The sequence below is a fragment of the Euprymna scolopes genome, chromosome 3 (assembly GCF_053919585.1).
Source record: "Euprymna scolopes isolate OS-2025 chromosome 3, ASM5391958v1, whole genome shotgun sequence".
NCBI classification, from domain to species: Eukaryota; Metazoa; Mollusca; class Cephalopoda; order Sepiida; family Sepiolidae; genus Euprymna; species Euprymna scolopes.
Genome location: NC_136484.1, coordinates 67,646,268 through 67,753,555, shown reverse-complemented (window position 1 = coordinate 67,753,555; position 107,288 = coordinate 67,646,268). Strand labels below are relative to the sequence as shown.

Genomic DNA, 107,288 nt, shown 5'->3' with positions numbered 1-107,288 from the left:
ATCTCATGCATGTGAGGTTGCTGTCAGTTGGGAAGAGGATAAAAAGAAAGATATGATGGCTAGTTGGTAAGAAATAAAATGCTGATTGTTAAAAAGAATTCTGAATTCGACTCTTTTTTTTCTCGTCTTTTCTCTGTTTCAAAAACAAGCAAATGTTTCATTGAGCATGAACACGCCGAACAAATTTATGTGACTAAAATAGGGATTAATTCCCAGAGAAAAACTATAGACAATCTTTCAAGTTATTTCGGTTATTAATATGGCAAAGATATGAATCAGCAGTGATATGGTGAAACCGTTTATGGTGAAGCAGATGCGGTTGTCTGGCTGAAGAAACTGAGATTGGTAGTGAGACTTCATTAGGGTGATGATGTAGCAAGCCTGCTACCATTGTATCTGGAGAAGGCAGTGGCCCTCTAATTGAAGATGGATGAACGTTGATGCAAGTGAGTTGAACCTTTTTTGTTTTTTTGAACTGGCAATACTGATAGAAAGCGGTTGGATTTTTTAAAAAAATGTCATCATCGTAAAAAAATAAATATATTAAAATATGATTTGGTTGAATGTTAAATGTGCATTCAAAAATCAAACTGCAAATACTTCATGTTGTGGAGAATTTTAAATATGTATTCAAAAGTCCGACTTTATGAAAATTTGCTATGCTATGGAGAAATTTAAATACACATTCAAAAGTCAGATTTTGTGAAAATTTGTCAGAAAATTTATGGAGAAATTTAAATCTGCAAATATAAGTTGAACTTTGTGAATCTTTGTCATTCTATAGAGAATTTTTAATAACAATTTGAGTGCCAGACTTCGTGAAATTTGTTATCGTTGTGAAAAGATCAAATTATGTATCGAATCCGACTTTTGAATGAGAAGATAAATGCAAATTTAGGTGCTATTGTGGTTCAAGGCGGCAATACAAAAAGATTTTTTTTGTTTGACGGCAGTGACAAATTATCTTGTGCACATTAAGTTGCTGTTAGTTGGGAAGAGGACAAAAAGAGAATTACGACGGTGGTGACGAGAATGAAGAGAACACTGATTGTTAAGAATTCCGAATCTTTTTTTTTATTTCGCTGTTTTGAGAACAAGAAAACGTTTCCTCAAGCACGAACATGACTTGTACATCAAACAAATTTGCATAACTAAAATAGGGATTAATTCCCAAAGAAAAACTATAGACAATCTTTTACAATTATTATAAAAAAATATATGAAAACACTAGTTTGATTATAAATAATGAAGAGATTTTCAGCAGACATTAAGAGATAAATATTTAGTAGTGTTAAAATATACATCATCTCTTAAAGAGACAAAGCTTTTACATATATCAACATGTATGTAGTATTGTTATGATCATTATACTAGTGAATTTTTGTCCCATTTGAGGGTCCTTGATAAGGTGCAGGAACGTATCTGCAATTTAATTGGCTCCACTTTATCTTATTCTCTGCAATCTTTTTCTTACATAAATAATGTTGCTAGTCTCAGTCTTTTCTATAAATACCATTATGATACGTGTTCTTCAGAATTGTCTCACTTATTCCTTGCTTCTTTTATTCTGACTCATTTGATTTGTTGGTTTAGTGATCTTTATCACTTTGCTGTTTTGATCCCTTTTTTTTATTCCATTTTCACTCCAAACAAGACACAGTGCCACTTTGATATAGGGGGCTACTATCGGGGACATAAGTTGCAGGGATCAGGGACAGTAGTTGCAGGGATACTATGTAGGGAGTTGAGCAGCAAGATGTATGTTCACATTACACTTGAACTTCTGCATGTCAGTACAGTTGGGAAAGCAGGAATCCAGAAGGGAGTTCCAGAATCTAGGAGTTCTGGGGAAGAAACTATTAAAATAGAAGAATTTCTTGCATCTAGGTATCTCTACTGTGTAGGGGTGAGATTTTGCTGCTTATCAGGTTTGTCGGGTGTATTTACGTCGAAGGAGTACAAGTGTTTATAATTCGTCAAAGTATTCACCATTAAAATACTTCCAGAACAGGCAGAAGATTGTAACATTTCGTCGATGGGACAGAGGTTGAAAGCTTTGATGACAATTTAGGACCTATGAGGTTGGCGACTCTCTTTTGAACCCTGTCCAGGAGCAAGAGACTAGTAGCAGATGCACCAGCCCAAATGTAACAACAGTACTCCAGTCTTGGGCAAATGGTGGCCTTGTAGAGATACAGGATACTTTCAGGTGTAAGTAGCTTTCTAACATGGTAGAGGGAGCCTAACTTCTTTGCAGTGATCTTGGCAATGCTCTCAATGTATCTGTTCCAGCTCATGTTCACTGTGAACATTAAGCCGAGCAGTTTGAAAGAAGTACTTTCAGGTAATGTATCTTTAGTCATAGCTAGTGATGGTTGAGAAGGTTTCTTGTAATTATTGAAGAAAACGAGCTTAGTCTTAGCAGCATTGAATGTGACCGTCCATTTTTGTTCCCATTCCACAACAAATTGGAGGTCATCCTTTAGTGTTTTTGCCATTTCCTTAGATATGTGTTAATTTGTTTTCCCCTCGTGCCTGTTATAGAGCATGGTGTCATCAGCAAGTATACCCATCTGAGATACCTCATTGTAATACAGCTTCCTATTCCAGTAGCTTCTTTCCAAGAATTGTAGACTTGTGGAACTCTCTTCTTGTTAACTGTTTTCCCCTACTTTTAACTTAGTCTTTTCAAGGCTAAGGTTAATAGGCATCTCCTGTTTTTGCGAAAATCATCTTTCATTCTTGTTAGCTCTTTACATTAACTGACTTCATGCTTTGTCTGGAGCGATTTTAAATAAAAGAAAAACTGTCAAACAGAAGTGAAATCAGCAGATATGCTACTAAAAATAGATGCAAATGTCCAAAGAAACACACTACCAATCTCTACATTCTCTGAAATGTATTGAGAAAAATTAAATTCTGATGGTTTTCTGAAATTGAAGATGAAGACAAATGAAATGAAGTAGTATACAATAAAATGTTATGGCAGCATCAGCAAATACAGCAACAGCATCTGTAGTGCTACTCTTCACTTTGGATAGTGTACTTTAAAGACAAGCTTTTGAAAAGTGTTAAGAACAGTATTAATAATTATTATAAATGTAGTTAAATTGACACATGGAAAACATGGGTAAAAACATGAATGTTATGAATGGGTCACCAGTTAGCAAGTGCTAATTCAGCATGGGAATTTTGGAACAAAACCAATAAAACATGAATTAGCAAACAAAATATAATTATTTATTTATTTGCAAACTGGTATCGCCATCTTCATAGTTGTTGCTACTTCACCACGTTCCGACCAATTAATCCTCTGGCCTTCTTCAGGTGGTTAACCATGATGGGGCCCATGGCACAGTGGATAGAAGCATTAAGTCTCTACGGTTCCAGGTGAACATTGTCTGAAGATAGCGGTTTCAATCCTACCCAAAAGCAGGCCAGAGGATTAGTTGGTTAAAACAACAACTATGGAAGGCAGTAATTACTGGGTATACAATTAAGAGACTCAGCATTCCTATCCCGTCAGAGTTAACCACCTGAAGAAGGCCAGAGGATAAGTTGGCCGAAACGTGGTGGAACAACAACAACTATGTAGATGAGGATAACAGTCTGCAAATAAATAAATACACAAATTACTCATCTCAAAGGATTCCAATAAAAAATAATATATAAAATATATTTATGTACAAACAATTTTACAGAGATGTAAAATATACTTTGAATGACCAAAGTTTCTGGAGAAGTTTTAATGTTTTGTAATAAGAAGTAGACAAAAGTATCAGAAAGTTCATTTCGTTCTATGTATGTGTGTGAGTTTACCTTCTGGATGTGTTCACTGGAGATATAGTCCAGCTTTCTAGGATGAGCGTTGTTGATGCAGAGAGTGAAGGTGCATCGCTGGTGTTATTTGGAAGAACTCTGATTTCAGTTCACCAAGCCACTGTTTTATAGGGGTGTCTAAGTTTGCATTGGCCTGTTAAAATAGTTTAGTTCTCTCCCACTGTAAAAACGTAGCCACCAGGGTCGGAAAGTGGGATTGAGAAGTTAGCACCCCCAAGGAGGAGCAGTCTGACCTGCAAAAAGTGCCTGAGTAGTCCCGTCGGCAAAGCACTTCAGGCGATTAGCAATAAACTAATCCTTTCTCAAAGAGACAAAGCAAGGCCCGGAAGGGTTGACCTCCTATAACTGCACAGAACTAAGCTTCCCCTGCAAAATCATTACAGGAATGGTCTAATCTCTGCTGATTTTGGGGGCCCAAGATAAAAATCCCTAGCCGAGCTGAACTGACACAAAACTTACTTTTGAAATGATTTTTATGATTTTTATGGTTGGAAAATATTTGGATATAGCACGTTCTGTAACATTTAATCAAATGAAAAGGTCGCACATCGTAGTTTACATCGAACGTTCTTACTAGTGAACAATCAAAAAACATATCAACAAAACAAAGTCTTTTGTACATACATGCCGGTTGGTTTACACATACTGATTCGGTTTTTATTGTCTTCTTTTTTCGTCTGATGTCTCCTACCTTTCTTTATTCGAATCTCAAACTTAAGTACCCTTATGCACGGTTTTTCATTTTTCGTTAGTAACACATGCATGATTAAGTTTTTAGTATAATTACTACCTAAACAGGTACAAGCGCTTTTGCACTAAGTTCATAAACTTACACATATATAATAATACCGACTATTATATTGCGAATTAAGTTTATCAACAATTTAATTTGGAATTTTTAGAATTTGATGTCATTAACATGTTTGGCTGACAAATTGAACCTGGTTTCTTTTCTTTTTTTATATTATTATTTACCATTTTCGAGTCCAATTTACATGATTTCATTAAAATATTTAATATACTGTAGTGCATATCGATTTCTTATAAAACAAGTCATCCATTAAGTTCTGTTGCCACATCTGGGGATGGGCTGCTCAGAGCACCTTTTCCTGCCTTGACAGAGTACTAAACTGGCTTCAAAATTTAGTAGGGATATTTTCTTCTCCTTCCTGTGGCTTCTTTCTCACAGAAATGACAGAGTCTATCTCTGCTCTGTCATTAGTGTCATGGCAGGTGCTCGACTGAGCTTCAATCTATCGTCTGTAAAATATTTACAGCAAACACTCGTCTAGCTACAACCACTGCCAAACAATTTTCCTTCCTCTCTATTTGTATCTAAAACTAAACAAAATTCCAACAGCAAAGCTTCTTTTCTAGAGCTGCCCATCTGTGGAGCACAATGCTACAGGGCTTCTTCCCAGCTGACTATAACATGCTCATTTTCAAGTCCAATGTGAACAAATTCTTGTTGTACCATCCTCTTAAATTATCAATTTCTACCCAATTTTCACCATTACCGTTTATCACAGTATTTGCTTATTAACCCTTGTCATTAAGTGGCCTCATGGCTTTGATAAGTGGCGATTCCCTTGTAAAAAAATGAATGGATTATTTCTTGAAATAAAAATTTTATTTGTAAAAAAAAATATAATTTCTTTACAAAAATTATTTTATTACTTGAATTAAATCCACTAATATGCATTTCGATTTATTTATCAAAATAAATAAATAAATAATAAATAAAAATATTTTGCTAATTAAATTAAATTAACAAGAATGCACTGTGTCTAATTTATTTATTGATTTTTTTTTTTTTTTAGAAAATAAGCCAGCTATTTTAGTGTATTAATTTGTGATTTTCTTTTTCTTTTCTTTTTTGTTCTGTTTTTTTCTTTATATTTATTTGCTTTTCCCAATGTATTATTACGACAACATGAAATTAACTTCAGGGCTACACCAGGCAGGAATATGAAGGAGGAAAATTACACTAATTAATGCACTAAGTCTTCTTCCTAATATTGAAAACACAAATACAATTAACTTAGATGTTAGAATTGATTATGTGAGATGCATGAACGAGTTTAAAGCAAGAAAAAGAAAAAAGTAACTTGTTTTGCTATTATTATAGGAAGAAAATGATAGTCTTGTAGAGTTTCAAATGATGGGTGTCTTTATTATTTCGGCAGCCTCATAACTCTTGTTTGCCTTGTTTTATTCTTAGTCCTCACATTCCATGAGTGACGTTTTTGACAGAGGAGAAGAATTACTGTTCTCTGGGTAAGAATCTATCCGTATAACACCTAGTTTTTCAACTTGAAGTAGTATTTTTTTAGCTCCTTATATCAAGTGGCTTCATGCCTTGTCTGAAGAGATTTCTATAGAGAAAAATAAAATAATTGTTCATTTCAATCTGATCTTTTGCTGAAAATAGAAAAAATATCTGAGTAGCTTTGGCTGATCGAGGTCCATCTAAGTCAATGTGGATATGATTAAATCGTGTATCAAGTATAAAGTTCTGATTTGGGCTTGTATGTGGCTGTATATTTTAAATGTTTGGCAGCATAAATAAGGAAGAGTTCAGGCAGTGATTTTAGTCTCATATTGAATTAGAAGATTTTAACTGAAATAAGTTTCATTGTAGTAGAAATTCCAATGTGAGGCAGTTCATTCAAGGAAGAAAATACATTTTTGCTTGAACTTCAGAAACAAAGAAGCGAAGAGAATTTAAAGAGGTCTCATACAAGATCTATTCATTCACTGTAGGGATGTGAATGTGCTGTTATTTGCCCATAGCAAATTCTGGAGCTGACACAGTTAAAATATCTAAAAAATAGTTGGTCAAAAGCCGGCTGACAAAAGTTAACGTCCTCTGAAGAAGAAATAGCACTGAAATACATTTAGCAACATATCTCTACAAATGTTAAGAGAGAAAATGTAGATGTATCAAGATATTGCTAGCTTAGTGTGTGAATGTATCAGTTTGAGTCTACACCTAAAAAAAAGGGTAGTGATATCTACAACAAAGAAGATTGGATATGGGAGAGTGGTTCAAAGTATGAGATTAAATAAGTAGTGCATGAATATTTAATAATTTCTGATTACTACAGCAAATTCCCGATCATATACAAAGTTGCAGACCGAAGTCCAAGCAATGATTACTCCAGCAATGAAACAGATATTTTTTAAATGAGGTATTCTAACCAAGGGTATTCATTAAAAATAGTCCATAATATGCCTGAAAAGTATTTAAAGAATGTGCTCAATAATGTCATCGCTAAGATTTTCAAAATCAAATGATTTTGTGGAAAAATAAGTCCAAGCTATCAAAAAGATGCTGCTCAAGATAAATAAATTAGGAGATCCTAATTTAGCAATTCTATCGTGCATCTATGAGCAACACCCATCAGCTATGAGTATAACTTTCTGAGCACGGCTAAACTATCAGGTTGACAAGAAAGTTCTTGCAGTTTTTAACTTTTAAATTCAGATGAACATATCTCAGCTCAAACAAAAATTTATTGATCGAAATAAGCACCTTCAGAATCAACACATTTTTGCCAACGCAAAACAAATGTATTTATGCTAGTAATGTAAAAATCTTGTGTTTAGGTAACGGTGAAGTCGCTGAAGGCGCTTTTGATATTGCTTAGATTTTTGAAGCATTTCTCAAGCATAAAGTTGTCGAGATATTTGAAAAAGTAGTAGTTGGTAGGTGAGAGATCTAGAGAGTAGGGTGGATGAGGCAAAGTTTCATTGCCCAATTCGTTCAACTTCTGCAGAGTCAGTTTAGCAATGTGTGGTTTGGCATTGTCGTGAAGGAGAATTGGGCCTTTTCTGTTGACTAATGCTGGGTGTTGTTGAAATTTTTGATGTACTTCATCCATTTGTTGACAATACTTCTTCGCTGTAATGGTTTCTGCCTACATAAAAAAAACTGTAATGGATGAAACTGGATGCAAACCACCAAACAGTCAGCATTACCTTCTTTTGGTACAACTCTGGCTTCGGGAAGTATTGTGGAGCTTTGTCGGCGTCTAACAACTGAGCTGAGTGTCGCCAGTTGTTGTAAAAAAACACAAGTCAAAACTTGGTTGAGAAACGGGTCATTCTTGACACATAAAGAAAGGGAAGATGACACTTCATAAGAGCGTTTCTTTTGGTTGTCGTTCAATTCGTGAGGCACCTATTTATTAAGTTTTTTTTATCTTTCCAATCTCTCTCAAGTGATTGGAAATCATTGTATACATTACATCTAATTCAGAAGCAAGTTCTCGAATAGTTGTGTGTGGATTGGCTTTGATTAAGGATCTTAATTGATGATTGTCAACATACGTTGGCCGACCACTATGCTCATCATCTTCAAGACTCTTGTCACTACCACAAAATTTCTTAAACCACCATTGTGATTTGCATTCAGTAGTGGTTCCTGGGCCAAATGCTTTGTTGATATTGCAAATTGTTTCAGCAGCTTTTCAGTCTAGTTTGAATTGAAATAAGAAAATTGTGTGAATTTGCCTTTTTTCCATCTTGTATTCAATGTTCTGGAGACATAATTGTATCAAAATGATTATAATTTAAACGATTAGAAAGAGTGAAAAATGCTCTTTAAACTGATATACAAAGTAAAGGTATCATAACAAAAACTAATTTGAAAATACATCATTTGAAAGCAAAATTAAAAATTCCGCAAGAGCTCAACATAATATTAAACAACTATATTATGAAAACAAAAATAATTGTGACTATCCAAACTCCAAAGTTTATCAGCTCTGATTATATTTAGAACAGGCAGGATAAACAAATAAAAAAAAAGGATATTAAGACAAAACAGCACACAATTTACCATGACTAGTCACACGATAAACTAGACACATATTAAGTCACTAAACAGGGCAATGGAAATCAGTAATAATACTGGCAAAATATGTATAACCTAGATCCACTATAATATGTATAACCTAGATTCTTCAATTCCTAGTTAAATTTTCCAAAAGACAAAAGAGAGGCAAAAACAGCCATTTATAAACTGGTTTGTTTCTATGATCACATTACCTATTTACAAAATAAAACACACTCCAACACAAGTAATATTCTAGAAAAAAAAAAAAAAAAAAAGAACGTTATAACAATCAACACTCAATGCAACCTGGTCTATCCTTTTCCTCTGTAAAATACTGACAGCAAGATCTTGCTTTGTTACCATAAATGAAACTTAATTTCTTTTCTTCATTGATCGGCCAGCATAACAAATAATTTGGACATAGCTCACTTCATTGTCCTGCTTGTTTGTGTTTGTGATTGTCTCCTTTCTACCAGTTACAGGTACAAATCAGTAGCACTTCGACTGGTGTTGCTGGCCAGATCTCCATTATTACACAATTCATTGTCCATATCAGCTTAAATAGATCAAAACATATAAACGAGAATTGACTGAGAAAACACAGAAACAAACAGCCTTGTCTGCTTGTTGTTTTCATGTATATTGTATATATTTTATATGTGATGGGAGAGATAAGGATTGCCATATAGAGATGTTTCTGCAGGAAAAAGTAATGGAATCAAATTTCAAAACTAGCAGTTATAACCAGAAATAGCACAAAATAGCATCACATAAATTTACTTCATTTAACTGAAATTTGAAGAAAAAAATTAGTTATTTATTTTTAATATTTTTGTAGCAGCCGTAACGACACTTCCTGGTTTACTAGTTTGAATCTTTTTGGATTATAATCTCAGTGCTAATTGGCACACACATTCAACTTCCCTTCTGGCTTGCCCAATCAGAAGTCATCTCTCAGGCAAGCTGAGCACATGACAGAGTTTATAAAAAGGATTAAATAGATGGCAACTTCCTTTTTCTTTCTAACTCTCGGTACCCACAACACACTTCATGTGGCTCAAATCAATCCTCAAACTTCTCTCTTAGAGTGCAAAAGAACCCACTCAGGTCTTTGGCTATGAGTTTGACTTCAATGAGGAGATAAATAATCTACTATAGCTACCACTGGATACAGACTTCAATACGATATACTTACCTTTTCTCCACAAGCAGGACTCCCTAACCCTGTCTCCATCCATAGACATGGACTAATTCTACTAATAACCTCATTCTTTCCACTCCAGTCTTAATAATGAAGTTAATCAATAAAGTTATTTTTAAATGTTAGAATGAGACTTTTTCTATTCTAATTTACTTTTTTCTTAGAAGATTCCTCAATGGGATTATATCTCTTATTTATAAAAATAACACTCAAATAATTTTAAAGCAATTATTTTTTTTTTTACAAAGGCATCACCACATTATCAAGGCCCAGAGGCCACTATTTATTAAAAGTTGCTTTTAAAAAATCACCATGAAAAATAACCACCATACTGTAACTACCATTTGGTTGCATATCAATGCAATTGCATATTTAAAGTATTTAGAAATGCAACTAGTGTGACATAGTCTGACTAACAGTATCAATAATATGAAATAGTTTTTATCTTTGAGATTTTAGATAAAAAGGATCAAATAACTTAGATTAATATTAGACTGTGACATAATTCCAGTTAGAAATAGAACCCACATTTTCATTATAAACTAATCCCCACCCTCCAAAAATGATCTGCATACTCAGTAACATGATTTGCCACATCCATTTAGAACAGAACCTCTGTTCAGATGATTGTTTTTTGTTTTTTTTAAATCTTTTTGTTTATGCTGAGGATAGGGCATCCTAGCTGATGCTAGACATTCACCTGCTATTTCAGAGACACTGACTGAGAGATATTTTTTTTGCAGGGAGATGCCACCGTTCAACCACATACAGAAACTTTCATTATAATATATCACATAGTTTCACAAAATAAATAAAGCCATTAAAACAAATATTTTACAGAATAATCATGTTGACACACCAATTCCAGTTGGATCACGAAAGTTAGCCACGTTGAGCTTTACCAGTACCAAACGAGTGGCCATTTGGGAGTACCAGGTGCTGTGCGTGCGTGGGAAGACGGCAAAGACTCCCTGCAAAATAAATAAATAAATAAAAGCCCTGAAAATGCTTTTAGAAAATACTTCAGTATAACCTATTAATCCACACATGTGTACAACCTAATCCTGGTAGATGTTCTGTTCTCAAGCATGTGACGAAGCTCTTTGGAGAGAGTATGCAATTCGTTTTGTTTTTTGGTATTTCTGGGCCATGTTGAAATAACAATATTATTTAGAAACCAATTTCATAACATGGGGAAGGGGACTCTGTTAACTATTCTGTACTTTGAGTAAAAGTACAGAATAGTTAACAGAGCCCTTCCCTTCTCCTTTTTACCTAACAATTTAATAAAAGATACCGTAAAAATTGAATTTAACTTGAAAATCCTATAGTACGGTCCGTAAATTGCAAAAGTACCTCCCTTCTGTATTAAATTGAAAACATTACATTACATTTGAAACCATCTCAATTATTTTTGAAATATAAAACAAATATTTCACTTTTTAAAGAATTCAAAAGTTACTTCCCCTTAGCATGCACCCTAACCAACCGTCAACTTTTGTTTTTTAGTTATAACGCAGTTACGGTAAAAATACAAAACATCTGTAGTCGTTTAAAAACTTTGTAAGAAACTTTGTTAAGAAACTTTGTAATGATTAAAAATAAATAAGTTATAATTTTAAAATAGATTAATGTTAAGTTTAAAGTTGATGAAAACTTTTTTTTTTTTTTTGTCCGTATCATGGCAACGTGAAAATGCTTAACAATATGGCCGCATTTCATTCTGCCGGATAAATTTATATTTTATTTTTTTATAACGTATATTGTCTACGCAACAATTTTGAAAAAAGAAAGCACCTTTAAAGAGAAAATGGAATCACGAAATGCCCAGTTTCTTATGGACCAAGGTAAATATTTAAATGATGCGAGCGTTTAGATTGCTTCTTCGATGATAATTTTGCGTTTGGCAAGTATTTGTTTACACCTGAAGTCGACCTTACTTGTTGCTCCCGCTTTGGCTTAACAGTAACGAACATTCGTTTCATATTTAGTTCGATTTTGTTTTTTATCGGCCTAAAGGTTTTGAATAAAGTGTAGTAAATGTTCTGATATAACACTTATCGATTCTGTCCTCGGTCAGTGAAAAGGAGAAGTCCGGCAATCCGGCATAGACAACAAACCGAAAAGAGGGTAACGAAACAAATACATAACAAATAAGGGCACTCACTTATGGTGGCGAGTAAAAGTAAAGGAAGTACAGAAAAGTCTGCATGATGTACGTACTCGTTACAGAACGAAGATGTCATATTCCAAAAATAACGTAATTTGATCAAGTAGATTTTTTTGTTTTTTTTTTAATTAAAGAAAATCAAATTTTATTTTATGACTTAAGCCAGTCGTAGTGTTTTGGTCGGAATGATCAAATCCGATGAAATAAATAAAGGGTACACTAGGTGTATCAGAATTTTGGGGAATTTTCGGTATTATTATACAAACACTGTGACAGCGTTAGGGTTAGGGTTAGGGTTTAGGGTTAGGGTTAATTCGCTGTCACGGTGTTTGTATAAATTTACCGAATTTTCGACACCCCTAACACAAAACTGCGAATAAATATATAAAAAAAACTCGTAATTTCTCTGTTTAAAGTGGGTTATTTATTTTCTTTATGGAATCAACTTCCAAAATAAACTTTAAAAGTTGTTTAAAAAAATAATAGAAGTATTATTTTTTTATTTTTTAAAAAACTGTTTATAAAATGCCGGCGCGCCTTCATGCAGCCATTTTTTTAATTATTTTTTTTACCTAATAAAAGCAATTGAATTTTACGAGTTAATTTTTTTTCAATTTTTAAATCGTAAAAATTTAACCAATAGAAAAATTTTGATAGATTTTTAAATCTATCAAAATTTTTCTATTGGTTAAATTTTTACGATTTTTTCAGGGTCAATGTGAAACTTTATGCACTTTCCAATAAACCGAATAAAAAAGTGTTTTTTGGAAATTTACCTGTAAAGTCCAAAGTGTAAAACCCTTTCTTTTTTTTTAAACCACGTTGATTTTTTTTTTTTTTTTTTTTAAGTGGAAGCTTATTTTCTTCTTACATTGTCAAGTAAATATTGGACGCTGACGACATTTTTTTCTATTTGATTCAATGTTTTCTTTTTTTTTTTTTTTTTAGATATTAAAAAAAAATTCACTCGATAAAGTAGAATTAAAATATATTAAATCAAAAATTCATGTATTTCTTTGAGAAAAGAAAAGAAAAAATTCATCGACTGATTTTTTTAAGGGCAAAAACTTATAAGTAAAATGTGACTAGTTTTCAGTTATGGGGACACATATTTCTTCACGCACAAGACTAGACAGCTAACGCGAACGTGTGGTTTTCTATGTCATTTTATCCATCTGCATTTCAAAACAAGAACAAACACTACTTCCGGCGTTTCGCTAACACATAACAATGCTTATGTAATGGCGGCTTTTTCAAATAGTTGCTTAAAAAAATTCTTTTATTTAAAAAAATACATGGAATTTAAAATATAAATATGGATAAATTCTTAACAATGAAGAATGGAAGTACCCATTGAATAGTATTTTTTTATAGGTAAGTGATTTTTTGGAATTTATATATTTATCGAAGCAAGTTCAAATTTGTTGATTTTCTTTAAATCTTTTTTAAAGAAAACCGATTTAAAAAAAAGAAATATTGCATAATTTGCTATTAAACCTGTTATTTTTTTTTAATTTGGTCTTTGCTCCTTTAATTGAAAAAAAAATGAGGGTTTGAATTACATTTTTCAAGTAGTTATAAGCTTGGAAAGATAGGAGGTTGAATTATTCAATTTTTTATCACGCATTTTTAATATCGTTTTCTGACACACCTAAGGGTACACACACCCCCAAGAACGACTTTCGGAATAAACACCCCAACCTCAACATGTAAAGAACAGCTTTCAGAATAAACACCCCCAGCCTCCCCATTTTAAGAATGGCTTTCGTTTTTCTGCAATTTTTTCAGTGGATTATTATTGGTAAGTTACTAATATATAGGGAGGAGGGTGATTCTCGTTCATGCCCGCCAAAATGGTAAATTTTGATTTTCCTACTTAAAAAAAAAAACTACTTGATCGATCTACGTAATTTTTGAAATATGACATCTTCGTTCTGTAATGAGTATGTACATCATACAAACTTTTCTGTATTTTCTTTACTTTTAATTGCCGTCATAAATGACAATTTGAATAAGCACCGAAAGTGTTACCAAAGACAAAATAAGTTACTCTTCTACCTACCTGAATAAGTTTTTAGTGATTTAACTTATTTTAAAGCATTTTTTTTTTAATTCGAAACATAGGTAGTACCGAGTTGCTAAGTTAGAATGACAAGATGGCATTCCTAAACGTATAATATTCATTGTGAGTGCTCATCTATCAGGCTGACAAGAAAGTTCTTGCGTTTTTTAACTTCAAAATTCAGATGAATATATCTCAGCTCAGACAAAATTTTATTAATTGGAATAAGCACCATCAGAATCAACATACTTCTGCCAATGCAAAATAAGTATATTTGTGCCAGTAATGTAACAATCTGGCATTCTGGTGGTGATGAAGTTGCTGAAGATGTTTTTGATATCGCTTAGGTTTTTGAAGCATTTCTTAGAAAGTTGTTGAGATGCTTGAAAAAGTAGTAGTCAGTAGGTGAGAGGTCTGGAGAGTATGGCGGATGAGGCAGAGTTTCGTAGCCCAATTCCTTCAACTTCTGCAGTGTCAGTTTAACCTTATGCTGGATGTTGCTGTTGAAGTTTCTGATGCATTTCATCCATTTGTTGACAGTACTTTACCACCATAATGATTTCGCCTGAATTAAAAAAAAACTGTAAGGCGTTTCTTTTGGTTATCGATCCATTCGTGAGGCATCCATTTATCAACTGCTTTTGTCTTTCCAATCTCTCTCAAGTGGTTGGAAATCGTCATTTATGTCATCCATTTGTTGACAGTACTTCTTCGCTGTAATAGTTTCTGCCTACATTAAAAAAGACTGTAATGGATGAGACTGAATGCAAACCACCAAACAGTCAGCATTACCTTCTTTTGGTGCAACTTTGGCTTCGGGAAGTGTCGTGGAGCTTTGTCGGCGTCTAACAACTGAGTTGATTGTCACCACTTGTTGTAAAAAAACACTTTTCATCACAAGTCAAAACCTGGTTGAGAAACGGGTCATTCTTGTCGCATAAAAAAAGGGAAGATGACACTTCATAAGAGCATTTCTTTTGGTTGTCGTTCAATTCGTGAGGCACCTATTTATTAAGTTTTTTTTTTTTTTATCTTTCCAATCTCTCTCAACTGGTTGGAAATCATTGTATATATTACATCTAATTCAGAAGCAAGTTATCGAACAGTTGTTTGTGGATTGGCTTTGATTAAGGATCTTAATTGATGATTGTCAACATACGATGGCCTACCACTATGCTCATCATCTTCAAGACTCTTGTCGCCACCACAAAATTTCTTAAACCACCATTGTGCTTTGCATTCAGTAGTGGTTCCTGGGCCAAATGCTTTGTTGATATTGGGAGTTGTTTCAGCAGCTTTTAAGCCTAGCTTGGATTGAAATAAGAAAATTGTGTGAATTTGCTTTGTTTTTCCATCTTCAATGTTCTGAAAAGAAGACATAATAGTCTTAAAACGGTTATAATATAATGCTCTTTAAACTGATATATAAAGTAAAGATATCATAACAAAAACTAATTTGAAAATACATCATTTGAAATCAAAATTAAATATTCTGCAAGAACTTTCTTCTCAACCTAATACAATGGACCACTTTCGTGGGCCAGGACACTGGATGGTTGTACATGCTGGCTCTCGATTCACTAGATCTTCTGAAAGCCATTACCTACTGGTCGAAAAGGAAACTTTGGCCCATAAAGTTTGGTTTGGTTGGTTGGTTGGTTGGTTGGTTGGTTGGTTGGTTGGTTGGTTGTTTTTGTTTTACAGCATATCAACCCTTTTCGGGACATTTAATGCCGAATCCAAAGATTTTGAAGAAAAATTTTTTAATAAAATATATTTGGTGTTTTCAAGTTGGTTTCTATTTAACCCATAGTTGGAACCCTAACAGGTACTACCACTCCGGGTCAGAGTGGACCTGGGAGCAATGGTAATTAAAGGGTGGCTCCACACTCCCCAAAGCCCGCAAGCTGGGGCCTCACCACTGGATATAGTTTAAGGTATTTTCCAGGACCCCCATTGAGGGACTTTTACCCTCTGCAGGGGGGCAGTCGGTGTATTCTAATGCCCCACTAACAGGGCCGAAAGTTTGGTTTGGAAAGTTGCAAAATATTTGTGTTGGGCTGCTATTGACCACAAACCTTTCATGCTGATATTCGATAATTGTAACTTCAATGAAATTAAAAATCTCACAATATATGACATCAGAGAGCAGACCCTGATGTACAAATTCAATGCCATATCAATACCAGCCAATGCCAATGATGGGGGAAATGCTACGTCTTGTATTCCTGCACCTCTCACCAGAGTCACATCATCTGAATCGAACAACATAGAAGAATCATTGCAAGCCAGGATAGAATCCTGATACAACCAGGAAGCATTTCTCATCAAAATGGCTAAGGTAGATCATCAATAGCTGAGCCTCATGGATATGATAGAAAAACATAAGGATAATCTAAACCCAACCATTAAAAAGTTCTGGAATATGCAGAATAACCTAGAAATGGTTCAGTCCCTAGTATTCAAGGAAGGGTGTATATTAATCTCAAAAACTATGCCATGAACTCATTGACAAGCTTCATATTGGCCACTAAGAATTCAATAGCATGACAAGCAATGCTAAACAACATTTATTTTTTGCCTGGTATGGATGCACAATTGAAAGAAAGGTGTAATCAATGCAAATGTTGTAACGAAATTGTCTCTTCAAACCATAAGGAACCCGCACTCACACCTGTCGACCCAGGCTACCCTTTCCAGTCAACAGTCAGAGATATTTTCAATATGGCTGGACGGAAATATATAATATATGCTGAAAGGTACTCAGGTTGGACAGAGATATCTTCAATGCACCAAGGTGTCAGGGTATCCACAGTACGCAATATTTTATGCAGGTATTTTGTGAATTATGGTATGTTGGAGGAAATTGCTTATGATGGTGGATTCCTATACAACTTCAATAAAAAGCAAACATTTCTAAAACGAGTATCATTAGCCTATTATCCACAAAGCAATGGCAGAGTTGAATCAGCTGTCAAGCACATGAAGCAAATACTCGCAACAAACATTAGCTCCAGTGGTTCACTGGACACAAAGTAACAAAAGCACTTCTACTACATTGCAACACTACACCACTCGACATAAGTGCGTCACCGACAGAATTCCTGTTCACTCATCCCTTGAGCAACCACTTACCAAACCCTATAAAATTCTGACACGAATGATTGAAACTTACGGAAATGTGCGAGAGGGCAATCAACCAGCGATTCATCAACAACACCAAACATTTATTATGCAGTAACCAATCTTTTTATTTATTCATTTTTTTTTTTTAAATCATGGTCATTTTTTTGATTTCTCAAAAATCATTTTGTGTGTTGGGCAGGGGAACTATTTTTTCTGTTGGAAAAAAATAAATTTAAGCATGAGTAGAAAGTGAACTCTGGGTTTACTTTCGGCAACCCTGTAACTCGCGCATGTCACTTTCCTCATTTTGTCCTTTAGTTCTCACATTCGAAGAGCGATCTGACAAAGAGGAAAAATTGCTGTTCTTTGTGTCGGAAATGTATCTATCTAACACTTATTTTTTACCTTGAAGTCATATTTTCCTTTTTTTAGCTCCTTACATCAAGTAGCTTCATGCTTCGCCTGGAGTAATGTCCATAAAAAGATACTTTATTTTTGTTTTTCCTATATTTATTATGATTGACTAGTGGTTATGCTTCTACCTCTATCTTGATCCTCACGATCCATCAAAATTATTGCCCATTAAGCACAAATCACAGGGGTTGACCACCTATCCATTTATTCACTTAGTGGAATTGTTCCACCTTTCTGTGTCAACCTTTTTTGGTTTTTCATTCTCTATTAGACCAATCCTGGATTAATGGGTAGACATGTATTTATCTCCCCTAAAAATGATTAATTAATAAATGACTTTGATTATATATCCTTAAAAATGCTATCTGGTCCGAAAATGGGTGATCAATACAGCCTAGGATCATAGAAATAGGTAATCATTTTATTTTAAATTTGTCTAACGTCTGAAGTATTAAGTTTTTGTTTTTTTTATTTTTTGTAACCACCAACTTTTCAGGTTTTTTGAGTATTTGCTAATGGATTCAGAGATCATGGTTCAATTCTCAGGTGAGTTGTACAAAATACAAGATGGACTGATAAAATTGCCGCCATAAAAAGGACAACATGATTCCATTTCCATTTGATGAAAACCAGTTTTCTTTCTTTGTTGCAGACCATCTACTATTTGGCCAGTTGTGTACAAATCTCAAGAGGGATAGGAGCCTTCTATCATGTTTGAAAGTGCCACTCTGTTCAACAAGCGAGATCGAAGTTGCACCGCTGTACAACTCATGCTCTCTACCGATCCAAGTTATGACAACAGGACCATTGCCAGCACCCTCAAAATGCGTTGCTGGATTGCCACGAATAACAGGGACATACCCATGGTGACGAAAATAAAGTTTCCAGCCATGGTTATGATCTTTGTTGTGGTTTCAAGTGAGGGTCACATCATGCCACCTTACATCTTTGAAGTCGGCTTGAAAGTCAACACCAACGTGTATCTGAATATACTGGAGTGTGGTGATTCCTTGGCGCAATCATGGGTGTGGTAGCAGGACTTGGTGCGGGTCTGTAAGTTCAATGAGACTCAGGCTTGACTTCAGAACGAGTGCTATGACCTTGTACCCTTCTCTCACTGGCTCCCCCCTCCTCCTCTGATCTGAACCTGCTGGACTACTTCGTTTGGTAATACGTCAAGAACATCACCAACATGACTTCTCACAACACCAAAGCTATCCTGATTGCCGCCATCTGCAGAGTATTTGCCGAGCTCCCGCCAGCGCCTGTGGAAAAGGCATGCTCTCAGTTCTGGACCCATATTGAGGCGAGGATTGAGACGGAAGGCGGCTACATTGAGTAGATGTCAGCTCTATTACATAATCAAGTTCCCTGAATTGATTTTTTCAATAAAAGTTTTAAAATAAATCTGTAGTGTTGTTTTCTTTAGGGCGACACTTTTATCATTCCACCCTGTACTTTGGTAGAGTAGTTGATGAAAAAGAAACCTTCAGATCACCTTCAACTATAGTCCACAACTTTACTTACATGTGAATGACTACAGAAAGTAGTGAAAATAATATTAAACATGAGAACAGTAGTTCAAATAATTGAAATTAAACAATTCTTTACTAATCTCTGATATTATGTTACTGAATTATTGAGATGAGGATTGATTATTCGTATTATTTGGATTATTCGGACTACTGTTCTCATCTTAAGTATTATTCTCACAATGTTTTTGCCGATGTAACCTCCAACCTTCTTCAGGTGTATTTTGTCAGACTCAGCAATCTGTACAGAATTTCAAATGGAACTCTTTATTTAATTCACTGGAGTAGCATGCTCTCATTCTGCCAGCCATGACCAAATAGAAATATTAAATAATTTGCAATTATATTGTTAGTATCACTTGCACTAACTCGTGATAAAGTACTAAGTACAATTCAGTTAGAATTACGTTCTTCTGAAGGTTGAAGGTTCAATCCTCAGTGCGGATAATACTAAGAATACAATTGTGATTACTTAAGACTTCTACCCAATCATGGCTGATGGAACAAGAACATGCTATCCTCATGGCTTAAATAAAGGCTTCTGTTCAAAATTCTGTACAGATTCTCGAGTTTGACAAGATACACTTGAAGAAGGTCAGAGGTTATATTAATCAAAATGTGAAAATAACACTCAAGATAAGAACATTAGTCCAAATAATCCAAACTCCATTCACACACTTCGGCACGCTTCCAAACAATTTCATTCATGCGACCTGACATGATCCTGAATGACTCCATCAAAATGACCCAACATGATCCCGAACAACTCCGTCAAAACGACCCGACACAATCTTGAACAACTCCGTCAATTCGAATTTGAACACTTCTGTGGGAACCATCCAAATTAATTCCGAACCACTCCATGAAAATGACTCAACACAACACGTTACAAGAGCAACCTCAGCAGTTACTCTCTGAATGACTCCAGTATTGGCTTTTTTAGCCCTTGGATGAACTTTTCACCATAGGTAGGTTTGACTAAGACAATTCTTGAGCACTTCCACGCATGCTCATCAAACAGAAGTTTTAATCTTTTAAAGTTTCAACTAATTGAGCTTTGATTTAATTCATAACCTAAAAGTTGTTTTTGAAGGTTTTACTTTTTTCATTTCAATGTATTATATCAGAAGACAAGGTCTCCATAGATCTTTCAATGGTTACTCTAATGTGTATTATATTTTCAATTTCTTTCTTTTGTTTTAGTCCAAAGATTGAACAATGAATTATTCTGGTACCAAACCCAGCAACATTTCAATAAGGTAATGTAATACTTCTTTTTGTCTTTATGTCTGAAAATTTACAATGCTACATAATTAAGGAACCATATCATTATTGTCTTAGAAACTGCTCACATTACATTTCCACCAGGAAGATAAGTTGGTGTTTACTTGTGTCATAAGTTTATTACTAGATCAGCAGCTACATTTAAAAAAAAAAGTCCTGGTTAAGGAATGAATTGTCAAAGGCATTTGTCTAGGGTCATAAGAGAAAAGGAACAGATTAAAAAACATATATTTAAAAGATCTTTATGAGTGTCACTCATTATCATTTGGGGGTTACGGTTAATAAATGACATCTATTATATAAAGAGCAAATGTATGTGTTTGTATGGTCAGCTAAAAGTGTTAAACTACTAAACAAAGACCCACAAAGTTTATATTTTCTTGATCAATATTGCCTTGGGGGTATTAGATCTAAAATTTAGAAATAAAAATTGATTTTTTTTAGGTAAACTGATTCTGATTTTGTGGTGACGGCAGTGGTTATGTAGTGGTGAAGGATAAGTTTTTTTATCAGTTTCTAATGTAATTATTTACTACTTTGGATATTTTCTAATCTTATTACCAACTAATTTGAAAAGAAATTGCTGACTCATTATTCAAGAGAGGAAATGAGTCAGCATTTTTAAAAATTTAACCCTGAATTTTATTTGTGGAATTGCTTGATGAGTTTGTAGTGAAGCAATGGTTGCTTAATCCTTGATCACACTTTCTGTTCTGAACTGACATTGCTTGATGAGTCTATAGTGAAGCAAGTGTTAGCTAATCCATAACTACACATCATTTTCTGAATCATTATTGCTTGATGAGTTCATAATGGGTGAGGCAAAAAATTGGAATTGATCAAAACCATTTGTTCTCTGCATTTTCTGGGATCAATAATTGTAAGATTACAGAATTACTTTCAGTAAAGGATATGTAGTAAATCTCTTCAGACTATTGACTTCATCAACATTACGAAATGAAATGGAGGGGAAAAAATTAGGAATTGACCAGGATCTACTTGATATTGTTGTGAAAGCCTTTTTATTAAGATTATAGTAGTGTATTTGGTAAGTGAGGATAGATGAACATAAACTTTTTTTTTCTATTTGGCCTTCTCCCGAAGCAATAAAATTAATAACTGTAAGAGTATTGTATTACTTTTGCTAAGTGGTATATATTAAATCTATTTTGACTATTTTCTTTATCAACATTATTTATCTTCATATTTTTGTGAAATGGAATGGGCCAAGAAATTAATAATTGACAGGAACCATGTATTTTACTTTGCATCAATAATCATTATCAACATTATTTCTCTTGATATTTTGATTTTCATCATACATTCACAGTAGTATATTTAGTATGTGAGAAAGGTGAGGGTGGATAACAGAATCTTTTGTTCTACTCAGTGTTGCCTGGGAGCCATAAATGTGAATAACAATATTACACTTAAATCTTTTTAGACTATTTTCATTATCACATTATTTCTCTTGATATTACTTCGAAAGTGGGTGGGATGAATGGAATTATATGGTATCAAGAATATTGTGTTTTGTTCTACTTGGCATTGTCCAAGAGCAATTAATATTAGATTACAGTGTTACATTTAAAACAAATAGCCCCGGTAAATGAATTATATTATTTTTTTTTTCAACACAAGACAAAAAAGAAGAATGAGCTTGATGGAGGAGAAAGAAAGGGTTGGGTTAAGGGAGAGAATAATGAGGAAGAGGGAAATAGAGAAAGATAGAGAGAGAGAGATGGCTAGAAAGAAATTAGAATCAAAAGGAGGATTGACAATAGATAAATATTTAAAAAAATCCTTGAGTTCAGAAACTGACTTGTATAACCATTTAATGCCAACTGGTTACAAACTGAAATAGAATACCATTGTGTAAGCAAAACTAGAAACACAGAAGGAATATTAGATGAAACCAAGGGAACTGAAACTATCAGAATAAATAAGAAAAATCACATAATCTGGTCCCACCTTCACTGCCCACCTCCTCCCCACACGTGATTACACAAGCATTTGTGAATGCAAGCAAAAATAGTTATAGAAGGGCAGAGAGCACAATCCAGACTTCCACTAGAAGGAAACAGAGTATACTGGAATCACTGGTAGGCTTATTGCCACTGAAGTTCCAGAGAAGACCAATGACCAATACCACAAGAAACTGATGGCAAAGTTAACTTGCAATGGTTACCGAAAAAAGTGGAAAGTACTGGAAATCTGGAGAGACTTGTTATCACTCGTATTCCAAGGAACACCACCTGTTGTTGCCAATGAGCGATCACTCATGTGAGAACTCTTAGTTGGAAAAACTAAAAAGAACATTTTTTAATAATGTTACTACTGTTACTTCTCATGTTTATCTCTCAGTCATATCTAACATTTCTCATACTATTCGTTGCAGGAACCTCATTTACCAGTTATAACTTGGTTAACAGAAGAAAGGTAAGCTTGCTTTTATTTTACATTCATTAAATGATATGCAAATGATATGATAGATATGTAAAGTGAGTCATAAAGTCAAGCTTAGTTGTGATGACCTCAAAGAAAGACTAAATCTTGAGAGTATAGGTGTAATATTGCACGCCATTCCTTTTTCAGGGATTACATATTACTGTCTTTCCAGCTGAATGCTTTCATAGCTGAACGATTCCCAACCAGCTGACAACTTGCTTATCCTGTCTACTCATTCCAACTCATTCACTCAAGACTTCTGACTCGGTCCTGGATATGACCTTAAACTATATCTAATTGTGAGGCCCCAGCTTGCGGGTTTTGGGGAGTGTGGAGCCACCCTTTAATTGCCATTGCTCTCAGGTCCACTCTGACCCGGAGTGGTAGTACCTGTTAGGGTCCCAACTATGGGTTAAATAGAAATCGACTTGAAAACAACAAATATATTCTATTAAAAATTTTTTCTTCAAACATCTTTGGATTCGGCATTAAATAGCCTGAAAAGGGTTGATATACCATAAAACAAAAACAACCTCAACCATCTGACTAACTCCTAACTAATTGATTACCATGTTGTAATTTTCTTCTAAACCAAAAAGTATATTTTCAAACCATTTCGTTACGTCACCGACTCCACATGACCAAAAACATAAATCATCTCCCTTCGTCATGTATTATGTTTATGCTCTAACATTCCTTTTTAATAAAACATATTTGTTTAATCTAGTCAAGTTAAATTCCTAAAATGTCATTTAACAATATTTGTCTTCGAATTGCATTTTTCTCTTTAAAACAAATCTAATTCAATCTACGCAATAATAATAATGATCTTCTAGCTCAGATAATTTTGCAGTATCCCAGGCATGCTAATCTGCAACATAGGGATCTGTGTGCAAAACAGGAGACTTTGATGGTATGGCCACATTGAAAGAATGGATGACAGTTCTTGACTTAGTAGATGTAGGACAGTTGAGGTAGTAGGTTCAGTTCACAAGAGAAGGTTAAGGAAGAAATTAGAGATTGTGATAAGAATGGACTTGAGAGATAAATAAAAACCTTGCCAGAGATAGGTGACTTTGGAAATCAGTTTCTTAAAACTGTTCAAAACAGGCCAGTATGTAAAACGGATGACAGAATACAATGATAATAATTCAACCTTTTGTTTCTGATGTATGTTAACCCATCTATCTATCAATAACAATATCATAACCTTCTATATAGATGTAATAAGCATGACAGAATATGGTTTCCTTTATCTATACTCTGCCTCTCTCTTTCTACTCCCTCTCTCTTTCTGCACCCTCTCTCTCTTTCTGCACATTTTCCTTCTCCTTAGACTCGGTTGTCGATTTAGCATAAAAACATGGCTGTTTTTTTCTTTTTCTGTTTTTTTCCTTTTTGTTTTTAAAACTAAAATGTCAATCTTTCATTATATTTTATTAAATCAAGCAATTTCTGTATGTTCTTTAAATATCTAAAGCCAAGATTAACAAGCTAACAGAAACATTTTTATTTATTTTAAGGATTATTCAGTAAAATTAATGTTATAATATTAATGTTAAAATAATATTTTAATACAGATTAATGTTATAATATTAATATTAAAATAATATTTTAATACAGATTAATGCTATAATATTAATATTAAAATAATATTTTAATAGATTAATGTTATAATATTAATATTAAAATAATATTTTAATACAGATTAATGTTATAATATTAATATTAAAATAATATTTTAATACAGATTAATGTTATAATATTAGTATTAAAATAATATTTTAATACAGATTAATCCACCAAAATGTCACCCATTAATAAAATTTACAATTCTTTCTGCAATCGAATTATGTTTGATAAATTTCAGTCTATACGTAAGTTCATCAAGTTTAATTCATAAATGCTCAACAATCTTTATTTCATTGCTATTCAATGATATATGTGGATACTTTAGTGATCATCTCATTAGTAGAAGGTGTGATTCTTAATGAAATTCTCACTCACTAGATCTTGATCTTCCAGATTTTTATTTGTGGGACTCAGCAATAATGTCTATTGAAACTCTCAGCAGACTATTTTTGAACTGAAAAGGGTCATCACAGCCACAGTCAGGATAGTGCCAAAAGAGAAATATGTAAAAATTATTGACAGTTTTACGCATTGTATTCAGCTATGTTTATTATTGAATGCTGATAAAACAAAGATTATTGGAAATTTATAGTTGAAACTTGGTGGACAAGTCAGTCACTGGCTGAAATTTATTAAAAAAAAATAGCTGAGATATCAGAAGTTAAATTTTATGAATATTTGACTTTTATCCATTTTCAACAGTTCAATATACCTATTAATATTTAACAAAAGAACATAAGGTACAGCTAGTATATATTTAAACAGTCTGTTTATGAAAATTATTTGCATAATTTGGCTATTATTATAGGTATGTAGGTTATTGAAACAAATACTGATATTAATTAATATTTTATCCTTCATATATTCTTAGATTATTATTTTATCTTTATTTTATTTTCCTATTACTATATACCATTTACCAAATGTAATATTATAATCATACATATATTGGGCCTGGGCAACACCGAGTAGAATAAAATACAATGACATTCTTGTTTCTGGCTAATTCTGTGCCCACTAACAAAGATAAAACAAAGACATTCATGGCTGAAACTTAGTGGACAAGTCAGGCATTGGCTGAAGTTTATTTGTACCAAATATTGTTGGAATGGATTGCAGAAGTGAATGTGAATTTTATTAATGATTCCATGGATTACATTTTTTTTTATTAGGTGGAGATGGGGGTATCATGTCTTTAGAAGAAGCCATGTTTTTATTTTTATTTTTATGTAGTAATATTTTCTTCTAGCTGTACCTACCCGACATTGTTTGAGTGTCAACATAAGAAGAGTCTAGAAAAAAATAATCCAAAATAAAGTCATGTTTACAAATTATTTTAAGCAGGAGTTTTTCCTTTATTTAATTGTAAAATAAGAAAATTAATGCTATGTATATTTTTCCAAGTTAGGTGTAGGTGAAAAACACACATACAATGACAGCTGATGTCATAGTTTTAGTAATACAGATTTGAACCAATATAGTCACTCAAAAAGAAGTAATGTAATATTTTAAGATATGAATGTACTCAGATACAATATTTTTGAAAAATGACCATACATTGTATTGTTTATGCCCTAAGATGCAACCATAGTGCCGATATAGTACAATTTCAAAAATCGTGCAACGCCAAAAAATTAAAAAAGGAAAAACAAAAAAAAAAATAAATACAAAATGTGTGTGTGTATTGTAGGCTAGGCTATATTGTTTCAGTCCTCTTTCTCTGCTTCTTCTTCCTCCTCCTGCCTCACTTTTGTTAGTCCTTCATCCCCGTCTCCATGGCAAGTTGGTTACAATTGTATTCTTTATTTTTTCATTCATCCTTTGTTACATTAAGACTTAAATATTAAGCATTTAGTAAATTCATTCAGTGTTTTTAATTGTGTATAATCTTGCCCCTTTTAAGATACCATATTGTGTGTGTGTGTGTGTGTGTGTGTGTGTGTGTGTGTGTGCATGGTCGCCTTCTTTTCTCTCTTCCTCTCTCCTTGCATGCATCTCGTACGCTAGCACTACCCTAGGCAGTGAGCACAACTCTACTTTTTTATTGTTTTTATTAAAATTTATTATTATATATTAACTTCTGTGTCATTACTGTTGTATTTATCTTTCTTTAGTAATTGTTTGAGCTTGTTTTAGGTAAATTTCTTATCCTAGGAAAGGATTAATTCTGTTTCTTTTAATTCAAATGGGAATAATTATTTTGAGATATGATTTTTTTTCAAGATACGTCAGCGAACATGGAATGAATTAAATTTGTATCTGAAGGTATTATTTTAACTAAAAACACCATGATCAAGGGAAATAATTCCGAGGGCTTATTGCAAAATATGTTTTATAAGGAAGCTTTTTATTTTACGTATGTTTTTTAGTTAAATAAATATGTGATTAACAGTATAACAAAAATGAATGTGTATGATTTAAGGACATGGAAATTTGTTTTTACAAATAAAACAATTTTTAAAGATTTTTAAAACATTTTTATTAAAAATTTTCATATCAAAGATTTCTTTCAGGCATTTATATCAAACATTTAATTAAAGACTAGTGGGGCTACCCAACGTTGCTCAGGACCATATAAACAATGAGAAAATTGAAGTTGATTTTGAATATAATTGTTTTTCTTTGGAGAGAGGAATTTTTAATCTGCATGTATCATTTGCTATTTTGAGCAAAAGAATATTTTACCTACCCTAGGACGGCTATTACACATGTATGAAATAATTGTACCTTCCCTAGGACAGGTAATTTACAGAATGTATATGAAATAATTTTATCTTTTGAGACGGGTAATTTACAACACATATTTAGAATATGTTTACCTACCTTCGGACGAGTAATTTATATACATATATGAAACAATCTAACATACTCTCAACAGGTATTGTACAACATATATGAAATAATTTCTCTTCCCACCAAGGCCACCATAATTTTAAGAAAATGGATCATTAGGATTTCCAAATTAATACATAAATACATTGTGTTGGTTAATGAGTTCGCAACCCTTGCTTCACCATAAATTTCAACTTTACTGTATTTCTTTCCTTCCTCACTATCGGCACTATTATTGTAAGAAAAATTGTCATTTTTTTGGAAGATGTCTTAGCAGGATTTTAAAATTAATGCATAAATACATTGGCACAGTTAAATGATTAGAAAACCCTTGCTTCATTATCAAATTCTATATTACTCTGTTTCATTTTTTCACCACTACCAACAACAAAATTTTTTGGAAAAAAGACATCATTTTCGGAAGATTATTCATCAGGCTTTACAAACAAATAAACAAATATGTTGAAAAGCTTAGTGGTTAGGCAATCCTTACTTCACTACAAAATTCCACATTACTGTGTTCTTTCCCTCCCTACTACTGACACTATCATTTTAAGTGAAATGATATCAGTTCTTGACCATAACTCAGCAAGTTTTCCAAATAATTACATAAATGCATTGATGCGAATGATCATTAGGCAACTTTTACTTTACCACAATTTTCAATATTCATATAGTTGTCTCCCCTTACAACAACATGTTAGTAAGAGAAAGATGTCATTTTCGGAATATGATTCCATAGTTATTCCATATTTTTGGAATATGACATTGTGGGAGATTGCATAGTGACCCCCAAAATGGACATTACTCTCTTCAGCCCCATGCCAAAAGTGAAGATTTTTTAGTTCATAGAGAACCCCAGAGCACGTTAAAAAGCAACATAAGCATGTGTCTTTCTACTCACCACTACAACTGTGACGTCATTCCCCGAAGTTAACATTGAAAATTCAGAAAAATATTGTTGATCACCTACAGAAACTGATAAATATTCTGGGCTTATTATTTCATTACAAACACACCAATCAATTAACTCACATTTCATTATTTTTCAAAATTCTTGGATATGTTACTAATTTAGACAATCATTTTTTGTAATTTTAATCCACATTATCGCCCCCCCCCCTCCTTACGAAAATAATAACTATGTGATAATGTTTGTTAAAAATATACATGAAATAAAGTAATGTTAAAATTGTAAACTGTTTCGGCCATTTCCAGCACTGACTTCTCATTCCACCCCCTACCCCACTGTTAAAAATATACATTGAATAAATTAATGTCTAAAACATAAAATGTTGCAGCCATTTCCAGGAATGACTTTATATTCCCCACCCACTGTTAAAAATATGAATGAAATATAGTAATGTTTAACTCGTAAATGGTTTCGGCCATTTTCTGGACTGATTTCATATACCCCATCCCACTGTTTTAAAAACATACATGAAATAATGTAATGTCTAAATTGTAGACTGTTTCAGCTTTTATATATTAGATAAAGTAATTTTGAGACCGTAAACTGCTTCAGCTGTTTCCGGGCCTGACTCCGTATCCCTACTTCTTTTAAAAATATATATGAAATAAAGTATTTTTGAGATCATAAACTGCTTCAGCCATTACCGGGACTTACTCCATATTCCCCTCCCCACCTCTTAAAATATATGTTGTGTCAGTTATTAAGTGTTTTTTTTTTTAGAAGGAGGTAATGCCTGGTAGAAAACTATATTACGCTTACTTAGCCTTTTGACTAAGATCAAAGTGTAGTATCTGTTCTGACACAGCATTTCAGCGAAATACACCTACTGGCCCCCTCTCCATAAACAGAAAAGGTGGTGGTAATGCTTGGGAGAATGAACAGGCACTAATTCACCACACCCCAACCTCATCTAAAAAAAGAAGGTTTGGTAATCCCTGGCGGCCTTCAGAGTACTTTTTAAAGCAACATAAACGTGCTTTCTCTCCCCCCCCATCATCAACACATGACGTCACTTCCGGAAAATGACTCAGCAGTTTTTTGGAAATACATGATTTCATTATAAATTGTTTGTATTTTTTAAATATGCATACTACACTGTAGAAGCACCTTATTTAAAATTCATGCTACTCAAAAAATAAATATTTCAAAGTGCAGTTAATGATTAGACAACACTTGCTTTACAATAAACTAATCAAGAAATTGGATTAAGAAACAGATACTTGATGTTTACTAATACTAAACAAAAATAGAGATAATACATGTCAGTTTCTTATTTGATAAATTGTTAGGTGAAAGTACAGAATAGTTTAATAATACCTTCCCCTACCCATATTAAGAATCGTTTTCTAAATAATAATGTTATTATTTCAGCACTGTCCGTATCTCGTGTGTCATCCCCCCCTACTCCGTCTTAAAATAATGTATGAAATTAAGTAAATATGAGATCATAAAAAAGATGTATAGGTTTGTTTTCATATTTACAAATTTCAAACCGTGAGTAAAATGTATGCATGATTTTTTTTTTTTTTTTTTAATACAAAAATATACAAAAATGAATTGGTGTCATCAGTTAGAATTGAAATTAAAAAGAACCGAGAGTTCCAGCCTGAGAAAAAAAAACAAATGTATGTGCATGCGCACAAAAAAAAAACAAAATGTCAGCTAATGCTTAATGAACATTTTACATGTAAATTTGCCAATGTCTATATGCGATAGACATGCATGTAAGCAAATATATTATTCGCTATAAATCACCCTTGGTGCATGAATATTATTTCCTGAGAATTTCAGTGGTATGTTTAAGAGTTTACCTGTTAGATATTTACACACACACATACATCTACTGTTTTATTTATATAGATTATTTAAAAAAAAATGCATTATTTGCCATTAGTTATAGATGAAAGCTGTCATTATTTACTTATTTTCCTATTATATCTTTTAAATGATCACTATTTTGAGATAGATCTCTTCTTCAGACAAAAATTAAGAATTGTGATCGGCATTTGTGTTTGTTTGAGTATCTGCTGTTATTGGATACATCCTTTCAAATGAACATTTTTTTCAAATAGAGACGCTATATCTAACTGTTAGTTGATAATATCGTTGCCAGAATGCAGTCATAAATATGAAACTGATTATTTTTGAGATCATAAACTGCTTCAGCCATTACCGGGACTTACTCCATATTCCCCTCCCCACCTCTTAAAATATATGTTGTGTCAGTTATTGTTTTTTTTTTTAGAAGGAGGTAATGCCTGGTAGAAAACTATATTACGCTTACTTAGCCTTTTGACTAAGATCAAAGTGTAGTATCTGTTCTGACACAGCATTTCAGCGAAATACATTAGAATATGAGCATAATTTTTTTAAAAACTCTAATTCACCCCAAACAAGGCATATTGGCACTTGGGCATAAGGAGCTACAGGGACACCATGTAGAGAGTTGAACAAATTTAAATTTCTGCACATTCATAGATTTAAGGAGGCAAGAAAGAGGGAGGGAATTCCAAAAATAGACTTCATGGCCTGGTGGGAGATGTCCTTTTCTCTTCGCTGCAACCTCTGTCTCACAGAAGAGATGTTGCGAGTTTGTCTCTGCTTTATCGTTATTTTCATGGAAAGTGTTCAACTGAGCTTAAATCTATGGTCCCCCCTCGCCAAACTTTCACAAAAAACACTAGACTAGCTGAAAACATTATCAATAATTTTCCCCACTCTTTATCTGTACCTAAACCTAAACATAGATTCCATGATCAAAGCTTCTTTCTTAGAACTGCACGCCTGTGGAATTGTCTTCCGTTTTCCTGCTTTCCAGCTTTCTATAATATGGTTGTCTTCAAGTCCAACGTGAACAAATTTCTGATGAGCTGTTCCACTTAAGTTAACAAATTTACCGAACTTCCATTACTATCGATTACTATATTGTCCTTTTGACTACTGTACACTCTTTAACCCGTATCCTTGAGTGGCCTATCGGCCTTGATAAGTGGTGACGTTTATGTAAAAAAAAAAATAAATAAATAAAAAAGTCTAGAAAGTTTGAGAGAAGAAACTATTTGAGTAGAAAGCTTTCTAAGGACCTCTACAGTGAAAGGATGGGATTCTGCTGCTTGTCAGGTTAGTCGGAGGTATGTATGCCAAGGGGACACAAGTGCTATGAGTTCATCAGAGCAAATTCCATTGAAGTACTTGGTTGAGAGAGCAGGACCTATTAGATTGGAAGCTTTTTTTGATTCTGTCCAAGAGAAAGAGGCTACTGGTAGATGCATGAGCCCAAATGTGCAACAATACATGAGTGAATAGTGGCTTTGTAGAGATATAGGAAACTGTTAGGCATGAGTAGTTTTCTAGCACAGTAGAGGGAGCCCACATACTTTGCAGTTGCCTTGGCAATGTTTTTCAATATATTTGTTCCAGATCACATTTTTATGCATGTGCGTGTGAGTCAGTTGTGTATGAGAGTGTTAAATTAAGATTTGAGTTCTAAAAATTTATTTTTTCTTTTTAGTTATTTAAAATTTTGTTAAATTGAAAGAAGTAAACATATTCTAAGCATATCTGATCATCAATTAATGGATGACTCAAGATAAGAAGAATATTTTTCATCTCTAATTTATTATTTTTCTTTTATACTTTCCTCCTTTTTCATTATGAATTAAAATCAATATTTATACAATAAAATTATTTTTTACAAACAATGTAGAAATACTGGCTTTTTTTGTTTGGAGTAAAAAAAATTCATTTTTAATTATGAGCGTTTGTGCTGAAAAGATTTTATTTAGAAATGAAAAACCAGTTACTTTAGTTTATTTATTAAATATTTTTTTCATAGAACTGGCCTTATTTTAGGTATCCTTGACTCTGAAATATTGAAAATTTTCCATCTTAATAAATATAATAAGCTAAAAAGTATTTTAAAGTTTAAAAAACCCTTTTTTGTTTCAAACAAATTTATGAATTCCACCATTTCTCTTCCAGTTTATTATCTCCTCTCATGGTTGAATATGACAACAAAATCAAACAAAAAGATGCACACATTCAGGTACAGTCAGTCATTGTTTTTATTTTGTTATCCAAAACGTTTTCTAATTTCAATCACAAATATTGTATATTCTTTCACAATCCGCTAATGATTTTAACTTGACACCATGGGATCTGCATTGCTGTCTTAGTTTACTACATCAGAGCTGGAAGCTGATGTCAAAATAATTCATGACTAAAAATACCTTTTTTCATATTTTTGTAAAACGCACAATTCAGTAGTAATTGCTACTCTCACATACTGACTTCTCATGTTACCTTACTGATTGAGAATTTAAGTAGATTTCATGACTTTATAAATTAGCTTTTCACATGGGAGCATAAATTTGGAATAATTGATATTCTATGATATTCTATTTTATTAAGACCAGTAATGCATGAATAAGTAATTGAAATCAATTCTTTGAACATGAATGTGGCAACAATATTCCATCCTAGGATGTACTTGGCTCTTGTACAGGTAGAGAATTGCATCAACAATGAGATGCCTGCTGGAGCGGTAAAATGACGCAACCATTTTTTCAGCGACCTTGGCAACGGATTTGATCTACATGTTCCTTTTCAGATCAGGAGTGAAGGTCAGATCAAGAAGCTTATCTAAATATGACTTGTCCTCAAGGTGAGAGCCATTCATTTCAATAGGGGACAGATATGGGTCAGAGCGTGGATGATGGAAAGAGAGCAGCTTGGTTTTAGATACATTAAAATTAACCAGCCACCTTTTTCCCCATTGCATCACATGCTCAAGATCAGAGAACAGAGAATCAGAGATCTTGGCCATTTCTAGCCTTTGAAATGTTGCCATAGATGGTAGTGTCGTCTGCATAAATGTCTATGAATGATCTAAAAATGTGATTCGGGAGATCATTGATGAAGATCAGGAAGAGAGTTGGGCCCAGGATGGAACCTTGAGGAATGCCAGCAGTAATACTGTGAGGTTTTGATTTCTGCTCATCACTTCTGTTCTAAATCTATCAGAGAGAAATGATTTAATAATTGAGAAGACATCTCCAGCTATGGTATAGCTGGAGATCTTATGTAGTAGATCTTTATGCCACACTCTATTTGAAAGCCTTTGATATGTCAAGAGCAATTGTCCTGGAAACAAGACACGCGTCAAGAGATTCAATAATCCTTTGGAATATTACTGTTAGCACATCAGCTGTAGATCTAGCAAAATGGAAACCATATTGCATGTTACTGAGTAGGTTGTTTCTGTTGAGGTGATTGACCACTTCTCTGTTTAACACAAATTCCAGTAAAGTTACTCATGTCCCAGGAGACTGATTGGCTTGTACTGAGAGGGAGATGACTAATCACATGGATTTTTAAATATGGGGCAGCTTAATAAGGTTTTCCAGTGATGTTGGGAAGCATTTCTCCTTAAAACAATGTTTGTAAGTATGGGGGCTAGTTCTGGTTGAGGCTTTTTGAGTACTATAATTAGAATGCCATTGGGGTCAGTTGCTTTACTGGGATCGAGATTTTTAAAAGCTTTGCTGCATCACATACAGTTATTTGTATGTCTGTATGACATAGGAGGAAATATGTTTGTACAAGAATTCCTACAAGACCTCGTATTCAACACAAAGTTTGTGGTTTACCTTTTCCATCAACGATATTTAAGCTTTTTCTTTTATATCAAGGGACATAACTCTGGCATAGAAAACAATTTTTCTCAAAGGTATATAACTCTGTTCCCAAGAAGGGATAATGTTCCATCAAAGATAGATGTTGGGTTTGTGCCTCTTACCGGTTGATTTAACTGCTGATTATTTCAGAATACTCTATATTTTTCTACTAATTAGGGCCATAAAAAACATTAGGATTATTTTTTAGATATTATTTTATGGTAATGGTGTGAAAAGACAAACCTAAGCAGCCATGGTTAGCAAACAGTGGCAACCAAACTGATAACCCTTTATGTACAAGACTAAGGTGATTATACAAATGTAGACGCTATTGGGAGTTTGAGGTGACAAAATAAAAAATGAACTTCTTGCTTAAAAAAGGTCTTCTTGGTTTTTGGACCACAGCTTGTTTGCATGTGATTTTGTTGTTGGAGAAAGGATTGCTGCTTATGCAAAGAGTAAACAACTTTGTGATGGGAGAAAAGAAGAAAAAATAATCCGTCTTGGATGTTTGTTTTCTTTTTAACTTAAAATAATGCATAAGAATCAACTGCCTAAATACATCTTTCAGTCACGTAAATTATAAATAATCATTTCATATTTAAATTGGCCAAAGTTTTTCAAAGTGAAATTTTATTATGAAAATGTTTATGATCAGTTTCCATTTGAAAACTTTTTTTCAGTCACTTTCTGAAGAATTTCCACAATTAAAAGAAGAACTATTAAAAGTAATACAAGAAAATAATGAGTAAGTAAATTGTATGTATTTTTTTATCAAAATGTTTGTATAGGACATATACATCATCCAACTGTTTAAACTAGTTAATTTAATTTTTTTGTTGCTTTTTAATATTGTAAAATTTATTGACTTTGGATCAAATTCTATTTTCAAGCTGTAATATTATTTAGTTTAATGATTTAAATGCGAAATTTACTTATTAAATACCCCCCCCCCCATTACATTTCTGTTACGGTGCTTATATGTACATTTTAAATTTGTTAATTTTTTTTTTTTTGAGATTTCATAATTTGTGTATTCATTATTTTATGGACTGTTATCTTCATCTTCATAGTTGTTGTTTCACCAGGTTCCGGCTAACTCATCCTCTGGCCTTCTTCAAGTGATTGACCATGATGGGATAGGAATGATAAGTCATGATAGAAGCATGAAGTTGAGCTAGGTCAGTATTGTATCCTCAGTAATTACTGCCTTCGATAAGTGTTGTCTCACCATGTTTTAGCCAACTAATCCTTTCGCCTATTTGGGTAGAATTGAAACCGCTATCTTCAGACAATGCTCACCTAGAACCAGAGAGACTCAATGCCTAACCCTAACCTGCACCATGGGCCCAAAGGATGATCACGGTTGGATTTTTTTATGGTCTTATAAATCCAATTTTGTGTTCTTACCTGGTCTTCCATTGTCGGTGTGTACCAAGAAGTGATATACAAATAACCATTAGTGTATAAACAAATTGAGCTTAGGTACTTTGGACAATTTCAAAACATTGTTAATTAACTGCCCGCATAGCAGCAGCCATATAGCAAAATGGTTAGGAGCTCCAACTGTCGTTTGAGCAATTGGGTTTCAATCTTGGCTTGAGGTAGTTGCTTGTCTAGCCATACTGATGAGCTGTGAAACAGCTGAAACAACAACTAGGAAGATGAGGATAACAGTCTGCAAAAAGAATGACTACACAAATTGTTAAATTCTGTTAAAACTTGTTTCTTTTTTCTTTATGTATAAAAAGAATGTTGAAAGTTTATTTTTGGATAAAAAAAACATCTTTTTTTTAATGTAATAAAATTTTAATTAGGAATTGTCACATCTTTGAAAACATTTCATAATGTTAATTTGAAAATATTTACAAATTTTAATCATGTAAAAAAAAATATTCCATAATAATTTCTAATATTTCAATAAAATATTCCATAATAATTTTTAATATTTTCATATTAAAATTTTAATTCTTGATTTTTATTAATTTTTGCTTCTTTTTTTAAAAGCTTAAGAAATAAGCTGCATGAATTCAAAGAACTTGAACTGAACTCTTTGCCTGCCATTCTGAGAGAGGCTGATGATGAGTTGTGTGCTGCAGAAAATATGAAAAAACAGTTGGTTTTAGTCACAAAGGTGAGCATTTTCTACTTTTATTATGCAAGATGAATCAGAAGTAACTGACCAGTCAAAACATTTTCAGTTCAAATAATTAAATTTACTAATATTTAAGTAATACATCATTAAATTTCCAGGTATTAGCAAGACCGTCTTAAAAGACTTTATAACGAAGGCCACGGTATTAGTTACAAATGAAAAAGTATTAGTTGCCAAAATGATATATTGGATTATCTCCCCTGTTTCTAAAGTAATTTTTAGTGCTTGTCCAGAATTCCCCTTCTTGCTTCCAATGTAATAGATATACTGAGACTATGTACGTGTATGTGTGAAAATATTGTATCCCAAAAATCACATAAATTGATCGAGTAGTTTTATTTTTATAAATAAAATAACTTTTAAACAATTAATGGGAATTCATAGGCATTACAATAAAAATCTTGCCGGTTTGACTTATACTGAATTATCTCCTATTTTTTCTTGAGACTGTTTTAAAAATGGTATTGTGGGACAGTTGTTCCTTGGCAACACATAAAATTTGATTTTCTTACTTAAAAATAAAATTATTTGATCAATTTATATGATTTTGGAATATGATATTTTCTTTCTCTCACGGGTATATATACATTTTACAGATATTTCTTTATTTTTGTTTTTTAATATACCAAGTCTGTCTTCCTGTTATACAGATCCCAAAGCGGCATCATAAAAAGTTTCCCCAAAAAATACACAATTAAACCCAGAAATCCAACTTCCAGCATAGACCCCCATTACTATATCTCCTTTTCCAACTTTCCAGAGGTTCAGTACCCAACTACAGAGGACTAAACCAGACCTATTATTCCTAAGTGAAACTGATATTGGACCGACTATTTCTCTTGATAAGTTTGTAATTAAAGGATATTCTAAGTTAACATCAAAATCTGACCCCCAAGATTGACATGGGCATGGAATATGTGCCTACATTAAAGATGGCTTTCCATATGGTAGGGACATCTCCACAGAACCCTATATTACCCTATATGTACTTCCGGGTTGCATTTGCTTACACCACTGCATTTATATTTGCTCACTATTGTCCTCACAACAGCGGAGTTACTATCTTTAAGAACATACCTGAGAAAATTGATCACATCCTGTCTGTTCATTCTTCGACTAACATTCACGTTTGTGGAGACTTCAATGTTCACAATGTGGAATGGTTAGCTCACTCAAACAAGACATGATGAAGGGAGGTTCTGTCACAATTTCTTCATTGCAGATGATCTAACTCAGATTGTTCACAAACCTACCCGTGTGCCCAACACTGATGGTCAGTATGCAAGTTTCCTAGACCTTTTTCTCACAACTTGCGCTGAGCTATGTTCATCCTCGATTCTATCTCCACTGGGATCTTCCGACTACTCGGCTGTACCAGTTAAGATTAAAAACAAAATGTAATAAGTCCTCAGATTTACCTTTCCATCGTACAGTATATCAATACTCTATGGCTGACTGGGATAGCTTCCATACATTTATATCAGATCTACCTCTGCATCCTATGTTTAAAAAGAATGTTTTCTCTAAAGTATCAGATCTTGAGGAATGATTAATTATAGGTATAGACCTTTTCATACTCTTCAAAAAATTCCAGCAAAAACCTAATTACCAGCCGTGTTTCTCTCCAGAATGTGCTGCTGCCATTGCGCACAGAAATCACTTTTTCCATTGCTTCCAATGTAATAGATATACTGAGACTAAAGCCGCTTTCAGGACTGCCAAAACCCAATGTAAAAGAGTAATAAAAAACGCGAGAGAGTTGTATGCTCACTCCGTCAAGTCCAAAGTAGCTGAGCAGCAGCTTGGTTCCCACCAGTTTTGGCAAATAGCAGGCAGGGTTCTGAACAGAAGCGTGTGCTCTCTCCCGACCATCATCAATGGACCTGAGGTAATCTCGTTAGCATCAGACAAAGCCAAACTCTTTGCCAAGAACTTTGCAGCTAATTCTGCCCTATGTAATCAAGGCTCCCCCCCTCTATTTCCTACTGTATCTGAAAATACGCTATGCGACATACAAATAACTGCGTGATGTTGCCAAGCTAATCAAAAAATCTTGATTCCAGTAAAACATTTGGCCTTGACGGCATTCCAATTTTAGTGCTGAAAAAGCTTCAACCAGAACTAGCTCCCATACTTACACAGCTGTTTAAGCATTATCTTAAGGAGAATTGCTTCCTAACACCCTGGAAAATCTCATCAGTATACCCCATATTTAAGAATTCAGGTGATCGGTCATCTTCTCAGTACAGACCAATAAATCTCCTGTGCATCATGAGTAAGTTGCTGGAATCTGTTTAAATAGAGAAGTAGTCAACCACCACAGCAAAAATAACCTTAGTGACATGCAAGATGGTTTCCATTCTGCTAGATTCACAGCAGATGTGTTAACGGTTATATCTCATAGGATTAGCGAATCTGTCGATGGAGGCTTCCTTTCTAGGGCAATTTCTCTTGACATATCAAAGGTATTGCATAAAGGTCTACTCCGCAAGATCTCCAGCTATACCATAGCTGGAAATGTCTTCTCAATTATTAAATCATTTCTATCTAAGAGGTTCATAAGAGTAGTGGTTGATGGGCAGAAATCAGAAGTTCATAGTATTAATGCTAAAATCCCTCAGGGTCCATTCTGGGCCCAACTCTCTTCCTGATCTACATTAATGATCTCCTAAATCACATCCTAAGATCATTTGTAGACATTTATGCTAACGACAGTACCATCTATGGCAACATTTCATAGGCTGTAAATGACCAAGTTCTCTCTGATTCTCTCTTCTCTGATCTAGAGCATGTGCTGCAATGGGGAAAGAGGCAGCTGGTTACTTTTAATGCATCAAAACCCAAGCTTCTATCTTTACATCATCAATGCTCTGATTCCCATCTGGCATCAATTTAAATGAATGGGTCTTGTCTTGGGGAGGTTCCATGTTTTGACAAGCTTCTAGGTCTGACCTTTACTCTTGATCTGAAATGGAACATGTACATCAAATCTGTTTCAAAGGTCGCCAGAAAAATGGTGGGATCCTTCTACCAGTCCAGTAGATATCTAACTGCTGATGCAATTCTCTACCTGTATAAGAGCCTGGTACGTTCAATGATGAAGTGCCGTTTCCACATCTGAGCAGGAGCTGCTAGAAATACCTTATCCTGCCTTGACATAGTTCAAAATAGACTTCATAGCCTAGTGAGGGATGCCTTTTTCGCTTCCCTGTGACCTCTTTCTCACAGAAATGACGTTGCGAGCTTATCTTTGTTTTATCGTTATTTTGATGACAAGTGCTAGTCTGAGCTCCAATCTATGGTTTCACCAAACTCATGTAAAATACTCTAGCTGAAACCACTATTAATAATTTCCCCCATTCTTTATCTGTGCCTAAACCTAAACGTAGATTCCATGAACAAAGCTTCTTGCTTCGAACTGTATGTCTGTGGGACTCTTTCCATCTGACTATAATATGGTCATCTTCAAGTCCAACGTAAACAAGTTCTTGATGAGCCGGCCCCTTAAGTAATCCAATTTACTAAATTTCCACTACTAACGATTACTACGATATTGTCCCATTGACTACTGTACACTCATTAACCCTTATCCTTGAGAGGCCTCCGGGTCTTGATAAGCGGTAACTCCTTTGTAAAAAAAAAATTATAGACAAGCACCTAATTTTCAATAGTATGTAATACAATAAGACAACAATGTTTGGTTGATTTTGTGAAAAAAATAACTAAAGTATTTTGGATTATTTGGACTACTGTTTTCATCTTGGATGTTGATCTCACAACATTTTGATCAATGTAACCTCTGACTTTTTTGGGTACATCTTTTCTTTTTCAATTCATCAAGGCGCATCTGAAAAAAATTGAAGGTTAAATCTATTAAAACGTTGTGAGAATAGCATCCAAGATAAAAACTGTAGTTCGAATAGTCCAAAATATTTTATTAGTTTTTACACAAAATCAACCAAAAATTTTTTAACGTTATTAAATGGTGATCACAGGTGAAGATAACTCAGTTGTTATTAGTTCCTCTCTCATATTGAAAAACAGTTTACTTGTGTTTTGTTTGAGGCTAACAATTATAATACATCTAATACAGGTTATCAATCCTCATCTCAAAAATTAACAAATGAGAAAAGTTTGTTTCATTTTTGTATTTGATTGGAAAAATAAGTTGTTTTTTATAGAAAATACTTAAAATTAAATGTTAATAACTAAAAAAAAAATTATTTCCGTCTTAATAAATGTTTAAAATCATTATTAAAAAAAATAACCAACATTATTGTGACTTAAACGAATAAAAAATGAAGTGTGTAGTTAAAAAATAAATTGTTAACTATTCTGTATTTTCAAAAATAGATTATTAACTATTCTGTACTTTCACCTAACAATTTTTGTGGTTTAAAATCGTCGCAGTGTGGTCCAAACTCACAACTCCAACTTCACCACCTTTTCTACAAGGAGGCTTTTTATCCAATTTCCCCACTCTTTATCTGTGCCTAAATCAAAACGTAGATTCCATGAACAAAGCTTCTTTCTTAGAACGGCACGCCTGTGGAACTCTGTTCCATCTGCCTGCTTCCCACCTGACTACAACCTGGATGTTTTCAAGTCCAACATTAACAAATTCCTAATGAACCACCCCCTTAAGTAAACACTTCATTAAATCTCCACACTAAGGTACTGTACTTACAATAAACCTTTTCCCTGAGTGGCTTCCGGGCTTTGATAAGTGGTGACCACCGTGTAAAAAAAAAAAAAAAATGTCGTTTGTATATGAGTTACGAGATTTCATGTTACTTCACGAAACCCAACAGCATATAATAACCGGAGCAGACATTTTTTTTTCTACGAGCGGCAACCAAACATTTTATCACAGTGTGTACTTACCAATTCTTACAAAAGAAAAGGGAGGGAGCAAAATATTGACAATAGACCAACATAAGACTACTTTGTTTCTCGATCAATAATTGTTCTAGACTTCTTTTTAACTTTCTTACTTTCTTGATTCCTTTCCCTCCGGCAATCATCAAGCTTCTATCAGGTCGACACTGATCTCAAACAAAAATGCTTTTGTATATTAAATGTCTTCTGTTTTTATAGCCATCTTTTTACCTACTTATTTAGAATTAATTCTGAATTTCACTTGAGCTCAAGTAAATAAATATGGCATAATCTCATTGAGATGCTGGTTCTTGTTAGATCACTGAAGTTGAGCTTGATCAGTAACAGACAGGTAACCATTTGTGAATACCAAGCACTGTATGTAAGAACTGCAAAACCATAATGTTGTCATCTCCCTTGGCCAGGACATACATGCGATTGGAAACTGCTTGTAAATTTGATATTCCCATGAAACCTCATCTTTTGAGGAAAGTAGTTTAACCCAGCTTCAATACAGTACGACTAAATAAATAAATACAAGGTGTAACCGATAAATTGGCAGTAATTTCAATCCACAATTTAGGTTAAAGTGGCATTATCAATCTGAAATGTTAGTTGCTGTACTCTTTAGGATCTGTTGTTCCAGATTAGCCACCTAAAAATACTAAAAAATGAGTGTCAGTGTAGAATTTAACTATAGAATGGTTATTGCTGAGTTGTTCCATGCCAAGCATAAGACATCTGACATTATCAGAAACACTGTTTATCATAAGGAAATTGATGCAAATAGCGGAAATCAAAACAAAAAATATGACAATTTCAGTTTGGTTTTCCAATGAAAATTTAATGTTACCAGATAGCAAAAATATTAATCTTTCCATTTATTTTTCAGTACTTGTGCAGTTTAATCAAGACATTAAAAAATTAAAATATCGAAAAAGGTTATATTGTATGTATCCGTTTTGGACTGAAGATCTCCGAAAAAAAATTTCACTTAATTTGATTGACTGTTTTTTTTTTTTTACAACAGAAAAACACGTTTTTATGAGAGCGCAATGAAGGTAGCCATCTTTGAATGTTTTGAACACGCCACGGGGAGGTAATTAAGTTTAAAGCGCCGACATTCCCTCCCCATCTTTAATACTAACTTTTCTTCCTAAAAAATCGAACCTTTTGCTCAGTATCATAACAAATTGTTTTTTCACTGTAAAAAAAAAAAAAAACTACTTGATGAAATTAAGTAAAATGTTTTTTTTTGGAGAACTTCATTCCATAATGGATACATACAATATACATTTTTTTTTCGATATTTTCATTTTTTTAATGTCTTGATTAAACTGTACAAGCACCTATTTTCTTACCTTTTCCATCTGGCAGCTTTTCTTATTTTATATTTCAAATATTGAATATAATAACTAATCTCTGTTTTTATCTTAAAGGAAAAAGAGAATGTTATGGAGATGTATCGAGAGACAATGCAAAAAGTGAAACATCTTACAACCAAACTACAGGTGGGCAATATATATCACTCTCTCTCTCTCTTTCTCTCTCTCTCTTTCTCTCTCTCACTCAAATGCAAATAATAATGACATGAAAGTGGATTTTGTTTTTTGCAATCGTCTAATTCTAAAAATATATAAATACCTTTTTATTAAATCTATCTCTGCACTAATTTATATAAATATAAAAAATACTAGCAATTTTTGTTTTTTATTTTGGTAAATAAAATTACATTCCTTGAATCAGAATACCTACCGTGGTCAAAAAAAAAAAAATTATTCAAATTCTAAGAAACATTTACATTTATCAATAAATATATATGACCTTAATTGAACACAATAACATTTGTATGCATCAAGTGTTCAAGCAAATGAACTTATATGTATTAATTTAAAATTACCTGTTGTGGTTGAATCTCTTTTTTTTCCAGATTTTCTACTTTGAGTACTCTTATTTTTAAATAAAAAGATAATAACATGGCATAAATTGGTATTTAAAAACAACATGGTCTCTGAAATAAATAAACATGGTGGTTGCAGTAGGAACAACTGTAGTAGTCATAAACGTTAGCATTGTTTTCCTCTTGCACAATTGAGATGGCTTGGTTACACAAGAACTAATCAGATTCAATGATGTATTAATTTCAGTCAGACTTTTAGGGACTCCACTCATAGACCCTTTGGGATTTGCAGAACAGGTAAAGAACTTCCGGGCACCCATGTAAAAAACATCCTCTCTGCTACGCTTATCAACTTGATATTGAGCTATCTTAACTTGAAAATATATTGCTCTGAGAAAATACTTTTTATAGCAAACCTATCGTATTACTAGTGTTGGGACGATTAATCGGAATCGAAAGAGGGAATCGGAAAAATCTAAATATTTGTGGGTGTCGGAATCAGTATCGGAATCAGAAAAATTTTTACCAATTTTCCAATGCCAAAACGATTCTTTTAATTTTCTTTTTTATTTTATTTTGTTTAAAGCTAAATCTTCCATTGCTAGTAATAATGATAAAATAATAAATATTTATTGATTTTCAACCACCATTGAAGCTAAAACTGATAGATTGTTATCTGCGAGTCTATTTTTATGTTCTGTACACTTAACATGTGTGTTTTTATGGTAAGTGGAGAAAAATACAACTATATAGTTAAATATTTAGAGATTTATAAAGAATCGGAATCGGAAATTGTATCGGAATCGGGAATTTAGTACGGAATCGATAATTGTAAAGGAATCGGGAAAAACATTGGAATCGTCCCATCACTACTTAGTACTATCCTTTTCTTCACTATTTTTAACTTCTGGCAACCTATACCAAATGGTGTAGGTCACTTTGATATATGTTTATTTTTTTTTATAGAAGAGCCTTGTTTTCCTTTCTTTTGTTAGAGAATTATAACAGTTGGACTTACAGTTTGTGCCAAGGTTAGCTCTCTGTACAGTTGATGTAATGAAGAAAAATCTTTAAAAATAACTAGATACAATCCCGCGAAAGCTAAGCTGTGGCAAAGTAAAGATAACAGCCCTAAAAGGGACAACATGTATCCTTAAACAAGCTCTTGGATATAAATTTAACTTGTAATGAATTCAAGCATTAACTCCAGGAGGGAACCTCTTGATCTCTTTTAACTAACTGAAGTAAAATAAAAAAATAAAAGAATTTTAGCTGAGTCTAAATACAAAGAAACTTAATGAGTAAATAATAATAATAGTTTGGGGAGACTTAATGTCATTCAGTCTCCAGGAAACACCACTGTTATTGTCAGTGAGAAATCACTGATCATAACACATGTGAAAACTCTTAGTAAATAATAATAATAATAATGACTAGCAATAATTTTGGGAGTATATATCATGCACAAACATATGCTACACTGCACCACCACCCAAAGGAAGAGATAATGCCTTGGAGGATGATATCATGGCACCATAAAAGATACTGCATCTCCTAAGGTGAAATGAATGTCTGGGAGTATGATATGACAACAAAGGAGAAGGTAATGTCAAAGAGGATGATATGACAACAGAACAGATACTACACTCCCTTCATAAAAGGAAGAGGTAATGCCGGAGAGGATGGTATTATGACAACAGAACAGATGTTACATTACCCCGCTGAATTGAGCACTGAACGGTAGTATATTAGTATGAAATTGTTTAGTAAATTGAATTGAACATTAAAAGATAATAATAGTAAAGTTTCAGCTTCAGACATAAAGATATTAAATCACAATTAGTAATAGATAATAATAATAATGATGATAAGTTGTGGGGCACAAAAGAAAGATTATGATCGGCAAGTGTTTCTTTGCTAGTCAACTATGTTTTTCTTTTTCTATTTTACTAATGAGTAACCACTGATAAAGACCAAAATTAACTCCAGGACAATAGTTAATGAAATGAAATGTTTGTCAGTTGAAAGATGAAGAACTTTATAAGAGGATTGACAATGATTGATGAAATGGACACAGTTCGAATATTTGTGGGGACACTTCCTGACAGGAATTTGCTGATAGAAAGAAGAGAGTGGTCAAAATCTATCGCTTAGACTCTAAGAAACATCACCTATTTTTACCAGTGATTTCCCACTAGTAATGACTTATACGAAAACTCCTAGTGAGTAAGAATTAATATTGCTCCACCACTATTTATTTCTATGTTAACATATTTCTTTAGATGGAAAATTTTTTTCAAGTTTTGGTCCTCTGAAAAAAAGTATTGCAAGATCATAGTAGTCTTGTATTACATATGTGTGTACTGCATGTAACTGTGCAAACCATACAGTTTTATAGACACTAATTTTCTCTTCACTGTCTTTATAGAATGCCAAGAGTAGCCAACAATGGGACATCCTTGAGCAGCAGTCAAACCAGGTAAATTCTTGGACAGATTACTTCATTATTTTTTCTTTTTTTTTTTTTTACTTGGGAGTCACCACTTATCAAGACCCAAAGGCCATTCAAGGATAAGGATTCATGGATGAAGGTGATAGTGTAGTAATCATTAATGGTGAAAATTGGGTAGAATTTGATTATTTATGGGGACGGCTAACAAGAACATGTTTACATAGGATTTGAAGGCTACCATGTTGCATTCAACTGGGAAGCAGGACAGCGGAACGGTGTTCCACAGGCGGACAGTTCTGGGAAAGAAGCTTTGTTCATGGAATCTGCATTTAGAGTTAGGCACAGATGAAGAGTGGAGAAAATTATTCCTGTTTTAATTACATACTAGATAAAATAGTGGATAAAAATGAAAACATTCTGATTATTTGAATTATTCAGACTACCATTCTCATCTTGTGTATTATTTTCCCAATATTTAAGTCAATGTAACCTCCAATCTTTTCTTGGTGTATCTTGTTGAACTCAGAAATCTTTCTGTCAAAATTGGAAATCTTCAAAGAATTTCGAACGGAACCTTTTATTTAATTCATAGGGATAGCATACTCCCATTCTATCAACCATGACTAGTATTGCCTGTATTGAGGATTGAACCTTTAACCCTCAGAAGAGTATTACTTAGATGGATAAAGTACTGAGTAAAATTCAGGTCTATGTTAGTATCATGGAAATTGAACAGATATTACACTATTCCTCTTCCCCATCCCACCCCTGCCACCCCAAAAGGGGAAAAGATGGTCTCATGAGATCAAAACAGATATTACATTACCTCCTCCCCCAAAAGAGGATGTAATACCTGGAAGGATTACCCCACCGCTTAAAACGGAGGAAGTAATTTGTGGAAAGACAGTCTTATAACAATAGAACTGATATTACACTACTCACCTCATTAAAACATGATATTATAATAATAATAATAATAATAATAATAATAGATAAAATCATCTTTTTTTCATGCATTTAAAAATATTTGTTTTATAGTTACTTGGCCTTTTGACTAAATTCAAAGTGTTTCACTATTGTTGTGATTGACATGTGACATGGTGAATTGTCTGGCTGAAAGAACACTTTTACTTTTTCATTTGTGGCTATTTTTGGCAATTTTTTCCTTAAAATGCTCTGTAATATTTGCTATTGATGGTTCTTACTTTTGCAACACAATCAATCAATCAATTTTATTGTTAAACTAACGGGGGCACTCAGCCTTGCCCAGTCGTAAAATATGCTTAAATATATTCTAATTCATGCAGATTTCATATTTATTATTACGGAGCCAATTCTCCATTGATTATTATATTGTACCCAATATATAGTAGTGATTTAAAAAATTTTTTTAAATAAATTACTTGGATGCTATCAACTAGAATTGAAACCCAAACATTTAGCACTCCAGTCACATCCCCTACTATTTGAGCTATCGACAGATAGATAAGAAATATTTAAAATTAAACCACTTCAAGCTATGAATGAATTTGCACATGTGCAAAAGTAATAGAAATATGTTGAAAGGTAAGTTGAAATGAACATTTTGCATTTCAACTTGCTGACATATTTCTGAACACATTATTTCTGTATACGTTATTCATCCATCCAAACAAAGTTTTACTTGTTATAAACTATCCTTGATGTATAATTACTATTTTCTGTTAATTTCAGTGTTATGTGACCATTAGTTTAAGAGTTTATTGGTTAAATATTTACAGACACATGCACATACTTACATCTGCTGTTTATTTATATAAAAAAAATAGTTAAGTGCAGCATCATGTAAAATGGCTTTAAATCTGGAAATGGTAGACATCATCACAACCTCTTCTGGTAAGCTATTCTGCTATTCTAGCAGAGCAGAAACATGGGAAGAAAATGCTACCTTTCTTCTGTTGAGACAAAAACAATTATGGTACATCTTCTGCAAGTGACTGATCAATCTTAAATTATAGGAGCTAAAAAATTGCCTGTTTATGTTTGCATCTTTGATTGTTTTAGCCAGTTTTCATTTGCTGCTGTTAAATCAGGTGTCTGCTGATTGCACTCCAGAATGAAGTGATTGATCCATGTTTCATCCATTGTCACATATTGATGCAAAAACTTCTTTTTTGTTACATTAAAGCAATTGCAAACAATCCTCCATATTTTCAATGCTTTATTATTCTTATTGGCTTTGAGCAAATACGGTACCCGCTTCTAATACCGCACCCTCATTGATAAGTGCTTCACACAAGCTCAATTTATGATCAACCAAAATGAGTTTGTGGACAAATTTGATTTTTTTCAGGACAACTGCTGAATCTGAGCAACTTGAGACTGTGACTTATTAGAGTGATATGTTATTTTCACATTTATTCTCACATAAACAGCTTGTTGAAGACAAAGGTACAAGATTGATAGACAACATGTAACATGTTTTCTGGTAGCAAATAAATTGTCATTATCAATATCATTTCTCTTCATAAGTTGATTTGGCAGTGAACCCTCCTTACTAACATTACCTTATCATATTTGGTAAGTGAAGCAAAGTGGAGGGAGGTAACAGAAACTTTTTGTTGTCAGGGTGCAATAAAATTGTCTTTATTAATATTACTGTATTATATTTGGTGAGTGGGTGGGGGAAACAGAATCTTTTGTTCTATTTGGAGTTGTCCATGATCAATAAACATAAATTACAATATAACATTTTATTGCTTTGGATTATTTTCATTATCAACATAATTTCTCTTCATATTATTGTGAAAACAAGTGTAGAGAACAGAATTACCCCGAATCCAACAGGGAAATGAATCAGTTGTATGTTAATTTATGCATGTAATAGGTAAATGGCTAAAAACTGTTATAAAGGATTGATTGAAAATTATATTTTGAATAATTTATTTTAATTTCAGGTCAAGAATGAATATTTTAATTCCATGCAAAATATTGTGGCTGAAATGGAACCTTTACAAAATGATCTCAAGTATGTTCTTTTTGGATGATGATGATGATGATTATTATTATCATTATTATTATTATTTTATTTTATTATTATTATTTTTTTAACAATAACAACCAAAATGTTACCAAAGGGCAATATTATTTCTACCTTTTATAGAGAATAATTAGTGTTTTATTATCTCTGTCAAGTCTGTTTGTTTCTTTGTGTGTGGTCGAGTGATCGTCACAAGACTAGGTTAAAATATTAGTCTTGGGATCTCTAAGTCAAAAGTCAGGGTCATGAAAAAGGTGAAAGTAACAGTTTGGATGATAACTCTGGTTCTATTTCACTATAGAGACTCACTAGTTGGCTCATATTGTTGTTAATGATGTCCTACATCATATATGATCTTGAACTTGAAACATTTGATCAGAGTCAAAATTTTGACAGAATTTAAACTTAAATTTTTCCAAATTTAATGTATGGATCTGATGTTTTTTGATAACAGTAATCAGTACGCAAAATTTCAGCCTGATCAGATAAATAATCTTATATGGTATAATTTCGAAAATAGTTTATGCACCATGGAAGAATAATGCTTAGATAAAACTTTGGTTCATCCTTACATTGTCACAACTGACTTATGTTCTTTTTAAAGTACTATAGTTAATATCATTCATTTTATTACACACAGTATCCCAAGAGTTTTTTGTGTGTTAAATTTGGTGAAATTCTAACTAATAATGTTAGAGGCTATAAGTGTTTATAATTATTAGTAGGACAGAGATGACATAACACTGATGATCTGTTATCTTTTTTAATCAAAATAAAGTTACAAAAGGAAATTTCATAATCTAACCACCATCAAACTAGTTTACTGAGCATCCAACAGATGGCCTTGGGTATAGCATGCCATAAAGTTGTTTGATTAACACTGCACCTGCTGGTAGTAGTCACTCCTTATTTTAAGATTATGTTTTATTTTGCTTAAGTTAAACCCTAGTTATAGCTTGACAGGCAAATTCAAGTGTTAAATGTAAACACTAGTCTATTGCCATCTATAATATAAAAGCCAAAATGTGTGTGTGTGTTTGTATGTTTGCCAAAAACTTTCGACAGACGCGTTGGACTGTGACAAAATCTGTGTAGTTTTAAAGCTCAATGTTTTGGATGACAAAGATAAAAAAAATTGGCCAACAACATTAATTCTTTCACCGTCAACTGGGCCAGTTTTTACAAGGAGGGAGGTCACTTTTCTCCGTCAAGATTTTTGCAAGTCATTTAAACCTCATGTCAAAGACGTTGGATAAAAGATAGTGGGCGCATCGATAAGACCATTTGCTTTTTTCCACCTCCTTTTCCTCCTACACATTACGGGTTTGAGTCTGCCTAATACTCCTAACTTTTTTTTTTTTTTAGTTGTTTTTTGCTCAACCAACACACACCTCCATACACCCGGGCATCTGAATGTAAAGGGTGTTAGAAAATTGGTGTTGAACCTGTATTAATATGTTAGGCTTTCCAGCCTGACAGTGCAAATTCTGGGCATGATCACACAACCGCTGTATAGAGTTTTAAATAGATTAATGGAGAGTAAATAACAAAGGCCATGCTGAGTGATGCCAAGGCATCCTCATCTACCTTTTCAATAACTTTTATAGATGTGTTTTGTTCAACCTAAATTATCTGTATATTAATACCATAGTACCTTTAATGTATGTACGTATGTGTGACATGGTTTCCAGATTATAAATTAATTGATTAGGAGATCCTATTAAAAAGGAGGATAAAAAGTGATAACATACTATGAACATTAAATTATTAATATGTAGATACGCTAATTTAATATTCGTAGAATGTTATCACCTTCTATCGTCCTTTTCAATAAATAGGATCTCCCTATCACCGAAGATGCAATGTAAAAAGAAAAAAAAATTGAAATAAAAACAAAAATAATGTCGCTTTTGGGCCGTACATGAAATTAAGATATATCTTCTTGGTCTTCTGACTAGGATCCAAGGGTAGTATCTATTCTGACAAAAGATGGTATAATGATATCAGGATGTTTCCATTTGTGCTGAGCATCCATGCAATGGAAATATGTCACAGACTCCTATAATAATATATTCTAACATTACATTAGCCAAATTACTTAGATAAATACTTTTACAGTTTTAAAAAAAGGGCTACAATAATATCGTGGGGTCTCCATTCAGTAGCAATATATTACATATGAAAGATGCCACTTTGGAATTTCTACGGATCCTACCGGTTAATATAAATTATTTTAGAGATAGTTTACAACAGCTATGTTAGTAGTGCCACGTTGCATGCTATTTTGTCCTTCAGGCAACATATTTCATGAGCAGTGTTTCTGAGAAAGGGCGAAGAATTGCTGTTTTCTGAGTTGGAATCTCTCCAGCTAACACTTATCATTGGCTTGTTTTTCACATTCGAAGAGTGATCTGACAAAGGGGAAAGAATTACTGTTCTTTGGGTCAGAAATGTATCTATCTAACACTTATTGTTGGCTAGCTTTTGACCTTGAAGTCATATTTTTCTTTTTTTAGCTCCTTACATTAAGTAGCTTCATACCTTGTCTGCAGCGATTTTCATAAAAAATATGGATGCTGAGCTTCCACTAACTCGGTCTTTCTGAGGATGCAGAGCAATGACAGGGCTATGATTCATTAGATTTGTCATGTGTGTTATGATAACAAAGTCAACTCTGATTCTTTACTATTGAGGCTGGAAGTGTCTGTTATGAATAGAGGTGTCGACATATGTAGCTGTCAATGCCTTGCAGAAGATTATGTCTGAAGACAAATATGTGTGTAGCGCATGAATGACAGAAAGTAGTGGAAGAAATGAGAATATTCACATTTGACTTGATGTAGACATTTTATTGACAAGGACGCAACACATGCAATGATGCAAATTACATTTATCAGTCTTAGTCTGATATTAGTTGAGAGTTGAGTTTTATGTCGCAACTATCACAAACAGAAGTAATATTTCTCCATTTTCATTTACCTGGAGTCAAATAATCCTTTTAATGACATTTGCCAGTGTCTGTCTTATCCTGTTCTCGTGTCTCCATGTGAGAACTCACATAATAGAGTAAATAGAGAGGAGGAAATTCTGCCTAAAACAGAAAGGGACTTAGCTCCCATTGATCGTATTCTATCATCCTAATAGTGTCCAAACTAGAATTAGCTCTGCATTACAACCACCTACAGTGGTAGATGTTGAATGAAGCTCTGATTGGATAAGCAGATTTACACACATTTCAATTGAAGATAAAAAAGGAAAAGACAAGCCAAGAAAAACTTGGAATAACTCTCAGTCAAAGATGACCTGAAGCAATGGCGCATCAAGGAGAGTATAAAGTGGATCTTGGGTTTATTTTTGGCAGCTTCGTAATTCTCACTTCCCTTATTTTGTCCTTTAGTCCTCATATTCTAAAAGTGATGTTTCTGACAAAGAGGGAAGAATTGTTGTTTTCTGAGTCAGAATCTATTCCATCTAACACTCATTGGTAAGTTTCTGACCTTGAAGTATTTTCTTTTAGCTCCTCATAATAAATAATTTCATGCTTTGTCTAGAGCAATTTCGATAAATAAAACAACGTAAATAAGAGAAAGTCATTTCGTGCTGCCATGGCCAATGTAAAACATCTGATATAGAAAAAAAAAACAATTAAACAAAAAAGATGATAGCTTTTTGCATTTCTCAAAGTAAATGAGAAGCATGTATAAGGATACTCCCCACCCACATGGGATTATATAAAAAGGGTTTGAGTACATTTTTGATGAATTTTTCCATCCTTACTATTGCATCGATTGATCTTTGAATATCTTGCATTGATTGATCTTTGAATGTTTTCTTCATCTAATTATGCAGAGAGAAAGAAAGTGAATTAAATCAACTGAAGACGGAGAACAACACTTTACAAAGCGTCATTGAAGAATTACGACGAAAATGCAAATGGAAGGTAATTGATTTTCTGTAGAATTTGTTAGCTTTTCATTATCATTAATGTTGCTTATAATAAACAAGAGATTAAAATATAATTGCATGTCTAAACTTTGTCTTGTTTGGAGGGAAATTTGCAACAATTTTTTTTCCATCAATTATACTAGATGCTGATGTGGGCATTGAAATCAGGTACAGATTTGATGAATCAGTTTTCAGCCTCAGGAGCCTACAAGCAAAATCTAGGGTTGCATCAGACACTGTAAATAACCTTCTGTTTGCTGATGACTGTGCCTTTAAGGCTACCTCCAAGGCAGGCATGCAACACAGTGCAAGCATATTCTTAGAGGCTTGTGAAAATTTTGGTCTCACAATCAATACCAAGAAGACCGTGGTGATGCATCAGCCTGCTCCAGGAAAACCATGTGCAGAACCCAACATTTCTATTGGGGGACAAAGACTCAATGCGGTTGACAAGTTCACCTACCTTGGCAGTACGCTCTCCCACAATGTAATCATTGATGATGAAATCAGCACTAGACTCGCTAAACCAAGCGTTGCCTTTGATAGAACCACAAGAATGTATGGGACAGAAGAGGCATCACCTCCATGACAAAGATCAAAATCTATAAAGCTGTCATACTCACCACCTTACTCTATGGATGTGAGTCATGAACTGTCTACCAACAGCACGCTAGAAAATCAAATTATTTCCACACCACCAGACTGAGGAAACTGCTTGACATAGACTGGCAGGAAAGGATACCAGACACAGAAGTCCTCACTCGTGCTGGACTCCCAAGCATCCCCACTATCCTGATGAAGGTTCAGCTTCGCTGGGTGGGTCATGTAGCCCACAAGCCAGATTACAGACTACCCAAGAAGCTTCTGTTTGCTGAGCTTCAACATAGCAAGCACTCCCATGGTGGCCAGAGAAAATGATTTAAAGACACTCTGAAGGCATCACTGAAGGCCTTCAACGTTGATCTGTTATCATGGGAGTAGACAGCTTTAGATAGAGCCAAGTGGCAGGTTGCTATTCATGACGGTGCCTACAAATATGAAAGTAACCGAAAAGTTGTTGCAGAGAAGCGCAGAAAGGACAGGAAGGACAATGTTTGGAAGCCCTCGACATCTGCTACAATTCACTGTTCTCACTGCAGTAAAACTTTTCAAACAAAGATTGGGCTTATCAGCCATATCCACACTCACCGATGATGACTCCCCCAACTCTACCCTACAGGATGATCAGATGGTCCTTGTCATTCCAATGGACGAACAACGACATATATATATATATATATATATATATAATTGGTTGCTTTCCACAGAAGAAGCCAGTCTGATGAGGACTTCTGATTCAGTGTTGCAACTATGTAAATTTGTTTATATTAATAAAAATATATCTTGCTCTTCTTTTATTGAGCACTCTTAATAACCTCGTTAAATTCATTAGTTATCACTCTTGAATATCTTTAACCTTATATATATAAATATTTTTATTACCATTTTATCTGCTTAGTTACACATGTTTCAGTTACCGAATCGTATCAATGACCCAGTAACTTCATCAGACTTTAACTTTTTCTGTTAAAGTCTGATGAAGTTACTGGGTCATTGATACAATTCCTTCAGGTTTTTACTAATTATATGAATTTTCAAAGTTTATGTGATGCACACATAATAATTATTGAAATAAAGTCAATGAATAGAAAGCAATATCCGTAAATGTTCAACCCAGTTTTATTTTTTGCAATTCATTAAGGAACAAGAATTGGCAGAACTGAACAAAAAAGAATCTATCTTTGCTGCGGAGATTGAAAAAATGAAAATCCAAGTGGCAAATCTAACTCATGAGTAAGTATTAGCTAACAAAGCACATTTTCGAATTGAAAAACTTGTAATATAAGCTAGAAGGGCATTTGGTAGAATGCAAGTTTTGACCAAGGCTCAACAATTAACTAAAAATAAAAAATTGCTAAATTAAAATTTTTCTTTTATTGTTATAATGTTCAATAGATATTGCTAATGGTGTGCTGGATTATTATATATGCGCTACTTATATAGATGATAAAGCTCGGCTGTATTAGCCAAACCAATCACATTACATCTCCTGGAACCTTATAGGTTTCATGCTCTGTGTGGATCTATGACTTCTTCTCTACCTCAATCTATGGTGTTATGTAAATTTTTCATTATTGGGACTTTGTTCTTGCATGTCATTCAGAGTTCAGTGCTTCATAATTCAACTCTTCAGAAGAATACTGATCATAAATAAAACAAAAACAAATAAAAATAAAATATGCATCATAATAATACTTTAATTAATGCATTAAGTAAAACATGAGACAAAAAAAAAAAACTAAAATCATTTTAATTCTAGAACCAGTTTTGAACTGAGGACACATGAAGTAAAAACAACAACCTCTAATGTACAAACAAAAAACAACAACCTCTAATGTAAATGGAAGAAGAGTTAACATGGTTATATTTTATTTGGATTAATTTCTTGTGAAAAAAATAGGAATATTTAATATTTAATATTCTATCAAGATTAGCAATAATTGAGCAGAGAATTTAAATTAATTCTTTACAAATGTGAACAAACATGCACAACTCCTCACTTAGAATGCCTCCTATAAGACTAATGCCTAATCACAGTATGCCTTGTTTGAAGTGAATAAAAAACATGTAATCTTGCCAAGAAAAGGTCATCTATTACATTTGCAATAATGCATGGTAAAAAAGAAAAGACTATAAAAAGCCTGTGGTAACAAAGGCATAAGACATTCATTAATAGTCAGTGTTGGATAATAGGAGAATTATTGATTGCCCATTATTCATAACACTATTATAAATTTTCCAAAAATTGTGAGCTCCTAATTTCTGCGACTGAATGCATTTTTTTGTGATTTTGATATGCCTTTTTTTGGCTGTGGCTATTTCACTTATAATTATTTCTAGTGTCTAATTATCTTTGTCTATTTGTACTTGACTTATGACAGATAAATCTGCAGAATGCACGCTGCCATGCAATGGGAGCTGCTCAAGTAGAAGTGAACCATTGGAGAAAGTGAGGCTTGCGATATAACTTCCATGTGGAAACATGTATTTCAATTGCTGCTTTGAACCATTCAATAGCCTCATTTGCACACTGAGAAAAGATACTACTCCATAGAGCATCTGTGATATGATTTCTGGTATCTTCCAAGTTAGCCTTTTTGAAGTACCAATGGCTCTTCAATTTTGGGTCATGAGTTTAGGGTGGTGTTTACCAATATTATAAGGTGATCAGCATTTCCAAGTGGGCTACGGGCATTTGTGACACAATCCTCAGGAACTGTTGTTAGGAATAGGTCAGGAAGTGAGGCTTGCTGATCTTGACAATCTGGGAGGCAGGTCAGGAATGTGAAAGTGTGTAAGGGAATAAGATATAGAAAAACTATTTGTGTTGCTACCAACTCCATCTGTGTAACTTGAGAAACCAAGCCTATTACTGTGGTGGAAATTGAAATTATCAAATACATGTACTTGTGTACTAGTATCTAAAGAGAGTGCTGCATCTATGCTGTCAGAGCTTTGGTGGGTCAAGGGAGAAAACAGTAGGGAAAATATAAATAACTAATCAAAATCATGTGTAAAATAAAGTACAAAATAATAGTTATTTATGTACAATAACACAAAATTGCTGCATCAACACCCTTTATCGATATCTGTACAGAAATTTATTGAATTGACGCATGTGTCACCTTTCCTTGGAAAGATTTGTTCAGTAGTTTTTACATGTGAATATGTGAGTGGCAGAATTCAGTCTGCATAACTAATATACGGGCACATTTAATCAGATCACTGTTTTATATATATATATATACACATAACTGTTTATCTTATGGTGTTTTCTAGGCTAAAGATGAAGAACCAAGAAAGTGAGCAAATTAATTTGAAGAAGTCAGAATTGGAAAGATGGGTTCTAATGCAGCAAGAAAAAAGGTTTGTTTATATGAGTTCATATTAGAGATTGCTGATATTAATAGAAAACTAGACCATACGAGGCTTGGTGGTTTATTGTACTGATTTCACACATGTAGTGAGAATAAACAAATTTTTTTTCCTTTGTTTTGTTATCACATTACATTCTTAAATGTTTATATGCATTAATGTAGAATTTGTCAAGAATATAAATCTTATTTACAGATGAATTAGAACTTTTGCACAGGCTCAGTTTTCAAACATTTTTCCTGGGATCAAAATCTCACTTCAAAACACATCCTGATTGGGATCAAAATGTAGTATTTGTGCACTCTGTAAAAACTTTGGTTCTTGTCCAGAATTACTCCCATATTAAAAAGTAAAAATTAAGAAATATCTATGGTGTATGTACCTGTGATGAAACAAAAATATCGTATTTCAAAAATCAACCAATTAAAGCCTTCAGTATCTCTTGCCCTCTCCCTCATATATAACATTAAAACTTTAAATAAGATTTTTTTAAATATTTAAAAAATGGATTCCTTATATGAATATTTGATACATTCTGTCATTTTCATTAACTAAAAGTTATGTGATAAAAACGTTCCTCGTCTATTCTTTTTATCTTCAGTTCTAAGTTAGAGGACAACTTTCGCGACATCCGTGAGGACAATAAAAATGCTCAACGAGTTGTAGAGAATGCCATTTTAGAAAAAGATTTGGTAAGATTTTATTCAAAATATCTTTTATATATGTTTTTTATGTTTTATAAAAGCCACTTAATAATTAAAAAAAAAATTCTTAAATAGAATTGAACGATAATAATAAATTACATTATTTTTGTCCTTCTGAGTTTTCTACTATATCACTACATTTATTGTCTTTTAAGTTCCCTATTCATCCCTTCTATCTGGCATGATAATTACATGATAATAATAATTTGAAAAATTAAATTATTTTTCTTTAGAAGAAATGATAATAATATGTAAAATTAAATTACTGATGTAATTCTATGATTTTATATGAATATTTTAATTATATATTTAGAGAAATATTGATACAAATATTGGCAATGCATAAATTGTTTTCCTTCATTTTTGACAGAGAGCAGATACTAATTTAAATATAAATTTCATTTTCATACACAAACTTACATAGGGTTTGTCTGGTAACTTTATGCCACAGCCATAATGTGTAAAAGAAATTATATTTTTCAATCTTCTTGATTTTTTTTTTCAGGCCAAAGAGTTATGCCAACAAAAACAAGATGAAGTCAGTCGTTTGCAGGAGATGATCGAGGAACTCAATAAGGAAGTTGCAATGGTCACCAGAAAAGAGGTAGAAATGATATTCCTCTTAACCTTATAAATGAAAAAGTCTGATCTTGCTGAATGTTTTCTTTTCATACGGTAAGCCGCTCTACATCCGCAGATGGCTATAGCAAATATTGACCCCCCCCCCCTTCCCATTGTTAGAGCCTCAAGTGTCTTCTATTGGATCCATGAGACTTTTGAGCCATAAGGAAGGCTTTGGAAAGATCAATTCTCCTGTTAGATTGAGGGAGAGCATTCTCTATCCATCTTCTTCACAGCTGCAGTCTGGTTCTGAGATGTTGTTAGGGGCTGGATGTGCTGAAATTTTTTTTTTTTTACTTTAGTTGTAGGGTTCTTGATTCTCATCCATGAAGGGGATATCATGGATCATTGGAGGACATTTTCTTCATAAAAGTATTAAGATATTACAATTTCTTATAATAATATTAAAAATGTATAATTATTACTATTAAAAATATTAAAATGAGAATATAAAAATGTTTCTGGAAAGTTCTAAATATAGAATATAAAAATGTTCTTTTTTAAGAGTTTCTGGAATGTTCTAAACATAGAATATAAAAATGTTCTTTTTCGAGAGTTTCTGGAATGTTTTAAGTTGTGGTGTTCCATTTAGAGTGTTTCTGGAACTTTCCATTCATCAAAACTATAAAGGAATGCTGATAGCGATAATTCTTCAGTTAGTTAGTCAGTTACTGAGTCAATTTGAGTCATTATGCCACTACAGGTTGTCAGATGCTGACTAGATTAACATCAACCAATATTTCTTGGGATCCAAATCCGATTGAAAGGAATCTTATAAAAAAAAACAATTACAAGCACCTTCAAAGAAAAACTGGACATTTGTTAATCATAAAGATTTTCTGACCAAAGAAATATTGTTATTAATTCTCAATAACTCGGTCTTTCTTCTGAATGTAAACTAGACTGAATTAACAACTTGCTTATCTCTCTTAGACTATTTGTAAATATTTTTGTTTTTATGTACAATAAATACTTTTTTTTTTCTTTAAACTCTGAGTTTTATTTTTTTTTTAATATATGTTACATGTTTAATACCCTAGACTCGAACATTTAACAGAAGTGACGTTCATCATTATTAACCTTAAAACAATTTTTCAAAAACCAACTGTTCTTTATCTCTCTTTCTTTTTAATCTGAACAAATTTTTTTTGCAAATTGCATGTTCCTTAAGTTATCATTTCTTCGCCAAATCTCAAATAATTTAATTACTTTTTTCTTATAAACAGATTGATGAAGTAAAACTAAACTACAACAGCAGAATTTCAAAACTCAATGAAAAAATTCATTACTTAGAATTGGTAAGTAAATTACATGAAACAAAATGTTCACCATTTTTTTAAGCCATTTATTATTAAAAATGTTTTCAGAAATATCTTATTCACTTCTTTATTTTTGATTACATCAATCTTATCGTTTTAAATATAATATGGATACATTTTAAGTATAATAATCAGTTCTTATTAGAATTTGCCCTGAATTAATAATAAAAGTAAAAAGAAATTGAATGATGTATGTACCAGTGACAACATAAAAATATTACATTCCAAAAAGCACGTAAATTAATCAAGTAGTTTTACTTTTAACGAAGATAATAAAATTTTATGGGTAAGCAAAACAGGACTGTCACACCTTGCCATCTTGAAGAAATAAGGGCAGATAACTCCACAATAATTTCAACTTGCAAGATTAGCCTTGTAATGCTTATGATTTTTCATTAATCGCTTAAAATTGTTTAAAAATTATTTTTATAAAAATAACCTACTTGATCAATTTATGTGATTTTTGGAATATGATCTTTTCGTTATGTCACGGGTATGTACATTATAAAGACATTGCTGTATTTTTGTTTTTAATATATGGTGAATTCTGGACAACTGCCTAATACTGATATAAATTTAAATGTTCAATATATAACAAGTTCACTGTATTCATTTCTTCTGTCTGTTTAACATCACTTTTCCTTTGTTCAGGGGTCAGACGTTTTTTGATATTGAGAAAGCTCACTCTCCTACTCTCACTGTTCAGTGGATCAGTAGTCTACAAATTCCATTCTGTGTGGTTTTGTATAATCATTTGCTTTCAATTTATCCTTGGCCAACCAACCTTCCCGTGATTTAGGACATTTATGCTTCTGCAATAGTTTATCAAGAAGGATGAATATTCTACATTGCCATACCAGTGTAATCAATTCATCCTTAGAATAATCTCCATGGTGAGCAAGTGTAGTGCTTTCAGCAAATCATCTGACCTGATATGTTTGGTTTAATCAGATTTCACATTGCAGATCCATCGGAAATCTGATCAATGCTTGATGCAATTTTGAGGAGATTATGGTTGCATCGTTAGTTAAAACATAATGATTTATTGCAAAGCTTAAGAGATGAGTTATTTGTACAGTTTCAGCTTTCTCTAACAGTTCTGCACATTAGTTAAGCTGTCTAAAATAGCATTCATATTAGTTGGTCCTTTTCATGAGGCACAAGATCAAACCCTTTACAAGATTCATTTTGAACTTTTTGTATTTTCAGCGATAGCTAATTTAATCATTATTTAATGATATTACTCATACAAACTAAAGCACTAACAAAAAACAACATAATCTATAAATATAAAAGCGAAAATGTATGTATGTATGTATGTATGTTCGCTTTTTCTGTATGTCTACAAAAGGCTTCTTTCAGAGAAACGGTCGGTCGCTTCACAACTTTTTAAAACTTTTTATATCACATATAAATCGTAATATCTCACAGTTAACAACGAAGCTCACCTGTCTATTTAATTTGCTTCATTTCATCATGGATATGTACATCATACAAATTTTTCTTTATTTTTGTTTTCTAATATAGGGGGAATTCTGGACCAGGACGATCCATTTTTTGCTGATTTTTGACAATGTCTAAAATATTAATCACATTTTTAAACAGTTTGGAAGCAGCAGTGGTTATTTTTATTTCAATTTTACAATTCATAAAATAAAAGTTAAAATAACATCCAGCATTCCTCTTGTCTTAAATTAGGGGGTACCAGCACTACTAGTAATTAAACCATTCAAGTCTAATGTTCTGCTCCTTGTTAATTAGTCATGTTTAGGAGAGAGTAGTGGATTAATACCTTCCTCTAAGCTATTAGTATAAAGTGAATATCAACTTCATAAAATTGATCCAATAATTCCATCAAACATGTTTTATTATGCTTCTATTATAATTTAGGACGTTTAACTTTAACACATGTTTAATTATTGTTTATAGTCTTTGTTGTATAAATATTTAATTTTTTAGGAAATTTTTGTTTTATGTTAAAAAAAATCACATAAATTGATCAAGTAGTTTTGTTTATATAAATAAAATAATTTTAAAGCGATTATTGGGAATTTTTTATGAGAAAAATATTACAAATTTGAATTATATTTAATTATCTCCTTTGTTTTTGTTTTTGCTTTTTTGCTGCTTTCAAAATGCCGTTGCGAGATAGTTATTTCTCAGTTAGTCATAAAATTTTATTTTATTATTTAAAAATAAAACTACTTGATCGGTTTATGTGATTCTTAGAATACAATATTTTCTTTCCACCATGGGTACATACATCATAAAGATATTTAAAAAAATATATTTATATTTAATATAGTGGTAATTTTGGACAATCACTAGCAGTGTCAGAAATCGCCATTAAAAATTCCTAGTAAATACTGGAATATTTAGACTTACTGTCTTTCAAAGCTTATAACTTCTTAAAAAATGTAATTCAAACTCTAATTTTTTTAATTAAAGGAGCAAAGACCAAATTTTAAAAAATAACAGGTTTAATAGCAAATTATGCAATATTTGTTTTTTAAATCGGTTTTATTTAGAAAAGATTTAAAGAAAATCAACAAAATTTTACTTACTTCAATTATAAAAAATGTATATAAATTCCAAAACATCACTTACCTACAAAAAAATACTATTCAATGAGTACTTCCATTGTTCATTATTAACAATTTATCCATATTTATAATTATATTCCATGTCTTTTTTTAAATAAAATACTTTTCTAAACAAGGATTACAAAAAAAATGCGAACTCAGATTTTTTCACTGTTCAAATAAAGGGAGACAAATATCTGCTGTTCTTTGCGTTTATCTTCCGGTGGCTTCTAAGCTCAATAATTAATGTCTCTTTCTATTGCATGCTGTAAACCAAAATTAGTATTTTTGGGTCTCCTTAGTTGAAAAACGTACACATTCACTTATAAGTTTTTGCTGTTAAACAAAAAAACTCTCTACCGAGTTTTTTATTTATTTTTTTATTCTCTTAATGAAATACATGAGTTTTTGATTAATATATTTTAATACTTCTTTATCAAGTGAATTTTTTTTTAATATCTAAAAAATGAAAACATTAAATAAAATAGTAAAAATTGTCATAAGTATCCGATATTTACTTGACAATCTAAGCATAACATAAACTTCCACTTAAAAAAAAAAAATCAACGTGGTTTTTAAAAAAAGGTTTTACACTTTGGACTTTACAGGTAAATTTCCTCAAAACACTTCTTTTTTTGTTTTAAATTAGAATATTTTATTTATTGATCTTTTATCTTCAATTTGTGATGTATAAAACTTGGGTGCGTAAATTATTTAAATTTTGATAGACATTTCAAAAGGGGGGGGTGAATTTAAAAAAAAAAACGTTTGTGGAAAGAGCATACAATTTCACATTGACCCTGAAAATATCGTAAAAGTTGAACCAATCGAAAAATTTTGATAGATTTTTAAAGTTTAAAAATTGAAAAATATTTAACTCGTAAAATTCAATTGATTTCATTATGTAAAGAAAATGGCTGCATAAAGGCGCGCCGGCACTTTGTAAACACTGTTTTTTAAAAATAAAAATAATATTTCTATTATTTTTTCAACAACTGTAATACTTTATTTTGGAAGTATATTCCATAAAGAAAATAAACAACTTACTTTAAAAAGAGAAATTACGAGTTTTTTATATTTTATTCGCAGTTTTGTGCTAGGGGTGTCAAAAATTCCCCAAAAATTCTGATACACCTAGACAAGCACCTTAGATTCTTTAAAAACAAGTGTTCATATTCTATAAATAAAAGGATTTGTTTCATTTTCGAAAATATAGCTTCAAAATTATTTTATAAATATGTATATATTAGTCATATTATTGCTTTCTTGGCTATTTAGTATATTAAAATGTTGAATGTATAAATAAGCTTGAATAGTATGATCATTACATAATAATAACATAATAATCTTCTATAAGTCCCAAAATTATCATGAATGATATTTCAGGAATCTTCAAAGAAAGATGCAACTTTGGAAAGATTATTAAGAGATAAAAAATCTGCAGAAATGGAATTAGAAAAAGTGAGTATCCCTTTTTAATCATTTTTAATGTTAGATTATATAACACTAAATATTGATAAATGGAGTACTTCTTTACTATTAGTCACAACTGAAATTTTTATTTAAAAAAAAAAAATCCTGATGTCCTTAAGTGTCATACTGAAGTAAGTGTCGTCATCAAAAATTAGAAAAAGTGATTGGGCAGAAGATAAATGATAAGTAAAAATCAATTTTATCGTAAATCGCAGTTCTATTGTATTACATTGTTCATTTTTACTTGCTTAAATGAAAGACTGGTTTATCTCCCCAACTTTACAGCAACTTCCGGTATTTCAATGACAGATTGAGAAAATATGATAAAACTATATTTTTGATATAAAGTTATAAACGATTTTCTACTTGATTATCTTTTGCTAATTTATTGCTGAGGATACCTACTTCAGTATGACACGTGAGAACATTAAAGTGTTTTACTTTAAATGCAAATTTCAATTGTGACTCATACTAAAGAAACACCATAAATGATACTTAAATTGGTACATTACATCATAATAGTTTAGATAGTCTTGTAACATTATGCTTCCCTTATAAGATTAAGATATTTCGTTTGTGTATATACATATGTAGACTTACTGTATTTTCACATTTCCTATTTGTTTGATAAAGATGATAGACTCATCAAAATGTTTCATTCCCCGATTAAAAAAAAAAGAAGAAAAGATTATATTAGATCACCAAAGTTAAGCATTGTTCAGCCTGGTCAATACTAAAATGGATGACCATTTGGGAATACCAGGTGCTGTATGTGTTCTTCACTTATCTAAGCATTGTTTCCAGTCGTCCTAGACTTCTCCCTACCACTGGAATCAAGCAATGTCGACTCAGGAGAGGAGTGATTATGGATTGTGCAACTCTTGCTTCACAATTACATGTGCAGACATGCTTATAGGGTGTACTGAACATGATGAAACATGTTTCTTAAAAAGTCCCCAAAATACCAAATAGATTTAATAAACAAAATGGTCAGTTAGAGTTATTTGTAATTAATTGGTTTTTGTTATTTATTTCTTACTATATATGAAGTCGTAGTTTCTATCTGTTTGGCTCCCATCTATTCTAAAACTACATTACTAAGGGTACATGGATAAGTATATTTAGCGCCTATACAGATAAAGACAGAGATGAAAATCGCATTCCAAATAAATATACTTATGTATCAGGCAAAAATAAGTATCCCTACCAAAACTTAAGAAAAACTATTTAGTAGAAGTTTAATTAAAAGTAAAAATCAGTTTTATCATATTTTTAAGAGTCATCCATTTTAAGAAAAATCTTAGCATTTGCTGAAATGATGGACTGAATTATCTCCCCTGTTATAACTCTTCAAAATTACAAGATAAAACTGCAATTTATATATGAAATTAACTTCTATTTTTAATTAAACTTTTACTCGATAATTTTTTCTAATTTTTGTTGAAGATGCTTATTTCTGCATATGTACGTTTATCAAAGAGTTTGTTTTTTTTACTTAAAATGTGATTTTCATTTGTGATCAATACTATATAAGCACCTGAAATTTAAAACAATACATTTTTATTTAATTACACACTTTCCCATCCAATCGATGCTGACTATATTGAGCATTATATCTCTACTATTATATAAAGTTATTTTGTGTATGAGTTCCTTTCTTATAGGTTCTGAAATGGCTGAGCCTATCTTTTGCAAATTTCACACAAAGGTAATTTATATGTCTGGCAGTGTTCTTAAATATGTTTTGTACAGAAATTCATCCCATAAATATAAAAATCGAAAAAATCCGATCCTAAAAATAGTTTTTCTTTCTTATGAATAAAAAAGAATTTTTACAGGGAATTATTATAAATTCTCAACAAATAATTTCTTTTTAGAAAAAAACAGATTTGTTGACATTTGGAAACATAGCTCAGTGGTAAAGCATTCGACTACAGATCAAAAGATCCCGTGTTCAAGCCCGGCTGTACCTCACCATTTTATTTTAATTTTTTCTTATTAATGAGTTCAATTTACGATAAAAGAAGAGGTACCATTTAAAACCGCGCCGCAATCATTTCTTTGTTTGCATATTTTAAAACTAAACATTAATCAGAAGTGAGTTTCCAGGGCATTCATCGTCAGCTGACATGATATTGTAAACAAACACAGACAGAATTTGATGAAATACATTATCATTATTATTTATTGTATTTTTTTTTGCTTTCCTTTTTGTGAATTAGTCCACCAGGCAAATTATTCCTTGTAATATATAATATTCAACAAAGGATTGATTCTATAATAATGCATATGCAATCTGCATAAATTAAAATATCATGTTTAAGTGTATTGTATGACCAAGCAATGCTGAGCATCCAACTAGTAATGTAAAAATTAAAATAATAAAGCACTGGACACAAAAAGACAAGGTTCCTCATTCACTCCTGGGCAATGCTGGCTCGTTTTGCTAGTATAATAAAAATGGGATCATTTGAGTAAATTCTCCCTCAAAAATATCTTTCTTCAACTCACATTCAACAGGAGAGTAATCGTACTGAAGATAGTAGGAGATTTATACATTGATAAAATCTGTACAATGTTTTTAAAAAATTCAAAGAATTACCAAAATTCTTCTGTTTACAAAACAAAGGTCGTTGACAGAAAATGCAAATAACCAATGGAACTTTAAAATGGAAAACTAACTTAATTTACTCTTTCACATGTCTGCATGAATCTGAAAATATGGCACACACTGGCGCTATCATATCAGGCTGTCTGAAGATACAGGTTTCCTAACCTAAAATGCACCAAACATTAATGTTAATGTTTTTTTCCCCCTTTTCAAAAGTCGGTTATATTCTACAAAGCCAAAAACAAACAAAAAAACAATTTTCCTCTACAAAACAACCAAACCAAACAGCAATAGAAAGAATTTGAAATATAGAAGAGTGAGGGAAGCCTCATTAGTCTTGGTCGATAACCTTACTAGAACTGATAACTTAAATAATTTATTTGGTTTGCAAACCTAAATTACTTAAAGAGTAAGTAGGCTCTGTCTGTTGCCCAGCTTTTACATTTCTTCCTTGTCTATTAGCAAGGCACAGAAGTACGATTAAAAGAACTCACCAGAGACACTCAGTGCTTAAGCCTTGTTGCCTGATTAGAAAAATGAATGTTATTCTTCTTTCTAGACATAATTCCAAATAGTAGCCTCTTACATCCAAGTGTCGATATGCCTTGTTTGGAGTAAATAAGTTTTTTTTTTAATTGTAAGAAAATGACTGAATTCAGCATTAAATAACACAAAAAGGATGATATACCATAAAACAAAACAACTAAACCAAACATGAATAGATATTTGAAAATATAAAGAACTTGAAGCATAAATATTTTTCCCAAAATGACAAGATTCTGCATTAAATAACCTGTAAAGGGTTGATATGCCACAAAAGAACACAACCAAACAATCAATATGGTACACAACTTTAATCTTGAGGACGATTTTCTTCCACTTATTCAATGAGTCTTCCATTCATATTAATGGTCATTTTGATATTATTAAGAAACATTTACTGAATCTGAGGATTTTTATTCATTTACGGCATAATCTTGGTTAATGTAGACTTCAGAAGTTTTTTTGGCATAGTGGATAAAATATTAGGTAAAATTTAGTTGTAAGTTGCACTCTTCTGGAAGTTGAAGGTTCAATCCTCAGTGTGGGTAACACTCAAAATGCAATTACATATTACTTAGGATTTCTACTCAATCATGGCTGACGAGAGAGTATGCTATTCCCATGGATTAAATAAAGGGTTTATTTTGAAATTCCATGCAGATTCCTGAGTTTGACAGAAAGTTTCCCAGGTTCAACAAGATATACCTGACAAAGATTGGAAGTTACATTGACCAAAACATAGTGAGAATAAGATTCAAGATGAGAACAGTAGTCCAAAAAATCCAAATTATATGAATAATCGATTCTCATCTAAAAAAATTCAGAAACTTTTTTTGTTTTGTTTAATTTTGCTTTTTTACACTGGTCACTAGGTTTATAACAAGTGTTTTGACTTGATCTATTATTGATCTATTTATTATTGTCTATTTATTATTTATTTATTATTATTTATCATTGCCTAATGGACATATTTTTCTGTGATGAGGGTTTCAGGGGTTTATAAAATGTTGCCATTTTTTAATGTTGTTTTTGCAAATATATATATAGAAAACTACAATTGCTAATTATATTGGATTTATAATGTAGCACTTCAATCATTCATTTCATATGAATTAGATGGTTCTGCTGTCGGTATTAGGTTCACTGATATCTTTCTAGTTAGAATTCTTTCTAGAACAACACCAGGTACTTACAGGAGGGACTATGTGAAAATTGATAATATTCTAAGTGAAAGTGTTTCTCTGAATTGAATTGGATTCGAACTTGGCACATCCAGGTTGTCAGTTTGCGTCATTAACCACTTAGTCATCATCACGTCCCATATAGCACTGAATGAGATTCTTTTATTTTGTTTTGTAGGTACGTAAGGATTGTGTGTCTGAGACAAAGTCATGCAATGAAATAAAAGAACAACTTAGCCAAAGGCTGACCACTGCCCAGCAAGCAAGGGACATGGCTATCAGAAACCTAGAAAAGATGCAACATCAGTTGGAGCGAGATGAGAAAAAGTAATCCGAATCTATTATTATACTAAAGCCGAGTTAATAAACATTTGTTTCTCTAAAGTTTTTTTCTATATATATCTTAATCACACAAAATACATGTTAAAATATTCCTTGTTATTGAGATATGTTTTTAAAAAATTTACTTTAAGCGTTCTAATTCGCCATAATTTGAAATTTACTCATTGAATCATCCATTTCTTACTAAGTTTCTGTCTATGATTCTTACCCTCTCTCACTATATGTGATTCTTCTTGTCATTTTGTCTCCTATTTATAAATAATAAACTTTTGACTGAGCAAAGCAAATCTTCCACCTTCTCTTTCCAATGCCTTTACAAAGTTCTTCATGAGGCTGTGTTTAATGGGGAGTGTTGGAACCAATATCTTGCTTGGTTCAATCAGAGGGTGGGAGAAAATGTTGTGTGATCCAGTTTTTAATTCTTGTCTTGATAGTCACTTTTGTCTGAAAAAATACATGTCATCAGCACAGCTATCTCATAAGCACAGAAATCATGGTTACTTTATGTAACCTCCTTGAAGTCCTAGGATGAGTCCAACATCTTTAAGATCTTTACAGATCAACCATTTATTTCTAGTCATTTAGAGCAGACAATAGATGTTCCATACTTTTTGTGAGATTCTTTCATTTTAACTGGCCAACAGAGGTTCAATGAAAACTTATTTCTATTATTCAGAAGAACTGCTTGGAGACTTCTGTAAGACTAGCAAAGCTACTGGGCGTTGCCTGGGTCCATATAAAACTATATAAAAGTTAAATAATGTGTGTAGCATTTTTATATTAACACTCCAGCCATCTATCTATTTTTCTCTATTTCCTTCTCTTCCATTTTTTCGTCCTTCTCCTTAACCATTCTATAACATTATATTTCAGAGCAAGTAATTCGATGAGATCAGCAAAATTGCTACAGTTGACCAATCAAGATAATTCATCAAACATAAAACAATTTTCTAAATTTTCTCCTACCGTCACAATTCCAATAGAATGTTGTTCCTGTCTACTACTCTCACCCTCTCTCACTGTATGTTGTATGATTCTTATCTTGTCATTTTGTCTCTTATCTAGTAATAAACAAAAGTTTGAGCTTCTGAATGCCCAGATAGTTCAACTGAAGGATCATGTGTACAGCTTGAACGACACAAACAATCAGTTGTCTGACAGTAAACTGCAGTTGATTCAAGAAGTAAATGACTTAAAATCCAAAGTCCTGAAAGCCAGTAATGAAAGGGATGAAATACAACGGCTAATGAATAAAAAGGTTTGGTTCATATCTTATTGAATGTCCAGTCAATAACTTCCGTGATAACTTCAGTGATTATTTGCTAATTTTGCTATAACATGTTTATTTTTTTATTTTCAGAGTTAACTAGGGTTTTAAATATGGTAGCCAAATTTGTTGGTTTTATTAAATTCCTAGAAAAATAAAATTTAGGAAAATATGAATTTTAAACATGTTTTACATACCTGATTATTATTTTTTTAATTGCTATATATCAACAGAGATTAAAAAATAATAATCATATATGTAAAGTTAGGTAAGTGTACTGAGACTAAAGCTGCTTTCAAGACTGCCAGCAACCACTGTAAAAGAGTAATAAAGAATGTAAGAAAGTTGTATGCTCAGTACGTCAAGTCCAAAGTAGCTGAGTAGTGGCTTGGTTCTCTTTTTTTTTTTTTTACATAGGCATCACCACTTATCAAGGCCCAGGGGACACTCGATGATAACGGTTAAAGAGTGTACAGTAGTCAATTGGACAATATAGTAATTGTCAGTCATGGAAATTCAGTAAATTTGTTAACTTAAGGGGAACGGCTTATCAAGAACTTGTTTATATTGAACTTGACGACAACCATATTGTAGTCAGCTGGAAAGCAGGAAAATGGAAGATAGTTTCACAGGCGTGCAGTGCTAAGAAAGAAGCTTTGTTCATGGAATCTACATTTAGGTTTAGGCACAGATAAAGAGTGGGGAATTATTGATAGTGTTTTCAGCTAGACGAGTGTTTCTTGTGAAAGTTTGGTGAGGGAGGACCATAGATTGAAGCTCAGTCGAGCACTTGCCATGAAAATAATGATAAAGCAAAGACAAACTAGCTACATCTCTTCTGTGAGAAAGAGGTTGCAGGAAAGAAAAAAGGACATCTCCTATGTCGCTACGAAGTCTATTTTGAATTCTATCAAGGCAGATGTGGCAACAGTACCCCATCCTTGAACGAACTTGGCTCTTATATAGATAGAGATTTGCATTAGCAGTGAAATATCTACTGGATCGATAGAAGGATCCCACCATTTTTCCAGCGGCTTTGGCAACAGATTTGATGTACATGTTCCATTTCAGATCAGGAGTAAAAGTCAAGCCCAGAAGTTTGTCAAAACATGAGGCCTCCCCAAGACGAGTCATTCATTTCAATTAATGCCAGATAGGGATCAGAGCGGTGATGATGTAAAGATAGAAGCTTTGTGTCATCAGCATAAATGTCTACGAATGATATAAGGGTGTGATTTGGAAGATCATTAATGTAAATCAGGAAGAGAGTTGGGCCCAGGATATATATATTTCTCTTCTCTGTAACTTCTTTCACACAGAAGAGATGTTTTGAGCCTGTTTCTGCTCTATAGTTATTTTCATGGCAAGTGCTTATCTGAGCTCCATTCCTTCCCTAACTTTCACAATAAACACACTATCAACAATTTATCCTACTAAAACCACTATCAACAATTTCTCCTACTCTCTATCTGTGCCTAAACCTAAACATGGACTGCCCGCTTGTGGAACTCTAGCTGACTACAATATGGTCATCTTCAAGTCCAATATAAACAAGCTCTTATTAAGCCATCCCCTTAAATAATCAAATTATACTAAATTTCCACTGCTAATGATTACTACGCTATTGTCCCAATGACTACCGTACATCCATTAATCCCTATCCTCGAGTAACCGTCAGACCTTGATAAATCATGACTCTTTTGTAAAAAAGTATATATATATGAAAACAAAAGGATGTAGTGCTTACCTGATATACATAATGGTAAACTTCAATCTAATATAAATACTAGTATTTATATATAGATAATTTAATCCCAACTAAATAAAAAAGCTCAATACACAAAAGAGAGTAGAGCTTATTATAAGTGAAAGAAAATTAAAACCGTAAGTTGAAATTTACAATCAAAATTTATTATTCGACTGAATACTCCAAAAAAACTTTACAAAGTCCTTATTCCGTGGAGTTTCAAAGAATGCTATTCTTGCTATTCTTCTCACCAGAGGACGGAAAGAAATCAGAAATAAAGAAATTCCACAGAATAAGGACTTTGTAAATTGTTTTTGGGAGTATCAGTCGAAGAATAAATTTTGATTTTGAATTTCAACTTACAGTTTTAATTTTCTTTCTCTTATATATATGTGTGTGTGTGTGTGTATATATATATATATATATATATATATATATAAATTAAATACACTTGAACACAAGATTAAGAAATAAACTAAATATTTTTTATTTGCATTCTAACAATACACATATATCAAATAAAATACAGAAATAACAAATACAATACACACAATTTATAGTATTTTTTGGATTTAGTTTATTATTTTAGTAAGAGTGTTAGCACTCTACAACATCTTCCTCTTTTCAGATTTCACTTCCTCTCAAAATCATACTTTTGTCTATTTGGATTAATGTTCAACATTGAAAATAGTTGCCTTTTATGCTTGCTGAACTGCTTTTGTTCTGGAAACACTTGTGGTTTTAATACATCTAATAAATCATAAATTACTTTCATGGGCTTTACTCTATGATAATTTGATTCAGCCATATATCTCTTTTTAAACTATTAGATTTTTTTAGTTTTGTTTGAAAAATCTTACATAAGCATCATACTTTTTTTTTTATCTTTTTCAGTTTATCAAATACTGATTGTATCTTTCTTGCAAACATTAGTTCAACTGATTTAGAGTTATCTGATACACTTTGAGAAACTGTTACAGCAATTCACTTTCATCTAATTTTCTTAATACTTGTTTAAATATAAAAATCATTCTACTTGCCCATTAGATTTTTTGTGGCAATGGAATAGTTGTCACATAAGTGTTCAATTTTTAGCCATAAATTGAAGAAAATAAAAATAATACGGTAGACAGTGAAAGGATTCATATGTGTGGATTCCAGAGTTCTAAATCCTGGAGTAACAACACCTAGTAGTCAGCAAACTAAATATTTAATTAAGGGAAAAAAGAGAATTAAACCATTTATTTAATTTTTTTTCTTCTTAACCTTGTCTGTAAACGTTGTTAAAAGGATGTAATAGTTTTTTTAATTAAAACTTAATTTTTTTATAAATTTCTAAGGTCAGTTTTTAATGTTGGGAAAATCCAACTCCCAAAAATGATGAACTCTAGATAGGGACAAAAATAGAAATTGCTTTAGTCTAGAAGATTCTCTCTTTTTCACTGACCAAAGACAGGAAAAATGAAGTGTAATATCAAAACAGATACTACACTTTGCTTCTAGCAAAAAGACAGACAAGAATCGTTTTGAAAAAAGTATTTTCTGTGAGCCTTTTTAATACAATCCAATATTTATTTAAATATTTTTAGTAAAACATATTAAAAAGAAAGTTTAGTTATATGCACATTTTTAATGTAAAAAAGTTTTATTTACAAAATGAAAAACTAAATGATACATGCACTTGCCTTTGCAAAATAGTCGTCATTAAAAAACCCGTTTTATTTATAAAACAAATATATAATTGTAAATAAAACTTTTTTTTAACTAAATAAGAATCTACAAAATATGTCTGTACTGTTTATTTACAGTCCAACTGGATGTAAAATAAAGTTATGTTGATCCAACAGATGTCCTTTTGTTACTTGCTAATTCTAGGGTGCTTCAAGTCTAAATGATCCATAAATTTATCAAATTTAGCTTTAAATTAAATCTCCTTGAAAGCAGTTGATACTTCTTTTACTATATTGCAAAGTATGTTTTTGATTTCCATTTCTGCACTTAACGATTTAATAAGCATTTCTTCTTGAGGTTCACTTAGCTTCACAATACATCTTGCCAATCTGTCTGCATGTGCTGTTTTCATTGATGGAAGGAATTCCACTGTAAATGTATAGTTAAAAAGAATAGTTGTCCCTCTTTGCATTCATGGTATGAGCTGATGTAATAATGATGATACTAAACCTGCAGCGATGATGGAGAAAAATTATGAGCTACCTGTAACTATGACAATCTGATTTTCATATATGAATGCTTGCTAGGCCAGTAATGCATTTTTATATTTCAAACATAAGTAAAAGAAAGTATCAGTTGTATATGATATCTATGTTATTCATTAATACCTGCAACCATTTGATGGGGATTTTATTTTTTGCAGATTTCTCTAATGAAGGAACAGTTAAATACGCACACACAAGACTACAAAGTAAAGTTACAGAGTTCTGAGGATGTGAATCAAGGGACGTTAGTGGAAATGAAGAAGTTGCTCAATACGCAGCAGTTGGTCAGTGCAAGGTAAGTTATCGTTATTTTCATGGCAAGTGCTCGTCTGAGCTTCAATCTATGGTCCCCCCTCAGCAGACTTTCATGAAAAACACTCTTCTAGCCAAAACCACTATCAACAATTTCCCACACTCTTTATCTGTGCCTAAATCTAAAAGTAGATTCCATGAACAAAGCTTCTTTCTTAGAACTGCACACCTGTGGAATTCTCTTCCGTTTGCCTGCTTTCCAGCTGACTACAATCTGATTGTCTTCAAGTCTAACGTAAACAAGTTCTTGATGAACCGCCCCCCCCCCACATAATCCAATTTACAAAATTCCCACTACTTATGTTTACTACGCTATAATTACATTGACTAATGTATACCCATTAACCCTTATCCTCAAGTGGCCTCTGGGCCTTAATAATGATTCCTATGTAAAAAAAAAGAAAAAAGAAAAAAAGTTCAACCTCGCATTTAATAGTTAGATTTTGAGGTGGCATTGGGAAGGATGGAGACAGAATGTGTCATTGAGATCAAAACTTCAAAATTGACAGGCATGAAACCACATAAATGATCTGGGTCATAAGGTTTACTAATTTACATATTACTTTATAAAGGACATTTTACTTATTGACTGCCATTAATTATTTTTTTTCTAATTCAATGATTGTTTTGATCTTAATATAAAAACAGGTTTGTTCACAAATATTATTTTATTTTGTGAACAAATACTTGACATGTGTTCAAATGTTCCTTTCTAACCTTTGGGAGCAATGACTTGATCTTCAACAAGTTGCAATACATTTCTAAATTGTAAGTCACCAATACACACACCGTCACCTAGGTAAATTCATTTCTTCTGCATTTTAGTTCATATTTAAATTTGTACTTAAATTACCAAAGTGTTTATCTATCTATATGAATAAATGAGAAAGACTTTGTTTTGTGTTTGCAACAAACTTATGAGTAAAAATTAAAATTAAATTCATTATTGTTGTATTTTGCAAGATCTTTTAAGCTGCACAGGTTGGGCAGTAAAAAGGCAAACAAGGCAGTGTTGCATCATATGGTCCTTTTCACCACATTCATAAATAGTTGGGTCAGTCTTGTAACCACATCTGATATCAACTTTTGATCACCCATTCCTGTTCTCAGGCAGTTGACTGTTTTCTTTTGAAGCCAGCGTGCTTCTGGACCAGAAGGGAAAGCATTAAAAGAGGAGATTCCCATGTCAGTAGAAATGGAGCTATTTTCTAGCTGTCTGCTCCATAGCATTAGTCTAATCTCTTCCTGAGATGGTGTTAGAGGTTTGACATTTCCTTGATTTCTCTTGTTGGATCATTGATTCACATCCATAAAGGAGATGGTGTTCACCACTGATAGCTTTTGTGATCACTATTCAACTGGTAACTTACCATCTTATATCTGAAGGAGCAATTGCAGTGAGGAGATGCAGGTTAATAGTCTTCAAGCACCCAGTGATCAAGTGACAGGTGTTGTTCAATGCTGATTTTAGTTTTTTGTATGCGTTGATCTCTTCCAAACAGGATAACCATACTCTGCTGTAAAATGGTACAGAGCCAAGGTATATATGTACTATGTCTCCCCAATTGGAATTGATCAGTTTTCACATATGATCCTACAACAGTTTCCCTATTTTTTAAATAGTCCTTTGCATTATTGTTGAATTCCATAGGATTTTGCAAGCTGCACTAATTGGACAGTAGAAAGCAGACAAGGCAGTGTTGCATCGTATGGTCCTCCTCTCTTCTGTCACAGATGGTTGAGCCAGTTTTGTGATCCCATCTGGTCATACCAACATTTGATTCCCCGTCCTTATTCTCAGGTGGTTGAGGGGTTTTCATTGAAGCCAGGATGCTTCTGAACTGAGATGGAAAGCCTCAGAGGGGTGGATTCCCATATCAGTAAGAGGAGGGTCTTCTCTAGCTGTCTGGTATACAGCTGTAGTCTGGTTTCTTTATGAGATGTTGTTAGAGGTTTGACATGGCTGAAGAAGCTTCTCCTCGACCAGTCATTGAATTGCTGGGTTATGTTGATGAAGGAGATGGTGTTCACCATTGATAGCTTTTGTGATCTCTATTCGGCAGCCAATTTTCTGTCTCGTATCTGAAGTGACAATATCAGTGAAAAGATGCAGGTTGTTCAGGTTGGTAGGCTTCAGGCAGTCAGTGATCAAGTGGCAGGTGTTGTTCAGTGTTCAGTTTAGTTTTTTGGCATGTGTTGATCTTTCCCAAACTGAACAAGCATACCCCATTCATACTTTGGGTTGACATTTGTTGAACTTATGAACATCACTTGTTTTTTAGCTTTCTTTAAAGTGTTTGGCAGAATTTGCAGGTAATAGTATTATGATACGAAGATGAAAAATGAAAATAATGATACTTTGTATTTGTTGTTTCTTTAAATAAAGCTTTTTTTCTCTTTTATTCTTTTTTTCTCTTTTATCTCTTTTATTCTTTTTTTTCTCTTTTATCTTCTGTTATATATTATTATCAAAAGTTATATGCATATATATATATATATATATATATATATATATATATATATATATATATATATATTTTATTTACTTTTATTTCTAGATGGAAAGAAGAATGCACATCCCTTACAAATAAATCCGAGGAAAAGCAGGCCCTACTTCGGTCAGAATTATCGCGTTGTAAATCTCGCAACACTGAGCTAAAAGGACTTTTAAGAGAAAACCAAACAAAAATGTCTGAGGTAAAATATACAGAAATATAATTAAAAGCATTGAAAACAACTACATTTTTTGTGGCAGTTCTTCCAGACGAGGCATAAAGCCACTTAATGTACAAAGCTAACGATAATAATAAGAAGGGAGAGGAAAAAAGAATCACTTCAAAGCAAAAAAAGCCTGAAAAAGAGCCCACCATTAGCATTCAATCCCCTAAGCTTCAAACAAGTTAGCCAAATGTAAGCACTTCAGGAGCCCAATAGGGAAGGAAATAATTTCCCTTTCTCTATAACAAAAACTGATTTAAATGTTTGTAACATGCAATGTTATTTATTACTAGATCACCTGTGAGACATTGGGTTAGTATTTTTATGTATCTTATTTAATATTTAAGGAAACATTTTGGAATTTCAAGCAAACATAAATATCTACAGTTTGTTTAGTAGATGATTTGTGATCCTTCATAAAGGACCACTTCGTTTCCATGGTTATTGAATATTGATGGTGGAAAGAAATTAGTATGTAAAATATAAAATGAATAAAAATGAAATGGTACCAAAAATGCAGATTTATATTTTTGCTGTCATTTGCTTTTCTTATTTTATAAGTATTTGCATAAATTAAAACTAAAATGATTCTTATTTTTTTTTTTTTTTATGACATTCATTCTTTTTGCATACTGTTATGCCCGTCTTCATGGTTGTTGTTGTTTCACGTTTCCTCATCACAAAGGATTAAAAAATAATAAATAATACCATTTGGTATGCACTCGACAATGGAAGACCAGATAAGAACACAAAATTGGACTTATAAGACCATAAAATCCAATCGTGATTGCTCTTCACTGCCTGTAATGCAGGCCCTGTTGGTGGGGCATTAGAATACGCCGACTGCCCCCCTGCAGAGGGTAAAAGTCCCTCAATGGGGATCCTGGATATGACCTTAAACTATATCCAGTGGTGAGGCCCCAGCTTGTGGGCTTTGGGGAGTGTGGAGCCACCCTTTAATTACCATTGCTCCCAGGTCCACTCTGACCCAGAGTGGTAGTACCTGTTAGGGTCCCAACTATGGGTTAAATAGAAACCGACGTGAAAACAACAAATATATTCTATTAAAAAAATTTTTCTTCAAAATCTTTGGATTCGGCATTAAGTAACCCGAAAAGGGTTGATATGCCGTAAAACAAAAACAACCAACCAACTAGCCTGTAATGCATTGGATAGATGCCTTGAATATCTACAGTTTCAGGTGAGCATTGTCTGAAGATAGCAGTTTTAATCTTACCAAATCAGACCAGAGGATTAGTTGGACAAAACGCGGTGAAACAACAACTATGGAAGGCAGTAATTATTGGGGATAAGTTACAAGACTCAACATCCTATCCTGTCACAGTTAATCATCTGAAGAAGGTCAGAGATGAGTTGGTTGAAACAACAACAACTGTAAAGATGAGGATAAGTCCACACAAGAATGAATGTACATAAAATGATTCCATTTGATGCTACTACTAGATCAGGCTCTCTGAAGATATCTGCTTCCTGGCATAAAATGCATCAAACATTGATGTTTTTTTTTGTCCTTCATCTTTGCAAACCTCAGACACATTCTGCAAAGCCAAAAACAAAAACAATTTTCATTTACAAAAAAACTAAACTAAAGAAAACGAATAAATATTTAACGACATAAAGAACTTGAAGAATAAAAACTTTTACCAAAATAACCAGATTCATCATTAAATAACCCAAAAAAGGTTGATATTAGTGATGGGATGATTCCAATATTATTCCCAATTCCGATATAATTACCTATTCTGTATTAAATTCCCAATTCCGATACAAGTACCGATTCCGATTCTTTATAAATCTCTAAATATTTAACTATTAAATTATTATTTTTTCACGATTACTGTATAAATGCACGTTAAATGTATTTTGACATTTTCTCAAAAGTCAAAATACATTTGTTGGGGATGATCTATCGATTTTAGTTTTGCTGGTAGTTTAAAATCAAGAAATATTTATTATTTTATCATTACTATAAGCAGCAGGAGGTTTTGCTTTAAACAAAATTAAATGGAAAAAGCCGGTACTTGTACAGTTTAATCAAGACATTAAAAAATGAAAATATCGAAAAGAAGTTATATCGTATGTTTCCATTATGGAATGAAGTTCTCCAAAAAAATTTCACTTAATTTGATCAAGTAGTTTTTTTGTTTTTTTTTTTTTTTTACAGCTAAAAAACAATTTGTTATGATACTGATCAGAAAGTAGCTATGTTTTGATTTTTAAGAAGAAAAGCTATTATTTAAGATTTTAGACGGAGTTATCTTCCCGTGACATGTTCTAAAAATCCAAACATGGCTACCTTTAGCGCGCCGTCATAAAAGCATGATAGGTACAATATAACTTTTTTTTCAATATTTTCATTTTTTTAATATCTTGATTAAACTGTACAAGGACCAAAAAGCCAATTAAAGTATCGATTTTGGCAACAGAAAATGGACATAAATTTTTCCAATTCCCATATCGATTCCAGTACCCTCAAGTTCTGATTTTTCCGATTCCTGATTTTGATTCCAATTCATTGTCCCAACACTAGTGGATGTGCCATAAAACAAAACAACCAAGCAAAACCAAATTCTAAAATGATTTCATATCCATCTTTTGGTAATGTGTCAATATTTATTTCTTATGCAGACAAGTCAATTGTTGAAAGAATACTGCACAAAAATCCAGAAAATGGACCATCAACTGAAAACTGCCCAAGAGAACACAATGGAAGTGAATCGAAAAGTGAGGAAAATAAGATTTTAATTTTTAATTTGTGTTTAAAATGAACATCTTTTATTGCGTCCCATACTTTTCATACTGAGGTTCGTATTTAAACTTCCTTTTTTATAGAAACAAATCAAAGTAATAGTGAACCATGTTAAAAGTTCACTCATAAATCATGTGACAAATCTTAATTTTAATAACTAACCTATAAGTGTAACATTACACACTTTTACACATGTAGGTCCACCATGTTGTAGCAGAGTATGTTGCAAGGAACATAGGATAAGTAATAACTCAACTCTTTTTTTTTTTTATAACAATGACATGTATTTCCTCATTTTCCCGCCACACATGACTTCTCATTACGGCTGTAACATCACCTACATCGCTAACGTGATCGTCTTCTCTAATGTGTTTTCTCTCCTTTTTATAGTCTTTTTCTTTCTCCTTACCATGATGTCATTTTGCTCACAGCATATAGCCGCCATATGCACTCTGTTGCTAATCTTGACATAAGCTGTAAGACCAACTCCTGTAATAATTTGTAATAAAAGAATTGCCAATTGAAAGGAAGATAAAGTCCTTATATAAATAACAGATGATGTATTTATTTAAGTGCCATACACCGTTGGGTGTAGGTTGCCAAAGGTTTAGAGAGTGAAGAAAGGAATTAAAGTAATAATGCTCGGCTGCCAAAATTAATTCTTGAAGCAGTATACCTTTAAATGAACATAGCCTTGCTCAGTTAATTTTTGTTTGAGCTGAGATGTTCATCTGAATATAAAAGTTAAAAACTGCAAAAACTTTCTTGTCAACCTGATATCAAAGTAAACCAGGTGTTAAGATAGGACACCTAATGATATAAAATTGGTGCATCTCAAAATCTTTTTTAATTTAATTTGTTTTGTAGTTTTCCTATTTGCAAATGAAACATCGAGAGTTATGCAATGAAAACCGTTTATTACGTGGAGAAACTAATCTGAATGAGAGCAATGCTATTACACGGTAAGTCTTTTTTTTCTTTTGTTTTCATTATTTTCATTGAGTAATTGCATATAAGAATAAGACATTATTGGTAACATGCTTAATATTCACCTAACAACAGGTATTCACAAAACATATTATTGATGATAATTATTATTTTTATTATTATCATTATAATGATTATTTTTATTATGAAAATGGTTTCAAATCAAGCATGAATCCACTTGATATAAGGAGAGAAAAATAAATTCCAACCCATAAAATAGCGTTTCTTTGCTGTTTGTCAAAAAACATCTTTCATGCTATATGAGGACTAATGGACAAAATAAGTGAAGTGAGAGTTATGAAGCTGCCAAATATAAACCCAAGATCCATTTTCTATTCTCAGGATCAAGTGTATATTTGGCACCTGGGTCTTTAAGCCTCTGAAAGGAATGAGTTTAGCACAACATTGTATTTAGTCTCATGCCATTCCAAACATAAATAAAATATAAACCTGTATTTTGAAATTAACTTGGTTTCAGAAAAGTATTTTTTACATTCAAGAACAAAAATTAGAGAGAGAGAGAGAGAGAGAGAGAGAGAGAGAGAGAGAGAGAGAATAAATGACAAAAAGTTATATTCCAAATTCATGATGTTGCCCATCTTATAATTTATTCCTTTAATTCAGTTGGAAATAAAAAATTAAATAAAACGTTTACAAGTGGTTTTGATATAGATGTACATAAGAATACTTTGATAAGTATGTTTTAACATAAATAGGGATGGTATAATAAAATTGTGGGGTCTGCATTCGTGCCTGAATGGAAATAGGCACAAACTTTAATAAAGACTTTTCATATCTATCTGCGTAAATATACTTTGATAATTATGTTTCAGTTTGAAGAAATATGGTATAATAAAATTATGGGGTGTTCGTTCGTGCCTGACCTCCATAAAATGGAAATATGTCACAAAGTTTAACAAGGTTTTTTAATATAGATCCATAGAATATTGTGATAAGTGTTTCAGTGTGAACAGGTATGGTATAATAAATTATGGGGTTTATCTATTTTATTTATATTTTCATCATATTTTGCTTTGGTTTTGATGCCCCCAAATTCGAAGCTATCTCTTTACAACCGTTCCTTTTCATAACCTATCATACTTTCATAAATCAGAGTCCATTTTCTGTAGGCTGTTTTGGAACCTAGTCAATGACGGGTACGTTTGCTAGTATATATATATATATATACAGTAGCATCCAAAAGTTAAGGCACGGTCGATAATTTTTTTTAATGGCTTCTAACTTTATCTATGAAAAAGGGAAAAAAAAAAATTTGGTTAATTTTCAAATGCTTAATAATGGTAGTTAGATAAAAAAAATATTTTTTTTATTTTTGATTTTGAATACATTAGTTTTTTTTTTACATATAAATAAATTTAATTAAATTACAGGCATCCAAAAGTTAAGGAACACAGAAAATTAATACAAACTTTAGCAATTTGAATAACAACTTAACAGTATGTTGACAGATGTTTATAATGCACAACAAAATATCAGGTTGTATGAATAATAATGACAGATTTCTCCTTACCAATTCATTTCAGATGACCAAACACTGTTAAAATACTGATATCAACTGACTTAAGACATTTTTCTGACACTTAGTCCTGAGTTTCGTTCAAGAATTGCTTCAAACGTTCATTCTCAAGAATGCATAGCCAATCTTTATTTTTTTCATCTTCAAAGATTTCATTAGTCACCTTTACACTATCCAATAATTTGTAAACCTTTATACTATCCAATAATTTGTAAACCTTTACACTATCCAATAATTTGTAAACCTTTATACTATCCAATAATTTGTAACCTTTACACTATCCAATAATTTGTAAACCTTTATACTATCCAATAATTTGTAAACCTTTACACTATCCAATAATTTGTAAACCTTTATACTATCCAATAATTTGTAAACCTTTATACTATCCAATAATTTGTAAACCTTTACACTATCCAATAATTTGTAAACCTTTATACTATCCAATAATTTGTAAACCTTTACACTATCCAATAATTTGTAAACCTTTACACTATCCAATAATTTGTAAACCTTTATACTATCCAATAATTTGTAAACCTTTACACTATCCAATAATTTGTAAACCTTTATACTATCCAATAATTTGTAAACCTTTACACTATCCAATAATTTGTAAACCTTTATACTATCCAATAATTTGTAAACCTTTACACTATCCAATAATTTGTAAATCTTTACACTATCCAATAATTTGTAAACCTTTACACTATCCAATAATTTGTAAACCTTTACACTATCCAATAATTTGTAAACCTTTATACTATCCAATAATTTGTAAACCTTTATACTATCCAATAATTTGTAAACCTTTACACTATCCAATAATTTGTAAACCTTTATACTATCCAATAATTTGTAAACCTTTACACTATCCAATAATTTGTAAACCTTTATACTATCCAATAATTTGTAAACCTTTATACTATCCAATAATTTGTAAACCTTTATTACATCCAATAATTTGTAAACCTTTACACTATCCAATAATTTGTAAACCTTTACACTATCCAATAATTTGTAAACCTTTATACTATCCAATAATTTGTAAACCTTTACACTATCCAATAATTTGTAAACCTTTACACTATCCAATAATTTGTAAATCTTTATACTATCCAATAATTTGTAAACCTTTATACTATCCAATAATTTGTAAACCTTTATATTATCCAATAATTTGTAAACCTTTATACTATCCAATAATTTGTAAACCTTTATACTATCCAATAATTTGTAAACCTTTATACTATCCAATAATTTGTAAACCTTTATACTATCCAATAATTTGTAAACCTTTATACTATCCAATAATTTGTAAACCTTTACACTATCCAATAATTTGTAAACCTTTACACTATCCAATAATTTGTAAACCTTTATACTATCCAATAATTTGTAAACCTTTACACTATCCAATAATTTGTAAACCTTTATACTATCCAATAATTTGTAAACCTTTACACTATCCAATAATTTGTAAACCTTTACACTATCCAATAATTTGTAAACCTTTATACTATCCAATAATTTGTAAACCTTTATACTATCCAATAATTTATAAATCTTTATACTATCCAATAATTTGTAAATCTTTATACTATCCAATAATTTGTAAACCTTTATACTATCCAATAATTTGTAAACCTTTACACTATCCAATAATTTGTAAACCTTTACACTATCCAATAATTTGTAAACCTTTACACTATCCAATAATTTGTAAACCTTTACACTATCCAATAATTTGTAAACCTTTACACTATCCAATAATTTGTAAACCTTTATACTATCCAATAATTTGTAAACCTTTATACTATCCAATAATTTGTAAACCTTTATACTATCCAATAATTTGTAAACCTTTATACTATCCAATAATTTGTAAACCTTTATACTATCCAATAATTTGTAAACCTTTATACTATCCAATAATTTGTAAACCTTTCTCCCCATGCTTGGTTGTTTAGGATATATCATGTCCTGTTGCTGTTAGCAACTGTCGGAAACAATATGGCTGAGTTAGGTCATGCAAGAAAAGTTTACACATTTCTACTTTTTTTCATCTTCATTTTAAGGACTTAGATACTTCAAAATTGTATTTTGAAATAAATTATTGAAAAAAAATTTTTTTTAAAAGTACACAGCAATTATTAAAGATTAAATTCAATGAAAGCAATGAAAAAATAGCAACCTAAATCAACCTTTAAAAGTAAATCGTAAAATAGATCAGTGTCTTTCTTACTAGAATAAAATAATTTTATGATTGAAATACTTTCTTTTAGAAAGCATTTTCAATCATAAAATTTAGATTTGTTTTGTTTTTTTACTTTTCAGAAATCACGACTTAAATTCTCCTCACATTATTGACCAGCCAAATAATGAACAAGAAGAGGAAGATGGCTTTTCAGAGAGATAACCTATTTTCAAATAGGTCAGTATCGCCATCAAGACAAATAAACTGAAATAAAGCACTAATTTTTATATCAATGAGTTTTTTTTTTTTTGTTCTTTTCTTAACTTTTTTATCACTTATTATTTGATAAGCTTTAATCACTATTCCAGAACAACTCATTATATTGGCAGGACACCTTTGGACTCTTTAATTAATAAGTGCAAGAGTTCAGACTCAAAAAACAGAAATTAAAAAATGTTATGAAGAAAATTTTTAACTACTGTCTGAATCTCATTAAAATCAGATCATGCTAGTGTGGAATACTTTCAAAAGATTCCTTAGAGATACATAAACTAAAATAATAATATTTTATGTATTATTATGACATTCCATTTTCCTTATAAAAATATTAAAATATTCTATTTAGAACGTTTTCAGAACAATCTGGAATAATCAAGAAAATTCTGTGTTATGAAAATCTATAAAACATTAAAATATTCTATTTAAAACATTTTCAGAACACTCTGGAGTAATCAAGGAAACTCCATGCAGAAACCTATACAGGGAGGCTGCACTAGCAGCTGTGTTAATTGTTAAGTTGCTGATTTTCTTTTAAGAACTCCGGTAATGTTTCTAGGATGAAAATGCAGCCAAAAGAAACTCCTTAAAAGCCAACCACTACTTCATTTGAAGAAACTGGAATTTCGGTATATACAAAGATTTCTGCATTGACTTGCATTTCTCACTGACCAAAGTAATATATTTTAATATTCTTATTATTAGATTTTTAATCATACATAAAACGTTTGATTTGAAGTTAGTAGTTCTTATCTCCCTTTTACCATTGACACTATAGTAATCCCGTATAATCGCTTTTAAAGCTAGTAGCAGTAGTACTAAGGAAGTGTATTTACTTGTAAATATTATTTGTATGTTTTGTTTTATGTTAAAATAAATATTTCCTTATTTTAACTCTGAGTTTTATTAGATTTTTTTCTTTTAATTTGTTGCTTGTTCATATGCCTGGAGAGATGTGTGTGTGTGTGTGTGTAAAAAATAATATTGATTGGATTTATTATGAAAGTTAAACAAAATAGAATTTAAGCTGATAAATCAAACTTTGATTCTAATTAGCCAACTTTCATTTATCATGTTAATTACAATAGACTAAGACACTTTGCTACAATTTATTTAAAATAATGTTTAATCAATCTAGCAGTTTTCTAATTTCTTTGAAATTCGAAATTCTTAAATAATCACCTTAAAAGAAAAATCAATTATGGGTAATAACTCTTATCCTTTTAGTAAGAGTTATCATTCTTTACATGTTTTTCTTTTCATTTACGAAATAAATTTGAATGTAACGGACCCCCAGGCAATTCTGAATCAATATGGCTAGTTAACGTGAAAAATATAATATGAAACGGATTTAATTCAATGTTGATGTACTAAAAAGTTAGTATAATTGGAATCTTTAATATAACTTAAATTAATTTCAGTCTTAACACTTAAACTTTGATAAATCTTAGTAAAGCTCCTGAAAAGAGTGAGTATTTGATGGAAATGTGTTGTCTAGTTTGAAACACATAACTATTTATTATTATTATTATTATTATTATTATTATTATTATTATTATTATTATTTGTACTCACTATGAGTTTTCACACAAGCTATCATCAGAGATTTCTCTGTCAACAACATATGGTGTTCCCTGTAATTTGAATGAAAACAAGTCTTCCTAGATTTCCAGTACTCTCTACCTCTTTTGATAACTTTTGCAAATAGATTTGTGTTATCGCAACAGCCAATTATTATTGATTTCTCACTGGCAACAACAATTGTCCTTCATTAGAATTTGGATAACAACAAGCCTCCTTGAGGTCCCATTCCTCTTTGCACTTATTCATTGAAAGTCTGGTTAGTGCTTTCTCTGTTCAGCCTTTCTATCCTTCTTGAGTTTTCACATCTATTTGGTGTGGTGTCAGTTGATGTGACACGAAAATTGTTTTTTGTTTCGGACAGTGTTAACTTACAATTATATTGTTTTCAGGTTTCAGGGCGAATATAAAAAAAAAAATATGAATACATATGGGCTGGTGAGTCTTTGTTCTATTTGAAGGTTCTTGATAAGGTACAAAAATGTATTTGTAACTTGATTAACCCCACTCTTTCTTTTTCTCGCCAAGCTCTCTCTTGCAGACGTGATGTGGCTAGACTCATAGACTCAGTCTTTTCTATAAATAATATTATGGCATGCTTTCTTCAGAATTGTCTGATCCTTTCCCTACTTCCTTTGTTTCTACTCATTTGATTCGTTGGTTTAGTAGTTTCCATCAATTTGCTGTTTTGATACCTCATTATAATACAGCCTCCTATTTTCCGAGAACTACAGGCTTGTGGAACTCTGTTCCTGCTGACTGTTTTCCTCCTACTTGTTATTGTTTTTAATAGTAAGTTAAATAGGCATCTTTTACCTTTTCAATAATCATCTTTCATTCTTTTTAAGTAAATAACATCAAGTAGCTTCACGCTTTGTCTATATATATATATATATATATATATATATATATATATATATATATAGAGAGAGAGAGAGAGAGAGAGAGAGAGAGAGAGAGAGAGAGAGCCACATTGATGAGTTGTGATACAACGAAACAGTACTGTATGGCAATGAATATATTAAGGCCCTCTCTTTGGATTGAGCACTGCCGTGAATGTATCTCACCCACTGCTTATTTGGCTATTAAGCGAGCCTTGCTGTTTGTTTGTTTGTTTGTAAACAAACTAGCAGCTCAAGCACTGTAAAAGCCATGGGCGAATGTTTATTCAATAGACATTTGATGAGACGTTTACGAGCACCAATCCATGGTCCAGTGGTTAGAACTGCCGACTATCAATGCAATGGTTGTAGATTCAATCCACTGCTAGGATAAAGTGCTAGTCTAGCCACACTGATGAGTTGTGATACAACGAAACAGTACTGTATATATATATATATATATATATATATATATATATATATATAGTTTTCTTTATTACAAGTTCTGTGCTAAAGATAGGCGATAATGCTCATGAACGTCCAGTATGTTTTAATTAGGAAATAAATGAAAATAATGGAGTTTGACACCAATATTCAATTTTAAGTTATGATAAGATCTTCGTATCTACAATTACAAAATCTATCAAACATCGATCTCTGTTGCAACTGTGAGACTGATGAACAGCGGTGGACTGTGTCTATAAATATTGGTTGCTAGGAGACAAAGTAGGCTTGCCTATAACTACAACACTATTATTTCATTTTCATACACTGCTTATTTCTGTCAAATATTGTAGGTTTACCGTTCTCACCTGTACGATAGTCCTAAAAGGAAATAATTATTTCCAAGATGTTTAACTAAAAGTATTTATCTTATATATAAAATAAAGACGGGAATTCCCCTCTACCTTTGGCCAAAATAGCTTTAATGATAAAAGATAGATAAAAACTGTTTTCTCAATGATTCAGACTAATAATTGGTTTATATTTAAAATAAACAAGAAATTATTAATCGATTTCTTGGATTTTAATATTTAGTCCTGCTCAATATTTCATTGTTTAATCATGAATAGATAAAGGCGGAGGAGTTTTTACTCTTTCATTTCCATATAAATGTACTGCCCATCTTTAAATAAAATTAATTCTTGTAAATTTAATTTTGATAAAATTTTTAGTATATTCAATAAATTTACACTATGAAACATTTTATGAATTTAAACAAAATCTAATTTTTAATATTAAATGCATCAGTAGAAAATGTATGTGAAATAATTACTATTTTCAAACAATGGATGAATTCTTTACAATTTAATTTCTTAAATACTATTTGCATAAACTTTGCATAGATATTATATTAAAATTGATATAAGCAATATAAAAATACAGACTAGTAAATATTTTCATTTTTGCTGATGCCGGCAAAAAATGTGTATTCATTCAAAAAAAATTTTTTATTATACGTTTTTTTTTTTTGTATTATTTGGAATTCTGTTCTCATTTTTGGATATTATTCTCACAACGTTTTAGCCGATGTAACCTCTGATTTTCTTTATGTTTGTCTTGTTAAACTTGTGGATGTTTATGCCATTAAGGATCCATTTAAAATTCCATACAGATTCCCAAGTTTGTCATTTGATATAAACCTTACAGAGTTTGAAAAGAGGCATTGAAACAAGGCCGATTGTGAATTTACAGGTCCACCCTCCTTTCGTTGGGGGGACCAATAATAAAAATTAAATAACCAAACTAATACACATTGACAAAGTATTATTGGAGATAACATATAAATATTTCCCTAGAAATAATAAGCTATCTAAGAATCAATAGAAATAATATTAAACACAATTATTTTCATATGAAAAACGTGTATAGTTTAATAAACACAATAAAAACTATTAACGATAATGATAATAATAATTAAGCCTCCACCCACATCTAAAAAAAAAAAAAAAGAGTGGGTATTGGCATCAACAGGCACCATACCAAAGAGTTGAAGAGGGTCGAAGAGGTTGGATAGACCAGAGAGAGAAAGCACTAGCCAGACCTCCGCTGGATGAGTGCAAAGAGGGCTGGTACCTTGGGGAGGCTTATTGCCACCCAGATTCCAGTGAAAACCAATTATCGCTGCCAATGAGATGCCAATGGTAAACGGCTGTTGCGATAACGCAAATTTATCTGCAAAGGTTATCAAAAGAGGTGGAGTGGAGTAGTGCTGGAAATCTGGCGAGACTTGTTGTCACCCAACAAAGAGAAATCTTTGATGATTGCTTGTATGACTACTCCTAGTGAGTAAATAATAATAATAATAATAAGAAGAAGAAGAAGAATTTATGTCATTGTAAAATCAAAAACAATTGCTCATTGATGTATAAATGTTTAAAACCTAACGTAACATATTAACCGATTTGACAGCAGCAGCAGCTAGGTAGTATTTATATGTACATCTTTTCTTCCCCTTCTGTTTTCTGTTAATAACTCTCGAATTAGGTTTGAGTTTTTTGAACACAAAATCTAAGGCAGCTGAATTATTTAGTTCAGTTTTCATGACATCGTGCTGTATGGACATTCACATTCATTGAGGAGGCAAATATCTAACGTTAAAACACAAATAAAAATAAAAATTGAATTCGCACCTTTTTGAAACTTTTTTTTTAATTTATGAGATTTAGCGCAGTTTAAATAAGTAAATAAAAAACTCTCTCTTTAAATCTTGCATGATACTAAGTTTCACGCTGAAAGAAAATAAGGAAGAAATGGGAAAAGAAAGAAAACAAGAAAAAGAAATTAAAAAAAAAAAAAACACGTAAAAAAAAAAAGACAAAAAAAAACACTCGCTTCTTATTTAATCCTTTGAATTTAAGCAGACGGTGTGTGAACAAGCAGGAACAAGATACTGGATGCTACCGTCTCCCTGAGGAAAGAAAGTCTTTCTTTTTCCACGGTGTTTTCAAATAGATCGATTTCTTCAGTAATTAGAATCAAATAAAGGCAATAATAAAATAAAATAAAAAAATAAATAAATAAATAATAATAAAGCTAACATTTCGCTATTCGATGTTTTGTATGAATTTGAGTGCTGTGTATTCATTGGCTGAGACTTGACATGTTGTATACAGCGCATGTAGGTTTAAGCGCAAAAATATACCAAAAAACAAAACAAAACAAAAACAAACAAACAAAAAACATCAATTTTGCAATGACACCTCAGGATAAAGCCGTTCTGATAAACTCTCCCGTTTACAAACAATTTTGTTTTCGTTGCAGCAATCACAGGTTCTAATTGAATTATGTAGTAGTTTCCTCTGATGTAAATGCACGTTAGAGTGATTATCTCTTCCCCTCAGCTAATCAGAAGTTCTGACGCAGGAACAAAAACCACTGGAATTCTTCTTTTTATAGCACGCGTGCAATTTCGTTTCCCTAACGAGAGTTGAACCTGGTCAGAGCAAACATATTTCGTTGGTTTCCTCAAATCACTAACGATGATAAATCTATCTTAGTCGCATACAGAACTTTATGATGACAGTGTAGCTCTTTAATAGTTTTTTCAGTGCCAGACCAATGAAACTACTGTGTCGTCTGTGGATAGACTATTAAAGTCAGATAAATTTTTAATTGTAGCCTACATACATACATACATACATACATACATGATGGTAGCCATTACTTTATATAGTACAAAAAAAAAGTATACAAAAACACAAAAACATTCAGCGATGGGCCGCATGAAGGTGGCTTTTAAGCCCTGCCAAACTCTAGCATTCCTTGGCACATTGTGCAGACATGTACGCCACTAGTAGCACGTTCTTGATGTTCTCTTCTATGTATAATCAAATGCTGCTTCAAACCACTTGCTGTTTTGTACGTCCACCCGCAATTGACACAGGTTAGCTCTGGCAACACAAGACTGCTTTGTGGCCCACTGCGCCGATAAGTAGTCTGGTGGCTCATCACCCCAGCTCTGCTCAGACATAATCTTCCGCACACCTCACACTCCAGACCAATTTGGCGCCCCCTTCCATCCACAGCTCCTTTCACCCTCCTTTTCTGGATATCGTGCTTCTGCCGCTCATACTGGGTTCGATCTGCCTCAAACTTGCCCACACCTCCCCACAAGGTCCTTCTCCACTCTCCACAACCCAAAGCAAGACTCTCCCAGGTTCTTTCATCTATCTCATATTTCTTTAAGGTGGACCTCAAACAATCTTTGAATCTCATTTTAGGTTTTTGAGCCAGACGTCTTCCTTCGGCGAGCTTGCCATAAAGGAGTTGTTTGGGAAGTCTAACATCCTCATCATATGTCCACTCCATCTCAGTCTATGTTTGATAATGTGAGCTTCAATGCTTAGACATTAGGTCTGTTCAAGCACCTCCACATCACTGACATACATTTGCCAACCCACACCTAAGATTCGCCATAGGCACATCTGGTGAAACCGCTCAAGATGTCTCAAATGCTTCCTGTATGTTGTCCAAGTTTCACAGGCATAGAGAAGAGCAGAGAGAATTGCATGCGGCATAAACGTTAATCTTAGTTTGCAGCAAAATCCCATGACAGCTCCACAAACGCCTGTCCAACTTTCTGAAGGCATCACTTGCCCTGCTGACCCGTAACTCATCATCCAGGGCACCAAACATACTCAGTGTGCTACCCAAGTATACAAACTTAGTGACAACTGCTATCCTTGACCCACAGATATAAACTGATGGCTCATAGTATGGCATACCTGGAGCAGGCTGATACATTAAGATAGTTTTTTTCAGATTGATAGTCAGGCCCAATGTGCTGCAGGCAACCGCAAAAGCGTCCACAAAATGCTGCATATCAGCCACCGTATGAGCCACCAAATCACAGTCATCTGCATAGATCAAGTCATCGATCATGTTGGTGAGTACATTTGTACTTGTGTTGAAGCGCCTAATGTTGAACCTCCCCCCAGTAGTTTGGTAACGAATATAGACACCATCAGAGCAACCCCAAAATGCCATCCGAAAGATCATGGTGAAATCAATGCAAAGAGTGTGGGTACTGGAATGTCTCCCTGCTTAACACCATTTTCTACTGAGATAGGATCAACCAGCTTTCCCCCAACGTTGATCACAGCCTTCATATCATTGTGGAAGAGCTTTAAGATGGTTATAAACTTGTCAGGACAGCCAAGCTTTTTCAGAATCTCCCACAAAGCATCCCTATTGATTGTATCAAAGGCCTTGGTTAAATCGATGAATAACTGATACAGACACTTTTGCTGTTTTATACATTTCTCCTGTAGTTGCCTGGCTGTAAAAATCATATCCATTGTCCCTTAACATCTTCTGAAACCACACTGCAACTCAGGCAAAATATTGTCAGCAATGTGCTCCAGCATTCTGTCTAGCATGATCCTACAGAGCACCTTACCGACTACTGACAGCAAAGAGATGACCCGATAATTTCCACATTCATCTCTGCTACTCTTCCCCTTGTATAGCACCACCATCAATGCATCCCGCCAATCCTGCGAAATACACTCATCCCGCCAAGCAATCTGCAACAAGTCTGCTAAGCATTGCATCATCTTGGGTCCAGAACTTTTAAAGATCTTCGCATGCAAACGATTCAGGTCAGGAGACTTTCCATCGTTCAGCTTATGGACAGCTGCTTCAACCTCCTGTAGAGAAAGAACCTCTGCCAAGATATCGTTGACCGAATTGCTAGTAATCAACCTAACAAACTCCTGATCAACGTAAGAAGGTCTGTTCAGGAGGTCATTGAAATGCTCCCTCCATCTATGAAGAATGTTCTCCCAATCTTGTCATCCATGCCATCTCAGATAACTGCACTCCCGCCGCAGATTTGCACATCTTGAAGCAGATGTGACATACAAATTGAGCAATTTCCATCGAGTTGACTTCCTCTAGAGGTTGAAGGGTATTCCTATGAACAATCACATGTCTTCTTAGACCAGCAGTAGACTTGTAAACTTTACTGCATGTTAAACAGATCGTTTCGTTCAGACTTATAGGTGCCAAGTTGACCTGAACAGGAGTTTTGTGCGACTTAAGGTGGTTGATGTAGCCAGCTTATGACAATAGCACTCGTTCACAAGTGTCACATTTCCAGCTCTGTGTGGTATGGTTAAGACCATCAATTAAACCCTTGCTTTCTTTTCTCTAGAGTATCATAACTTTCATGTACAAGCTTTCGCCACTTCAGCCTTTGCAGAGTAAGTTCTTCCCATGTGTCGATGTCGATTTGTAAGACTTTCAGATTATTCTTTGTAGAGTCCCTGAACCTCTTGTATTGAGGGCACCTGCCATTTTCTAGCTCCCCTTAAAAAATTTGTTTTGACAGCATACAATCTTTCATTCGAACGAAGTGGCCCACCCAACGCATGTGAGATCTGATTACAAGGGTCTCAACACTAGAGCAACATGCTCTCACAAGGACTTCAGTGTCGGGTACTTGTGCTTGCCACTTGATGTTTAAGATACATCTCAAGAATTTTTGGTGAAATCATACAAGCCATTTAATGTGCCTTTAATGCAATGTCCATGTCTCCGATGAATACAACAGTGTGGTTAGCACACATCTTGTAAACGCAGATCTTAGTCTTGTCTGTGACGCCACGATTAGACCACACTCTCTTCTCCAACCTTCCAAAAGCTACAGATGCCTTCTGAATTCGCTAGTGGATTTCAGTGAGCATATACATATATATATATACATATATATTGTATACATATACAATATGAATATATATACAACATATACACATATTGTATACATATACAATATAAATATATATGCAACATACATATATACAACCCAAACCTAGAATCGGATGATCAAGCCTTTATGTGCTTTAGACTAAACATGCAACACAACATTAGCTACTTTTATTTTCTCTACCGCTCTCCCTCGACCCAGGACGGCACCATAATAAACAAAGTCTCTGACAGCATAGACACAGCACTCTCCCTCGACACTAGCGCACAAGTACATGTATTTGATGATTTTAATGTCCACCACAAAAACTGGCTTGGATTCTCTACTTACACAGATGCAGCGGGCAGCACAACTCATAGCTTCTCTATATCTCACTCCCTATCACAAATTGTTACATTTCCAACCCGTTTCCCTGACCAGCAAGAACAACACACATCACTTCTAGATCTGTTTTTGACTACAGTTCCCGATGATTGTATAACGAATGTCGACAGCCCACTTGGGAATGCTGATCATATAGTGATAATGGTTGAAATCGCCCTAAACTCTAGCGCCAAAACTGAAGAGCCAGTGCTCAAAAGAACGAGATATTATAAAAAGGCTGACTGGGAAGCTATCAGAGATCTTATCAGAGATGCCCCATGGGGAAATATTTTTTCTCTTCCTGCTGAACAGTGCACAAACGAGACCACTGAATGGTTCAAAACTGCAATCGAAGCGCATTTTCCCATGCTGAAATTTTATAGCAAGCCACACTTTCCTCAATGGTTTACTTCGACTTGCACAACTGCCATTTCTCAAAGGCAGCATGCATACCACAGATTTAACCGACATAAGTCCAGTTCAAACAGACAGAAGTATATAGAAGTTAGAAGTAATGTTAAGAAAGAAATAGCAACAGCTAAGAGAGAATTTACAGAAACCACTAAAAAACGCATCGAAGCACAAAACCTAGGAACTCGTGACTTCTGGAAAATCTACAACAGTGTAGTAAATAATGAGGAATCAGTAATTCCCCCACTAATCAACAATTACAGGGTTGTTTGCTCAGCAATCGAGAAGGCTAACATGCTTGCCAGTAGGTTTGCCTCAAACTCCACACTGGACCCTACCAACCACCCCCTACCTGACTTTCCTATGCAGAGAGACGCCATGCTAGACGATCTGAAAATCACCCTTACTCAGGTGCATGCTATCATAAAAAACCTTGACACTTCAAAAGCATGTGGACCCAATCTCATCCCAGCTGTGCTATTAAAAAAGTGCTCAGCCGAAGTAGCTCCAGTTCTCTCCAAATGGCTTAATGAATCTTGCTTTCCGGGCTGTTGGAAAACTGCTTCTGTGGTATCAGTATTCAAGAATTCTGGCAAAAGAACTGACCCATTAAATTATCGCCCGATTAGCCTCCTCCCACTTTTCGCCAAAATATTTGAGACCTTAATTAACTAAGCTCTAGTCCATGACCTTACAGATACTAAACTTCTGACTGACCAACAATATGGATTTAGACAGCAGACATCCTCACTGTAATCTCTGAATGTATATACCACTCACTGGACAAAGTGGGGAAGGGCAGAGCAGTAGCTCTAGATATATCTAAGGCTTTTGACAGGGTATGGCATGAGGGTCTCCTCAGGAAAATTAGATCAGACTGTTTCACTGATAGAATACATAACATAATTAAATCCTTCTTAGATAAGAGAAAAATCCAGGTTGTCCTCGACGGTCGTACATCTAAACAATATAATATAAATGCAGGAGTACCCCAAGGGTCTATCCTTGGACCTCTACTGTTCCTGATATTCATAAATGACCTCCCTGACAAATTGCCTCTGAGATGGGTATATATGCTGATGACACCACACACTATAACAGGCATGACAGGAAAACAAATGAACACATATCTAAAGAAATGGCAGAAACACTAGAGGATGACTCCAATCTGTAGTGGAATGGGGACAAAAATGGATGGTCACATACAATGCCGCCAAGGCTAAACTAGTTTCATTCAATAATTACAAGAAACCTTCTCTACCACCTATACCAATGGCCAACGACTCCTTATCTGAGAGTACGTCTTTCAAACTCTTTGGCCTAACGTTCACAGGAAACATGCGTTGGAACAATTACATCGAAAGCATTGCCAGGGCCGCTGCAAGGAAGGTGGGCTCTCTCTACCATGCTAGAAAACTACTAACACCCGAAAGTATCCTGTACCTCTATAAGGCCACCATTCGCCCATGTATAGAGTATTACTGTCATATTTTGGCTTGTGCATCTGTTACTAGTCTCTCGCTCCTAGACAAGGTTCAAAAGAGAGTCGCAAATCTGATAGGCCCTGAACTGGCATCTAAGCTTCAGCCTCTGTCCCATTGATGAAGTGTTGTATCCCTCTGCCGGTTCTACAAGTATTTTAATGATGAATGCTCTGACGAACTGCAATCACTTGTGCCCCCACGACATGAACACCCTCAACAAACCCGACAGGCTGCTAAATCCCACCCCCTCACTGTAGAGATCTCTACATGTAAAAGATCTTTCTGAGCCAGTAGTTTCTTCCCCAGAACCGCTAGACTTTGGAATTCCATTCCAGGTCCCTGCTTCCCCAACTGTACTGACGTGTAGAAGTTCAAGTGTAACGTGAACCGACATCTTGCTGCCCAAATCCCTACATAGTACCCCAGTAGTTGTTTCCCCTGATAGTAGCCCCCTACACCAAAGTGGCAATGTGCCTTGTTTGGGTTGAAAATGTAATAAAAGAAAAAAAAAATGTCGGTAGGGTCTGAAACAAAATCCCCACCATCCCTTAAGCGCAAAGGAGTGATTAAGTGATCTGGATGGTCCGTAAACTGCACGCAGTAGGCTGCATAAGACCTTGGTGTTGTTCGAACCCAAGGCAAGCTGTATTTCCTCAGCTTTCTGCCTGCACCATTCATCCTGTATGTTCCACGCTTGATTGCCTTAAACTTATCTCTCAATCGATGTTGCTCACCATCCATCAAACCCCCCCCCCCCGAGATAAGCATGCAATGCTCTGGCCTTTGAATCAAGCAGAGCCTGAATTTCAGTATCATTCTCATTGAAGCAATCCTGATTTTACACTCAGAATAACCTAATACTCTCTCACATACCTCATAGATATATTCCTTAAAAGTAGGCCAAGTGTTTTCACAATCAATCTCTTCCATCTCCTTAACTAGTTTCTCCTTCACAATATTGTCCCTTAGACGGGCAACATTAAGTCGCTTTGGGATAGCCATACCAGGTCCCCTCATCTTGGGCTTCACAACACACTTACTCTTTGCACGGCCAACCGATGGTCAGTCCAGCAATCTGCACCCCATATGACATGAACACTGCAGATATCCCTCATCTCACGTTTTTTGACTAACATATAGTCTATCAAGTGCCATTGTTTGGAGCCAGAAAGCACCCAGGTCGTCTTGTTTTTGTCTTTCTGCTGAAACACGGTGTTACCGATTTTAAAACCCATCTCTGAACAAAACTGCAACAACATCAGACCATCGCTATTACACTTGCCCACTCTGTGTTTACCCAGCACATCCCAGGTTTCAAAATCTCTTCCCACCCTAGCATTAAAATCTCCAAGAATGAAGATCTTATCAGCAGAGGGAATGCGTTTAACTACACTGCACAAAGCAAAGTAGAAAGCAACCTTTTCATCTTCTGTTGCATCCATAGTGGGTGCATAGACACTCAAAAAAGTTGTATAATGACGATTTACCAGAGGTAACCTCATAGTCATGATCCGGTCACTCACACCACAGGGAAGTTCTTCCAGGCTAGAAAGAATTGATGCCTTTATAGCAAAAGCCATGCTTGATTCCCTCTTATATCCATTCGCTCTACCACTCCAGAAAATGGTGTAGGCCCCAGCCAACTCAGAAAACTGTCCCTCATCAGCCAGCCTGGTCTCAGACAGAGCAACTATGTCCATGTGATAACATTGAAGTTCCTTAGATACAAGAGTAGATCTACGCTCTGGACGCATTATTGCTGACGGCAATCAAGCAGCATCCGCACATTCCAACAGCCGATGGTCATTGTCATATATTTCCTTACAGTAGCATGATGATGACTGAGTCCAGGCTGTGGAGCCGTGAAACACCTGCCGGGCCAGGCCCTGGAAGTTCCAGTTTCCTTATTGCCATTTACGTTCATAACCATATTTGCCAACTTCATTGAATGTTTTGCCATTTTATGCTACAGCCAGCCTTTTTGCTATCAAAATACACGAGATGGTAAAAAGTGTATCTAATTTATATCGAGCAATGCCTGTGCATGAGCTTTTTTATAGAGAGGAAGGACTTTGCACCGAGACAATCCTCTCTATATACAACAGCCACATTGATCCAAAAAGAAGAGCAAGTCCACATCATTGGATGCCGCAGTCATCGCAGGTTTTATATCAGAGTTTTCCTTCTCCTAGAGAGATTGCCTTCACCACGGCTTACAGAGCCCTCTCCACCCACCATGCCATTTGATCCATGACTGGAACTTAGGTTGCTGGGCACCAGAGCATATTCCACATGCCGGTAGGTCATATATGCCACAGCTTACAGGGCCTAAGCTCCTCTGGAGGTTTCTGTCAGGGTTATCTCACCCTTAGCCTTTGGTTAAATAACCTTGGCCCACAAGGCAGTGGAGGTCCAGTTTATGGCGCAGGACATTCGCCGTTCATCAGAGCCCCATCTGCGTGGCAGTGGTCATGACGTGCACGTGGGGTTGATTTGTCTGGGAGAAGCACAAAAAGATTCTAAGATATCTGTGTGCTTTTAACACACGTCCACACCATACCTTGACCACTGCATACATACATACATACATACATACATACATACGTACATACATACATGATGATTGCAACGTCTTGTCAGACGAGTGCCACTCCCTCAGACACTTAAAGTCCATGAGCCCCAAAATGACTTCCATCGCCACAGGACCATTTTAATAGACAAATGCCTGAGGGAATATCTATACACAGATGATGTTACAGAGGCTTAGCTTTTTATGACAGCTAAGTCTCTCTCTCAGTTCAAAATGTTGAGATCCAGCAACAAGCAAGAGCAAGATAGCCAGCAACAAGTTCAACTGCAGACCATCTTAATGCGGGTACTGGTCTCTCGCTTTATGGTTTTTTAAATCAGAGATTTGTTTCTCCTAGAAAGGTTGCCTTCACCCCAACACACACATACATACACACAAACACATACGGTGCTAGTTGGCCGTTGATCCCGAAAAAGGCTTCATTCGCTCTTTGAAAGGTCTTGTTTTTAATCCTTCAGGGAGACTAACCACCCTACTCACCAAACAAGTCTGGTGGGGGAACCAGTTTAGTCGCCGGTGACCCGACCATGAGGCAGGTAGTACTGGGTTACATGGTACCAGTAGCGTATAACATGACCTGACACATACATACATACATACATACATACATACATACATATAATGAGAATAATGGAAATAGTATTCCGACGAAATAGAGAAATAAAAAGGAACAAACCAAGTTATGTGTTTATCAACGTTTCGTCATTATTTTGAGACTTCCTCTGGATGAATGAAATTAAGAAAACAAAACACCGGTACAAATATTTGAAAAAATATTTTTACGTAATGAAATGTATGACCCTGTTCCATTTCAGAAACAGAAAATGTCGTTGGAAATTCAAAAAAGGAGAGCATAGCATTGTGACAGAGAGTAAGATTTTTTTAGCGTCATATAATCGTTAATAAAAAATATGGTGCAATTCATATTCTTTGTGGAACAAATATGTCCGTCACAACTCAAACACGGATGTGCAACCGAAATTAGATGAGTGTATTTTTGTTATGTAATTTATTGACTGATTATATGCATTAATTATTATAGGTGGTGTTTTCTATAGTGTGAGAGGGTTAACCTATGTCTAAAATTTAATTAGGTTCCGTAAAAGTTTACTTATTAATAGCGATACATTATATATAAAATTCCATGTTGTTTAATTGTGCTTGAATTTGTGATAAGCGCTGCTTCAAGAAGTCTTTGTTGCGGTTTATTTGAAATAAATTGAACTATTTATGCTTGTTTGAAGTCAAAGGTATGATTATGCTGCAATGAATGAGAGAATAATGCATTCAGAGAATTTCTATTTCTTACATCTCTTTTATGTTCAGTACCTAGATAGTATTTATATACATCTTTTTTTTCTCTCTTCTGTTTTCTGTTAACTCTCGAACTGAGTTTGATTTTTTTATTTTCTCTAATCTGCGTTGGGTTTCACCAACGTATATATGATGGCAATTTTGGCAAGGAACAGGGTATATGCCTACATTGGAAACTATTTTTTTTTTCTTTTTGAGATGTTTTGTTGTTTTTAATGTTTGTTTTATAGTTTGTGATGTAGTTTGTCTGACTGGAATTTCTAGTTCGTTTAGTGTGTTGCAAATGATTGTATTATTAGTGTGTGTAGGTAAAAAAAGACATCTGTTTATGAGAGAAATGTCTGTGTATATGATTTTTGCTTATTTATCCTGGAAAATATTTGTGTGACTTTTTTCTTAACACTTAATACAAAATATGTGGATATTGCAAGGTTTTCAAATTATTTGTGAGGTATTTGAATTCTTTGTCCAGATATTCTGGACTGCAAATTCTGAATGCACATAAGAAGAACCCAATTATCATATCTGTTTTTATTTTGTTATTATGGTGTGAGTAGAAAACAATCACTTATTACCTTTTCTAGACATACTTATTATAAAATCCAATAATAAACTATCCTTCAAAGTTCACCGCAAAACTGCACACTAAATGATTACATACATTTCTACTCATAAAGCGTAAATTTCATAGCGTATAAGGATTATTTGCCACTGGAGATATTCATGATTGTACCTTATTTCCAAAAGAAGGAAGATATAACATATGAGAAATATTTGGAATCAAGTTTCCCCTTGCTGATATTTCAGATCATTTGAAACCATAGTAGCAAGTTTTTAGTCTCCCCTCCATCAAAGTCAGAGGTTTGGGGGATATATATATATATATATATATATATATGTATATATATATATATATATATATATATATATACTTGTAGCCAAATTGAATATTGAAATGCTCATATCTTTGGTTCTACGGGATGAAGCTACATGAAAAATTGCAGGCTAATACTAGTCTATGGTTAAAATTTTATGACAATTGGTAAAAAAGAACCTATATTTTCAAATCAATAAAATATGCCCAAATTTGCCTACATTTGTATATATAGTGTCCTGCAGGCCAGCTTCAGTTTTGCTGCTTTCGTTGCCCCCCCCCACCTCTATGGCGTTGACAGGCCACTAATATATAGACATACCACCTTTTTGGTAATTTTATAAGTTCCAAATCTCAGAGACTATTGATCAGAATTTAACAACTGAAGGCTTGTTGGAAAGGTAACGACCTGAATTATGTAGTGGGCTATGTGACATTTGCCTTAAGGTCGCACATTAAAGGAATCATCCATCATCCAAAGCCTATTTTTGGCACTTTTTACAACCATAAAATGTTTCAATCATAGTCATTTGTTATCCTAGTTTTGCATATGAATTACAAAATATCTGATATTTCCTCAAAATCTCTAGCCTTGATGGGGAGACTAAAATTTGCTGCTAAGGTTTCAAATGATCTGAAATAACAGCAAAGGGGGACTTGATTCCAAATATTTCTCATGTTATATCGCCCCTCTTTGGTTTTCATACATAAAGTAAATTTCACAGTGTATAAGGATTATTTGATACTGGAGATATTCATAATCGTACTCTATTTCCAAAATTTTAAACAAGTTCTTGATATCCCACCTCCTAAAATAATCCAATTCTACCCAATTTCCACTACTGACGATCACTGTGCTGTTGTCTCAGTGACCAACTTACATTCATTAACCCTTATTCTCGAGTGGTCTTTCGGCCTTGATAAGCGGTGACTCTCTTGTAATATATATATGTATATATATATATATATATATATATATATATATATATATATATATATATATATAGGATGTTTTTTTTTTTAAATAAATCACAGAAAAATATTTTTATTATACAAATATTTGGTTTATTCCAAACATGAATTTTTGGCCTTTATAATTCAAATACAATTTCAAGCATCTCCGATCTCATTCATTCAACATTGTGTCACTTTCAGACATGATAAAAGGCTCCTATCGCTCTTGTAATTGGTACACAATTGGCCAACTAGTAAATGGTCTGCAACAAGAAAAAGAAAACCGGTTTTTATCAAACGAACATGGAATCATGGCTTTTCTAGAGCGACAATTTTATCGTTCCACTCTGTACTTATTTTTCAGAAATATTTAAGAAAAAGATATAGAGAGAAGAAGAAGAAGAAGAAGAAGAAGAAGAAGAAGAAGAAGAAGAAGAAGAAGAAGAAGAAGAAGAAGAAGAACGTAGTAAGCAAGTGAAAGAGTGCAAAATAGAACTAACAAGGAGGGAGGAGAGATCGAGAGAGAGAGAGAGAGAGAGAGAGGGGGTGACGAGAGAGAGAAAGAGAGAGGGGGGTCTGCAAGCGCATAATCACCTTTTTATGTGATTAAAAGCATACATTTTGTCAAGCTTTTGTTAACTTTTACGCAAGAAATTTTCTGAAAAGTGGGTAATGAGATCTACAATCCATTGATCTATTCGCTTGTTTTATAGCTATTGTTAGACAAACTAAGCAAAAAGAATTTACGAAACAAATAAATAAACGTGTAACTAATTGAACACGTAAAAATATTTCCAAGATATAAAAGTAAAATAAATTGTTCTAGATTCTTGCTGTTCATGGCGTGCGTTGTATCGTTGTGCAAGGGAGGAGAGGAAGCTTTTGGAACACAGTTTTTTTTTTTTTAATGAAATGAACGTTTCATTCATATTTGCATAGGTCGGTCTCTTGATTGTTTTTACGCATAAACGAACGAAAACAAAAACAAAAAGAACAAAAAAAAAGAAAGAAAGAAAACCTACTTACAACAATATAAGTAGGTTTATTTAAATTATACTCACGAGTAATAGAAATATACAACTCATTCAAACTACATATCACAGAATTAATCTGAACGAAATAGAAACATTGGATAAACGAATATTGTTTTGATGACTAGACGAAAAAGAAACAAAAACCCATGTTTTTTTTGGGGGGGGGGGTTGCAACCATGTTGCTACTTCAACGCGTTTTCACTACTTATCAAGGCCCAAAAGCCATTCGAGGATAAGGGTTAGTGAGTGTACAGTGGTCACCGGTAAAGCAGCATAGTAATCGTTGGTGGTGGAAATCGGGTATGATTTGATTATTTAAGGGGACGGCTCAACAAGAACTTGTTTACATTAGACTTGAAGACGATCATATTAAAGAGCTGGCCTGAAAGAGGATAATATCCCGTTTTAAATTTCCAAAATGGGTGGAATTAATTTGTTTTACTTTCGGACCCAAGAGTGCAGCATAATTAAAAGGAGCTAACTTGGATATAATCCAAGAGAGATCACTTAAATAATCCAGGATTCAGCAATACTGACGAGGAAACTTTACAGAAGAGCGAAAATCACTGCATTAACTAATGGCTCTAATCGCCTTTGACTCCGCTTCAAGATCCCCACCCACGAATTTCAAATCCTCTTTTCACAGACGTATAATATGTAATACACGTTTAACGGCTCTCATATGAAAGAGAATTCCTGCAAATTAATCTCGATTGTACACAGGATGCATTTGCTGCATCCATAGCGTTAACATTTCGCACTAAAATAAAAGTAAAGATTGCATGGGGTCATCCTATTCAGTATTTAGTTCTCCTTGCACCGCATAAAAATATGACACTAAGGTCAGAAAGCGGGATTGAGAAGTCAGCGCTTCAGAAGAGGAGCATTCTGGCCCTGCAAAAGATGTCTCGTCGGTGTTCCCCGTCAGACACGCCTTAGACGATTAGCAATAAACTGACCTCTTCTTAAAGAGAGAAGGCAAAGTCTGAGAAAGTGAACCTCCTAGAACTACACAGAACCAACATTACACCACAATCAACAGGGAACGGGTCTTTACAGAAATGCCTAATATTTGTTGATCTTGGGGCCAGGGGAGGCTTCATCCGAATCTTCACTACGGATAATACGAAATTGTCTAACGTTGCCTTTATTCTGTAGCTTCTTTTTTTTTTATCGACTTTCATTTTATTTATTTATGTATTTTGCATTGACTTCTCTCCTTTCCATTTAACGTCTGTGTGCATTGTTTAATCTACCAAATAATTTCACTATTGATTCCCCTGATGACTTCTGTTGTGCGTTCAGTACGTCTACAGGCGATGCTTTCCGGCATTTCAGATTGTTAATGAGCGTGCAGCAAGCGGAACAATACACACAAAAAGTAAAGCATATATTAACCAGGACAGTAATGTATACTAAAGGATTAAAAAAAAACACGTAAAATATATGTATAAATTTACCGGGTTAGTTTATATACAAAGAGAGAGAGAGAGAGAGAGAGAGAGAGAGAGAGAGAGAGAGAGAGAGAGAGAGAGAGAGTGTGTGTGTGTGTGTGTGTGTGTGTGTGTGTGTGTGTGTGTGTGTGTGTGTGTGTGTGTGTGAAAAAAAGGAGATTTGAACGCTATATATATAAAAGAATAAAGTTTTTTTCTCTCCCGAAGAAGAGATACTACTCTTGAAAATTAGGGACATCAACACCTACCATCTTGTACGACACATTATGTTGGTAAACGTAATATAATTGGAAATTGCCGAAAATTTCTTCTAATATTTTCATTATTCTTTTATATACTAACTTGTGTCCGCAGTGTTTTCCACAAACCGCATTGATGTAGCCTTCAAACACAACTCCTTTTACACTATGCACAATGCTTCAAGCAAACTACAACATCCTTATATATATATATATATATATATATATATATATATATATATATATATATATATATATATATATATATATATATTAGCAGGAATACACGATGTTGTCCGAAATCGAATAATCAGTGAAATCGCCCATTTTTAAATCAAATCAGTTAAAATGCAAAAGTCAAATACCATGGTGCAACTGTGCTATAAACAGAAATTAATTTCGAACGGGTTTCTGTCTTATCAAAGAACCAACTGTTGATTTTATGAAATTATTTTTACATAATCACTTGAATTAAAGTTTTAAAAAAAAGTCAACTATCACGGCTCAATTGTGTTCTTAAAAGAAACATTCGTTTCGAACGCGCTTCTGTCTTATAAAATAATCTACAGTAGATTTTATAGGTTGGACATTTCTGTTTGTGCGGTGATCAAACTTTTCAAATGCACTTGTGATGTTAGATTGTACAAAAGCGTTAATTTTGGTCAAAATCGGACAGCCTTCTTTAATCAGATTTTTTCGACGATCGATATTCAATACTTATCGGATGCAATATGCAATAAGTTTTGTAAAACTTACGTAAAATACTCCCAGGCACTTCAAGTACCTTCGTGCAAAATTTCCCCCCAAAAAATCAGCCCAGCCGTTTCTGAGTTCATAGAGAACTCTCTCTTTCTCTCGTCTCTCGTCTCTCGTCTCGTCTCTCTCTCTCTCTCTCTCTCTCTCTCTCTCTCTCTCTCTCTCTCTCTCTCTCTCTATCACACACACATATACACACAGACAAAATTCCTTATATATATATATATATATATATATATATATATATATATATATATATATATATATATATATATATATATAGCCTTGGAAGTTTCAATTAATTTCCTGTACCGCTGAATAGTTTTACTTACATGAACAAACAATAGTACCAATGTTCATAAAAGAATTATCAGTTGTTCAACATGAAACACTATTTTGGGGATTTAAAAACAAAAACCGTATATTAAATCGTATATATATATATATATATATATATATATATATATATATATATATATATATATATATATATGTATGTATGTATGTATGTATGTATGTGTGTGTGCGTGCGTGCGTGTGTGTGTGTGTGTGTGTTTTTTTTTTTTATGAAAATAAAATAAAAATACCACCGATGGTTGACGTTATGTTGTTTTGAAAAAAGAAAAACCGAATGAAATTATGAAATCATCAACGTTTCCTCCCTATTTCAGAGGACATCTTCAGGATATTAAAAGGAAAAATGCAAGAAAAGAAAAAGATCATAGACCATACGAAAATGAGAAGAAAACAGTGTTTGAATCCTACCCATATCGGGAAGGACAAACATATGTGTGAATATGGGAAGGTTGGGTTGTTCAATGTCTATATATACACTTTTAAAAATGCGTTAAATAAATATGTGCACTTTCTTTTCTCTCTCTAAACTTATTAATTTTGTTGAAATATTTAAGGATTAAGGAAAAACGGTTAACCAGGATCTGTTTTGATATTTTGTTCTTTTATTATTATTTTCCATATGCTAGGGGCTAAATGGTAGAAGCACTTTCTTTGCGTAATAGTATTAGTATTCAATATTAGTGCTGATTCTAAAAGTCTTCTCTTAGCTCTATCTATCACGTATTTTATAATTTTCGCATGATCTAAATTAAATGAATGGTCGTGTTCTGCACAAGAGTGCATTTAGGGCGTTACCATTCCATATCTCTTCTGTGTTCGTAAAGTCTTAGTTTCAATTTACGCTGTGTTTCACCTATGTACGCTTGTTGACAGTTGTTACATGGGATGGATTATATACCGGCGTCGGATGTGAGGGTTTTGCGAGTGCTTGGTAGTTTTTAATGTCTGTTTTATTGTTGTGGAAGTTGTTTGTATCAAGTGAAAACCAAGTCCATTAATAGTGTCGTAGATTTTTGTATTTTTTGGTGTGGGTGGGAATGAAAAGATGTCTGTTTAATAGTGAGGTATTTGTTTTATTTTTCTGTCTGTTTATATTATAGTATATTTTCGTAGCTTTTTTTTTGCGTAAGAAATGAAATAGGATGGGTACTGTAGTTTTTTAAAACATTCGTAATGTATTGAAATTCATCATTAAGATATTGGGGGCTGCATATTCTAAAGGCACGCAAGAAAAAAACAATAATCATGCCAGTCTTTATTTTATCATTGTGTTGCGAGTAGTAATTAATATAATCGTTTTTGTGTGTGGTCTTTCTATGTACTTTGAAACTCAGATCGGTTTCTGATCTGATGAGGAGTATGTCTAGAAAAGCTAGGGAGTGGTCTTGTTCGGATTCATGTGTAAATTTTATAGATGGTTCTACTGAATTTAATTTATTTCTAATTTGTTCTATTTGTGTGTTTCTAGGGAGAAAAATAAGAATATCATCTATATATCTAAAATATGTGGAGTTGTTAGAAAGTCTGTATTTAAAAGAGTTGGTTTCTAAGAATTCTAAGAATAAGCAGGCTAGTACACCACTAAGGGGGTTACCCATAGGGAGTCCAAATTTCTGTCTGTAGTAAAAATTATTAAACTGAAAATAGGTTCTATCGGTGATGAGTTTTATGATTTGTATTAGTGTATCTGAGGAAAAAGGTAGGTCGGCTTTAATTTTGATTAGGTGCTTGTGAAGAAAATTGAGGCACTTTTTTTATTGGAATATTGGTGTAGAGGGAGATTATGTCTAAACCAAGCATAGTTTAACCTATCCTATTTCATTTCTTACGCATAACCCATCTTATTTCATTTCTTACGAGTATTCCAAGCTGAGATTGAAACCCATGCACATGCACCTGCTTCCAACACGTGTCCTAGCAACACAAGTCCCAGATTTTCTCTGTGGACATTCTTTAATTCCATTGTGTCATTATCTCTGCTCCGACCCAAATTAAACCAACATAAATTTCTGTTTACCGCATTCTTTGTTGTATAAGTTATTTCTAATTTGCATTTCTCACTACAATGGATAATTCATTGCATTCCTGGAATCGTATCAAACTAACAAATATGTATTCACTTTAACTTGTAATAACTGCATTCGATTCCAGAATTCTTCCTCAATAATAATAATCGATCCTAATTACTTCGTTTCTAATTAAAAACGGGAGCTGTCCCCTCCAATATACAACACACGGCTCTCCCGTGATTGTTCTCTTTCTCCTTTTTATAGTCTTCTCTCCACCGGTGTCGTCACTTCGCATTGATTTACATACGCGTTTCCATGCCATGTTATAAACATAGCAACAAATTATTTAATTTCACAAAATCTCAACCCGTCGGTCTGAAAATAAAACTTGTTTATTATTTTACAAAGATTTTCAGTAGAAAAAAACAAAACAGCATGTCAGTCTGTATGAATTAAAATTGGTTGCTTCTTGTTGTTTTTGACATAAGAATCCTAGGTTGCCCGAATGACGTACCAAAATAG

The 107,288-nt window shown here is 33.1% G+C and overlaps 1 protein-coding gene across 3 annotated transcripts; it reads left to right on the top strand.

The window, feature by feature from the left end:
- Nucleotides 1–11,553: 11,553 nt before the first annotated feature.
- LOC145256013 (sodium channel and clathrin linker 1-like) lies at nt 11,554–83,773 on the top strand. Of its 3 annotated transcripts, XM_080114644.1 has the most exons (23): nt 11,555–11,728; nt 20,389–20,444; nt 22,868–22,908; nt 32,336–32,399; nt 34,713–34,777; nt 36,037–36,163; nt 42,502–42,573; nt 45,391–45,441; nt 48,351–48,421; nt 52,283–52,373; nt 54,120–54,211; nt 56,258–56,344; nt 56,955–57,045; nt 57,563–57,661; nt 58,905–58,976; nt 62,966–63,040; nt 67,566–67,714; nt 68,795–68,987; nt 73,118–73,254; nt 75,830–75,968; nt 78,639–78,734; nt 79,627–79,721; nt 83,621–83,773. In XM_080114644.1, the coding sequence occupies exons 1-23, from the start codon at nt 11,692–11,694 to the stop codon at nt 83,700–83,702; spliced, it is 2,082 nt and encodes a 693-aa protein (XP_079970770.1). In that variant the 5' UTR covers nt 11,555–11,691; the 3' UTR covers nt 83,703–83,773. The 3 variants fall into 3 exon arrangements, 2 of the variants coding, with proteins under 2 accessions (XP_079970771.1, XP_079970770.1); XM_080114645.1 differs by lacking the exon at nt 62,966–63,040 and having other exon boundaries at nt 11,554–11,728; XR_013863931.1 differs by lacking the exons at nt 75,830–75,968; nt 83,621–83,773 and having other exon boundaries at nt 11,554–11,728.
- Nucleotides 83,774–107,288: the final 23,515 nt, after the last annotated feature.

Coding starts and splice junctions, on each gene's coding strand:
- LOC145256013 (XM_080114644.1), top strand. CDS start 11,692: ATGGAATCACGAAATGCCCAGTTTCTTATGGACCAAG. Junction 20,445..22,867: donor CCCAGCAACATTTCAATAAG/GTAATGTAATAC, acceptor TATTCGTTGCAG/GAACCTCATTTACCAGTTAT. Junction 42,574..45,390: donor ATCTTACAACCAAACTACAG/GTGGGCAATATA, acceptor CTGTCTTTATAG/AATGCCAAGAGTAGCCAACA.